The sequence below is a fragment of the Camelus dromedarius genome, chromosome 28 (assembly GCF_036321535.1).
Source record: "Camelus dromedarius isolate mCamDro1 chromosome 28, mCamDro1.pat, whole genome shotgun sequence".
NCBI classification, from domain to species: Eukaryota; Metazoa; Chordata; class Mammalia; order Artiodactyla; family Camelidae; genus Camelus; species Camelus dromedarius.
This window is the reverse complement of record NC_087463.1, coordinates 23740444-23884622: the sequence shown is the minus strand read 5'-3', so window position 1 is coordinate 23884622 and position 144179 is coordinate 23740444. Positions and strand designations below refer to the sequence as shown.

Sequence of the window (144179 nt, the reverse complement as noted above, 5' to 3'; positions counted from 1 at the left end):
CTGTTACCAAACCATTCATTCGATCTGCGGAGTTTCATTTGCAGAAGTTTTTTTTCGAATCATCATGTGACTGTCCTCAAAGTTGCTTCCAAAATTCACACATAATAAAACAGGGCACTGCAAACTGGAAGGGGGTAATTAAAAGTACTCCACTAACTAAGTTATGAAACTAATCAAATATATTTTAATGAACCACAAATAATATCGCTGAATATAATTAAATCAGGGAGACTGGAAATTAAATAGTTGTTACTTTCAGGTCGATCTTCCCACGTGACGGGGGTCCCGTGGCTGTGCTTTCATGGGTGCAGTGTTCAAACGACGGCTTCCTTCTCCGAGAGTGTTTGCCGTCACTCCAAGTGAAGCTAGTACCACAGAGGCCTGGCTACGTCAGAACACAACCTTCTGCTTTAAATTTCTTCCTCTCTAGTCCTGGGTACATCTGTTAATCAGCAAATATTTATTATCTACTATCTGTCACATACCATTGCAATGTTAGAGAAAGAAAGCCTTTGCCCAGAAAAGTTCTCAATATAATGGGTGACACTGCAAGGAAAACACTAAATACAATGCCGTGATATCAGTGATGAGCGAGTCAGTCTAAAGGAGCGTGCCTGAAAAAAATCCTCACTTTAATTATAGCGATTTATTCTATAAAGAATTTCTACAAAAATTATCTTACTTAAGATTACCGTGACTCTTTGGGGAGGGCATTGCTTTCATCACTCGTTTGCAGATGAAGGAATGGACATCAAGAGCAATTTTTAGTGGCTTTCCAGAATTACGTACTTGGTGACTGAAAAAACTGAGCTATAATCACCCAACTGTTGAATCCAAGTCACCATGTTTTTACATGCACATCAGAGGTGTCCTGCCCTCAAAAATATTAGTTGATAGATTGATTTCCTGTACTTCCAGTGATGGGCGCAGGAAAGTTCCTTTGGTCAACACATGCATGTGCAAGGATGCACTTCACCACACACATCCACACCACGTCCCTGGGAGTATGGCTTCTGATAAAGTTGAAAACTGGAGTTGAGAAATTTAAACTCCAGACATTGAGAACATGTGGGATTACAAGGAAATGATTAAGTTTTCTTCAGCAGTCAGCTTATGCTCATCAATTAAAAAAAAAGAAATTTGCTCTCTAAACGCCAAGGCTCAGCCCACCAGCTCTCACACAAGCTCGCAAGGAAAAGTCCTTTTCAAAAAAGGGAAACGAGCAAAATTCATTGCACTAGATTGTGATAAATTGTGCCACCAGATAGGAGTGAGGGGAGGTTTCGCCCACGGCGAGACAGAGATGAGGGGAACTGTCTTAATCTGTTGAGGAAGCAGAGGGTGTGAGACTTAGATAAGATTTTGTAGAGGAGATGAATGCTTAAAGAGTTCTGAGGTTTTAGCAGTGAGTGAGAGTCCCTTATTGGACAAATGAGAAACATTATTCTAGGTTATTTTGTATGCCAATCAAAGAATTCAGCTCAGTTATTTTAAAAAAAACAGATTTATCAAGAATATTTACACTGTGACCACTAATCAATTTTTGAGAAAATGTAGAAAATTCCAAATAACTTCTATGATAAATATTTAACTATGCTCACGTAATCCATGGAAATTATCTGCACATTGTCACTTCAGGGGACACAAAGATCATCATTGCCAATTTCCCCTTCTTGCCCCAGGAAGATCTCAAGTTACGGACTGGTTGGTGGAAGCGTGTTAATCGTGCCCACATGGAAGTTAAAAGCTGGACTCTGGAGTTGCATCACTTTTGTTCCTGTAATTTTTTCTTCCTCATTCCTCAGGGATCACTGGCCAGTGGTCACCACTACTCAAAAGCATCCCAAAGTGGGAAGCACTCTCAGTAATCTGATGGTAAAATCATCCTGATTTCTTACTGATAAAACATTAGCTAGGTAATATATTTTTCGCTTTTCAGCCTGTTGTTCAGGGGCCATACTTACCTGGGTGCATTGTTTGCCGTGGCTAGCACATCGTAGGGACCAGCAGTAGGGCCCTCAGAAACGTCATTTTTCTTCCTGAGTAGGATTTCCTGGCTGGCATCCTCTTGTTCAGTGGGGAGGAAATAATTACTCACCTTCCAGTTCCTTCGATGAGTTCACAGGACATACATTGCAACCCCTGTTTCTATTATAGATCTGGACAACTCTTATTTATCACCTTTGTAGGTCAAGGCACAGCTCCGCATGATGTGGAAGTTAAGTCGGTACTTAAATTACTTCCTGTAAATAAGACTCATTAAACATGGTGACCTGAGAACACTTGCAGTTTAAGATGCTGCCCAGCGAGGAAGTCCTCGTATTAATCCTGCGGCAGCTGCGACTCCAACTTCCGTTTGCTTTTTGCTTAGTGAGAGTAACTTTTGCCTCCCCGCATCTAAAAGAAGAACTCTTTTACCTTCTTCCACCTTCACTCATTTTGTAAATGTCTGAAGCTGGATATTTGATATTTATGTTAAAATAGGAAAGAGGAGATCACTGAGAATTCGGATTCTGGTGTCCTGAGGAACCATGGAAAATGCTCATAGAAACTGACTTCACTTTTTTTCCAAAAATCCACAGTGAGATAGCATTCTTGCTGACGATTTAAGAAAATATGTCATTGACACATTTCTGAAAGAAATAGTGTAATTTTTAACTTTTCATAGTATAAATACAGTTCAATTTTTAAAGCACCCTGAAAAAATATCTAAATGCTAGTAATTATTTTCATAACACTCAAACTTTCCCTATATAAACCATGCATTTTTATTACATAAAAGAGATGCATTTTAAGAGCAAAGTCATATTACAAATTCTTTATCAAAGGCAGAAAATACGACCTCTTTAACTTTATAAACCCTATCCACACTGATGTTCTTCTTATATAGTACAATGAAATGCAGGTGATAGGAAACTAATCTGAAAGTCAAAATGCTTGAGACTGGTACAAAAGAATACTATAAATGAAAACTGAAATTTCTCTACCACCAATTTTTACCTGCCACTGTTCATTTCTAATCTTTTCTTGAGAATGACAGGTACAACCAGGTGTGACTGTTGCAGACTGGAAAAATACAAGTGTACCTGTTTGTGTTAGGACCAACTTTGCAGGATTGCAAATCAATTTCTTTTCCAGTTCTCCAAAAAAATTACCATTGGAATGAGGTTAAATGAATGCCCGACACATCTGTACGTGTCCTAAAGCAACTTCCATTTGTAACATTTGAAAACATACTGCAACAGCACAAACACACTAGATATGAATGAGTCCCATGGTGCTGGAATTTCTGCTGCAATTCCTGGCTTGGCCGAAGGAGGACAATTGTGAGAATTCTAATGGTGAGAGTTCTTCTTGGGACTGGTTTTGCTGTGATTAGCCATGTGGAGGGACGAAAATACATGTCTAACGTGAGCAGGGTCTGAAGAATTATAAATAGAAGAGGTGGATGGCACATGATATGTCTCTAGAGACCCTGAAACCCCCACGTTACCAACATACGTGCAATTCCCTCTATGATAGCGTCTCTTTGGACAAAGTCCTTATCCTTGGTGTCTGGAAAGATCCAGTGCTCATCCTGGAAATGTTTATAAACTAGAAACCATATTCTAAGTATCCGGTAGGCATGAAAGTACTCGTCCACGTGGCCCCATTCCTCATCAGCTTTACAGTCCAGTGCAGGAGGCAAGCCGCGTGAAATGATCAGAGAACGATGCAATGCTCAGCTGTGTGACATTCCCTCCTGCGAAGAGTTGAGATGTGTAAAATACCATCCCGGCCTAGAGTGGACTGACAGGGCTACACTCGTAAATAGCTGGGAGGTTTTCCAGAATTCCAGGAGAACAATAACCTCGGTGGGAGGAAACCGATGAAATAAACACAGATTGGATGAAAGAAGGTGGCCACTTCTACCCGATCAGAAGGTACACATGCTGTTTAAGAAATTGAAAGGGGTAAGTCATGTTCCAGGTTGATGCTGGGGAGCACTTACTTAGACACGGGGGATGATTTCAGGTCTTATAGCCATCGTGTTTGGCAAGACTGTCTAGCAAGGACATGAGGAAGGACAGGAAAGAGGGCGTCACCCCCGTCAAGGTAGCAAGTTAGGCGCCTTACAGGAACCCATGGGCCTGAGTCCTATTTTTACTATCTGGAAACTAAAATAGTGCCTGCTTCATAATAGCTTCTGAATAGCATTGTTTCTTTTGAATTAACATTGAATACACTTGCCTTTCCTGCCTCATTGGAATTTTGAAAGAAGCAAACTGAAAATTCTTTCCACTCAGAAAACGTAATCCAAACATGAGGTGTTGTTGTATTAAAGGAAGAATGAGAAGACCAGATGTGCAAGATAACACAGAAGGCACCTCCAAGAGCTTAAAACTGGGAGTAGAAAAGGCACACGTCCTTGCAGAGTAGTGCAAAGAGGGCTTTTCTTAGAAGGATAACGAGGAGCACACTCCTGGATGATTTAAATCTCATGTGAAGATGCTTTAAGGGGTGAGGTTGACATGAGAGACTGGAACATGAACGTAGACAGCGATGGTAGCTAACCCTCGTTGCTGCCATGTGCTGAGGGGCACGACCATCCTACGGTAATGACCTTGTGGAGTCCGCCCACAACGCGTCAAGGTAGATACACTGAACATCAGCACCTCCCCTGAGTTCACAGCAGCCCAAATGGTGAGCTCAGGACCCCTGACTAGCCAGTCTGACTGGGAGCCCACACACGTGTCTCTCTACGCAGAATAAGTGACAGTTAAAAGAGTAGAAGGATTCCTCTTACCAAGTTAGTTTGGTGCCGAACTGTAAACAGGGCTTCTGTACTCACCCACTGTTTACCTTCCTAGAAGATGAAAACTCAAAAGGCAGAGAAGGGATGCTCAGAGCAGAGGAAGGAAAACAAGGGCAGTACAGGGCCTTGGAAGCCACAGCGTCCGTATGATGATTATAGCTTGCTTGTGTGTAAGTGCCTCGACCTGTGTACAGACCAGCTGTTTGGGGAATAAAGGTAGGCCTAGGAGCCTGGGGGGCAGGACCAGTAGATTCCAATGAGTATGTTGGTTGTATACATCACAGCATTTCAATTAGGGCAATTTTGCTACCTATGAAATATTTGGCAATGCCTGGAATCATTTTTGATTGTTGCAACCAAAGGAGTTACTAGCAGTTGGTGGGCAGAAGCCAAGGGTGCTGCTGCCATCCGGCACTGCACAGGACAGCGTCTGCAGTAAAGAATCATCCAGCTCAAGGCCAGGATGAGAAATGTGCTGGGGATGCATCCGGAGTGTAGATCACAGAGCGGACCCACAGCGGGAGGGGAATATCGTGCTGGAGAGAAAGGACTTGGAATGTGAAGATCATGAGAGTCCAAATCCAATGTGGTGTCAGCATCAGGCGTATCATAGGTGCCTTCAGAGCTTCTTTCGGCCACCCCTCTCTCCCTGACCCTTGCCCCCCCCTGCTCAGCCTTAACTGACGCTGAAACTGACCGACCTTGCTCAGCCCGTGTCGCCGCACTACCTGGGGCCGGCCAGCTCCCTTGCCAAGTTCCCAGCTCATCTTCCCACATCCTCGCTGGATTAAGGCCCACCCGAGGGGCCAGTATCTCCATTCTCCTTGCTGGGCATGAGGTAGTGACCAACATAGTGACGAATGACCCTGCCCTCGCTTCCCAGCCTTCTTCGCCGGTCCCTCTCGCTCTGGCCGCCCTGGGGCTTTGCACCCCAGTGAAGTATGAGTGAGAAGTCTTGCCCTGGAGCCTTCCAGGGATCCAGATATTCCTTCAAATACACCAAGGACTTTGCACGATACAGCATAGATTTATATTACAAGATTAGAATTTGCTGGCAGTTATCAAATGTATGCTGACACATTCTGCACATGTTAATGGTCAAGTGCACTAGTAAAAACAGCCAAATGAACAATTTGAGATGCTGTGAAGCCCAGTGAACACACAGATTTGTTGCTTTAGAATTTGGGAAAGGATCCTTTGAAAGAATCGAGGAAAATGGTAGAGCTTAGCTTTTCTGTTCTGATAACCAAGTAAAGCAGCCTTAAAATATTGTTTGAAGAATATAGACTGCCAGAAAAAAAAAAATACAGTACTTTCTTAAATAGAATTTTGAAACCTCCCAAAGAAAAGTAACTAGTTAGCCACTAACTAAACCAGAGCAAGGCTATATGAAATAATATTGCACCTCTTCCATAGGGACTGCTTACTGTAATTTCTTACTAGAAATACGGAAAACAGCCGCATGAGAGTATTTGCAATATGCATTCTTTCTCATACGTAAATAGAAAAAATGTCCTCGAGCTTTCAAATACTTGTTACCGAATCATCTGCTGAGCCAGTGTCTCTGATGCTGCCGCAGTCACTTCTCATCCTCGTCTCGCCGTCTGGACTGAGGCAGCTACTGCTCAACCCCAGGCGTGGCTGTTTTTTCCGACGGTACTTAGAGAAGATGTGGCAAAATCAATTTAGCACTGATGTAGACACCTATTCCCTGGGATTACTGGAGAATAATGTATTTTCCAACCATAGAATAAATATATAATGTTTTTTCCAATAGTGATGAAGACTACATGGAGGATTTACACTGCAAGAACAAGACTGTTGTTGTATGAAATATTACATAGAAATATGCGTAAGGTAAATGTTGAATTTTCGTATAAGTCGTCTGAGCAGACGTGTATTTTTCCTGAGAGATCTTTATTTATCTCTACTGTTACACTACATCTAACACAAAGGGAACGTAGCCACTGATGTTAGGACAAAAACAGTAGTTGATATTCCATCCAGGAGGGTATGCATATGAAGAAAAAGTAGTCCCTTTGAGTTAATTTTGGCCAATTACTACACAGAGTTTTAAAAACCTGCATGATAGCTCTATTTAGACTATTACTGAGTTTCTATATGGAAGCGTGCATTGATGTATGAAATATTACTTATGAATTATTCTGTTACCATTTATAGCCAAGAAGATTAGAGAATATTGGGTCCCAGAAATGCTTCCTTTTACCCTGGTTGAAATACTGAAAACTCCTAACATGAACTTTGTATTTGCATTGTAACACTTTCTGCTAATTGAGATGGAGAGAGAAGCAAAATTCTTAGCTAAAGGCAGAAAAATGCTTCTCCTTGCTTTTCATTGTGACATTGACTCTGGATAACTAACAGAGCGAATCCTGGACCTGAAATTATGACAGGCACTATATGATTCATTTATTCAAACTTTGAAATGTTATACCCTAAACACTGTAGTTGTAGTAAAAAATAAAAATAAAAAGAATAAAAATGCTTGCTACTTCTAAAATATTGATGCAGATTACTGTGGTATTATGTATGGTTTCTTGAAACTTCAGAACATAAACCAGGATAAACATGGGATATTCCTGTTAGAGATTTTCTGTAATGGAATATCCAAGAAGTGGATAATAACTCAAGAAAGTCTGTTCATTGTGTCATTTTTTTCATTAACAGGATTTATAAGCATAGACCACCTCGAAGCAAATGATGGTTATATATTTTGTTCTTCTGTCTGAACTCTCACTAGTCAATGTGACTTCTGACCTGCCAGAATCATTCTAAATACAATTTTTGATTTTCTACATTATTTCTGAAACTGATGAGATAGAATATTTTTATATGGTTCTTTTCCATTATAAATATGTAGGTTTAGGCATATATTGATCCATATAATGAAACTTACTTCTTCTTTTAATTTTCAATGATCAGTAATGACATCTTAAAATACTTTAGGAAATACAACAAATGCTGGTTGATAAATGTATCCCTTCTACTTTATATTCAGACTTGTATAATTTTTTGAGAGTAATTTTTTTTCTGTGTAAGCCTCAAATCCTTTTTATTTTAATACTACATGTACTTTCTATGACTTCTAGTTTAAAATGCTGGCAAAATTTCTCATCTCACATCACATTCATAGCCCCATTATTTTTCAGAACTGACAGTTTCTTTTCATAAGTTAATGCAGAGCAAAATCTATCAAGCAAAGAAAGTCTAACGATTGAACCTCAGAAAACTCAAGTAATCAAAATACTCCAGATTAATGTTAGGAAAAATTGCACATTAAATAAAGTTTGTCATTAAGAAAAGACCCTGATTTACTAATTCTGCCTCCTTTCTCTTTCTGCTGTGAAGCTGAAATGTTTGGACCTCAGTGAGTTACTCCCTTCTCACAACAAGCTCTGAAATAATCAAACCCTTTTATCTAAATCTGTGACCCACTCTTCAGATATGGTGAGCATGGCCATCAATACTATCACCATGGTAGCTCCATTGTCACAGGTGCCGAAGTCTTAAGTTAAAGAGAACTTTGAGAAATTCACATGGAGAAAGAAAAAATTATTATTTTTGCTGGATAGTTGTTTTTTATCTTGTTGAACTATATAGTTCTTCCAGTTTCTCCACACAAGAAAATAAATTGGCCCAGAATCAGTTTAAGGCTTTATATGAAGGATAATATTGTTCATTAAAAGAATAGTAATTAAGCTTGAAAATTTAAGGAAAATGCAATAAAAATGTTCTAGTATGAGATATTTAACCAAAAACAGGAAACAAAAAAAATGCAAAATAGTAATTATTTTAATATAGAAGACTATCTGTATTTTTTAAAGTTTTTCACTGAGTGATATTGTAAATATGGATTTTCTGCTTATTTAAACAAATGAAATTTTGGGTAGAAAATAATAATCATATAAACCTCTTCAATGATGTTTAAGTGAATCTATTTAAAAGAAAACGTGGATATAAATAATTCAACATAATCTTTGCTTTGGAAACATCATTGAATGTGTGTTGATTATATTTTGATTGTTTAGCTTTTTAAAAATTAAAGCAGAAATTCATGTATCAAAATTAGGAATACCTACTCACATACAAGGTGTAGTTCAAGAGATGAAAAATGTAGAATCTACCCATCGTAAATTATGTTGTGACTTTACAGCATTTTAATTAATTTCCATACTTGTAACGAGATGATTTTAAGGACCACTTTTGTTTATAAGAATTGTCAACAGAACCTTGTCAGCTCTGACAGCTAAGCACCCCTTGTGAGCATTTCAACAGTTTCCGTTTCAACTCCACGTGAATATTATCTTGATCTGGTGTATGCAGGAAGATGACAGTATTTTAAATAGATATGACAAATATTTACTCTTGAATGAGATCAAGATACTGGTGTAAATACATTTCTCCACTGTGAAGTGAAATGCTTGTTTGCTCTGAAAAGAATAGTTTTCACACATGAAACTGAGCATGTTTTAGGATGACAAAGATTTCTTGTTTTCAAATATCTCTGAAAACTGTTTCTATTTATTCCGATTGAATTTATCAGAAAATCTGTTATATGATTTACTTCGTTGTGTATCATGAATATTTAAAAGCTAAGTCTTCTCAATATCTGGAATTTAAAAAGACAATAAAGCTACAAATCAGTTCCAAGATGGTTACAGACAAACAAAAATGAGCAGTTTGTCTCATTTATACCGATGGTGCCACACATGCAGGTTTATTAAATGGATTCCCCCGTCTGAGTGAGGAGGGCGTGCTTGACTGTACACGGATTTGTGTTCGTCGTCCAGCTTTCCCAGAGTGCCAGCCTCTGCTGGAAATAGTCTCTGTGTACATGTGCGTGCATGCCTATAAGATGTGTGTGTTGTGTGCTTTTATTACTTCAAATAATTTCTTTAGATATGAAAAAATGTTAATTTCGGTTACAACTGAGCAGGATATTAACCTCCACAAAGTGCTCATTAATAAGGGCAGCGGAGTTCAGATTCAATGTTCCTGAAACAATGAATATTGAAAATACAATTTTATTTAAGTAGACATTAAATTCAGAGGCATGAGTTTGGGGCTGGAAACAAGAAATCTCATTTTAAAAATGTGAATATTGTAAACCAAAACCTACCAATGAAACTATAAATTCTTGACTTATTTATATGTTGCAGGTTCTTGTCAGGTTAAAGTTCATGCAGTTAATTATTTTAAACCACTAGCCTCTTTCCAGTGTAGGAGACGCTACCTATGGTCATTATTAATTAGATGCTCTTTATTGTTTGTTACGTAGGAACACTTAAATGCCTCCCTTGGTTGTCTAAGTAGAAGGAAAGCTGTGCCCATAAGGAGAGGTTGCAGTATGCGGAGAACATAAAAAATACGTATGGTGAGAAAAATTAAACTGATCTTGCGATGAGAAGGCTTCAAGTTTATCATTGAAATGAGCCTCACAAGATGATGTGTGACTCACGGCAGATTTTGGCTCTGGGTTTCATTTCTGTATTAATTCCCACCGAGCCAATCACGCATTGATCCCTGTTCCATTTAGGTTGTTAATAGGTTTCTCAAGAAAAATCAGTAGAGTCTGATATTTTTCACATTTTTTTAAAATCACAAAATGTAACTGTCTGAAAGCATTTGTCAATATTTTTTAAATTCATGGAATTTTATAATGGAGGCATCTGTCCATTCATTTGGATTTGAGATAATTACTTTTTAGAGGTCTTGTATCTTCTTTACAGAGATTAAGGTGTACATATTTAATAGAAATGGTAATAGTTTCTTGTAATAGTCTGCTGTGAAGAGGTGGGGGAGTGCCTTCAGGAAGACATTGTTAAACCTCAGCTGTGAAGGAAGACGCTCCAGAGCGTTGAAGCAATCGAAATCTTGTTTCCTAACCACATGCAGGACTTCGGATGTGCAATTTGTGCAGTTATTTTTAATATGTGACCTATAAATGTCAACATCTGCTCTTAAAGCTTTCAATAATTATTTTTATTAAAGATCAGTGAGGCTTTATACGGTAATTCTTATTGGAGGCAGGGTGGTCAATAGACTTTTGCTCTTTTGGAAAAGTAAACCTACTGTTCAGTGACTTTCCATTTTTCAATGAAAAGTACTTTGGACTCTATTCATGCTAGTTGGAGAACACTTTGTTGAGGATTTAAGCAACTTTATAAGGTCACAAGTATTGAATTTTGTTGTGTGTTTATACTTTCATAAAGGAAGTTCTTGAACTAAAATTTATTATTAAAAATACATCCAGTTGTTCAGTAATATAACACCTCCAGGTGCATCAGATCAAAAAAATTTAGGACTTTATTTACCTTGATTTTAACTTAGCTCATGAATCAGTGTTTACTTACTAACAGGTCATCATTGTTAATCTGTGAGTGCTTGTTTGTGTTTATATTTTCTCAAGTTATAATTACACCTGTTGTCAGTTGAGTTTGTTGGTATTATGATGCTGAGGACCACGGTAGTGACTGAGTCCTGATTGGAAACGCCCAAGTATCATAAATAGGGAATACTGGGTTTAATAACTACTGAGAGCTTATCAGTGAGAGGCCCCATGATAGATGGTCAAGGAAAAAAAATCTAGGCATTGATAGATAAATAGGTAGGTAGTTATTAGAAATGATGATAGATAAATGAAAGATAGATAGATAGACAGGTAGATAGACAGACAGGTATGTAGTAGACTAGCCATTTAAACCAGTATTTCTAAGTATATAAGCAATAAAGATTTGTTTTATAACCCTTAATAGAAATTTGTTCTAGAATGATATTACTATATGTATACAGACACATTTTTAATTTTGAAAAAGGATATTTCAGTTAAAACTTGATTTGGTATAAAATCAAATTTTCCAAATAACTGTATTCTCATTTTAATTTTGGATGCCACCATATTAATATTTATGCCACCATGGTCGGCCAATGTATTACTATACATCACTTACAACATGGAATCGATTAGGCTGAATAAAGAACTATATTCTTCTTGTTACAAGTATGGAAAATTTAAAACCAATTAATATCCCAAAATTAATTAGAATGTATTTCACAGCTCAGCAATCTCACAAATAAGGTCCTCCTGAAAAGAAAGACATTCTGATGACAAGATAATCAGCACATGCTGTATCTGCTTTGTATTCTGTAGCAGGATAGTATTGTAGTAGCCCAGGGAGAGGTATTTCTTGGATTGACTTTACTTACTGAAACCAAAGGAGAGGCGTTGCTTTGTCAGGTGTGAGAGCAATTAACCACGTTGTGTGAGTCAGATTCCTTTGCAAGAAAGTTTATTTTAGACTCTAAAGGAAATCGTAGGATAATTCAAACTTTAAAATATGTCTGAGGGGCAAAAATCACAGCTTTTCAGAAGGGCTATGTGGAAAACTGTGCTTCTCAGGCTATCTGGGGTAGATGGTCTCCAGCGTGGTGGTCTCCATTGGCTTCCTTCCGCACATACATGCTGTTCCGTCTTCGAAAGACGGAGATCTCGCCCCTCCTGTATCTGTGCTGGTCCGGTGTTTGCTCTGACAAACAGAACACTGCAGAAGTGGCTTTCAAAGATTCCTGAGTCCACAGCTCCTGATGATTGGCAGAATGTAGCTCTTTATTCTCGGAAAGCTCCTTCTTAGAACCCAGCCTCCTTGCTGTGAAGGGGACTAGAGCAGCCGAACAGAGATGTCTCGGCAGATTCCCGGCCAGCAGTCTGCACCGGCTTCCAGCCACCTGTGGGGATGACGCTGGTCTTTCTGGCCATCCCAGCGCCATGGTCAGCACCAAGCAAAGCAGAAGAAATGCCTGGTGGGTCTTCAGGTTTGAGAGACATAGTACGTCGTTGTTATTCAAAGCAGCAAGTTTTAGAGACTTTTTACACATTCAGTGACAACAAAACACCTCGGATTATAAATTAATCCTCAGTTTAGGGACAGTTACTGCAAATTGTAATTTGTTTTGTTTAGGGGAAGGTTATTCTTTGTGTTTTGTTAATTTATATTTCTTTTGTTGTCAGTTCACCAGGAACTCTCTTAGAGAATTTCAAGACTCATACTAGGTTATGTTCCAAGGGGAAAAAAATCTAGTTAAGTAGTGATGTCTTAGAATAAGAATCAAGTAATTCCTAAAATGGGCAATTTTGAGGGAGTGTATTCTCTGAGAAACCTGGAAGAGGTGCACTTAGGGAACAGAAACCAGCCCAAGAGCGGTTTTTAATTTAGAGTCGGGACAATCACCAGATTGAGAAATACCTACATTCTGGGACATTGTTCAATAAGTGAATTTTGGGGAGGAAGGTAGGCAGAATTGTGAGGGCAATTCTTAAAGGGACAGAAAGCGGGAAAGGGCTCATGGACAAGGAAATCGCATTTGAAGACTGTGACAATGTCCTAGTGGTAGTTAGATGGACATGTGGCTACTGGTGATTCAGTGGGTGTCTAGGGTCAGTAATCAGCCCTGAACGAGAGCCTGTGTCTTGGAGGGGGATCAGCAATTGAAGTTGTGAAGAAATAACAGAGCACCCCCACCGTAATATAGCTGAACTGCACTTCATTGAAGGAAGTTCTGCATTGTTAGAGGGGATGAGAGACCCTCTCTGGCACCACTTTTCACCCCTGTGATTCATGCTTACTTTTTGCAGGGGCGTCTGAAAATAAATAAACACAAAAACACAGATTAAGTTACATTTCTAGGGTTTTTCATGTCCATTAAATGTAAGAAGTATACCATTATTTGATACATCTTTTATTCATAAGTTGTACTGGAAAACTTTGAAGAAATTCATTATCTCTCTCCTCAAAGTGATGAAGCACTCTTACAAGTACACAGTGAGTGTAGGTTTCAACATATCTCACATTGGCTGGAAGGCTCCCTTAATGGCTTTTCCCAATTTACTTTATCTTTTGTCTTTATAGGCTATCAATGTATTCTGTCTGGATGAGATTCATTTACAGCCAAGATAAAATAAAATACAAAGCACGCCATGTGTCAGTGCTATTAATTGTACAGTTTATTTACTGAAGCACGTATAATGTTCTCTGTCAATGAAATTTCACAAACATTACTGCAGTTCTATGGCGGAGATGAAAATAGATTTCTGAGAGTGGACTAGATGCGTACTGGCCACACAATCTTTTAAAAGAAGTAATTATCTTGAGTTTTGGCATTTTTAAAAGAGAGTGATGGCACAATTTCATCAAAATGCCTTGTGTATAGGAGATATTCGACGAATGCTTTGAGAAGAGTAATCTCATTTCTGCCCTTACCTTTGGCTGATTGTTGCCAACAGCGTCTACTGCATACGAGTGAGGGGTTTTCAGCCGTTATCTGAACCACCTCTCCCCATCCGTCCACGGCTGGAAAGCCTGCTTGACAAGGGAATTACTAGCTGGATTTATTTGTCTTAGGAGTTCATGTCTCAGCTTATATTTGCTCAGTGGATATAGAGTCAAAGAGAAGAAATGACCTTAAAATGCATGACATCAAAGTGCTATTCAGGAAATAAGATTCTAGTCACTACAGCACACGCATTCCTTACTTACGGGCCACCATTCTTCTAACAAACTCACTTGAGATTAATTAGACTGCTGTCATATTTGAAGTCATTTATTTTAAATACATAAGTTGGATGCTAGGAAACTATTTGGCTCTAAATATTGCGCATTTTCCCCATTGTATGCTTCCTTTAATACAATATAAGCTAGAGGAAATTTTCTTTCTTTCTTTTTTTTTTGATGTTGCATCTAAAGAGAAATACTTTGCTTGGAACAAAAATAGTTGTTGAGTAACTGCGTAAATAAAACCTATTCATTTTAAAATCACGTGATAACTCTGCTTTTATCTCCTGGTTTGCAATTCTAAAGCACGCCTGAGGTTGGAAAGTAGCAGCGGGTCAAAGGGTAATGAATACCTTGGTCTGGTAGAAAGCGCAGTTGCTGCCACCTAGGGAGGCAAAAAGTTATTTTGAATTTTTGCAAAACAAAATAACCATAAAAGAGAATTAGCAGGTGAGAGCTACTAGTCTTCAGACAGGATGACAGGTCTCTGGAGTTTCTGACTTGAGGACTGCCTACAGATTTGAAACTCTAGGAACATTGATAAGATAACTGCAATAAGATGACAATCCGCTGTTCACTGTGGAGTTGTAAGTCTTTAGATGGACGTGCACCATGGCCTCAGATCTCCGCGAAGCATAGCCTGAGTCTGTCAGGCGGGTCTTCTGTGCTACTGCTATTAAAAATCACAGCGCAGCCATCACTAAGATGTCAGAAAATGACATTCCCTGTGGGTGGTTGCCCACACCTTACTCGCTCTGTGAAATAGAATCTGGTCTACAATAGTCAGGCACTTCCCACTCAGTTCAGGTATCTGTTCACGTCCCCAAAGGGGCTGTTAAAAGTGGTACTTTATGCAAATGATCAAATAATGCATGGAGAGTAAGTGAGCCCATGTTTATAAAGAGTTTGGTAAAGAATCTGGAAATGGGAGGATGTAAATTAATCTGATAAGTGTATCTGGGTAATTTTGCCCGATTGTCTTAGAAGCTGCAATGAAGAGAATGCCAAGATCAATGTTGGTACCCATGGGAGAATTAATGGGTGGAGCTTTGTACATCTTCTCAGAATGCTGGAATTCTTCAAGTGTCGGGGTTTCCACTTTCCATCTCAGTGACCGCATCTACACATATTTATTGAACCATAAATATATGTCCCAGTATATGCACGGAAGTATGGATGTCATATTATAGTCATAGTACCAGCTCTCAACTGAGATTTTTCTCCAGCTCTAGTAGAGGAGAGAGAAAAAAAATAAAGCAGTTGGACTCACACTCACACCACTTCTGTAGCCTGGCCTGAGCAGGATGTTCTACTGATGCAGGAAAACAGACGTGAGGCATGAGGAGGGCTGTGTTCCAGGTCTCAGTTAAGCCCCTGTGATGTGTCCCGCCAAGTGTGGGTCCTTGCCTTTGTGCAGGAAAGAATTCAAGAGCAAGCCACAGTTGAGTGAAGGTAGATTTATTCAGAGATACATTGAAAGGCAAGAGAAAGGCCACGAGATGTGGGGGTTGGGTGCTCACATTAGAAGTAGGTACACACTCCATAGACAAGAGTGTGGGCCGTCTCCGAAGAGGGAGAGAGAGGGGCAGTGGCAAGGCACCCTGTTTCTAGTTTTTATGGGCTTGGTGGCTTCATATGCTAATAAGTGGAAGGACCAGTCTAAGCAGCCTGGGGAGGGGGCTGGGATTCCCAGGAAGTTGGCCATTTCCCACTCTTTGACCTTTTGTGGCCAGCCTCGGGACTGCCGTGGTGCCTGGGGGCGTGTTATTCACCATGTTAATATATTACAATGAGCACAGAGTGAAGCTCAAAGTCTACTATAAGTTAAATCTCCCACCATCCTGAGCCTCAAGGCCTCCTGGGGGTTGAATCTTCCACCATTTTGATGTTAATTGCTGTAGCATTCCTTGAATGGCTGTGCCCTGCCCCCTTCCTGTCTCACTACCACTATCTGATGTCCTAAAATTATTCTGTCTCTACTCCCAATGTCAAAATTTACTTGGTATGTATTTCATTTAAGTTCTTTCTTCTTAACTGTGCTTAGGGCTTGTACTTTGACAAAATGATGTTAATAGCCGATAGCTTACTCTATTAACCTTCTAGTGGATTTATATTTAAAAAAAAAAAGACTATTGTAGCCATGTTTGTAAAAACTGGAGTACTCCTTACCAAATGAATTATGAATTTCATCTCTATGGGAACGATGAGTAGAAATATATGCATTTTTAGAAAGGAAGACTTTTCCAATGTTTCATAAATCACATCAAAATGTTGATCTTATATAACACAGATCAGCCACCCAACAACATTTTCTTATACAGTGTCTCAGTAATCCATGCCCCTTAGCTTAAGTGCAGAAGTAAATGTTCTTCCACATTATAATTCATATTGAATTCTGCTCAGTCTTTCTTCTGTAAGTCTTCACCCCTCGCCGGTAGAAGAGAGTTTAGAAAAAACAGATCATCTTTAAGTTTTCTTAAAACTCTCAAACTCAGAGTTTTCATGGAGCCTATAATTTTATTCTGTAAAGGTTGTAAAATTTCCTTCCCAAATCTTGAATCTGCCTGTTGTCTATTACAATAGTCTTTCACTTAAGCTTTGTACCATATAATCTTTTTATAATCCGAACTACTATAAAATTTTGATATTCTAAGTTCTAAAATTCTGATAATCCTACACCTTGGTCTAAGACATCAAAGAAAATATAAAATTAAGACTTGAGTGAAGACAAATTCTTTGGCACTTCAGCTGGACATTTGTTCCCAGACTTGGTGTGCCATGAGCCAGGTGTATTACAAATGCTTACGTTTTAACTATGCAGCAACTCCAGCGTTAACTTCACTTTAGAAGTGGAAAAGTTTAAGTTCACAGAATTTAAGATATTTTTCTAGGCAATCTCAGCGAGTGGCAGATTGAAGATCCAAATTCAAGTCTTCTCTAGCTTACTGCAAAGCATAAAGTCCTTCTATGACGTCAGTAGTTTGCAATTTGTTCCAAGACTCGTCTGAGATGGAATAGAGTTTTCGGTGAGGAGTCCTGTAAGGGCGAGCCCTCTATTGATTATGCATTCAGTGATCAATTAGTTCTGCCTTTATCACATATGGGTATATGTGTATCATTTATTTATTCATTTATTTAAGTTACTCCAGTATCAAAAAGGGTCAGTCTGTTCAATTAAGACTCACATTAATCAGGTATCTTATCCAATATCAGCTTTTGTCCATAATTTCAAAGACACAGGTAGTTTGAAGTAGTTTATTTTAAATACATAAGTTGGGTGCTAGGAAGCTATTTAGCTCTAAATGTTGTGCACTTTGTTACTGCTTTTCTTTACAAATATCTTCCATCTTTCAATGTCTTATAATTTTAGCTTTTTAATACTCATATTATATATGAGAGAGAGAAAGAAAGGGAGGATGGATTCTTGTAGAATTCTGACCTTTTGGTATTATTTACTTGGCTAATTGGCCGACTCATTTTAATTGGATCTCCTGTATCTTCAGTTTGCTAAAAAGAGCATAAAACTTGTTCTGTAGTGTTTGTTCAGATATTCAAGCCAATCTTCTAACAAAATCTTTTAAAGATATAGCAATCAGTTGCTTTCTGTGTCCTTATGTCATAACATTGGTTTCACATGTGCTCAAATCTGTATGGGAACTTTTAAGAGAATTTAGATTTTGTTCATTTCTATTAGCACTTTGCAGTAGTCTGATAAGAAACACCTTTTGTGATGCTAAGTACACCTAAATTATTTTTTTTCCCTAGAATAACATTGATAAACAAGGACTCAAATATACTGATGGCTACTTTAGGCTCATAAGATAAAAAACAATAAATTAGGATGTTAGCACATGAGTTGATCTGTGTAACATTTCCATCACACAAACAAACTAGTTCGTGAACCTTACCTAATTTCATTGATTGTGTGCGTTGAGTATGTTAGTGGATATTTTAATATTTTATTGGTAGTGTGACAAAAGGGAAAACCAGAGATGGGACAGAGAAAAAAACAATTTTTGTTTTTGTTTATCAAAGTTTGAGTGTAAACTTGCCTTTTTATAACTGGAAAAAAAAATGAGTAAAGTGTGAATTTATTTGGTTGAAAATATATCAGAATTTTTCAATTCTGTAGAAACAAACTTTGCATCTCCAAATACAAAAGGATTTTAATTACCTAATATTGTGAATTATCTGGCCCATTACTATTATCCTCGGTAAAACTATATGAGCTATATTCATACTCATGAAATATACAGCTAGGAAATGTTAACCATATATAATTTTAATACAAAAACATGCAATTTTTTCAGTTTTGTTTCATAAAGAAAAAAATGAAGAAAATTTTATTCTTGCTTAACAATAACATATGCATTGACTGCATTGCAATGGGAGACATCAACATGTAGTTGAAGCAATGGACAAAAATGATGGGTTTTTTTTTTTTAATTTGGGAATGTAAGATTTTGTCCATGAAACTGATATTTCTAGTTTAAAACAAGTCTGATTGTCTAGTAAAGAGTAGAAAACATTACACTTTTCACTAAATTACCCTCTACTTTAATTTAAATATCTGATACTTAATTTTAGAAAATCAGGGTTTGTTTTTTTTTTTATTGTTGTTGTTGTTGTTTACAAAGCTTCAGAAGTTTAGAAACTTTTTAAAACACCCAGAATCAACAAATGCACCTCAGTGTTCTGTTCATTCGATGATTAGCTGGTTTCTTGCTCAAGTGTCACGAGGCACATTAGTCATTCTGCTGAAGACTGTGCTCTAACCTCACGGTAAACTCAGTTTGCTACCGAGTTGCATTGATGCAAGAGTCTGTGTCATTAATGCGAATGGTTATGCAGCCTTAATTCAATTGCTGACTCACTAAATAACCCTAGGCATAATTCCCCTTAGCTTCATTGTAATCAGCTATTGTATCATCTTTATAAAATATTCCCTGTGCACACAAGGTAAACGACTTTCATAAGCAAAACAGCAGTTAAGGAATGACAGCAACAGCCACAAAACTTTGCAGTTTCGTTTCTGCTGTCTTCTTTAAATCCACTGGAGCTTTATCTTGGTCACATCCGCCCTTTCCAGCTGACTGCCATGGGCTAATAGACTGTAGAAGAACCTACTCTCAAAACAGGGCGCGTAATGACAGCGAGGAAATAGTGGTGGCAAAGTAAGTCTGAAATTCAAGCTCATGGATGTTCTAAGCTTTTGTGATTAACCAACCGAGTCTGAATAATAAGTTATATAAAAACAAGTGATCACTCCTGCTAAATTAATACATCTACAGTGTCTTTGACCCTCCTTCCTCCCACATCCATCAATCCCCATTTTGGGGGAAATAAAAGATTGCTGAAGAAATTCCAAGTGCTATTTTAAAGAAAAATTATTTTTCTTCGGATGAGGGCTTTTTTTTTTTTTTTTTAAATAAAAGGCTTACAGGGAAGATCATCAGAAAGCTTAAAACCAAACTTCTGAAAACACAGTATATATTTAATGACTAAAGAACATTTTCAAGCATTGTTAGAGAAAGGTATCTAAACCAGAGAATAAATTTGCCCATGACCAATTTAGGAAGAACGACTTATTATTTACAAATCGCTGGCAGTGGTAGATCATATTTAATACACTCAGACTATTGAGAAGAGATGCCAACAATATGCCAATATATGCTGTCTTAAAAAAGAAAACGGAGAAATTATTTTGAGGGAAAAAGTGTTGCACATGTTTGGCATGAAACTAATATTGGTTGAATAATAATGGAATCCATGAGAGATTGAATTTACAAACGGACATGGGCCAGACCGACAGTAGAATTCTGATCCACAATCAGTAGCAGTTAGTCCAAGAATGGCAGACCACAACTTCTGCGGTAGTCAGCCCAGAATGGCCAGTTCTTGGTCAACGCCAGCTTCCCTACCTTTTGCATTGCTTCCAAGTCAGGAAAGCCAGCTCTGCTCTCAGACTTAACACAAGATGCCCTTCTTCTACTCAGCCTGCTTCTGGCTTCCTCATGCCAGCAAACTCCAATCAGCACAGACCTTACGCCTTCCTTTTTTTGTCTTCACTGTGACCCTTTCCCATTGGCCCACCTGCCTTTGAGTCTTCACGCATCGTGATGGTGGCTGATGCCCTTGCTCTGGCAAACTCTGAATAAATGGCCCCTGCTTGATCTCACTTGGGTGGACTTTGTTTATTTCCATATTCATAGTCAGTCGTTCTAGTTTGTAGCTTAGGTCTGAAGAGAAATAGTTGGTTTAAGCATAGAAGGTGTACAAACCTGCCAGCTCAGTGGAGTGGAATCTACAGCTCCGAACGTCAGTGCTGGGATGGACGACTATCACAAACAGCCACAACCATTTTAAATAGAGATCATTTTCCCACCTGAGTCATAAGCATTTTAATTATCCCCACATTTTATGTTATCTCACCGTTCAGTTATGAAATTTACTTTGAAGAAAAGTGTCCTTTGCTCTCAGTTATTTAAGTGGCTTTGGTTTCATCTGTGCTGAACCATGCTGCCCTCAAGTTTAAAACGCAGAGAAAAGCCAGCATATTCAAGTGTACTGAGTTCATTTTTCTCCACTTAAAACGTACATTGTACATATGAGTCCTTTGAGAGTCTGACTCTAGTAGCAGAAAATATGACTTCCCTGGACTGAGAAGCAATGTTTGAAAATTACATCATGATGATAATAGTCCTGTTGGTAATACTGAATAACCACTTTGTGCCTGGAAATATGCATAACATGGATCTCCTCATTCTAATTATCATAAAACAGTGTCTGCTAGGATCAGTTAAGAGAACAAACGAGTTGCCTACAATTCCTAGGTAAGGTTCATTAAGAAGGCACCATCAGAACAAGGCTTTACAAAGATGAAGGAATCAGACGTGAAACTTTGGTGTAAGGGTCTTGTAGGCAGAGGAGCAGCCAGAGCAGGAGCACAAGGCAAAATCCAGGGAGCTGCCGGCAGTGTAGAGGCTGAAATGGAACAAGAAAGGGGGAGTAGGGGTCGTGAGAGTGAACGTGGAATGAGGAGGGCAGAACACAGGGCCAGAGGAGGCCTTTGTAGGGGTTTGGATTTTCACTGAGTGACATGGGAAACCAATGCGGGACTTCTAAGCAGAGAAGTGTCATAACTGATTTTGTATTTCTACTCTTGAAAACAGACCACATAGGAGCAATTGTAGAAACAGGGGGGAGAGGTTTGAGGGGGGATTGGGTGAAGATGGTAGCAGTTGAGGTGGAGAGAAGTGATTAGATTTTTGGAAAGTTTATCATTGCTGTATAAAACCCACCCCAAAAGCAAGTGTCCTGTTGGGAGTTAAGGGAACGATTGAGTGGTGTTGCTTTGATGTGACGAACTCGCCACTGGGTTGTGATGGCTAATGTTTTGTGTCAGTTTGGCTCGGTCACCATACTCAGATATGTTGTCAAATGTCATGCCAGACATTTCAGTGAAGGTATTTTTTTGATGAGATTAACATTTAATACGCAAGCTTGAGTAAAGCTGATAAGCTAAAGCTAAAATGTAGTGGGCTTTTTCCAGTCAGTTGGCCTCTCTTGAAGAAGAGGGACCTCTTCCAGCAGACGGTCCGCAGACTTGAACTGCAGCTCCTGCAGGTCTTCAGCCTGCTGGCCCGCCCTGCAGACTTTGGACTTGCCGCCTCCACAGTCTCGTGAACCAGCCCCTTGAAATACATCTTTCTCTCTGTGTTTACAGTTGACTCTTGAACAAAGGGAAGCAGACCCTCCACACAAATTAAAATCCACATATAACGTATATTGGTCCTTGGTGTCCATGGTTCCACATCCCTTGATCCAAACAGTCATGGATTGTGTTGTACTGTAATGTTTGCTATTGAAAAATTCTGTGCATAAATAGACCCGCACCATTCAAACCTGTGTTATTCAAGGGTCAACTGTGTATATTACATCATGTAGTTCTGTTTCTCTGGAGAATCCTGACTAACACAGGGTCTTTGGTGTACTGCAGATCAGAGACACCTGTAAAGGGTGGGTGTAGCAAAAACCTTACCCTGTCCTGCATGTATATATACACGTATATTTGTTTTCATATTCTTTTTCCTTAAAAGTTATTATAAGATACTGAATATAGTTCCCTGTGCTATACAGAAGAAATTTATTTTTTTAATCTATTTTATATATAGAAGTTATCATTTGCAAATCTCAAACTTCCAAATTTATCCCTTCCCACCATATATACGCATAACTGGGACATTATCCAGAAATTGACACATTGTAACTGACTATACTTCAATTAAAAAAAAAGAAACAGTAACAACAAAAACAAAAAAATTAAAAACAAATAAAAAAACCTTACCACGAACCGTGTTCCCTTATTATTGAGCCCCTGCCTTGTGTCAGCGTGGTGAGGCCCCCGGGGATCCAACAGAAGGAACGGGGACAATGAGGACCTTGTCCATCACGGCCGCTGCCCTGAAGTTTAGAGACACCACCTAAAAGCTAAAAGGTTTCAGGTTCTTCACTTAAAAATAGGCATGTGACTCACCTCATTCACTTGTTGAGAACATTAAATGTCATCATGCATATGAAGTATTTAGTAGTGAACTGGGCTTGAAGAGAGCTCTTAAAATGACAGTGTTATTATTACCGGCTCCCACTCAGAGGCCATTATGTGGCTGCCATCGCTGTTAACAGGACGAGTGTAACAGCGGTAGGAAGGATAATAACACCTTACACTGATTTGACTCACTTAACACTTTAAAGAACTTTCATTTATTATTTCATCATGATGCCACTGATAACCTGTGTAGATTATTGTGCTTTTAACTTCAATGGAAACCAGAAAAGTGTTGCCTGATTTTACTCTCAGTTAAGTATAGAGTTGTATCTGTCTGTAAATGCAAGTCCAACCAGCTGCCTGCTAGGGATGACGTTTTGACTGCTGTGGTGAGTGACAGGGTTGAAATAATTACTATTGCACCAAAAGTCAATATGATGCCTATGGAAAATATTAAAAGAAGCATATATAATTTCTACAAGAATATTTTAAGGGACTTATGGTTTTTTCCAAAATTTAAAAATTTAAAAATACAGTTAATAAACAGAAGCTTTCTGAGTCATAGTGCCCACTTGAGTGGATATTGTGTCATTAATGGAACTTTGAAAAATTGCATTAGAAACATTGTCAACTTCCCCTTGGTGTTTTCCAAAGAGCTTTGCACTGGAAGCTATTTTATTATATTTTAATTGTTTTCCCAAAGAATAGACTGATTGTCTTTAATATTTACTTTAATTGAAAATACTAAAATAGGATTAATAGTAATAATGGCTGTTCCTAGTGAGCACACAATAGGTAGCCGCAGGCAATAAGAGCAAGGCTTTCCAGGTGTTACGCATGTAGCATCACTACAGTCCTATGAATAAGGCATCCTTCCTCATTTTCCAAGTGGATGAGTTGAGATCGAAGGAGGTCAAGTATTTTTCCTAAGGTTCTTCAGCTTGTAAGGCCGAGCTGGTATTTGAATGTTATTATTTGAATGCATGTCTGAAGATAGCACAGCGATCTGTAATTCTCAGATTTCACTGCATGAACGGCACGAGGAGTATTGCTGAAATGCAGATTCGCAGGCCTGCCCTCCAGAACCCCCCGGATCAGAGGTCCTCTGGGTTGGGTCGGGACCTTATATCCTGAACACACATCTCAGGCAGTAATCCTGGGACAGGCGGTTGGAGATCCACAATTTGACAAACACTGTTAGTGGAATTGGTAAGGCATTGTTAAATACGATTTTCAGGTTTTTATGTTAAATCTTCATCAGTGAAAGAGTTCAAATTCCTGTCCTCACTGTTGTCTTAAGTATCTGTTATTATTTTAGGAAAGAAAACGTTGGGTTCATGTCTTTCCTCGGCTTCAGCCAAGATTAATGCATGTCACAGGACAGAACTCTTTCTTCCAAATTCACCTTCTAAGGTTTTATGAATGAGCAGGGCTAGACTGACCTACTTCAGAGGGACTTAAATTTGGGAGAGTGCTAATGACCTTGTGCTTCTTTTTTTTTTTTTTTTTTTTTTTTGGTAAAAGTCAAACTTGCTTCTTTCCATATATCTTCCAGGACCATTTTTTTATGTTCTAACATTTCAGATTACTTACATCTAAAATGCTGTGAAAACTTCAGAATAGATTTATGTTGCAAGTATATCCACTAGCAGATTGAATACGTTATCATCAGAGGGTTAAAATAAGAGAATTGTGGGTAAAGAGTGTGTGAGGGTGTCTACGGTGCTATAAACACAGCTAGCGATTGTAACAGAGCGGAAAAGGGGTGTAATTAATTGATCTAACTTTTTAAAAAATTCATTTTATTTAAGTGATTTTCTTATTCTAATTCAACATTATTCCAGCTAACACATTTAATTTGATGGGTTCCTGCCCCAGGAATTACTTGATGAAACCTTGACTTTGGAAAATTTTATTTGTGCTAATGCTGAATCTCTAGCTATCAATGTCATTGGTGCAAATAATTCTTTTATATCAAAACATGAAAGAGATTTTCATTTGTTTTTAATGCATTCATTAGAGTCCTCTCTTGTTTTAACATAGTTTAAAATATATTTTTACCCTTAAAAGAAATTGATGAGATTAGTAGGGAAAGTGATACTTCTTGTAAATAAAGAAAGTGATTTGCAGAGGACTTATTTACTTGCCCAAGATCATACAAATAAAGGTGGGCCCTCGAAGACATTCAGGTCTCTGGACTCCTGGTTTAGCAGTGAGTTACTAATTTGGTGTAACTGGCCTGTGCTGATGTCCATTTCCAGGAAGGTTAGCTGTCTGTACTGGTGTCTGCCTACCTGGCATGTTTTGAAATATACTTAACAACATTCGTGTATTCAGGTTATTTCCCCAAGGGGTTTTGTCTGAAATTCAATAACATTCATCTTGCTGTCATGTCCTACTCTCATGGAATTGTACTGTCTGGGGAAAGTATGTCTTTGGGGCACCGTTAAATAGGGGATCTGCAAGGGGAGAGGACGAGAATAAGGCAGCCAGGTCTGTGTTATCGGAAGGGTGGGTTATAGTGTTAGAGCAGTTGCTTGGGGGCAGCTCAAAGGCGGCATAAAGACACTAAAATTCTAAAGGGATGAGCACAGAAAGGGAGCTGAAGAGTCCAGGGCACCCCAACTTGTGGCTATGACTGACTGGGACTAGCCTCGCCCTCTGCATCCAGACCGCCTCTGCCTAGTTCAACTTCACAGGAATATCCGGACACGCCATAGTCTTTACATTGATTGCAGTTAATTGATGAATTAATGGTTGACATACATAGAATTTTCCAAGTTTAAATCTCATGAATGTGTAGATTAACATTACATTTCTCTCATCTTTATACTAAAGTTTAAATGTCAACCTGAGGAAAAAACTGAGAAAGCAAATACTACTCAAATGACCAAAAAAAAAACAAAAAAGAAAATGCCTCTAAAACATGACAGTTGGTTCTTGAGTGAGGAGTGCACTTTATTTTCTGAGAGAAGAAAATTGAGAGTAATAATTTCCTGAAAATACCCAGTCAGTACATTTTTAGGTAAAAAAACAAGCAGTGGTGTTTTTCATAGTAAATTCTCCTGAATAAGATTCTCTGACCACTTCCCTTTCAATGATGCGTCTTCTCACATCTTTGTCAAGCTGAGTTATGTTTTCAATAAAGTCACCAAAGCATTAAAATTCTAAAGCCTTCTGTCACTACTCATGCTTTTTTTTTTTTTTTTTAAAAAAAACATCAAAGTTACACTTGAAAACAATCACGAATAAGTCTGCATTCTCTTTGCTGGATCTGGAGAAATCAAGGTGATTTAAATCCTGGCTCATCCACTTGTAACTTGTGTGTCCTTGGGTTAGTTGCCTAATCTCTTTGTGTCCCAGTTTCCCCATCTACAAGAAGATCATAATTATAATGGTCACATTGGTTTACTGTGAGAAGTCAGTGATAATTTGAGGTTAGAACACGCAGAACAGACCTACCAAATAGTAACCATCCCAGAGGTGCTTCTTATAAATGGCTGATAGCATTTGGCATTTTTTATAAATGGGAGGTAGTATGTGGGAATTTTTGTACCCAACTGGAGTCAAGCTCCTCCCACTGTCACTCAGAATGCAGGTATCCGGAAGATCCTGAGTGCTGCTACAAATTCGAAGGCTTATTTGATGTTTGACTGAACCATGGAATCAGTTTCCATGCATAATGCAGATATATCCCTTTAAATAATTTACCAGCCACTTTATTGTCTCAAAAGAAATGAAAAAATGTGTGAAATACTAGCAAATCCCATATACCCCTTCTATTTGGAAGTTCAAACTAGGGATTTAAGAAATGTTTACTCTCTTTTTCTCTGCTGAGACTATGCCTCCAGCTTAGCCGGCACTATGCTATTTAAATTTTGTTTTCTTTGGAGAACACAGAGGCAGAGGATCTTCTGATAGATACCGAGGCGAAGAGCTCTGTGTGTGCGATTGCGTGCTGACTGCTAGAGCAGGATCTCCCTGGAGGGCTATTTGCCATTATCTTGGTTTTAGGTGAAATAATTTGAAGTTTTTATCCCATGAAAAGATGTGGGCATGGAAAAAGCTGTGGGGTTAACCTAAACAAAACAGCACAAAACAAAAACACGTAATGGCTTAGAATAATGAAACCCACACTCCTTATCATGAGCTAAAAAATCTCTACATGATTTGGCCCCTCTTTTTTATTCCAAATTCATGTCTAAACCATTTGTACTCACTCAGTCCACTCCAGACCCAGTGCCTTCCATTCTGGTTTCTGTTTGAATCCGAGAGGTGTGTGCAGTGATTCTGGACTGGGTGATTACCAGAGGCCCCATTCAGGTCCCTGTTTGCTGGAGACACGTGCTGGCGGGGCGGAGGGAGGGGGTGGGCAGTGAGCCTGAACTTGCCGCAGACCCTCGTCTTGCTCTGACCCCACCCAGAGCAGGCAGCCCATGGGGCACTCTGTGCCTGGGTCAAAGTCGCACATCATATAGGGCGCGTGTTGCCTTCACGCGCGTATCTTGATTGTTTTTCAGCAGAATTTGGAAGTGTGCACGTCTAGAAAATATGCAAAACTGCTGAAATGGAAACGTTACAAAACCCCAAGATTTTTTATCTTTCAAATAATGCCCAAGTAGTTAACATAAATATGTCAGGGTTAAAAAAAAAAAAGCAACTAAAACAAACAAAAACAAGCCCAAAGGTCTCTTCCAATATAATTCCTAATATTAAAATTACACAATTCCATAAATTATTTTTAAGTCTAAAATTCTCAAAATAAATTATCAACAAAGCGTACCATTCTATGTATATACTTTACTGTCATAAATGATTAGCAAGGATATTTTAACAGAATATTAAAGGTCATTTAGAGCACATGTTTTCTCCTGGTTGGTACTTTTCCTGAATGAGTAAGCACAAAACTTTATTTAAATCTATTTCAAAACAGATAAGTAACTAGAAAAAGTATATATATTAAATACATGTTGTATTAAGCTAAGTGATTTATTTTTCTTACAATTTTAAAAGACTATAGCTTTTTCCAGGATAAACTTATAGGTGTTCAAACTTATATGTCAATAAATAATATTTTAAAGTTTCATTTTCTTTGTGGACTGTCTAGATAAAACAATGATTTTACAATATATGTACAAGGTGCATGACATAAATTTTTAATATCAATAAAAGAACTGATTACACATTTATGATAAAATAATCATTTAGAATGAGCTGATTGTTTAATAAAACATACATAAACAACTGCTGAAAATGATTATTTGAGATTTATACTGTTAGACTGAATTTTCTTATCAAATTTATTAAAAGAGTCGAGCCAAATATAAGGTTCAGCTTTCACAATTTCAAAGCATAACTCAGGTATACACAGGAAGTTCAGACTCTTAGGACCTCCGTGAGCAGGCGTCACACTGGCTGAACTCACCTGTACTAATCCACCTGCCCATCCACTCCTTCCTCCACAGAAGATGCTCAATACACATTAGTTGAATGAATGGATATCTCATTCATGCACTGTGACCTGCAAAATGCTTCTCGTGTTCCCTCTTCACAGCCAGTGTTTCCTTCAATATTCTCTGCCATATCTCTTACCCACCTCTAGGCTGCTCCCACATCCGAGTAAAAGAAATATTTAACTCACCTCCCAGCCCACGTGTGCCTTCCTGTTTTGCCTTGTCACTCACAGGACTGATTGTTTTGCAACTCGTCCCTTTTATGTTGCTCAACCTTATCTTATCTCTCCAGTAATACATCGGCACTGTTAGCCAAAGGCATATTTGATGATACATAAATTGTTTTGGTTGGTTGATTGATGTTTACAGACACAAAAAGGTATGTGATTTTCTCATGTTTACGATGAGCTGGCAGGAAGAGTCTGTCTTACAAAGCAGAATATGAATCACATGCTACAAGTAGCCGTATTCTGATTTAGAAAAGTCATCACAGAACACAATTTGTCAATTGCTTGTTTAAAGATTATTTGTTTTAAAAACCAAATTAATCTAGGCTATCCAGAATCTTACAGTCTAAGAGGAAACACACAACATGGATGTATGGACAGTGCCAACCTCAGACAAATATATAAAATGCATGATTTTTGCCAGTTCTAACTTTTTGGCTCATTTAAAAATCATTTAATTTAATTGTAGACTCCCATGGAAATTTATCAAAAGTGTACCCTCCATAGATATGATGCTTAAAAAGTATTTAGCCAGTACAGGCAGTCCTCACGGTACACAGTTCAGTGTCAACTGAAACATCTGTATATTGGCTGAGGGGCTGGACAGAGCAGAGGGTGGGTCAGCTTCTGCCCACCCCTTGCACCCTGCAGACCCAGCTTTGTTTAAGTTAAATTTGCTCAGTCATGTCACTGGTTCTTCCAAATGGTCATTGCTGGATGCACAAAAAAGAAGGTTAGTGGGTAAGCTGCATGTCCCAGTGCTTCAGTCAACAGAAGGGCCGTCTTCTCCTTCCTCTTCCACGTTTCCTGCATGATCCTTAACCTTTGCTGGTTTGTGTTGCTTGCACAGCAGAATGACCTTGGCCTCACTTCAAGGTTAATGCAACTCTTTGTTGTGTCTTCGGCCACAGTTACAGAAATTACGTGTAGTTGTATTTGGACATGAGAGCCCCCAAAGCTACCCCGAAGGACCTGCTGAGTCCCAGATACTCTTCTCCCGGGGCCCACCTTGAAGCAGCAAGTCTCTCTTCTCGTGTTGGTCCGAGTGAGTCAAGGACCCCAGCAGTATCTGAACTCTTTTCTCTGCCTAATGGCCTGCCGCTGCGAGGGACCCAGCATGCCAGATGCTAACCTTAACTCTGAATTTGGTGGTCACTTACCAGTCCCTTGGTACCAGCGTGTCACCCATGTAACCAGGACTTGTTCAAGCAGAGCTTAAAGTGAGGAGGACAGGCTGCACAAAGTTCCCAAAGGAGCTTCCACTGCCTCCTACTGGCTGGTAGACTGCAGTGTATATTGCAGTCATGAAGCCCCTCTTAAAGCAGGTTCCTTTGTCTGAGGTGATGCTGGTGAGAAGCCACGACAAAAGTCAGCCTGTGAGCAGTGGCACAGCGGTGCCGCAAAGAAGGCAGGCCCTGCGGGTGTCCCATTCTCAGGAGGGACAAACACTTCCCTCTCCAAGATGGATGGTGTCTGACCCAGACGGCTGGTTGATCTTCTCAAAGATTCATGCCTCATCGAGGGGTCAGCTTCAGTCTCTGCTGCTGACTGCTCAGGGTTTTGGCCGTGGCAACAGCCAAGTCCACCTTGGCAAGTAGGTGACCTCGTTGCTGGGCTCATACCTGGGTTCCATCCCTGCCACTGTGGTGGCTCTGATGACGAGCAGCTGGTTGAAATGCAGAGGTAGGTAGGTTTGCAAGTTGGCTGCCTTCCATTCAATGGGTTATCCTGTCTACCTGGTTGCTTAATGTCTCCTCTGCAGCGGGTGAGCTCCTGTGAGCATGGATAGGAAAAAAATCCCCCTTTTGCCCCCTTTTGCCGACTTACATGCTAATTGATAGCAACAACTCAGCGCTCTGGAAATTGACTAAACAACCTGAGAAGCTCTCATGCCTGAAAAGCCTCTGAACTTCAGGAGAATTCCTAATTACGTGTGTAGATACTCTGCCTGTAGGAGGTGGAGATAACTCCTCACGCCTTCAGTGTTGGTGCCTCTGGTGACTATTGAAGTGCCAACACCATGAAATCCAGATTCAGTGTGACTTTTATTCCCCTAAACTTGCTGGACAAGTTGGAGGAACGTCCTTGGCCCAGGAGGTCATACAGGGCTATGGCTTTTACCAGCCTAGTAAAGGCTGGGCAGAGAAAAGCGTCCAAACAACCACCCCGCAGCTCAAATTAACCACACTGTCATTGCAAACAGCGAGTGTGGCGCCAAATTAAACTGGCACAGCGCAGTTAAGTGTCTGCTTTTAATTTAAGGCCTGGAAGTATCAGCTAACTTAGGGTGGGTGTTAACCAATGTGATAAAGTCTGATTACAAATGGCAGGTTGCCCAATGACACATGACTCTGCCCTCAAAGATCTCACAACGAGTGAAAGAGATACAGTAAGATCACGGAGACAGCCCTGAAGGTGACGCAGCACAGAGGTGCGTGGTCCCTGGACTCCTGCTCGGGCCTCTGCCTGAGTTCAGTCATAAATTGGTAACTTTTAGCACAGAGGGATTATGACTGCTGGTAGGAATAACAAAGGACAGTGCGTGGATGTGCAGGAAGCAGTCATTTCTAGTTGCAGAAGGGACGACTGGACAACCTCCTATTTGCCGAGTACCGTGTGCGCAGAGCGCTCATGCACACATGCTTTCTGTGCTCGTCTGTTATCTGGTTATCATCAAATACATCTGTTACACATGAAAGGAGCAAGACATTAAATAACTTTCCCAGGTCAGATGGCAAGAGGAAAAGGGATTTGGACCGCCATCTGAGTGACCCTAATGTCGACTTCCTAGTCCCTGAACCGCATCCTTGGCAACCCCCAAAGCTGTTCAGTGTCACTCAGGTAATATACAGTATGTCCATCTGTAGGATGTCTGTTGAGCTGTATCAGCTGGGGTCCAGTTAGGACCCTGAAACCATGTCACTTGTTTTAACAGAATTTGGGAAGAATTTAACATAACATATCATTGTTTGCTGGTTTTTGAGACCCAAAAAGGCCAAAAAGCAACTCTAAGATACTGTCATATGGCAGTGCTACTTCTTAAAAGGTTGGAAGAATAAAGGGCAGGACTTGAGATGATGAGAACGGAGAAGTTTGGAAGATGAGCCTTTGAGCTGCGATGCAGGTGTCTCATGTGTCCTCTCTGTCCAGGACCCTCACTCAGGGGCTCAAAGAAGGGCCCGGCATATCTGTCAAAGGAGTAATGTGGTTTGTAGAAGCCAGTTCTTGCCTATTGAGGCAAAATACAGCAGGATGAACGTGAAGGAGGGAGACAGTGGTTTAGAGACCATCACGCTCACTGAGGCTGCGTTTTCAGAGACCCAGATGTCCTCTTGGGAACTTTCAGAAATTCTCCTCAAAGGTACGGCTAATGGCGAGTCACCACCGTGACTGACATAACTAACATCAGGAGCTGCTATTAAGTATTTTATTCTCAAAATGCCATAATTTAGCAAAAGGCATTCAGAACTAAGTGGATATATAATTCATATGAAATCTTTATTTATAAAATGATAGCTAATTTTAATTTGCATTTTGAAATGAGTGCAGGAGTGTTGGTGTTTTTATCAGAGACCCGTGACTAAATACAGCTCCTCTGCTGCAAACTTACATGAAATATTTACTTAAGCATAATTATACCACAAGAGCTCATTCACATGCCAGGCGCCGTTAGCCTTTCACAGTTGTCTTAAATCTAGACGGGAGGGTTAATCACAGTGTAATTACTCTGACCTTAAGCCACATATATCTTTTTACATATCGTGCTATTTATAATGCATTTTGGCAGGTTAACCTCTCGAATGTATAGGAGCCTATTTAGTAAAGGGAGTCATTATTACTGTCATCAAGAATGCGCAGACATCAGTGAGAAATGGCGCCTGGACTCCACCTACATGCGTAATGAGCTCCTGGAGATGCAAAGAAGTCCCAGGAAGCCTCAGCTCATTGTGACTCCCATTTCTGCAGAAGGTAAGTCAAGCACACGGGAAAACTGCATTACTCACAGCATCTCGTCAGACTCAACTATATGCTATAATCTATGAGTGAAACTGAAAGCTGAGAAAGGAATTCCCTACGAGACTCAGGGAAGCTTTCAAGAATGAAGCGGAATTTGAGCTCAACCTTGAAGAATCATTGCTCTCTGCTGTCATTCACCACCTGTGCTGAACACTGTATTAGCACCTACCCGCCTCCCACCACACCCCCCTCCTCATCTTAGCTGTCTCTCCACCAGGCCCTGTGTTCCTCCAGGACAGGGGCATTGGCTTGCTTGTCTCTGAATATCTAGTTTGCTTTAAAGAGCATTATCCACGCAGTATGTTGTAAGGCCCTGGACTAAACATCAGTGTGGAAGGATCAGTAGCTCCCCTTCTTTCAGAGTCTCCCCAGGAAGAGAGGCACGGAGATGCAAAGGACGGTGTGCTACACGCAGTGGTGAAACCATCCACCTGCATCCAAGAGAGGAGGAATGAGCACCAGGCAGAGAGATCAGCCCTGCATAGTGTTCCCAATTCAGTGCGCTCTGACAGTTGCTTCACGCAGCGGACCACCACACAATCAAGGTGCAGAGTCTTTCCATCACCCCCTAAGATTCCTCATGCCCCTCTGTAGTCTACCCACTCTGCCTCTAGCCACTGTTTTGCTCTCTGTTATTATAGATGAGTTTGCATTCGTATAAATGGAATGCGTGATGCACGTGCGTACACGTCATAAGCACATCGTTTGGTGGCTGGCGTCTTTCTCGCAGCGTAGTGGTTTTGAGCTCCATCCGTGTTGCTCCGCATGTCATTAGTTGGTTCCTTTTCATTGCTGAGTTTGCCACAGTTATATGGATTGTTTATCTATTCAGGTGTTGACAGACTTCTGTTTGTTTCCAGTTTGGGGCTATTATGCTCAAAGCTGCTATCATCTTTTTATCACAAGTCTTTGTGTGGATGTATGTTTTTCATTTCTTTTGAGTAGAAACAACTTTTTTCTTTGTTTTAGTGGCACTATCGTTTGGGGCCACTTGGTTATAGAAGCTGAATAGATAGCTGAACAATTTAATTCTATATCATGAAACCTAAATCTGATCAGCATCGTATGAATGTACTAAAATTGCATTTTTCTCTTCTGCTATTTAAATAATTTTATTGGTCATCCTTGTTTAGTTTTAAATATTGAATGGATTATTTTCAGGGGATCGCATAAGCTATTTAATTATAAAAGCAACTAGTCCATGAAATAAAGATGTCTCATAAATTGACAATCAATTTTAAATGTAGTTTTGCATAAGGAGCATCTAAGTGGGCCGCTAGGGCAACAGTAGGAGATTTGCACAGCTGCCCCCCAACCTGTGGGTCATTTCAGTCCTCACCTGAAACAAGAGAACAAGCAAAGAGTTCTCAGGTCAGGCACTTCCAGGGCCGAGTTACAATAACAATCTACTCCAGAACACAGCTGCAGACATAGGTGTTTTTATTACCAATGAGGAATACAAGGTATTAAAATTTTAAGTAACTTTTGCCCAAGATCTCAAAGTCAGCCTTGGGGGACATTACGGGGACTCAACCCAAGTCATCTTCCCTGGAGGACACACACTAAACCTTCTCTGAATTTACGAATCTTTGCCGACTGAAGGAAGGAGCCATGACTTGTCATTCTGCTTCCCTGGTGCCTAACAGACTGAGTAGACATTCAGTAAGTATAACATTTTATACTTTAGCTGAAAAGCTTTCTAATGTAAGGAAATTTCATTGACACAAAGTATTTGAAGGTTCTTTTCGTTTCATTTCATTTTTCAAAAAACATTTTCCTTTTGCAATGAACTTATCAATTGACTGATCTCTACTGGAAGTGAGTGCTGTGTTTAACCAATGAGATTTTGTGGTTTCAGTGTTATTGCAGCTAGCATTAATGATTCCGATGGAAATACATATGTTCCCAATTAGCTTAATGCTTGTCACTCATGCTTCCTTCTTAAGAATATTTAGTCTTGTTTAGGGTCAAAAGAATGGTTTGCTAAAATTTAATGTTGCTGGAGAAATTAATATTGAGTTTTTAAGTACCATCTCAACTTGAATTGCACAAAGAGAATAATTATAATCAAAGTTATTCTGAATTCAAAGGTGAAGGTAAAAAATAAACACCTCATTCAGCCGAGGAGACATGCACTTGAAGATCATGCAGCCAATGTTATATGGATAATTTGAGATACTGAGCTTCTAATGCTATATAAGGATATGTCACATAAGTAAATAACATGAGACATGGCAATATTGTAATTAACCAATAAGAACTTTAAAATAACCAAGAGTAATATAGAATATTAGGGGAAAATAAAAACTGCAAAGTAATCAAGAGAAATTGTGAAACATATAAAAACTGAAAGAAGCCAATACGTAGTTTTAACATTAGTTTAGACACACCTAGATAGAGGAATGGTAAGCTTTAAATAGGGGAAAAAATAACCTCAATGGAAAGATTCCCAATGTCCCAGAACCCCAAGCAGGGTAAGAATAGAGGAAACCACACAAGCATATCACAGTAAAACTTAAAAATTTAAGACAGAGAATCTTAAAATCATCCAGAGAAACACTGACTTTTCAACACAAAGATAGATGGTTTAAGAAAATGGATAGATAACTTCAAAGTGCAAAACAAGCGTACTGCTGATCCAGAATTCTATATATAGCAAAAATGTCCTCAAAAAAGGAAATGCCAATGAGCACATTTTCAGATAAATCAAAATTAAGAGGATTAGTGAACAACAGACCTGCATGAAAGAAAATAATTCGAGAGATCTTCAGACAGAAGAAAAATGATCCCAGGTGGATACGTGTAGATACGCCAACAAGGGACACAGAGCCCGCTGACAGCTGATGTGCGGATACATCTTAATGAGTATTGATTGAACATAACCATAATGATCAAGTCTCAGGTGCATGACTATATAGAACAGCAAAATAGTTGATGACAATTGCACAAAAAAGTAGGAGTTAGTTTGGAAATAAAACAAGAGTTAAATTGTTTTAAGGTCCTTGCAATGTCTAAGTGTTAAAAGTCTACTTTATATTGGATTTAATGTTAATGTTCAATGTTAGTGATTTTAATGTTAATATAATGGATTTTATAATTTTCACATTAAGCTCTAAGAGTTGGTAAAATGATATATAATACAGAAAGAAAATGAAATATAATAAAATTTTAGTATATGTGCTGCCAAAGTGAGCACAGTAAAATTTAATTATTTGAAAAATAGGAGAAAAGAAATAAAGGCATATAAAACAATTGGACAAAAAAAGTGCAAATAAGGTGGTAGATATACCACACATATCTGTAATCACCTTAAAGATACATGAGTAAAATTATCCAGTTAAGACTCTGGCCTTATCAGACTAGATTTTACGATAAATCTATTATAAGCTTCTTACAAGATATATCCTTTGACTATAAAGCTACAGGTAGAGGGTGAAAATAAAAATATTGCAAAAGATATATGTTGCAAATACAAAATGAAGGAGAGCTGGGACAATGTACAAGAGACAGAATATTTTCTTTAAGAAAAGATATAGTACTGAGATAGAGACATGGAAAAAAAATCAATATATTAGGGATATATAAAAAGTCTAAATATGTTTGCTCCTAATAAAATAGCCTCGAAATATCCAAGGTTAAAAGGAAAAGAGAATTAAAAAGAGAACCCAACATCTAAAATCACAGTGGAAGATAGTTAACATGCTGTTTACAATCACTGATTAAAAGTGGCTACCAAAGACGGGAACAGTTTACTCCAACCCTGTCACAGGATATGAGTTTACAATTATACTCTCATAGATGTGTTGAATTTTAAATCTGTAATTAACATGTGAAATACCTGAGGACCGAAAAGAGCACAGGTTTAAAATAAACAAGATAAAATGAACAAATTAAAATAAACAATAAACTTGGTGATGCTGAAAACAGCAAAATATTATTGTCCTTTGAATAATAATGAAGTCTAGTGATGCCTTTGAAAATCTTGAGCCTGATCATACCTTAGAAGAGAAAAGGATAATGAAAAAAATGAAAAAAAAAAAATAGCCATGAAAGTTCATGTAAATGTAAAGGCTATGGAATCCAGGAGAAACCTGCTGACAAAGTGAGAACTACACCACATACTCAAAGGCTTAGAAATATACGCACAAGCTAGTCCACCCTGAGCTGCACTCATGATAGTACCCCTGGAATGACAGCTTTCAGAGTAAGTGCCTTGTTAACTTTAAAGAGAAATTCTGTATTATTGTGCTGAATTAGCTCTTAAATAATTTAAACTGATTTACTAGGAAAAGGTTATTTTGTCAGTTTCGGTGATTGTTAATCAAACAATTTGAAATCAATGAAGTAAACATCATTTTTCATTCCACCTTTTATTTTCTACTCTATGTAGAAATTCACATCGTGCCTTTGTATTTTACTAACACAGAGATGCTTCACGTGGGGAGTAGAATCTTTACTACTATTGTTTCCAATTTATTAAATAGCTAAATTAAAGATACTTTTAATCAAAGTAAAAATGATTATTTCTATTTTTTTTTACAACTTTCAATAATAGAGAGTTTTTGTTTAAGAAAAAATTTTAATTACTTGGTAGGGTAGCTGTTTCCTCAAACTCTGTCAGGAATGACTTGTAATTCTAAAAAGGTCCCATCAGGAAGTTATGGGATGTCATGCATTGTGCAGACTTCTAATATTTATCAAAGGCAAATGAAATGAACGCGTATGGACGTTTCTTCCTGGTACCTGCCCCTTTCCTCATTACACAGCATCTCAGTGCCAAGCTCTCCTCCCAGCAGGGGTGTCAGGCTGTGATGGTTCCGGCTCAGTGAGGACTATCTGGATTTGCCTGACCAGATTTTTGCTACTTCCCTTTCATGGTCAAACCCACTTCCATGCTTCCGGATCTGGATGGGTAGCTCTGTAGCTTACCACATATATAAGCAATGGTTTTCCAGAGACCTACAGGCATGTGATGTACTTTTCAAGTTGCAACTTCAAACAGTAAATATTCTATTCATTGAAAATAGTGATGAGTAAAGAAAATAAATATTAAAATGCTGTTAACATTGAATATTGCCAGATTTCTCATGTCCAGAGCCTTGTGCTCATCAACCAATTTTAAAAGGCAGCCAGTGAACTTCGGTTAGTGGCTGTGTCACTTCCGTGTCCATTAGTTCTGACTATATGAATACAATGCTATTTTCCAGCAACATGGGATCAATTTTTTGCTAGGTATTGAAAGAAACAACCATGATCGTGACAAACAAGCGAGAGCTTGACTTGGCCCAATCAAATAAAAGGCTGTCCTCCCTCAGACCTGCTATGACTACTATTTAACGTCATAAACTAAACTTTTAGGTAGTTCTTGTAGAATATGGCCCAAATGGTGGATTTCTACGCTGTCAGAAGAAGGGTGGAAATTCTTCCTTTGCTTATTTATTTACCATGCGTCTTCACACAATAGGTAGTAACATGTATGATTTCAGGGAGCTTAATAACCAAAAATATCTTACCTTCCTTCTTTTTCTTGGATATCTAAGAGACAGACGCCTCACTCCTTTGTTTAAGAATTTCAAATTCTCTATAGAAAGTTTGTGTGTGTGTGTGTGTGATTTCATACAAAGAGGAGAATAGAAATACCATACACTCCTTAAATACACTAAATTTAACTTGAGATGGGGTAACACATAGAGCCACTGCTCCTCAAAATTCTAAATTTTGCGTACCTCCAGTATATCTGGGAACTCTAAGCCATAGCAATTTAGGAGAAAAACTCACAAAATTTATTTTATATGCCTTGTTTTAATCATACACTTAGGATTTTTTATTGCTTTGACACGTTTTATTATCCATCATGCATAACCGTATTTCCTCTTCTCCATAGATTTAAGGGAAAAACTCAGTATTATTTTTCAGTCCTAGCAAGAGCAGAGGTCATTAAAGTGACTATCATTAGCTCATAAAAGTCTGATTCTAGTGACTTGTGGAGTCAGTTTTACATTTATTATACTTACTTATTGATAGGTTTATTTATTTCAGGCTGAATTTCTTTTGGGGGAAATCTCTGAGCAAATTAAACTGTTACTGTTTAACATAAATATATATCCATATGGAAGGCAATCATCCGAAATGATTCATGATCAATTATAACAGGAAGGAGCCTCGTTGTCCTGCTTTCAAACTGCTAGCAGGATTATTTTTCAAGTTGCAGTATTTCATATTTTAAACAGAAATAGAAGAGGTGTGGGAATCCTTAAATACAGACACTACTCTTCAACAAGGACTCTTGACTAGACATAAGGCAGTACATTCAAAGTCTTGAATGCGTGCTAAACCTTTTCTATTTGTCCAACCAAAATCATATCCATACACTTGGAAATTATGCCCTTGAAATCCTTGTTGAAAGACTCTGAGTAAATAAGTAAGAAAGATTCTGACTGTGGTGGGTATAGAGTGACACTGGTGTTTATAATCTGGGGTCTATATCTAGGTGAGAGAAAACAGTTTGGATTCATAATGTCAATGTTTCCAATATTGCAAAACATGTCCTTTGTAACTATTTAAACTTGAGATGAAAAGCATAAGATGCAATTTAAATGTGAGAGGATGACAGTTAAGCACTCAGTGAGAGGACCTGCTTTCCCTCAGAAACCTAGACATTGTATTCGCTGTACCCTCTTCCCATCCCACGGGAGGAAAATGAGATAACCTCCAGTTTGGCCGTGCCCAAGAAAAGGTCACGAAGAACCACTGTGAGGGTACTAGAAAGAATAAATTGCTCATGAGTTACTAATTAAGTTCTTAAGCTGCAGAGTACGAGGAATTCACTTATAATGGTTAAGTTGCAGTATATTTGGGATGTCTGTATCTTTGCAGGACAGGTCTTGATGAGCCTTCCAGGTTCGTGGGAATGATGGGCGTCTGCAAATGGGATATTTCAGCAGGTGTTTTACTCAAGAAATTTGTTCTCCTTTTCATTTTCACTTAAGTTCAGTAGTTGTAAGTCACCTATAAAAAGTATTTGGCGATGTATCTTTGAAGATTGTTACGAGCTTTATAATGTCTTAGGCTTGGCAAGCTGCCACAGCAGTATTCCAAATTCAGATTAAAACAGGTTATGCAGAAAGAACTAACCAGGAGTGACTCAGTAATGCTAATTATTTGAAACTGTTTGCTCGTGAGAGTTATGTGCACTCTGCAAGCCACCATCACTGTGACAGAGCTGTTTAATTCTCTTTATAGGATAGATAATTCTAATAGAAGTAATTGTTGCTTTTCAACAGTGGAAAACTTGGTCTGTGATTGTTGCTTCCACCACCCCCACCATGGCAGATAGAGTAGGCAAATCCCCAGAGACTGAAAATGGTTCCCAGAGCCACTGGCTTTTTTCTCTTTTCACACATACGAGGTCACCCTAGGTAAAAACAACATCAAAACTGAAAACGTCGAAGTTCAAATTGCAAACTCTCTGAAAGCCAAAGGGAGCCTCCGGGCGAGCGTGGACTCCATCGGTGCTCTCCAAGTGAGGTACTGGACCAGTAGCATCAGCGTTTCCTAGGACTTCTTAGAAATGCAAATTCTTGGGCCCCAGCCCAAACCTGCTGAGTCAGAATCTCGGAAGTGGGGCCCAGAAATCTGTGTTTTAACAGGCCCTCCAAGTGATTCTGACGCACCGGAAAACTTGGGAATCACTGGGCTGGAGGAACGGCCAGGCTCCTTGGGGAGATCAAGCCCTGGATCTTAATCCCAGCTCGGACGCGGTGCATATGGCGTCAGATTGCTTCTAATTCATCAGGACTAGCAGTGCCATAGGGTGAGAGCGTGAGAATGGAAAAGATTTCAAACCAAAGACAGAAGCAGCTCTGTTAACGGAGTCAGATGTATAAATGCACACGTTATGAGAAAGAAACATAAATCATTGGCTTATTGAAAACATATTCATGTGGTATTTCTTGACAAAATAAACAAAGCTTACCACTGCAGTCAAGTCATTCAAGGAAGAGGAAAATATAAAGGATTAGATTTATGGGTCTGCAGGTTGAGGGAAGTCAAAACTATTTTAGAGGACAAAAATATATGAGAAAACAAAGGCATGAGGTTTCTGATTTTATGTGAAGAAGGAACAAAGGGAGATTTATTCTCATTTCTTCTTAACTCAAGTCATGTAGAATTTGACACTCAAGTTATCTTATTCCTGAGTTCTACTGTTTTCAAGAATGTCCATATCCTCAGAGTAACTGGAATGAGGGGGCGGTGTACGAGGGTGGGAGAGGCATCTCCGGAGGCATCATTCACCAAGAACCCTCTTGTGGAATTTGGAGGACAGGTCAGGCCTTCAAGGTCAGAGGTCAGGGAGATGCACCTCCCGAGGCAGGGTATCCAACCCCCTGCTTGAGCAGCTAGTTCTACAGGTAAGGACATATGTGATGCATTATTATTTAAAAGGCTTAATTCCAGGGCCTTTCCACATCACTCTGCTTGGGCGAAATCCTGTGCTTGATTACGACGTGGACGTGATGTTACCCCAAACCACCCCTTCACGTGGAAATCAAACTGGGTTTCCAGTGTGACCTCCGACCGTCACAAACTAATCCACTGCCTACAAAACCCTATTATGCACTCTTCTATTCACAAACTGTACTTTCTTACAGAAATTTTTATGCACACTTCTCACTGACAGATCCTCTAATTAAATTAAAATAGTATTTTGATTGGCAGATGCCGCCACTGTAGCAAATCTCATTAACAATATTATTTATTTTCAGTTGCATCTGGTTTGAGGATCCTTGTTTGTCTGAAAAAGAATAACTTTAATGTGATATTACATACTTTCGTTTCTAAGCAAGTAGCAATCATACACCATTGATGATGCTGAATAAAGGAGATTCACACAAGAAAAGTTCACACAATTTCCCCAAACTTGAGAAGGTCTTTTAGGCAGATTATCATATATGAGCCCCTCATCTCTGGAGCCTAAGGGGCAAGTCAACACAAATCAACGTGCAAAAACCCATCAATCATAATTTATTTCTGTTTGAATTTTTAAAAATTGTATGAAAGTAGCAATATATATTTTAAACCAGAACTAATGCTGTGTGTATTATGGGCAAATTCACAATGAATTCACATTGTGAAAGTAATACTAAGAAATAATAGTCTTGATCTTTGTTAGTAAAATAGAAATTCAAAGAAATAGATATTTTACAATATTTTCTAAAAGTGAGGAGAAAAGTGAGAACACAAAATATCTTCTATAATAAAATTTTATTAGGTCTAGATATTTAATTATTTATTTTATAATAAATAAATAAATAATTTATAAAATTATTCATCTTCCTCAACAGCATTCTGATTTTCACTCCCAATAAAGTCTGATGTCCTCTGGTCTAGAAGAACAGGAGAATTCCCTCAGCAAGTTGTGTAGTTACAGAACTTAAGGGAAGAGAGCAATTTAGTCATGAAAACATCTGACGCTCAATGGCGTAACTTCTGTGAGCTTACACCGAGCAGCAATGACCCATCAACCCTCAGGATGCAGATTTACGTATGCTAAGTACAGTAATCCTTGACAATCAGGTACACTCTGTTCAAAGTGCTCCACAGATAAGCAAAAACTGTTATCTACTTACCAGAATATCCAATTATAGGATGTCTACAAGCAGGTCCCTTGCTCTCTTTCTTCCTGGGGGCTTCCCACTGGTGATGGGAGAGAATAAATCACAGAATTGCTTCTTACGCCTTCCCATTCCAGAGGTCCGTATATAAACGTCCCCAACTGTCTCGAAAACACGCCCTACAGTATTCTTTTCGTCATGATCCGCACGTGGCATTTGGTTTACATGTCTCTTTTATTTTACCCAACTCTAGAGAAGGCCCCCCACCTTTTTCTGTCTTTTCTGAGAATATCATCTTTTTGAAATCCAGATTGCTTATTTTGCCAAATCCTCTACATTCTAGATTTCTCATTTTTAGAACACCAATAAAACACTGTTGGCAAAAAAAAACCCTACACGATACTACATATGTTACGCCATATACATTTTTACTTTGTATGCCCAAATCGTTTACCACTAGTTATTATGGATAGGAAGCACAGCAAATGTTACTGTCTGGCTGATGAGTTAAATTGTCAACGCCATGACTGAATCCTGCTATGACAGATTATTCATTAATACAAAAAAAATCAAAGGAATGTGTCTTTCACGTGCATCTAAATGCCTCTTCAAATCATGATTACTCAGACATGCAGCTTTTCTGAGAAACAAGAATTCTTCTTGTGTCTGTGACTCTGAACAGATTCTGAGTTGATAAAGCATGACCTACTTAGAAGAGTATTGATTGTAGGAGATGTCAATCAAAGATTGACTGACATCTCTTAATTGTTTTCAAGAAGATAAACAAATGATTTTGTTCATTTCTTATCTACGTAGTTCTTTGGCTAATATCTCTATGGAGATTTGTGTAACCTTCGGTAGAACACTGTATTGATTCTGTGAGCCTGGTTAGGTGCCTACGGGTGTTATAAATTGCTATCTTATCATTTTACTTAACTCTAAGATAACTTTCTGAGTGATATTTATATCTTAACTATTCCTCTAGATGTAAAAGGCATTTCTTTGCCTTTTTATTGAGATTTCTTTGTGCATTCCTAAATTGAATGTCAGTCCCATCAATTTCTGTCCTTTTCTTTCAGGGCACTCTTCGGTGCAGAGTGTTGAACTGTCTTCTGATGACCACAATTCTTATTCATTCTTTTGTCTTTGTATATAATGCCAGGCATCATTAATGTAATATTGAATGGCTTTTCACATGTGTAGATTTAACAATATTTTTCCACTGAAGATTTTAAGCATCTCACACTGGTACTTTTTACTACAAATATTACTACAAAGCTCACTTATGGTCCATGTCCAGCTTTCCTACCACCTCTGGTTAAATCCAAATTCTCCCCGGTTTCCTGTCTCTTCTCTGCAGTAGATTTCTAACCCTTAAGATCTCAAGTCTTCAACCTGACTTGTAATAAACATATGGACTGAATAATAGCTGATGGTAGAGTTCACCAGGTGCGTGGGCACCAGCTTAATGTGCATGGGCGCCAGGCTAAATGGGTTCTGTCCTTGACTATTTACTGTAATATTTTATCATTTACCTGCTAGGATGGAAAATGACAGCTAAACAAACACATCAATAGTACAAAGCTAGGAGGCCGTCATGAAAAACGGCAATGGCAGTATTTATGACAGACTTTGAAAAAGTATAATGAAAGCCCAAAACAAGAAATATAGAAGGTAATAAAGGAAAAATGTCCGGCCTTGTGCATAGATGTGTGTGAGTGTATGTACGTGTTTAACAAAGAAGTATTGAAGGAACCTGGTCTCTGAACTTAGGTGGAACTGCGATCAAATCAGTGAAATGGCACTGTTTCTCTTGTGACTTTTGTTAATTATTTATTTCCTAAGACTCTGTTTCCTCTTTCTAATCTGAAAATCTAAGAGGATTAAATGAGATAATGTGCATAAAATGCTTAGCGTGATATGTACCACTAGCTAAACGCTCCAGGAACATCAGCCACTATCATCATCATCATCATCAATTTTATCATTGTATGGAATAAAATGAAATTAAAAGCAGTTAATTTGGAAAAAAAGAAGTTTGGTATTAATAATCACGGGCACAACCTAAGTTATAATGTGCTTTAGCTGCTAAAAAGGTAAGTCAATTTTTATACGTTATCAGGAAAACACATAGCTAACTGCAGGTTAGTAAACAAGCCCCCAGAGCTCATGGGCCAGTGCATCTCCAACTCAAAGGTACACATGAATCAACTGGGCCTCTTGTTACATCATTACAGGGGCTCATTAAGTCTGGGTGGAGTCCATGGTCTACATTTCAGGCTCCCGGCTGATGCTGGCGCTACTGGCCGTAGACCTTAGCAAGGCTGAAGAACTAACCCGGAGTGCGTGTTTCATGCTAGCCGCCAAATTGTAGGAATACTGACGAATAGACATTATTTTAAGAAAAAGTAGTAGCATAGAAATGAATTTTCCTTATTTAAGTTATAGGAAAAGCATTACAAAAATTGATTAACTTTGAAGAAAAATAGTGCTTTTTTTCTGTCTCCTACATTTATGAGGAATAGGAAACTTAAAGGCACTTGAAATACTAATTTGAGATATTCAGCAAGTATCAGGTACAAAAGTGCCAAAAATGAGTATTATGTGCTCAGATATATATATTCTTCTAATGTCATCTTGTCAAAGGTCTAAAATTAATTTTAAAATATTTATTAAACAGCCTATGGTATAATATGTCACTGTACTTAGGCCTAAAATTTTATAAAACACTTAGCATTCAAAAACTCAGACAAAAGTAGATAAGAACAACATATAAACATCTATTTAATCATACAATAAATTAAACATATGCAAAAATAAATCTATCTACAAAACAACTACCCTAAAAGAGAAACTTAATATTCTACAAAATCAAAGATACAAAATATTTTAAATCTTGTATCAGCAAACTAAATTTACAAATGTCCATAAGGTTCTAGGAATCACATACTCAGCAAAATTCTATATCATATTTAACTCATTGTTTAGAATAATACATCTCAGACTTCATTCTTAAAATAATCTCAGCTATTTTTATTATTATAATTCATTGTGGATATATATACTCAGAATATATGACTATAATTAGAAGTAGTGGTTTATAAGCAAATGACTATCTGATAACACCTACTTCTTTTAAATTATTTTAAATGAAACAACACAAAATGTCGATAGTTGGCTTATTCTGATGTCACCTCATTTTCTTATTTGCTTCTGCTTCTCTGCCAGAGTCACTATTAAATAGATTACATGTGGTGCTAATAATGGTATTGTCCTTTAGAGACTGTCTTGTCAAAGGTACAGAACGTGTGTATTAATTTCAAAAAATGGGAACCCAAGTACGTGCTGAGTTGGGAGTTTCTTAAAATGTTTCCATATCACCAGAGTTATTCAGATTTCAAATGTGGGTGGTGGGTGTCAGGGGGCAATCCGAATCTTAACCCATGGTCAACATCCTCTCTTTCCAGAAACTCTGGCCAAAATAAAACCACAGAAAGAATGTTGAAGGCAAAAGGCATTTGAAGAGCTTGAAATGGTAGGCATCGTACAATGAATGATAGCTTAGAAAGAAAATATTTATATCATTTATGTTAAAGCTTAAACTTTAAATCAGATATCAAGTTAAATAGTGATGCTTTAGTTACTAAGAAAAAAAATATTCTAAACTAGCCCTCAGAGTCCCAGTGGCTGAGAATTGAGGGTGAAAGAACTCAGACATTTACTGGGCATCTGAGTCCAGGCAGTTGTACCTTCTCGCTAGCCTGCATCCTGGGCTTCGTCACCGCCTGAGCTAAGACGGTAGCAGCTCCATGTGTGTGGTGAACATTGGAAGAGTGGGAGCTTTAAATGTCCTGTTTAAAATGGAATCTTCTGGATTATACCGAGGCTATCAGAAAATACGGCATTTAAGGGAGAGAATAACTGCAAAGGAAATATAACTTTAGTAACTCCCTACCCTCCAAAGTAGGTTGGTTTTCTGTTCTGTTTCCCATTTTGATACAAGGCTGTGGACAAATTCGTATTCCTCTCACAGCCTTCGTAGCTCATTATTCTGGAGTCAGATGAATCATGGCAGTTTGTTAGTTTCATGAACTCATGTTAGAGCCAAATGAACTCATTCTAGCTTAAGACAAATGTCAATGCCTCATCTTTTGCAAGCCAGAGTCATAAACATTGAACGAATACTTTGCTTCATTTTATTGAATTGTATAAAATATGGTCTATGCTAACTAAACATTCTGAATATTTTTGTTGATACCCTGTCCTTTTAAGTGTTCAAGCCATTCAGAACCACGTGGACATAATTTAATTACAAGCACATCCTGTAGGCCTCTAAGTCTTCTCAGTAGACAGAATAAATGTACTTAGAATTAACCTCTTTTAAAGGGAAGCTGTGGTTACATATATTTGATACATTTCAAAATATTTAAAATAACTATATCAATTTCAAAAATGTTTGGTCCCTGTCAAAGTTTACATTATAATTCATGAACACAAGTCAGTGTTCTATGTGCCATGTTGACATAATGCTATAAATCCATGGAGATTATTGAATTTAATTATCAGTATTTATATGGTAGCATTTTGGACACGTGCTCAGTTGTAAAGTAGCTATTCTGTTTCGAGATAAAGAGTATGAGGTAGATTTGTTTTATCTGCCAACAATGTTTGCTATTGTTTTAAGCCTATGCTGTTTCCATAGTTACAGCATGAAGCTCAGAAATCCTCCTCTCTTTGTAATATGTTAAGGGATAATTTTATAATGTTCTGATGGACTATAATGTTTACTGAATATACTATCATAAATATACAGCTTTTATTTTACTATTAGGCCACGCTATATCAAATATGAAATGAGCAGGATTTTTTAATATTGATTATGAATAATAACACTTAATATTCCAGAGATTCTTATCAAAACCAACTAAAGGAAAGGGAGAGAAATAAAATAAATTCTTATTTAGTTGGTTTTGTTATTACAATTATGTAATTTCATTTTCATGCACAGTACTCTAAGGTACCCATTTGTTTATCCAAATCAATGCTCGAAAATTAGAATACAATTTATAATGTCTTACATCAATGAAGACCTTGTTGTGACTTTGAAACAGTGAACACTTGAAGGAAGCCCTTTGAATGGTGGTCCTCTCTTTCCCAGCTCCCGCATCTAAGATCTCTGGGTAGAGACTGAATGTTCTCCACTGCCCCTTCATCGACTAATTCTGTTTCATGACTAAGTCACTTGTTTTTTCAGTCCTTACTTTCTGCCTTGAGCGTGCAATGATGACGAAGTATGTTTGACGTCTCTCTGGCAAAGATGGGAAATGGATAAGACAGGGTGTTGGGAGGATGAGTGGAACTGCACCTGCAGAGAGAATGTTGAGTTTTTCAAAAGGACAACCAGCTCATTGCAGGTTATCTGTTGATGGCAATTAATTCTTCAATTACAGAGGCAAGTATAAAAAAGAGCAAACAAATGTAAAGAAAACCCCTTGGCCCAAATACCAAATGCTAAGAATTCTTTATCTTAAACTTTCGGATTTCCATTCTGCCTGTGCAGTTTCAGAAAAAGATGGGTGCATTTGCAGCAATTAAGGGTTTTGTTGAATAACTGAATCACGCAACTCTCCACAAACTATCCACTACCGATGGATGCCTGAAATTACCTGCCTGCTCAAGAGGCCGATTGCTTAAATACACCAGTCATCCACTGCACTGAAAAGCCCTTGAACGGCTTCAACGCGATTTTTTTTTTTAACGGAGGAAAGAAATGTGGTCTCTGTTGACTCCTTTCATTCTCTTGAGGTAAAGAGATTTTGTTCTCAATTTAAAACCAAATACTATTATCAATATCCCTTGGAAATTCTACTTAATTAAAATGCTCTAGTCACAAAATCTGCCAAATAAAACTTGGTTAGGTTTTTCAATTAACTGCATTTAATTAGAATTATAGAATATGAAGTAGATCCGCTTGTAAAGCTTTTCCTAAGCAAGAAGGTTTTGGTTTGGTCAAAACAAAGAGAACGTTTAAAAAGTAGTGAATATCAATAGGGTGAAATGCTCTCCTTTCCAAATTGCCTTCCCATCTGGCTGACAGCAAAGGGCCAAAGTCTCACGTTCTTGTTTAGTGTATTGTCAGGAATGCGTTCCCAGGACTCCAGTTGGTTGCACCCTAATTCCTGCGTACCTGCAGCCGCATGGCTGTGGCTCAGTCCACAGGGAAGCTCCCTGTTTGTACCCAACTCAAGCCCAAGTCACCAGGCTGTTCTCATGGCACCTATTTGGAAAAGGAAAAGATAAAAAAAAAAAAACAAAAAACCCAAAACCCTAGCATGTATATCCTAGGATTTATGAATTTACTTTCTTCAGTTTGAAAAGACAAAAATAATCTCTATAGCATTAAATTACAATGCAATGAGACCCTACCCCAGTCTTTAAAGAGAAGGACTAACAAATGTGCCATTAGGAAAATTATATGATCAGGGTCTGTCATCTGCACTCACTTCCCTTTGAGGTCATGGAAATTGTTTTCAAGGGTGTTGATAATAATTACGTATGAGCATCATGCCGAGCTGAAAGCATGCTTCTTCCCTTGCAAATCACACCCATGACAAACCATAAGGAAATAAAATGTCCTGAAGGCAGCTTGACATTCCACACTTCAAAGCATCGGTTAACATTTATAAATTTGCATGAGAAAACTTCTTATGATCATAAAATCTCGATTTTTAGGGTAAAGAGCATTGTCTGTTGTAGCTCAGATTGTCGTGGAGAGAAGAGGACCACGTATCCTAGACGTGGAGGCTCCATGTTAGCGCTCTATCTGGCACTCTGGCCACACCAGACATTTGACAGGGAAAGGGAAATGCAACTGAGCAAAGATCACGGCTTGCCCTAAGTCAAAGGAGGACGAGGAATGCAGACCCCTGAGCCTAAAGGTTTGCTCAGTACATTGATTTAACTGGACAAGATACTCACTCGTTTGCTTGCTTTCGATATATTTCTATTAGTTCTTCAATTGAATTAATATGTTTTGAGACTTTCTAGTAAGGTCACGTTAACTGCTGTATCACAAAATCAGAGCAGAAGTTTAATTATTGCCCACATAAAGTCTAACTGGTGACTGTCATAAGCTGCTTTGTCTGCAAACAGAAGCTCAGCACAGTATGTGGTGGGAGATCAGCCCAGCCTGGAATGCAGTTATCTCTCAGCGTCGCCACCTCTGGCTTGCTCCCAATCATTCTTAAGCAAAGCGACAGTGAGAAGTCTTAGAAGTGTACCAAATCGCCTGCTATCTTTTACTCACATTATTCTTAAAAATATGAAGCACAGTATGGATAAACAAATAGATGAGGAAGCCTCCAACTTGAAGTAAAACTGTAGGTCCCTAACAAGATGAATAAAAACTGAACAGACCAAGGAAAAGTCTCAGAAAATTTCAGAAAATCAGGAATGACAGGAAGCATTTTTGAGTACTTTCAGAAATTAAAATGCAGTTAAACTAAACACAGGAAAGAGTCCCCAATATAGTTTTGTTTTTTTTTTTTAACTTCTTATTCTCAGTACCAGACTTGAAATGCTTTCAAAATACAGAAGGAAAAAAAAACATTTCCAATCTAAAATTTTATACCTCACAAAACTATCAGTTAAGTGAAAGTTCAATAAAAGACTTTCTAGTCATAGAGAAACTCAAAAAAATTCCTTTCCCTTGTAAGTTTTTCTCAGGAGATTACATGACAATGTATTCCAGCAAAACAGAATGTTAAACCCAAAAATGTTAGATGTGATGTATCAGTAAGGTTACTCTAACTGAAAACCAATAAAAACTAGGACTGAGCAAATAATAACAACAACAACAGGGTGGGTATTACTTACTCACTGTGTAATAGTTTAGGGCAAGGCTGCTTTTAGGCTCAAACAATGCTGTCCACAGTTGATTCCTTCCGTCTTTTAGGCCACTCTACCACCTGTTAATGCAATCCTATCTCTTTCCTATTGACTGCAAGTGAATGCAACAGGTCTGAGGCTTATGTTCATGGGAGAAGAGAGAACTCCCTTCTCACAAAAAATAAACAATAGTAGAAGGACTAACTACTCTTCTTGGACAAAACTGGTTACTCGGGCAGCACTGGACCAAGAAGAATCGGTTAGATTAAAGGTTTAAACTACTCAGTGTCCACCTTCTGTTACGACGTCAATCCCAATGGAGTTACACTGAGCGAGGGCTAAGACAGTTCCCCCAAATAAAATAATGAGTGGAGCTGGGGAGGAGAATGGACGCCCAGCAAGCAGCAAAAGCCAGATATCCACACACTTGAGGTGCCAGAAATAGTCAATCCATTTGAAAAACAAACGACTGAATGACAGTCTCAGGATGTGTATAACCTGGAGGGCAACGGGGTCAGTGCAGGGCTGGACGGGAGAACACCCGGGTTAGAGACCATCACCTGAAACACAGGTAGTTCTCTCAGAACACCTGCTAAATTAAACTTTTTAAAAAAACCAATATTATCATACAGGGGATAAACTCCAGTGAAGAACCAAATCTCTAAGCAAAAGACCCACAACCGTGGTACACTGCTTGGCTTCGTGGTGAAGCAGTTTTTACATGATCATATTGTTAACACACTAAATTTTAATTGTTTAAGGAAATATACTACAAATATCACCAAAGGATGAAGCAGGGGAGGTGGTTTGGGGTGAAAAATAGCTAAATCCAAGAAGTTGATAGGCAGTGTCTAAATCTGAGAACTCAAGATGTAAGTCTGGAGCTATGGCTGTAACGACCCAAGTAAAAAGCTAAAGGACGAAAACACTGTTGCTTTGGAGAGAAAGAGGCAAAGAGGAAAATAAATTTAGGTGGTTGTTTTCCATTAAAATGCTTTTAGGATTATTTTATTTTTATCCATGTTCGTGTATTGCTTGGGCAAAAGTAACTTTTTTTTTTTTTTTTTGGATAAGCTCAAGATATCTCTGTTGGTCCAGTGTTCACTCCAGAACAACAATCTTTCAAATTAAGAATTATCTAGTGTTACATCAAGTTTTCAATGATAAGTAAATATTTGCTTTTCCTTAAATGTAATTGAACAAAATATCACCAAGAAATAACATGGAATCAAAATAGCCATTTTCCTTTTTGCATTCTGCAAAAGACAGTTTCTTCCCATGAGTGGGTATTATCACTGGTCCAAAGTTTGTACAGTCCAGTTTTTGGTGTAACGGCTCAACATGTTGGATACAAACAATGGAACTGATTTACGGGAGTCTGAGTCATCTTATCTATGTAGTCAATGCATGTCTTCTGTCATTTATGAAATGAAATGCTCAGACTTCCTGTTCACCTTCTCACCAGATAACAGAGGCTGTCTTTAGGTAACAGTAACACAGAGAGAAAACAAGTTAGATCAAAATTAGCTTATCTTCTTCTCCTCATTTTTCTACAGCTTAAGTGAACAAAACCCGGCAACCTTGAATGAGAAAATAAGAATGTGTTATGGCACAAAAAGGAGGCTGCAGCTTGAGAGTGAATATAAAGGAAAGGAGAGAGGGAGGGAGTGTCTTGCAGCCTGCTTCCACCCAGCCCGTGTTTCTCATGAACATACCTATGCGCATACAGCAAGCCTGTTTCAGTCCTGACTGGTGGGCACCTCCCCCTTCTCCTCCACCTGCTCTGCTTCTCCAGGCACCTGGTTCCTTTCCCAGCAAGTCTCTGCAACACACAACTTGTGGCAATGACTTTATTCAAAACAATATTTTTGCTATTTGATAATTCTTGAAACTGATTTAGGAAAAAGAAAATGGAATGAAAGATGGTGACTTCTGGCCTTACTAGCTGCATATCATGCATTTGATGTTTCGCTTTTCCTAATACCTAATCTTTTCCCTGTGCATGTCAGGGGGTACTTTTTCAAGACCCCAATATTCCTGAAATGTTTTTTTTTATCACAAATGTTGAATTCTGATTCAGACAAATCTAGATACAATTTTAAAAGGCTGTATCATCAGAAGCTAAATTTCAATGTGTATTGGAGAAAATTACTGTGTATTTTATTGAAAACTAAAACTTAAACAATAATAGTATGTATCATTCACTTACTGACAATTCTGGAGGTAATTTCAGCCACCTATGACTACATCAACAACTAGGTTCTTCAGTACCACTGTCTTCAGGATATTAACTTCAGCTTGCTCGTCATGGTCAGAGTGGTCATGAAATCATCTCTTTATACATCCCCAGGAAACATCTTTATAAAAATTTATATGATAATACTTATCATTGCTGTGGGTTTGCTTCTAGGCTGATATCATAATAAAAACATAATGGATTACATCATCTTATAACTCAGCATTGGCTTTTCCTCTAAAACAAAGCAGCTATTTATCAATAACCAACTAAAATATAGAGATGATGTTTTATTTCTTAAAATAAGCAAATAATATCATTTCTTTGGTATTTATCTAAAGAATATTTTGGCAAATTTAATTTTCCAAAGTTAAGTCTTACTCTTTAAAGTTTTCTACATGGCAAGTCTAGTAATTTGATTAATTTAAAAGATAAACATTAGCTTTAAGTCTTATACTTTATTATCATGTCATTGTTTTATTTATTCATTTAACCATTAATTCATTTATACATTAATGCAGTTTTTTTCAGTTTTATTATTTTTCAATTAAACAAATGATGACACAGTGGGGAGGCAACATGATAAAAGGTTCAAATATGTGGATTCTACAGTGAAATCTTCCATGTCTGAATCCACTCCTTGGTATATCATTCAATCTCAATGTATCCAAGTTTTTCTATCTGGAAAAAAGGGATAAAATGCACACCCCACATACAGTTATCATCTTTGTGTGAGTTAATATATGTAAATTGCTTAGAAAAGTACATGGTTCCTAATAATTTCTAAATAATTATTAAACACAAATAAACAAATAAATAACATTGAAGGAAAAGATCTACTGTTTTCCTAGGTGCCACATTTAACGGTTTCTGTAGAATTAAAAAACACAAGCATCAAAAGCAAAAATAGGCAAGTGGGATTGTATCAGACTGAAAAGCTACAGCACAGCAAAGGGCATGATCCACAGAGCGAAAGACAAAGTTGTGGAACAGGAGGAAAGAGCTGCACACCATCTATCTAATAAGGGGCTAATATCCAAAATGTATAAGGAACTCCTACAACTCAATATAAAAAAAAAATCCAAATAATCCAATTAAAAATGGGTAAAGGACTTGAATAGACATTTCTCCAAAGAAGACATATAAATGACCATTAGATACATGAAGACATGCCCAACATCACTAATTATTAGGGGAATGTAAATCAAAACCACAATGAGGTATCACCTTACACCTGTTAGGGTGGCCACTATTTAAAAAAAAAAGCAGAAATTAACAAGTGTTGGTGATGTGGAGAAATTGGAACCCTCTTACACTATGGAAAGTAATGTAAAATGATGCTGGCTCTATAGAAAACAGCGTGGGGTTTTCTTAAAAAGTTAAAAAGTGAACTACCATATGATCCAGCAATCCCACTTCTGGGTATTTATCCAAAAGAACTGAATCAAGATCAAAAAGGAGTACCTGCACTCCCGGGTTCACTGCTGCGCAATTCACAATAGCTAAGGGTTGGAAACAACCTAAACGTCCATCAGTGGATGAACGTATAAAGAACATGTGGTTTATAAATACAACAGAATATTAGCCTCAAAAAAAAAAAAAAAAACCAACCGAAATAAATCATGCCATGTGTGACAACATAGATGAACCTTGAGGACATTGTGTTAAAAAAAGGATATACTGCATAATTCCGTTTACATAAGGTATCTAAAGTAGTCAATCTCATAGAAGCAGAGGGCAGAATTGTGGTTGCCAGGGGATGGGAAGAGGGAGAAACGGGGAGTTGTTGTTCAGTGGTATAGAGTTTCAGTTACACAAGATGAAAAAGTTCTAGAGATCTAATCTACAACAATGTGCATGTAAGTAACAGTACTGTACTGTACGATTTTAGATTTGTTAAGAGGTTAGAGTTCATGTAATTTTTAAAAAATCACAATTTAAATAAATTAGTTCAATCAATTCAAACCCAGAAAAACTGGATTTGTTTTGGGTGGAGATACCATACAGCCCAATGGTCAGCTGATGATATGTATTTTCCGTTTTCAAATTTTACCCCTGATAGGGCAAAACCTAAAAAGTTCTGGGCTACATGCTTGTACACCTGCTGTCCAATCCGACTGGAATAAGATTTTGTCAGACAAAATTACTTTAAATCGTAGGACTCTTTTCCTCTGCAAATGACAATAAATCAATGCAAACTGACTTTTGCAAAACTGGACTTATTGACTCATAAAACTGAAAAACTCAGGAGCAGGACTTTAGGCACAATTTAATCCAGAAGCTCAAATTATTTGGAATAATGTGTTTCTGTTCTGCTTTTCCCTCTATTGACTTTTTCCTGAGGGTCCTAGGCATCCCCAGGCTCATTTCGTCCTTTCTGGAAGCTGTCCCCCACTGAATGCCTGCATGGTTCTTTCCTGGTACGTCTGTATTATCTTATAGAACATACAGGATAATATGTGCTGTAGTGCATTAGCACAAAATTATCATCACTGAGTAATCCAGTAGGTTCAATAACACTCAACAGTCCATTTAGCCACATTTGTAAAACCCAAAGGTAAATATCCATTTGGCTCCTATGATACGAGATACCTACACCAATGGACTCTCTCTGAACATTTGATAGAAATAGTGTCATTATATCATTTGCTCGATCTGGTCAGGAGTTCCTCACTGACCGGTCACTTCGGCCACAGAACATAATGCACTAGCTGGCTGACCGTAAATCACCCTCTCCGGGGGAGGCAGAAGCGGAGTAGTATATTTTTATATTTTACATTGTTTCGGCAAAGTGCATACTTGTTATATTTTAATAATCCTTTTGAAAATTATGTTCCATGTTTCATTTGTTTTGTCCAAATTCTGCTTACAGTAATGGGCTTTAATTTTATATTCAGTATTCCAGAAGAGTAGATTTTCTTTTCGAGTACCTCTATCCATATGCATGTAGCTATGAATCCTGAGTTATATGCTTCAAATTTTTAAAAAATGAGTCAAAGGTAAATACTAAGAATAAATTATAAAATATCCTATTGCTAAGGGTAACAAGAATAATGTGTTCCATGTTTAAAATAAAGTACAGATTTTTCTAAGGAAAGGCAAATCCTTCATTTCAAGAAGATGGACAGGCTGGTACTTGAAAGTAAATTCTAGATAGATTACATAACGGATTACATTCCAACATGTGAATATGCATTTTCTCCTTATCTACCTATCTGTCTATCTATCTACCTGTCTATCTCTGTCTATCTATCTATCTATCTGATATATTTTCATTTATTGAGCAGTTTTTTTTCGTATTTTGGGGAATCAAAATTATAATTATTTTGTTCTTTTTGAAAGTAATCTACACTATTGGTATTACTACCTAGCTAAGTTGGCCTTGGTCGTGCAAAGCCTATCCTGTGGCTGTGTCAGGGGTGCTATTTTAGGACAGCACGCCGGCTCTTCATGAATCAATCTGACCTTCTTCTCTCACTCCCTTGCAAATCTACTCCCTGTTTATTCAATACAGAACCTTCTTGTAAAGGAAAAGAAACCCTTGAAAAGAAGAGGCTTTATATAAGAGCTTTGTTCTTCCCTGGAGGACTTTCGTCATTTGAGAAATAATTTGGGAGAAATTCCAAAAACAAACACACAAAAAAGATAAATGTCTCCTCACTAAGATGATTGCCATGACCACAAATTTGCGCAAATGATACAGCTGGCACTAATTTGACTATCCCCCTGAATTCCCTGGACGCGTTCCTAATAAGTGGTGCAGGTTTCTACAGCTGGGACGTCCATTACAAATATTTTCCCCATCTTTAGAGTTGAGAACAATTTTCATGTTGAGTATAAGGTTTCAGGTGGAATCTTCATGGTAGCTCTGTGAATGTTGGGAGGAATGCCTCATTCAACCTTGGAGATAAAACTGTTTTGTGGAGCAAAAGGAAACAACTGGGTGTAAATCTAACAGACTGTATACTCAAAGTACAAAAAATATGACTAGCCCTATTTTCTTATCTCTGAACTCAGTCTAACCTCAAGCTCTAATATTTGCTCAAATGCAGGAAAACAATTATTTTTTAAGCTGAAGATACATAAACAATTATGATTTAAAACTCAATTCCTCACCTCCCTTCATTCATTCTAGACCAATGACTAGGTTCAAGGATCACCATGTTCCAATTGGGGAAATTCTTCTGGTGTTTTGAGGGGAACAGAATTAAAAGTAGGACCTGGGAATTAATGAGCAGGTGCCACACTGGGGAAAAATATAAATATTAAGACATTTTTGATATGGGGGAAATTCACTATAACTCAGAAGTTAATGACTTGACAAGGATACCTAAAGCAAGCACTAATAGTTCGCTGCTAATAGACCACTGAAATATGTCTTTGAAGCCTTGAGAAAATGATGGCTTACAACGAGCCAGCTGGAGGGGCTGCTGTTGAGGGTACAAACGTAGCACCCTCGAGATCCGCTCTCTGCTGCACACCAGAAATCAATGCATTGTAACTGACTGGACTTCAATTTAAAAAATTAAAAAATCCATTCTCAGTTTCTGCTAATAATCTGTTTTGTCTCAAAACAGAGGCAGGACTTCTCCAGCTGAGCCACGCTGAGACTTGAACCTAGGAGTTGGTCCTAAACGTAGTAGCAAGTGAGGTCAGATGTTGAGAGAGCAAGCATCATCCTGTAAGGTGTTTGCCTTGGAGCAGAGAATTACATGGTTTCAAGGCAAGGGGAGGCTGCTTTTCTCGAGCAAGTGTAGGTGAGTCACTTGTGCCGACCCCGAGGATTTAGGGAAATCTGAATGTCCCATGTTGCCACGTGCAGCCACCACGGTCTCCATTACAGGTCTCAGGGTCCCACTCCCCTGTCACAGCCTGGCTTTGATACAGAGCTGGTGGCCGTATGGCATATGCCAGGGCACTCTGCTCTGTCTTCTATCCCAATTTTCCACAGGCAAAAGCCTTAGCAATTGTGATGCAATAACATGCTGGGGCATGGCCATTCCATTCATCTCCATCAGAGGAGCCCTGGCTACCATATGGCCAGTGAGTGATCCAGATGCAGAATCCCATTCTTTGGATGTGCATCCCAGGAACACTTTGGGTACCGATTGTTTTCTTGGCTTTTCCCCAGAAAACAAACAGAAACAAAACAACCCCTACGATAAAAATCTGAATACAAGTAGTTATTTTGGAAGTTTTTCCAGGAAACACTGGTAGGGTATTGGGAACTGGGACTAGGAAGAAAAGACAGCCGTGTAAGTGTGTGTTTTCAAACAAGCTACTACTGCGGGCATAGCTAGTCCTTAATCCCGCTGGGCAGTCTGGAAGCCACAGTGAAGCATGTGCTTTGGGCTTGCACTGAAGGATGGGCGAGGGACACCAAGCAACACAGTTATTGTTTGAAGGTTCCCTGCACTTCTCCCGACTGTGAGCCTCTGAAGAGTCGGCTCCCTGCAGCCAGAGAAAGTCTCTAGAAAAATGTTTGCAGACGCTGGCAGTCAGAGACTAGGCCACTGTGCATTGGTGGGGTGAGGTCCAAGACGTTAATGCCAGGACACCCAACACCAGAGTTCAGTGTATCTGGTTTTAATGCCAGGATTCTGCTAGCTCCATGAAATGAGATTTAGAGCTGCTCCCCCCCCCCCCCTTTAAAAAATATTTCTGGAACACCGGGTAAAAAAAGTGGCTTTTCCTGTCCTTAGAAGTAAAACTTGTCATAAAGTACAATTTAGACGTTATATCTTGTCAGGAACGCGTTTATTTATGTCCTCCTCCACCCATTCAGGCATGCACTATTCGCGTCTATGTTCCGGTGGGCTGGCACGTGGTGCGCAGGGGCAGCTGGTTCCAGTATATTCTCCTTCTGTGTTGGTTATCTATTGCTATAAAATAAACCAACTCAGAACGTACTGGCTTAAAGCAATAATCAGTTTATTTGCTCGTGATCTTGTGGGTCAACGATTTGAGCTGGGTTCAGCTGGGTCGTCTTCCTGCCGGTCTGGCCTGAGGCCATTCGTTCAGGCGTGGTCACTTGGTGGCTCAGTAAGTGCTGAGGAGGCAAAGATTGTCTTAAGCAGACGCCTTGCGGATGGCGAGCACAGCTGGCTGGGGAGCGCGTTGCTCCCGGGGCCTCCGGCGGGGAGGCTCTGCGCGCCGGGCGGGGGCGTCCTCCGGGAGGCTGCGGAGGACTTCTCCACCGACGACGGACGGCTTCTCACCAGCAAGGAGTCGAGCTCCTGTCTGTGAGCACGTCCTGAGTCTCTGCTGCGTCACGTTCGCGAACGTCTCACTGGACAAAGCACCAGATGTAAGTGGTGGGGAGGGAGGGAAACTCCAGCACGTTTACGGGAAGAACAGCCACGTCATTCTGGAACGGAACAGGCAGACGGGGAGGGAGGAATTACTGCAGCCACGTATGAGAACAGACTACCACACCTGCACAACTTCCTGAAGGTTTTCAGTGCCCTTCCCTTTAGGTAAGCACTTGTTCTTACGGTTGTGTGGGTACCATGTGCAGTCTTCCTCTCAGAGTGCTTCCACAGCAACTGCGAAAGTCTCTGCTGCTCCCTTGGGACTAGTAGCTGACTTGATGTGATGCTTATGTGAGTTAGAAGATCTCGGATGCCGTCAGTTATGTTACAAATGAAGTGGCACTGGGGGAACCACCGCACCTCTGTTGGCCTCATTTCCTTAATTTGTAAAGTGATAAGATGGAATCGATGGAGGACTGCTAACTCGGATGCACAGAGGCCAGCAAATCACCACCTTATTCTACATCCAAAATAGTCAAAACTGGGGGTATAAAAATGTTGACAGAGATGCAAAACTACGTTAGTGCAAATGAAATGGTGGAGTGTTGCAGAATCCCCTACATCATATCTAGGAGCAGCTGAGAATGGTGGAGATTTTAGAGAATTGTCAATTAAAAGAGCCGCTGACATTTAGGAATGTCCATAAACTGTGGCCCAGTCAGGATTTTTAAGTGAAGCAAAGATTACCCAGCAATGGAGTTAATAAAATACATTACTCAAGAGCATCAGCTCATTTGCCCCAGAACTATGTCGTGCTTTTCAATTACAAATTGAAATTATTTTAATTTAGTCCTGTCTGATTTTAATTCAGGTGTTAACTTGGTTCTTGTAATCTGACCTGGTGAGAATGTCTAGTTCTTGTAATACCAAAGCATGTCTCTCATCCTACAGTCATCAAGAAAAAAGTAAAAAACAAACATTTTCAAATAAAATCTTCAAGTTTATATTCTATGCATATATAACAATTCTTTTCCCTTTACTGACCTGTCTGTTTCTTTGCCAAAGGCCACTGTGCTTGGAGGACTGTGTTAAGACAGCTTTCAGAGCACCTCTTCAAATGCTCTTGCTTTATGTCATCCAAAAACCTTTCTTTCTTTCACTCCATCAGAAAGCATCATTTTAGAAGGAGGTACATTTGTGACAGGAGTCATGTACTGTACATAGCTTAAGAGTGACTGTAATAAATCCTTTAGTTCCCTGAGAAATATATTGAAAAATTAACTGTGTATGTCAGTTAGAAAACTATTTTGAAGACTATTATTTTAAAGGATATATTTACTAAAAAGCACTGATGACATTTCCCCTTGATTAAAAAAAAAATTATCACCAAATTGCTTGGCAAAAATTCTGCTGCAGTATCATTGTTTTCTGAAATTGTATTTTTTTTTTTTAAGTAGTCTCTGTTTCAATGCTAACCTTGGAGAACTGTGACCAAGCACCCCCTTCTAGGACAGCTCATTGAACTTATAAAAGCTGTCAGTTTATAAGCTCTTTTGTTCAAAATAATCACATCTTGAAATTTGGCCATATGTGCATAAAACCTTCCCCTGGAGAAGCTGAACTTCTCCCATCTGTTGGTTTTTCTCAGGAAGAAAAAAAATCATGGGTCCCCATTAGGGAGGTGGCATTGCTCCGCAAGTGGTGGTTCAGGACTCAAAAGTAAGAAGGCAGTTTGCCAAGCAAGCAGGATGTGGTGGATGGCAAAAAGTATTTGTGTGTGTGTGTGTGTGTGTGTGTGTAGGTAAATGAATGGAATCTTCAAGGGAAAAGATGCAGCCATAACCTGGAAGGATTCAGGAAGCACAGCAAAGGCCTCAGCACCCTCCTGCCTCAGTCTTGGAAGTGAAGAAGTGAGCAGAGGACCCGAGAGCCCCTGTCATGGACCAGGTCCAGGACGCGTGCACTGGCTCCATCAGCACTGAGGTCTGGGCAGTATGCAACATCTCAGCCCCAGGCACTGCCAGGAGTGGGGGTGGTCAAGATCAAAGAAGCCCCTATTTATGAGAATTTGATCTCAGATACAGGATATGGGAGGAATAAAGCCATGGACAAAAGGTTTGTCTGTCCCTGCTTTTTACCCCTGGGATTTCCTTTCTGAATTTCCTGGATCCTCTCTTCTGATGCAAGGACCAACCACTGGTCTAGCAACATTTTAGTGGCTACTTCCTTGGCCCGGTTACAAAATCTGTGTCCTGGGGAAACGACCTGGGCAAAGAGAAGGGAAAACATGTTAGACATACTTGAGCGGATGGATTTAGCAAAAAACAAGTTTCCCTTCTTCAATCTTCAAATTGTCACTGAGAAATACAGCGATTTCCCTTAAGATAATTTTTAACGTTGTCATTGTTTCATTGAAAGGTTTCTTTTTTTTTTTTTTAAATCATTTTCACAAAGATTTTTGGATGCAAAAAATAGTTACTATCCAATCTTAAATATTTCAGCAGTCTACTATTCACTTGCGTCACTGGCCATTTTTCAAGGACCCTCCATCCCCCTTTGGTGACCTGTTTTTTTGTCATCTATTCAGCATCCACTAATCGCGCTAACCACGCGTTAACCATTCTTCCGCAACTCCTCTCCCATCTACTCACCACCCCTCCAACACACACACACACACACACACAACCCCCCACCCCGCGCTGGCACAATAATCGCACGTGCGTCACACAACTCCCGCGAGACCTTATGCTTACTTTCACCTTCGATCCTTTTACAAGTACACATGTGGGCACGGGTTTTCAGAGACGCTTCTCCAGCTCTCAGTCCATCCTCTCACCCCTCGCTCTGTTCTTGAGCCTGCAGCTCCTCTCGCAGGCACAAGGGTCTGGTGGAGTTGGTGCTCTGCGGGCTCGCGCGCGCTCTCTCTCTCCTCTCACTCCTCTCTGTCTCGCTCTGCGCTCTGGTCCTCTCGCTCTAGCTCTCCATTCCCTCCTGCCCCATCTACCCACCTTTCATTAAATGGACAGAAACACGCACAGACACCCACACAGTCCTCTTTAGTCTATCACTTTACCCCACCGTCGACGACGACTTGCAGCTGCCTGGAATCAAGGAGCCAAAAGCTTGATAGAAAGAGTCTTGAAGGTTGCTTTCGGGGCTCGGGGATCTCCTCCGGCTTCGGGGTTCCCCTCCGGCTTCGGGGTCACCTCTTTATCCCTCATCTCAAATTACTGACCGGAAGACCTTCACCCTCTCCCAGCTGCTTTGCTGGGAAAGCGAGGGCAGGGCCGCGGCGAGCACCGCCCCGCACCCGCCGGCGCGCGCACCCACGTGGGCTGCCCAGCGCCGCAGCAGCAGGTGCCGGGAGGTGGCGGTCAGGCCGGGAGCCCCGCGGCAGCAGCATCCCAGCTGCGACCGCTCTCCGGCCCACTCTCAGGGCCCTTTCCTCTCTCCGGCCCACTCTCAGGGCCCTTTCCTCTCTCCTCCTCCGCCTTTTGAGGTGACCCTAGTCTAGCACCACAGCGTCTCACCGCTTTCTACCTCGGTTAATTCTTCCTACGCCCACCTCGTCACCGCCATCATTCCCAACTGGAGCCGCAGTCCGGGCTGAGGAGCGGCAGACGCGGGGTCCCGGGCCGCTGAGGCGGTGGCCGGGGGTCGACGGCCTCCGCGCGGCCCCGAGGTGCGGCCGGCGGGCGGTGGGCGCGGGCTGAGTCCGCAGCGGGGAGGGCGGGACGGAGCGCGAACGGAGGAGGCGGCGCTGCGCGTCCAGGGACCGACTCCCCCACACTCGCGCGCTCCTGCCCGCCCCCGGCCTCCCTGTGTTTACTGTTCTTCATTTATTCGCATTTTGCAAGCTGTTTTTTTTGGGGGGGGGCTGTTTCCCCAGCAACTCTTTTTTCCCCCTCTCTCTCTCTCCCGAGTTTAACGCGCTGCACGCGCTCGTGTCTGTCCAAGGTGGGGTGGGGTAGGAGGAGATCCGTGTTTTCCTCGGGGAGCTTAAATATCCTGGGGAGGGTGAAGGAGGATTGCGAGAAGCCTGTGTCTTTGCCGGGGCAGTTTGTTGGGGGCGACCTCCGCATCAGGCCAGGTGATAAAAAGCGAAACTTTTAATGCTGCCTTTGCCTCCGACGCGCCCCTGCCTCGTCTCCCAGCCTGAGACCGGAGTAAATCGCAAAGCCTTCACCCTCGAGAGGAGACAGAAACCTTCCACTAGACAGATGGGATATGAGGGGTGGAGGACAGATCGACCGCAATTTCTGATCGTTAAAAAGTGAAAAATTGAACCCCGAAGGGGATTTTCACATGACGGCCCCTCCCCCTTGCACGCCTTTTCTCCGGCGCGAGGATCCAGCTCGGGATTTGCCGGCTCCCTTCTGGCCCCCTCGGCCCAGTCTGGCCGAGTGACGGATCTCAGCCTGGTCCTCACCCCCTCCCTCTTCCCTCCCCCAGGACCGAAGCGGGTGTGATGTCCTTGCCGCCGCCGCCGCCCCATTCCACCGCGCACCAGCCCCGGGGGCGCCGGCCGCGCGGAGCCGCCCGATTCCGCCCCGGCCCGGGGCTTCCAGGAGGGTCGCGCAGCCCCAGGCTGTGACTCAGGCGCCCACTTGGTAACTCTGCCATCTTCCTGCTCCCTCCTCTCCCTCCCGTCCCCGCCCCCCTTTGCCACCCCGGTTCCCCTCCACCACCCTCCTGCCCTCCTCCCAGACGCCCACCCACCCGCTCCTCTTTCCGCAAGATCGCAGAGGTGGCGCGGAGCCCGGCGAGCCGATGACGGACCCCTTCCTCCTGCCTTCAATGCCTCAGCGGAAGAGCCCCAAGGGCTGGGGAGTGGAGGGCTGCCGGACATCCTCCCGGGGGGGCTGCTCCGACCTGCTGCTCGTGGTGTATGAAACCGGGGACTGAGCGGGCCCCAGCCGCCGCCGCTGCCCGCACCGTCGCTGCCGTCGGTCTGGACTGGCCCCCGCCTCGCCGCGCCCGCCGCCCGGCCCCGGCCCCGGGCGCCCCAGGGCTCGCCCCGCGCCCGCCACCGCCCGCGCGCCGACTGCCCGCGCGCCCTCCTGACAGCTGCGGCGGCGGCGGCGGTGATGCAAAGGAGGAGGGTGCTGCCGGCGGCGGCGCTGGTGGTGGCGATCGGCGCCCGGGTGTGAGGCGAGCGTCATGGTGGGGATGCTGGCTTCGCGGCGGTGAGAGCGAGCGCGAGCCCGGGGCGGAGGACGCTCCAGTTTGGATTTTGCTGCTGTGTGGGCTCGGACCTGCTTCTTCTTCTCTCTGTCTCTGTCTCTGTCTCCCCCCCCCCCACCTCTCTGCCCCCCTCCCTCTCTCCCCCCTCCCCACACTTCATTTGTTCTTGGTTTGCATATTTAAAACCTCTCTCCACTCCGTCCTCTCCCCAACCACTGGAAGTCTTCCCGTCTCTAAATGGAATTAGTGGAGATCGGAGCCTCTGGTGTAACGAACAGACATGATCTATGGACGCAGTTTGTTTCACAGTGAGTACCTTTCCCGCCGCGCCGGTCCACTCCCGGGTCCATCCTCCCCGCCTCCCCTCCCTCGTGGCCGAACGCGCAGGGAAAGCCTCTCGCCAGCACCGCGCTCCCGCCGGACCCCGCAGTCCCCGCGAGTCTGGGGCAGATGTAAACTTTGTGTATTGCAGCTTAATAGAACCGGGCGTGGGGGCGGCGCAGGGCAGTGGTGGCTGGGTCGCAGAATCTGCCGAGGAAAACAGGCTGTCGTGTGCGGGAGCATCCCAGGCAGAGAGGTGCCAGTTGCTGGGGGTGGGCACGTGCGGAAGAGGCCGGGGAGTGGGCCCGAGCGAGGTCGCGGTGGGGGGTTGGGGGGGGGGGAACAGGCCAAGCGCGGGGCTGATGGTTCCTGGAGGGAGAAGGAACATGCCTCCTTTAGGGGCTTCTGGAGCTCAGCGGCCCCAGCCTCACTCCAGGAGGTAGTTGGCGGTGCACCTGAACGCGAGGCTTGAGGGCAGGGCCAGTGCAACCTCAACTCTTCCGGAGAGCGGTGTTGCTTCACGAGTGTGCGGTACCCGTGCAGTTGAGGGCGGAAGGAATCGGAGGAAAATAGCATGAGAAGTCATCAAGTACACGGCAGTGTGAGAGAACGCGTGGTGGAAATGTCCGCGCACACAGCCAAGACTGGGGCGCCTGTGCCACGCAGTTACAAGGCTGGCTTTGCTGATGTGTTCATCCCAGTGCACGCTCCACAACTGATTCCGTCAAAACAGGGAAAGCAGAGTGAAAACACCGAACCTACATCTTGATACCGAGGGCTGTATACCTCTATGTGTGTCTGTGTGTCTGTGTGTCTGTCTGTGTGTACAGAATCATGGCAAGTTAAAGTAAGACTTTTTTCGCCTTCTTATACACAGACAGTAACGATTGACGTTTTCATCTAAAAGCAGAGGACCAGGCTAGAGTACAAAGTAAAATAATTGCTATCATTTCTCAAATACTCATATCGAGGCCCACATACTTTTCTTGGAATAACCTTTAAGCATAAATTTGTAAGCTCCTGTAGTGAGCTTGAGTTTAGGAAATCATTATGAATTATGCCTTCCCTTTTCCAAATACGTTTCAAGTGGACGTATAATTGTCTACCTAATGGAGCTTAGAGCTTTTAGGTAATGGAGCAAAAGAGTAAATAATAAAAATAACACAGAGAAGGAAAAATCAGAAATTATGAAGACTAGATTATTTTAATACTTTTCTAGTTTTCGGTTTTGTAAAAATAAGAATATGGAAATAAAAGAGGTCAAGTTTCAATGGTCTTCGCAGATTTACCATCAAGTTCCAGACCAGAGTCTCCTTCTGACACTGAAAATTGACTCAATAAAATGCTTATAGAAACCACCTTTCACAAAATTGTAAACTATTTCTGGATAATACTAAATATTAAAGTTCAGGCTGGAAAGATTAATTTTGTAGCTTAAAAATGCTGAGGACGGGGTTACTTGAGAGTTGAGTGTTTTATAGGAAACATTTTTTTATGCTGCTCAATGCCTCCAATCCTTGTTAATCTGTTTTCCTCCTGTTCCCCTCCCCCATCTGCCACAGGAGTTGCCTAAGTACTTACTTTCTACAGTACAATAACATTGTTGATGAAAATACAACTTTTCCTTTTCATTCTTTTGCCTGATGTCCTTCTGTCTCCCTTTAGAGATACTAGCAAAGTCATCCATAAAGAGCAGCTCAGACACTCCTGAAATCCTACTGTAATGTGACATCCGTTGGTGACAATGTTGCCTCTTGGTCTTGAAGTCGGCATTTGCCTTAGGAGTCTGGATCTCAGACATCCTTTACTTGTATTACTTTCCTAAGAGATCCCCAAGTTGCTCTGACTTGTACATTGTGAATCGGTTTTTGTTAAGTTCTGAGTCTACTCAGAACAGTTAACAATAATAAAGTAATTTTTCTTGATACCATTTTAACTTTAAATTATACTATGTTGTTTATAGAGTTTGGTCACTTCAGTGTACATTAATCTTTCTAATTTTTCTTTTCTGTTTCAGTTGTAGCAAGTTTAATCATCCTCCATTTGTCTGGGGCAACCAAGAAAGGAACAGGTGTGTTTCTTTGAAAAAAAAAATTGCAAGTGGAAGACCTGTAATTACTTGCATTTTCCTATTTTTCCCATATTCTTAATATTCCAGAATATCTGAACATTTTATAGTCTGTATAATTGATTGGTTTCGACTAAGACAACATTTAGAAGTTAATTTACTAATGGATATTATAAGAATGTCCTCTCTATTTTTAGTTTTAGAGAAAATTGGATAATGGCTCTTTTAAATTTCTTTCCTTCTTTTTTTTTTTTTTAAACAGAAAAGCAAGCCACCTCCGAAACACAGAAGTCTGTGCAGTGCGGCACTTGGACAAAACATGCGGACGGAGGCATCTTCACCTCACCCAACTACCCGAGCAAGTACCCCCCTGACCGCGAGTGCATCTACATCATAGAAGGTGAGGGGGGCGGCGCCAGAGCTGGAGAGGACACTGGGCCAAGTCTGGCCGTCTCCAAGCTTTGGATGGAAAATATGCACCCAGACATTACAAAAATTGGTTTTGGAAACCATACACAGAAATATCTCTGAGTGAATCAACTAGCTGTAAAATCGGGGATCAAGCTAATATTGAAATTATTTCTAATGGTTTATAAACAGATAAACTCTGGGGGAGAAAAAGAAATCAACAACAGTTTATTTTGCAGTTGACTTAATTGATTTGGAATTCTAAATTAATGGAATGGACGCATGGTTGGCAAACTGTTTCCTAATGTGTAACGCTTTTGGCAACTGGTATTTCATTGGCTTAACAATGATTAGAATAGCCTATATGTTTGTTATTTTTCCCTTTAGTAATATGAAGCACAAAAAAAACATACTAATGTCAGAAATAAACTTACAATCTTATTTTCCAAACATCAATCTGAGTAGCAGTTGCCTTAGTTTGTGCTAATAAGTGCATTTTCATGCTTTTCATGCCAAAGTCTCGATTCCAAATGACGATGCTTCTTTTCATCATTTTTTCCCTAGCTTGAAGGATGAAAAAATGCTGAAAAAGGGATTCACTTCTCTTTGAATGTTTTCCATTTCCATTACCCTTGTGGACACCTCTCTTATTAAGTACAATTTAAAATATATATATGAACATTTCCTCCAGTGATAGAAGTTTTCAATATTATAAGCATTAATATCTAATAGCCCCAAACTTGCAATCTTTCCAACCACCGCACCACACACACACATACACATACACACACACTCACACATAGAGCTACCTTAATGAAAAGAATGTTTGCTCACTATTTACCTGTAAGTGAAGGGCACTTTAATTTGATAGGTCTTTCAAATAAAAAAGATTTTCTGGTCTAACTGATTTCAAAAATTTCATTTAGAAATGAGTGTTTTTCTTTTTGTAATTTTCGAGCCAAGATCCTTCCTCTCTTCTCGTCATGCGTCAAGTTGAACTTTTAGCAAAGACATACCATATTACAAGAAGAAGGAAAAGGAATAAACACTGATATAAAAGGTCGAAGCTAAGAAACTGAGCTCTGGCAGTTTTTCTTCCTCTTATGATTGATAGAAAAGGAAATTGAAATGTGGAAATCCTGGGTTAAAATTAGTTGTTCTTTCTATCAAGTTAATATTACATATCTGCTATATGTTGTAGTACATATAATATGTAACTGCATAGCATAGTGCTAGTTTAAGATCCTCGGTTGATTGAATTTGAGGATGTGAAGCTCACGGATGCAGATATGGAGGGCCAAGTAGGGGACCTGAACATCCTTGGATTTTGGTGTCCACAGGGGGTCCTGGGAAAAAACCCTCCCCTGCTCCCACCCCCCAGCAGATACCTAAGGACAACAGTGTGTATACATACATATATATATATATATATATATATATATATATATATATATATATATATATGTGTGTGTGTGTGTGTGTGTATGTATACTTATAAACACTTAATCATAGGAAGTTGGTATTTTTGTTGTCCCAACTTTACATGTAAAGAAACTGAGGCACAGAAATGTTAAATATCTTGCTTAACTTCATATAATGTAATTTGTGTTTTGAAGCAACAGTATTTCAAAACTCCAGATTATTAAAAAGAATAGCATCAACTAATTCTCTTGCTCAGAGGATTAACTTAGAAGAAAATCTTTGCATGTTAATTGTTTTCATGTTTATTATTATTGATAATTTAACAGCATTGCTAACACTTGATTTTAATGTCATGCACACATTTGCACTCATTTATAATCACGCCAAGGATAAAACCTGAAGTTGGTAAATGAACAGAACCTCCTGTTACTATTAATCATACTTCTATACCCTTCTTGGAATCCTTCATATTAGCCTTTTTTTAATTCATAATTTAACAAATATTTATTGAACAACTACTAAGAAACAACCATGCTTGTAGATACAGTTTAGAGAGTATTGGATGGAACAGACATGGTGTTTGCCTTATGGAACTTACAATACCATCTGGGGACTATGCTTTTTTCAGTAAACGATCTAAAGGGGCCCTGAAATGAGCAGTGTTTGGAATAGGGAGAAAGGCAAAAAGGCTGTAAGGAGGAAGAGATGCTTGCACTCAGTTTTAAAGAACGTTCAGGAGATACTCATTCCCCAGACAGAACAGCACGTGCAGCGGTTCAGAGACACCCTGGCGGGGTTGCTCGCCCACGTGTAGCGTCGTGAGGCTTCAGCACAGAGTGAGGGGAGGGGCAAGCGAGGCGGCTAAAGGGTAGGTGGTCTCAGAGAAAGGAGAACTTGCTATTTCGTCTTCCACCCAGGGAAGTCTGGACTTCACGTTGCAGACAGTGGAGTGCTATTGAAATAATTTAAGGAGAGGAATGATATGGTGAGATTTTGAGGAACTAACTGGAGAAAAAGTGCATAAGCTGAAACTACCGTGAATGACGAAGTAAACCATGGTAAACGCGTGAACTATGGAAGTGAGGTTGATGGTGGAGTCAAGGGAAGAAATGAGAGGTATTTGGGAAACTGAATCTTGAGTGAGTGGATGTGGAGACAGGAAAATAGGCAATCCCAGGGCTCTTCTAAAAGTTGTGGCTTGATGGCTTGTTAGAAGGAATTGCTGTGCTGGATGAGGAATAGAGGTGGCCAAAGGGGGTTTAAAGGAAAAATAATGTGTTCAATTTGGTGTTTATGGGGATGTTTTATAAAGAGATTGGATATGTGGGTCTTTAGCTCTGTGGAGAATTCTGGTATGAAAAATATATATATTTATAGGTCATAAATATAGAGATTGCTATTGAGGCTGTTAGTATGAATAAAATTATCTAAAGGGTATTTGGAGCACTGTTTTTCAGTCCTTCTGAAAAAATACAGATGCCTGGGTCTCTCTCCAGGAATTCTGATTTAATTGGTCTTAGATGGAGCTGCAAATATTATTATATTAGAATGTCTCTCCATTGGGATGCCACTGGCATCTGGAGGTCTGGGCTAGAGAGGAAAGAAGACATAGAACAAATTTCTGGAAAATAACATGTAAGGGACGGCAGGGTCAGGAGAAAGGCAACATGAACTGTAAAAAAAAAAAAAAAAAAAAAAAAAGCCAGAGAGTGTCAGGATTATATTTTATTCTGTAAGGCACTCATTTTCAAGTAATCATGTATCTCAGTTCTGGATACATTTTGATACCCAGGCCTGCAAGGCTTTCGTTTTAAAGCCGTTCAAAGGTGACAGTCAATGTGTATTTAAGAACTGGTGTGGAGGGGACAGCAGTCATTCAGAATGATTGCTGACCACATGGGGAGCAGGCCCAGCTGTGCCAGGTCTTAACTTCCAGGTTTCTGGAAGGCGTTGGTCTTTGAAGAGAGCCAAGTGCGTGGGAGGCACTCGAAGGACTCAAGACAGCTGTTCACGAACTAGGATCAAAGGGTGGATATTCCAACAAATGTAATGGCTAGTCTGGGGGTACCCTGGCTGAATGGGATGCCAGAATTTTGAACTGTTTTGGCCCTGACAAGGGAGGGGCGGAAGGATATGAGTAAATGCGTCCAGTCCACGTGAAGCTTTAGAGAGCTGCTCGCCCTAGCAGGCTCCTCCGTGATTGTTAGAGCGCTATTGACACGTTTATGAAGATATGCTATTTACAGTTCTCTCAACAATGACCCTTTGTGGGAAATCCACAAAGACAAGTACTGTGCTTGAGTGCTGAAAAAAAGAAGATGGATAGATTTTTTTATCTTTACTGAGTAGATTTAGAGAGGAGCTTTTTTTTTTTTAAAAGCAGTTTTTCCCACATAAACAGGAGTTGGATTGGAGGTATATAGACACTTGAGAAAGTGGGAAAACACAGGAAAGCCTGAAAGAGTACAGTATCTTAAGACACATAATGTGCCTGAAGGGGTCTGAGCTTGGGCTGTGCACAGGGTGAAAAGACCCTGGTGGTTTGAGCTGTAGCACACTTTCAGAAAACCTACATGTCCAGCGCGTTGATCATTTTCCTAAAGCTGATAGAGAGTTGGTGAATAAGTTTAAACCTGAGAGTGACATGATAAGACCTGTGTTCTAGAAAAATGACTCTTCACATCCTTGGATACACACCTTGATCGGATCGAGACCTCTGACTGGGACTCTCGATTGTGTAACTCCTTGCTGGACAAATCTCAGGGGGTTTCTGACCTTCAGACTGGGTTCTCCCAGAGATATGGGAAAAGTGACAGAAAGATGCTTCTCTACTTTTTAAACCTGAGTTCACAGCCTTTCACAAAAATACTGCGATTTGTTCATACTGTATTAGACACTATAATGGCCAGTTTTATATCAGAACAATATTCAACATCATCAGTTTTAAGAATCATCCTTAGACACTCTTATAAAAATGTTATCTCTTAGACTGCTAAGTGTAAAAAACCTGCTTTGTGTTTCTATGCGTATCGTGATCAAAGTTTGATAGAACGTATTTAGCTAAAATCTGAAGTAGAATCATAAAAATTGAACTACAGCTTTAAAAAGGACCTTCTAGACATAGTTTTTCCTTCTTGTTTTTTTCAGCTGCCCCAAGACAGTGCATTGAACTTTACTTTGATGAAAAGTACTCTATTGAACCGTCTTGGGAGTGCAAATTTGATCATATTGAAGTTCGAGATGGACCTTTTGGATTTTCTCCAATAATTGGACGTTTTTGTGGACAACAAAATCCACCTGTAATAAAATCCAGCGGCAGATTTCTATGGATTAAATTTTTTGCTGATGGCGAGTTGGAATCTATGGGATTTTCAGCTCGGTACAATTTCACACCTGGTAAGTGGTGGCTTGTTTTTTCCCTTTTATCTTTTTCTTCCTTGGTCTATTGTCATAGTATGAAAACTCTTGTAAGACAACTTCACAATTTTTCACAGGTTCCCAGTTCTATTTAAAACCAAACCTACAATGCTCTCTCTTTTTGTTTCATAAATTCTGAAAGGAAAATAATTTTTTCTTAAAATTTAGCCTGCAGTAGAGGTAAAGCCTGGAGACTCAGGGGTCTACATGGTCATCAGCAACACAGTTCATTGATGGGACTTACATTATGCTGAAACATGTAATTTGAGACACAGTCTGTAATAGAGAGATTAATTATACATTGAATCCCAGAAAACTTGAAAAGGCAATTGCAATATTGTAAAATGTATCCATCAAAATGATCTTTGGAGAACTTGAGTAAAAAATTCATTTGTTCTGAAAATTATAACTTTTAAAGCAAATGGATCTTACTGTATAAAGCAGTCTAATTTCTTTTTAGAAATGCAAATTTCTAAAAGTTGCAATGAAAGGACAAATGAACCTCATTGCAGCCAAATATTCATTTGCAAGGCCTGGCAGGCATTATCTGTTATTACATAATTATCCATTCTGTGTTAATTTTCCTTTTAACCTGTTTAAGATTAAAAAGGGTCTGTAATGTTGACTGCCTTACTTAGGGTGAGTTATTTATTACAACAAAAATAGTTACCACATTTTTAAACTGCAAGAACATCAGGCTGAAGTAATTTGAGATTTGATAAAGTCATTTTTTAAAATAAAAATGATTCAAATTACCTAAAGCACGTTATTTATATAGAGTTACATATTTTTTCAAGTTTGTACATATTGTTTTACTCAGGTTATAACAGATAATACATTAAATTGGAATATATGTAAAACTTGTTCAAGTTTCTATTCTAAGTTACAGAAGTAGCGTCAGAGCAGGGCTATGATGCTCAGTTCAAGCATAACATTGTTTAGAATAATATAAGATTTATGATGATTTTCATTATATTATGGCTTAATAATACAGTAATTTAGATAAGACGGATATTAACTGTACCACATGCATTCGCCTTAAACATTAGGAATATTTTTTGTGATATGACTAAGAGACTGGTTTTTATTATGCTTTGCTAATATCGGATCGGTTGCAGAAGTCATGGGTATTTTGCAGGTGACAATGAAACTAACTGACGTGTTCCAAAGAAGTGTAAAACATTGAGATTATTTTACTAGGGCTGGAATTGTCAATGGAAATGTGTATATATGTATGTATATATATATATTTATATTTTTATTAACTGGTAAGTTTGAGTATAAACCAGGACCTTAAAGATAATGGCACAGGGTATGGTCTGGGCTTTTGTAAGTTATATTTTCTTCTTGAGGTTGGTGATTATGGGAGTGATGTTAGTCTCATAAGGATCGTAGGGTCGGCCAACATACTTTATCCACTTAAGCGATGCTATCCACGTTTCTAGCTCCACTTGAGATACATCAGTGGTGGTGCTCGATCTGATATCCTAGGTTTTGAAAACCCTTTCTGTTCCTGTGCACTGTTCTTCTTGCTCCTTGTTTCATGAGAGTCATCTTACATGAAGTAAGATGCGACGGGGAAGATAGACGGGGAAGATTTTTATTACCAGGAACAAGTGAATCAGAAGGGGATGTGAGGAGATGATTCCATGAAATTAACCATGAGTTAAGGATGGACTGAGGCTTCTGTGTCACCCGGATAAACAGAGTAAAGTGTACCGGGGCACCTACACGTGGCATCTGAAGGCAAAGGAAGACCATAAAAGGGAGACTTGTAAACCTCCATGCCTGCAGAAGTTGGCATGCTCTGGCCCCAGGCCACTGCCTGGGTGGCACCATAATCTACAAGTCATTCCAGAAAGAGGCGATATTGAGGAAGCTGCTTAGTTAATGAAAGAGGAAGGGGGCAAGGCTTAGTGGTGATTTAGATGGCATTTAGGGAATAGGGATTCGGGCAGGTTTTAGTTTAATTTGGGCTTAAATTTGTTTGGTAGTCCGCTTCATGTGGTGATTTGGGGAAATGGAGCGAGCAGATTTCCTCAAGTCAACTTACTGATTTAAGTTATAAAGCATTGCTGAAATCTTGAGGAATGCACATGATGAGGGGACCTGCCCACCAGAGCACCCCGAGCACCGGACCCCACCCAGTGCGGCTGTGAGGAACTCTAGTTTTGGAAGCAAACTGGGCTCCCAGTTCCGGTTTTCCTACTTCTTGCTTGTTGTGAACCTTGGACGTGATGTTTGCCGTTTTAAGCCTCAATATCTTTATTGTAAAATACGGATAACATTGACTACCTCACAAGGTTGTTTGAAGGTTGATTGATTACCGACCAATGCATATTTATGAATTTTTTCACTTCCCATAAGATCTCAACTATTTATAGCTAATATTTTATCAGTTTGATCCCATGTTCTTCAAAAGTATAGGAGGCTTGGCATAGTTTATTGACAGAACAAATGCCCCAGGTTTTTGACATTACAGCTGCTCTTTCCCTGATTTTTTGGGGGGGTGATTGTGTGAAACATACCTACATAATGTCACTTTTCCTTGTTAGGTTCATCTAAACGGGCCCAGGTCTCCACGTGAGGGTTATGGTTATTTCTAATGGCAGTCACGGACATGTTAGGGCGGAAATAGCCATGGGAAGGGCACATGATCTTTATTATTTTTGAGAATTTGCCACAAACTGGGATCTAGAGCTAAATTTATAGTCTCAGAAGCTTGATGTCAACACACTGAGAATGTATCCACTCCTAGGAATGGATCACATTAGCCCTGCTAAAAAGACTGAGTATGTGTATATACGTGTAAACGCATACACATACCTGTACACATATACACACATGTAAACATGTGTGCATTTTCAGTAAGAATTCTTGGAATCACAAAGCTCAATGTTTCTTGTATGCAAACATACATGGGTATCCAGGTTGAATGAAAATGATTGTGTAGTGAGTATGAAATCCAAATATGGAAGTTTCATCATTCAACACACAATAGCATCCGAGCTGAGGGACATGATAATTCATCTCCATAACATGGATCATTTTCCCAGTGATGCTCAAGGTCTCAGACTGCCATGGTCAGCTGCCCTCTCCACTCTTGAGCTGCCAACTTGCCTGACCGGGTCACTAATTTGGGTCAACTCTTACCTTAAACCTTGTTTCTATCTCTTAGTATCTGAATGTCTTTGACTTTATTTTCTACTCAAGTTTAAAACATAGCTCTGTAATCCTTAGCTCCTGTGTTCCTAGTAGCTGAGCTTCTGGACTGGTGGTAGATGAGAACTAGCCAATGGGAGGTCATGTGTGGACTTGGAGGTAGGAAGTCAGAGCCAGAAAGATGCCACAGATACACTCCTCAAAGGGTTTTCCTATGTCTTCTGACACATTTTGATGACTCTGCAGGTTTTCTTTCAAGGCTTGTGGTTATTCCTGGGCACTGTGCCGTTTCCCGGGCCCACAGCACAGTGATGAATCACCTAGGATTGCAGTCTAGCAGCACGAGAAGGTTTATGAGATTGAACAACAGTTAGAAAGAAGTCAGCTGGTCGGTCAAACCTTGGGGCCTGCAGAAATGAAGGACAGGGTGAGGTTTGAAAAAGGCCAAGGAACTCAGATCCCTGGTGGGAGGCCCCTGAATAGTGCCCACTGGGCAGACCTCTTTTTCCTGTGTAAACACGGTCGTGCTGTGCGCTGTCCTCAACATACACTCTCCCACTTAAGAGAGATGAGCTCAGAGTCACTGAAAAGGTTACAAGTTCCATGATGGGAAATGTGATAACTCACAAATAATTTAGCAAGAAAACATATAAAAGTGTTCATTGAAAAAGAACGATACTATTTTCTCATCTTAATAATAGTATTTTTCTTTTAAAAAAAGTTTAAGCCAAATGCATTGTAGAAAAATGAATAATGAGAAAATATTTTATAATAAAATTACTTTAATGATACTATAATAATATTCACCAAACTTGTAACAATGATTACCCTAGATGACGTGAGGGGTCAGGGGATGAGAAGTAACTGAAGGGACCAAGATGGAGATACAGTGAAAATTTATCAGCGTTACCAGGGATGCTCAAATTCTTGAAAAGGATGCTATATTGTTTTCAGTACTACTTATATTAATAAAAATTATTTAAGATAAATTAAAAGAGAGGAAATTCCATAGTTGGCCATTTTAAATGAATCTTCATTAGAATTTTAAAATGTATTTTTCAATGATTTTTGAACTTGGAATGAATTTTTAGAAGGGGGAAATACCATTTCTCCACAATCCTCAATTTTTTTTTTTAACTCAAACTGAGAATGCCTTTTAAGTAGGGAAAAACTCTTCCCTGTTACAGCCCACTGTGCCCAAGTCGCAATTTTCTTTGCTACTTGAAAATACAGACTAAGAAGAAAACATGTGACCATCTACTGTATCCCCAGTCCAGAGGCGTTATCAGGGACTTTATTCAATATCAAGAACAAATCAGATAAACTAGGTCCTACCTACTGTAGAGCACAGGGACCCATATCCAGTAGCTTGTAATAACCTATGATGAAACAGAATATGAGAAAGAATATATGTATACACGTAGAAGCGAATCACTATGCTGCACATCAGAAATTAACACGGCATTGTACATTAACTATACCTCAGTAAAGAAATTGCGAAAAACAAACCTCCAAAAAACCAAAAAGAAAGAACACCCAGGATGTTCTACTCTTGCAGAAAGTAACCCTTTCTTCCAATCTCTTTAGGAACAAAGAGTGTTAGCCTCGTGCTTTCTCTCCTAATGGAAGGATTTTATCCTCTTTACAGACATAGAATGCGATGTTTTTGGAATCTTCCTCTTTTGATGTTATTTTTTTCTGAACTTGTTTTATGAAGCAAAGTTACACGCACCCCACTGGAGAAATTTAACTTGAGGATTTTACCTCTAAGTACCAAATAGGTGAGGTCGAGTTAGGGATTGGCGTGAAAGTCAGTGGAGTTGTTAAATAGGTTGAAATCATTATGATACTTTGTCCTTAAGTAGCACCTTTCATCTGAGGAGCCTAGAGTGTTTTAGGAACATTCTGCCCAGTTTCTAGCCTCCTTTCAAACTCTGCGCTGATTGACTTCAAAGGCAACGGAAAGGATACACTGCAGTGCGGTGATTTAAATTCAGTGTTTTAAAATGATTTCTATGCATCTTAAATGAAATATATTGTTTAGGTAAAATATTGTCATGGATTCGATGTTACTTTAATTATCCAAGGCAGTGGTTTTCCTCTTTCTATTTGAAATTGGAATGTATGTGTGAATGTTAACCATGCTGAAAATTCCTAAATTTTCTTGTCTAGATAATCAGAGTTCAGATATTTGCTCTGGCAAGAAAGAAAACGAATATTTGTCCATCTATGTATATCATTTCTCCAATAACTAAAGTTCAATTTGAATTTTACACTAAAAGATGAAAGAATAAGTTTAAAGGCTAAAGTGAAAAGAAAGACTTCATCTCATTATTTTTCACATAGAAATAAAAGATTGACTAAATTTAGTTCAGATAATATTGTATTGTCTTTCTATTATGCTTACACTGTAGACCCCAAATATTCTAATTTCAGCCCCAGCAAAGGCTGTCAAATGAAAAATGTATGAAACAAAATCACATTTCTTCTTGGGGCTGATTTTTCAAGAAATGAGGTTAAAAACTTGAGTCACAGTAGGGACAAAATTGCCAACATGTACTACGTAGCAAAGATACTCATGTGGGGGCAATTTGATCTACCCCGGACTCTTATCCACCTAGACTGCGACTTGGTCGATCTGATCGATGCAAAAGAGACTCTAGGGGAGGGATGAGAAAGAGAGAGAGAGACAAAGTGCTGTTTGGTCTAGGTGGGTGTTCAGGAGAGAAGTTGAGAGTGGGAGAGAGAATTTCCAGGATTAGCTCCCATCTGTACAGAGAATATTGAAAGCAGTGGCAAAGGAGAAGGAAGATTTTTTAAAGAAGCTTCCTGTGCAGAAAGAATCCCTTCCTCATCTTGTGTTTTCCTGGAAAGGAGGAGAAAAGTGTTTAGGTGTTTTTATATTTATTTAATGATTAATTGCTGGACTGCATGCTTTTGAATGTGGTACCTCTGAGACTGGACCATGTGGACGCTCAGGTACGTTTCCATTGTAGGTGTGTATTTTCTTTAGATCTGAAAGAGACCTTGCAGTATGTCTCATTCAGTCTTATCATTTTAAAGATAAAGAAACCAATGGTCTAGAGAAAATGTGTTGTGCTCAGGTTCATGAATTCTGTGTGGAGGTCAAGCTACTGCTAGTTTACCAGTTACATAACCACTGTGCTGACACATCTTCTGCAGAGGGGAGACATTATGACTTTAATTACATCACATACTGCAAGTACTTTTAGTTTAGTTATATTAAGAAATTTAATTAAGAGATAATACCGTATCAGCCACATCCCACCATTACTGGTGCATGAATTTTAAAATTCACCTTTTCCATGTTGCCTGGAGTGTCTTTCAATTCACAGTGACCAAAAGGCAATGATTTGTCTTCCTCCCCTCTACCTCTGTTATGAAAATTGCCTTTTCAACCCACCTGAGCCTAAAGTGTGTGCTTCATTTCCTGTTCTTAAAACCTGCTGTTACTGACATGATCAGTCGTGTGTATAATGATCTCGTGGGTTGGAACCTGTGACTTACGTGCTACTCACGGGAAAACTTTAATTTCTTTCTAGATCTCCCACAGTTATTTCTCCTTTCTCGCACGCATGTTTCTCTGACTTTTTCTTGTGATGCCAATTGCTTCTAGTCACCCACACCATCCCTCTCTCCAGGCTGCTGTGTACAGTTGTGCATGTTAAGGACGTTAGATTGAGGGAGAGAGAAGAGCTGATTCCATTCACATCCAGATGCCCTGGAGCAGAGCCATACCCAGAAATGGGTACTGTGTACTGATCTTCACAAAGGTGTCTTACAGACTAGCCAAGATCATGCATTGACCCGTCATAGCATCATCTTTGAACCCAGTCACACATTTGTCCCAACATCAAAGCACCAGCATCCAGCCTTCACTTAAATTGTCCTAAAGAGGGATTGTATTATTTGAGCAAGAGAAACATTCAAGCAACAAAACAAAAGAAAGAATGCATGTGCTCTCTCTCCATTCTGCATTCTCTTGTTTTTTCTTGGTGCCCATAGTTACCAGGCCTTTTGGTAAAGTCTTCCCTTAGAAAACTCTAACATTTAACTTATTCTTGCATGCTCAAGAGGTGTGCTTTTCAAATTATAAACGTCCTATATATTTCGCCTAAGAAAGTGTTATAATCTGGGCTTTTCTTTTTTAACATTTTCTTTCACAATGATTTGCAGAAAGTGTGAGGCTTATTGTTATTTGATTTATGCTCACATCAAATAAAATAATTATCAGGAAAACAACCCACAGTGCTCTTTTCTTGACCAAGAATGTTTTCCCATTTTAGAATTTGTATGCCATAGCTCATGTAACTATTCTGAGTGAATGCACAGAGTAACGTAATCTCCACTAGGCTGTATTTGCCGCTTACATTTATTCAGCAAATACCTATTGATTTACTGTGCTAACACTCTAGAACTACAGTAGGTACAAGACCCTGTCCTCCCTCCCATGATTCATATTCTACAACAATAGGAAACTCATGTGTAGCAGACGGAGTAATACCCTTCTCCTTTCAAAAAAATATGTTCATGTCTATGACTTAATCTCTGGAATCTGTGAATATATTTGATTACATGGCAATGGGAATTGAAGATAGTACGTTGGATTAAGGATGCTGATCAGCTTGCTTTAATACAACAACTTTGGATTATCTGGGAGGGCCCAAAGGATTCACAGAAGTCCTTCAGCTTGGAAGAGGGAGGCAGAAGGCTCAGTGGCAGAATGATGCAGTGTGATAAATGCTCAAATGCCCATTGTTGGCTTTGACGATGGAAAGTACCCATGAACCAAGGAATGTGGGCAGACTCTAGGAGCTGGAAAAGGCAAGGAGTGGATTTTCTCCTAGAGCCTCCAGAAAGAGAACACCACTTATCAACTTGATTTTAACCCAGTCCAGATTTGGCATCCAGAACTGTAAGATGATATATTTGTGTGGTTTCAAGGCACTGCATTTGTAATAATTTGTTACAGGAGCAAAGGGAAACTAATATAGCAAGTGACTAACATTTAAAATATGTGTTAAGATTTGAGAAGTAATGTAAAAATTAAACAAACGATGTAAGAATTCACCTTTGGGACAGAAATCATAACAGTTTGGGTCTATCAGTTTAAAATTTTAAAATACTTTTGTTCCAAACATAAAAATAAAATCCTCTCAGCTGGACTTTCCTATACATAAATTGATATTCTATTTCTATATATGTATATATACATCTCTCTCTCTATATATCCTTTGATTTTATGTGAATGCCATCTTTATGCATAAATATGGCAGAAACCCCAACAAAATAGCAACTTGCAATCCTTTTCAGAGATGTGCATGGGATGGTGGTATTTTTATTTGTGGCAATAATAGCTATTTGCAGAACCTGGCACTCTTTAAGCTCTGCCTCTTCATGGCATATCTGCCTGATGCCTTTGCTTCAAAAGAGCGATGCTGTCTGTTCTTGCCTGCTCAGTTGGCCAGTGTCCCACCATTCCACAGCTATGCTGACTTGCTTGAAATTCTGCTTTAGTGCATCCTTATGGCATTTTCCTTTTCCAATTGATTTCAGACACTTCACTTCAACCAGACTACCGCAAGAATTACAGAGTGATTTTAAGATAGTAGGACTGTTCACAATCAGCAGGGCGTGTGCTACAAAGGAACTAAATCTGACTTTTTTTTTTAAGCAGAAGGACATATTAGTTATACACATGTCACTTCTGTTCTGTTGTCTGTTGATCATAACCCAAATCAGAAGACCCGTTCTATTCCCTTGGAACTTTTCTCTTGAAATTTGCACTTCAAAGCCCCAAGGAATTTCTCCAAGTGATTCAGAGAGAAATGAGATACAGAAAGCAGCACTACCTTAAAGCATTCCCAGACTCTATTATGCTCGCTGGTGCAGTCCGAAAGGGAAGTGTATTTCCTTTAGCGGATTTGGCGGGCAAACCAAGTGGGCTGTGCAGCATGGTCAGCGGCTGGGCTGATGAACTAGGAAAGCACAGATGAGGGTTGTCATGGCAACCACAGGTAAAGTCCAGACATGGAGGGTTTCCGTGGCCGTGAAAAGGAACCAGGCTTGCAGAGATCTGCTGTCGTCGTTAATTGGTTAACAGGCGAGAAAATTATCCCTAGCTTTTTTTTGCGTGTGCATATTACTTTCCTTTAATAACCATTTTCAAATAATATTTACGTCTTAATTTTCCATTAAAAGAAAATTATTATTGGAAAGCAATATAGCCATGCTTACTTTCTGTTGTTAACTGTGTTGCTGTTTGTATCATTTCCATCTATCCACTTCGTTTACCATCCTCTTGGTTCCACTCTGCATCTTCCTGCCCCCCGCCTTCCTTCTCAGCAACTTTTAGTTACCTGAGCAGTGGCCGCATACCTCCCTCCCTGATGGCTCCTGGACAGTGTGTCTCCCACTGCCCTCTGCTCACAGGCTGCTGAGTGTCTAGGCTCTGCGTTGTACCTCCTGACTCTTCCAGCCCCGTTTTTTGGTCTGCTCCCACATTTTCTAGAAAAAAATTCTGATTATCATTTCCATCTGAACTATTTATGAGCCCTTAATAGAAATGTAGCAATGATATGAATAAATATCAAAATATTTATTTCAAATATTCAAAATATTCAAAGTATCATTGTTGGCGTTTGTGTTCTTTGGGCTAAACTCTTCACGTCTAGCTTGAATTGGTTATAGCTTTTTCATCTGTTACCAACTTATATGTTCTGTTCTAGATCATAAAGTAATTCACAATAAAGCCCCGCTTTCTGTTAACCTAAGGGAAATTGGGCCTAAGAATATGATTTGGTATATTTTCTCATTATCTATGGATGAAATGTTCTTTTATGCCTACGAGGTACCCATGTTCTAAAAAAGTTCCTCGGTGGTTTCAAGTTATTTTCAATGTAACCTATATTTCCTCATCAGGGAAATATTAGTAATTTGAGGCCATAATTTATAATACATATTTAACTTTACAAAGTTTATTTTAGGTAGTCCTTTAAAATGTCCTGGAGGATGCGTAGTTTCCTTCAGAGACTATTGGCAATTTGCTGAATCTTTTCTATAGTCTGTCTATTTGGGTCTTCAGTTTTTCATCTCTGTGTAAATCCATTTTCTCATAATTTCATAGCTTTTTTTTTAAAGCTTTCATATTATATATGTATACAAAGATATAATAGCTTCATGAAACATGGTCAAACGAGGGCCATAGTGCTGGATTGTCTGAGTGTAAATTTTGACTTGGAAACTTTTTTCTTATGTGACTTTCGCAAAAGCAATTTACTTAATCTCTTGGAGTTTCAGTTTCCTCGTGTAACCAGCACTTGACACGTTATTATTATGGATTTTGTTACCTAATGATGATACAGTCAAAATATGATATTCCCTGAGATCATATCTAAACCTCTGACTCATTATTTCATAGATTCATTCAACCACAGTAGAAGATTATTGATCCATAACTGGTCCAGACTGTATAATAAATGCTGAGATATGAAAATGTTTGAGATGCAGAATCTAGTCTTGAAGAACTTACAGTGTATTTGAGGAAACAAATATTTGTACCCAAAATAGTGAGCGCCATGGTAAGTGTGCAGAGTCCTGGCATCTAAAGGATGGATTGGGGTGTGACCGGATGTGACATGAGACCTGTCCCTTAGTGCCATGTCCCCGCACAGCCCTCACTGCATCCTCACGATGGATCCTGCGTCCTCCTGTGCTGACTCAGCCAGAGCTCCATCATGCCCTTGTGAAGTACATTACAAAAAACATTCTTTCTCTCCATCAGACCAAACTTCTCAAAAGAAAGGAGCTTTGGTTTACATCTTTAAACTCCTAGTGCCTTATCAGCACCTAGCATTAGCTGATGTTTACTGAAATTTACGTGAATGGATATCTAAATGAGTTGATGTATGACTGAATGGAGTTAAATAATCAAAGATGGTAGGAGGAGTGAGATACCAGGTACAGAAAATTGATAAAATGTACGGCAGGTAGTCAAGACCATTTGGAAGGTAGACGTGTGACCCTGAAAGGAGAGATGCTGAAATGAGATTGATTCAGAGAACGAACGGTTCTGTAAGCCATGGTAATGATACAAACATAACTTCAGGAGAAGTGGGAAATATACTAATATTTTAAATTGAATTGCAACATTTGAGGCCTCTGTTGCAGGCCTGTGACTTATCAGAATGTGGAGGATGGATTGAGTAGAGAGAGAACAGAAGCACAGAAAACAGAGATCACACAGGTGAGAAATTGTGAGAACCAAGATGAGCGCAGTGTGCGCAGCGATGCAGTGAAAGCAAATACGGACTCAGTGGGGTTTAGAGGCATCCCAGGTGTGCATGTTGAGAAAAGGAGGTAGAAATGACTGAAGTTTCCATCCCAAATGATGTACTTATGTCATAACTTACACTGCAGAATTAAAAGAACAGAATATGCTTGTTTGTTTTTCAAGATGTCAAACAAGAAGTACCAGTGTGACATCTTTGTGGGTACATTGCAAAGGCTGTTTCAGCTCCGAGCTGAAGCCCAGGAGAGCAGCCGGGGAAGGTGGAGACGTGAGCTAATTAGAGAACTAAGGACAAAACCCCACCTCATTATGACGTCCACAAATTAAAATAGAACCTTACATGAATTTGAGCCAATACTCTTGTCTAAGTAAAATAGAACACAAAATTGTGTATTTTTGGAGTCTTAACATTTTATTCAGTCTTGGCTTCTTCTTTATAGACAATTTTAGCCAGTTATCACTTGGCATCAGTTTTTCTTTGGCTATCAGTGAACTTTAGCAATACATTTTATTTTCTGAAGTACAGGAAGAGTATCTCTTCTGTCTCGTGCTTGGAGTCTTCCAATAATTAGGGACTTTTCCCTAAATTACGTAGAGAATTGCTTCCATGAAACTGGTTACAAAGGGTGAGCTTCCCTGGGATATTTTTGAAAGGTGCAAGGGTAGCGGTGAGCCACTTTGCAGATTAAAGGACAGATCATTTAATAATATTTTCTTTTCCTTTTTGTGTGACTTCGCTATACTCCCTTTTAGGAATGACCTCGTTTATTCATAGTTACTTTTGATAATATAATATCTCTACTAACAGGGTGATTTCAGGAGTCCTGCAAGATTTGAAGAAATAATTTGATCCCACTTAATAAAGAAGCCAGGGAGGGAGGAAAGAGTCACTTTTCTCTATTCATTACTTCCTTGTCACTCATATAATATTTACTCTACTACTTTATCTGTTGCTTGACTCTCTCTATTGGATTTATGCTAATTACAACTGTAAGCTGTTACACTGTAAAATAGAGATGGTGTTCACTCTAGGCTGCTATTCAGATGGTTGTGATAAGAAAAGGGAAACTGCTTTGGAAAGTATCCTGATACATATATCCTGTATATTTACAAAAAAATAACTATTTTATCAAAAGTATTTGAATTTGTTTATTAGGTAAAACATCTCCCGCCCACATTTCTTCATGAAATTGTCCAGCAGAACAGTATGTGATAAATGCAGTCATTCAAAGTTAATTTAAATGAAGTAATGGTATAATGAGACAGTGATTCTTGCTTTCTACAATCTGATTATCAGATATTCATCTTAATAAAAATAATAAATTGCTGAGTTCTTGTTATATGCCAGGCGTTGTGCTAAGCACGTTACATGCATTGCCTCATTTCATCTTTATAGCCCACCTATGTGGTATTATATCATTGCCATTCTTGTTTTGAATTAAAAAAAAAGACTTAAAATGTTTAAATGTTGTTCTCAAGGTCATCTCCCTAGCAAAGCTGAAATTTGAACACAATAAATGTATATATTTAGGTATTATGCCTCACTGTCAACAAATATCTATTTGTTTCAGGGCTTAACTTCTCAAAAATTGATTTTGTTTCACTCTTTGTGATTTTATTGTGGAGCACTGAGATGTTTTCAGTCATCCTAGAATTTATCCTTTCTTTATTTTCTTCCATCTTTCATATAATGGCAACATTTGTCCCTATGTCACAATTAAGCAAAAAAATTCTCCTGGATTTTTAAAATTTTAAATACAAGATGTTACTTTTTGTATTGGCATCATCATTATCTTCATCATCATGTTAATCATCAGTATTAGTAATCAATAATAATAATATCACTGATATAATTTATACTGAATCAGTTTTAAACCCATAAATATAACATTTTTGTCAGGTACATTACAAATATGTAGAAAGCGATTAATTTGTTCAATCTATATGTTGCCAACTAGTAGAAAAAAGGTGAGTAACAGTTTCAAATGCTGAAATAATGGACTTCAGCCGTCTTCATTTTGAATTTATCCCCCCATGGGTACTACTTTCTATTTCTGTGTATTTTTTTTCAAAATTAATTTTGAAACAATTTCAAACAGAGAAAAAATGCAAACATAGTGAAAATACCTTCCCATCCTCCTCCAAACCTTTTCTGAATAAATTTAATTTGTTTTAGTAAGTGAAAAAAATAGCAGCAGTTAGCTTACCTGTTCATTAAATTTCAGAAATAGCTCAATATGTTTTCTCCCCACCATGCTTTCTTTTTTAAATTTAATTTAATTTAATTTAATTTTTTATCTTTTAAATTTTTATTTCATTGAGTTATAGTCAGTTTACAATGTTGTGTCTATTTCCAGTGTACTGCACACTTTTTTCAGTTATACATGAACGTACATATATTCATTGTCACATTCTTTCTCACTGTGAGCTACCACATCTTGTATACATCTCCCTGTGCTATATAGTATAATCTTGTTTATCTACTCTAAATATACCTGTCAGTATCTACAAATTTCGAACTCCCAGTCTGTCCCTTCCCACCCTCCTAACCCCTGGCAACCACAAGTTTGTGTTCTATGTCTATGAGTCTGTTTCTGTTTTGTATTTATGTTTGTTTGCCTTTTTCTTTTCTTTTCTTTTTTCACCACACTTTCTTGACCATGAATGTCAACATGCTACAGCCCTGTCCATTTAGCTGGTGGGGACAGGTGAGAACATCACTTGACACAGAATATGAAAACAAATCTGTGTATGTTCATGTGTGACTGAAGAACTATGCTGTACACCAGAAATGGGCACAACATTGTAAACTGACTATACTTCAATAAAAACATATATATACACACACACACACATATATATATATATATATATATATACACACATACATATACATATATACATAAAAAACAACATATATACATAAAAAACAACAGTTATTTCCATTAAACAATGTTCAAACTATTCAGGAGTATTTTTTAACTTTTGCTTATTTTAAGTTTCAAGTTACCAGCATGATAAACCACACATTAAAAAAAAACAGAATTAAATAGTATCACTTGCTAATCAAACAATACCAATATTAAGAACAGCTTTTTATAATACTACTGAATAAGTGAAATATACATGTAAACACCAAAACATGTATATTTTGTAAATAGAAAGCTGAATTAGAATAAACCATACTTCATTCTATCTATTGCTGGCAGCCTGTATAAACCTGAGAGCAGCCAGCAGAATACACGAGGCTGGTCTAGGCTCGTATCAATCCTGTGGATGATGGTAAGAAACAAGAAGATATTGTGTAACAGGGATTATAAGCATCGCCTGCCAGATGTTACCTACTAGCTCAAGAAACAGAGTTATAAGGTCTACTTATTCCAGAATATGAGTTAATAAAAGCCTGAGGAAGACAAGTTAACTATTTCTTAATTCTTATGCAGTATGATTTAGAAGTGGTTCTTCCTGAGGAATAAATGTGAGTAAATAAAATCTGAAGTGTTTAGCGGGGAGGGTATAGCTCAGTGGTAGAGTACATGCTTAGCATGCACGAGGTCCTAGGTTCAATCCCCAGTGCCTCCATTAAAAGTAATAAATAAATAAATCGCCTAATTACCTCCACCCACCCACCCCCGCCAGAAACAAAATCTAGTTTTTATATTGCCCTGAGAGAAATTTGATCTTTATGAGAGTGATGCAAACTACTCTAATTTCAGACCTGAGAGTTATTAACTATTGCAAACAATGTTTTTCCTTAAAGTTTATTGAGTCCTACTGAAAATTGTTGGCTATTGTGAAATATTTTTGTAAATAAATTTCAGGAACTACATTTATATTTTATTTTTGAAGAATTACAAAATATTTTACATTGCACCAAATTTTAAGAGTTAAGCACATGGTAGAGCCGAGGGAACACTTAGTTCTTCTATCATTTATCCATTTATTCATGTTCTAGGCACTGAAGGTAACAAATAAATACAACTCAGACTGCTCACATCCTACCTTGGGAGATAGGAGGTACCATGTGATATATGTCATAACAAAGGTAACATACGGTTTTAAGGAAGTGAGTGCCCTGAACTCAGAGGAGCCTAGACAACAGAGAAGCACTCTCAAGAGGTAAATCCAAATCCAGTCTCAAAACACTTAGAAGAGCTAAAAGGAAGTTATGAACAGGCCTTCCAGAGTCTTGGACCATGATGCCCAAAGACAGAAATACTGCTGTTGCTTTTTCACCAAAGAAATTGCAAGTGACTTGTCTTGACCGAAATAAAGGCTATGCACAAAGACATAATAAATGATGTGTTCAGGAAAGTTACCCAAGATGAAAGTCCATTTTTGCTATACTAACGTATTTGAGTTTAGTCTTGAAACAGTGAAAACTTCTGAAAGATTTTATGTGTGGAGATGATCACAGTTGAAACATAAAAATATCGTTGGATTGCAAGATAGAAAGTAAATTGGGAGAGGGTGGAATTGTTGAATCAGGAAGCTGTAAAAGGTGTCCAGGTGAATGAATGCAACTCCTAGTGGTATCACTGGAAATGAACAGGAAGGTATGGCTTCAAGAGTTATGAAGGTGTTAAAATTTATAACAAATGTTCTCTGATTATGTGAGGAGAAGAGACAGTGGGTTACACTGGAACACTTTTGGTTTGTGGTACCTTCGAAATATAGAAATGAGGTAACTCAGTGCCTTTTATTATCTGACATGCCAGGCTGTAATTCCGTGAAGAGATAAATATTTTTTTAATTCATTGCTGTAGCTCCACTTGTTGGATAGAATTTTAAGTGTATGAGAGAGGTCCGGTCTCTGGAATCAGTTGTATTAGTCACTGGCATGGGGGTGGTCATGGAAACGATGGGTGTCGATGACGTTGCTCAGCAAAGAAATATCAAGAAAGATAAAGGCAACATTTGAGTAGGTGTCCTGGCAAGAAAGCCAAAAGGCTGCTATTTGAGAAACCTAAAATAAATACTCTGATGGCTGGCTAGCTAGTGTCAGGAAAAAGTGAGCTCTAAGTGGGGGAGTGGGGGTGCCAGAAACCAAGGGAAAGAGACCTTTTCAAGTCAAGTTAGTTTGTGATATATAAGATAGAGTGTGATTATCAACCAGATTTTTGCATTTAGAAGAAGTGATTGATATTTCTGTCAAATACAATTTTCCTGAGTGGTTAAGGTGGAATTCAGTCTGCAGAGAACTAAGCAGTGAACAAAACTGAGTGACTGGAGCCTATAAGCATAGAATAATCTTCCAAGAACCTTTTCTGTGAAAGGAATAATGTGGTGAGAGGATGAAAAAGAGTAGCTGGTTGAATCTGCAGAGTTAACAACAGGATGGGGGTGTTAAAGTTCATCTTTTGTCACTTTTTTTGTGCAAGACTTGGCTTCACTAGGAATTGGCCTTCAGACACCTTAAGACAGATTTCCTCATATCTTGCTTCTGCCTGGTGAAACTCACCTCCTTCCTGCCCATCCTGCTACCCTCAAAATGAAATCTGCTCCTCCAAAAATTCTGGCAGTCTTCTTTATCATATCTGTTCATTGAGGAATTGGAAGCCATCCCACAGCCCCATGACCTCTGTTATTTTTGTCGTTTTTCTACTTCTTACCTGGGATACTTGTTTAGATGTCCCAGTCCCATCCAGTGCCCAGTAACAGTGATAGGATAATGGTCTTCTGAAATGTAGGTGGTGCCGCCAACATTGCTGAAGTTCACACCTAGAAGCCGACCTGTTTCCGGTGTTTGGAGACTGTCCATGGGGCTGAACATGTGGACGCAGATGCCACAGCTTTTGCCAATTTCAGCAGCACTATTCCCACTCTCGCAAACCCGAGCCAATATAGCGCTGCTGTTCCTATCTCATGTGGGGGCTGCTTCCTCACTCATGCTGCCGCTTCCCCCAGTCTGTGGATGACTTACATACACCATACGATAGGATGATAAAGCAATAGATATTTTAGGACTTCCTCTTTGATTTCAGCCACATATGTAGCTCTGGGGACTGGACTGAGGTGATCTCATAGACATACACTATGAGCTCTTCCATACTGCCTTCCCCCTTTACTTGTACAACCTACAACCAGGAGTCTCTCTTTTCTTGGACAGAAGTTAATTTTTCTCCCCTGTGGATACACTCCAAATGTATTCAGCAGTATCCTAATATGCCTGGGTCAGTCCTAGGGTAATGCATTTTAGCCTCAAACTGTAATAAAGCAATGCTTATTTATCGCTCAGTATGGGCTTGCTGTCTTTAGAGCTATACTGATGTGCCTGATACAGTAAGAGCAGCGCGATCTTATGGTCCTGATGAAAGAACAGTGTGTCAGTATGCGCTGCCTCAGTTTGAGAGAAGCTGGCCAAACATTGGTTTGTTCCCTAGGGTTTCCATTCTGTCCCTATTATTCCATTTATTTTTCAGTCTACTTTTTGGCAAAGGAGGAAATAACTTGCTTGAATTCTAAAAAGTAAGCATATGCTAGAGTAAAACAAACATAGATTTATTTTTAAAAGCTAAAGTCAAAGCTGGATGTTAAAATACATATTAAAATTTCACAGGTTTGAGTCATGTCAGGTATGTCAGGAATGTGCTAGGACTGTGAAAATACAACAACAGAGATAATAATAAATAGTATCATGATTAGATTTAATAACTGGTTGGAGTGTCTTGGATAGTTTTGGACCTTTATTCTTACATCAAAGAAATTGAGACTTAGCTTGGAAGGTAGATCACTGTTGGGATTTTGGTTGGTCTAGAGCAACTTGAGGAGAGCTAGCATTTTTAATATACTGGGTCTTATATTTCTTGAACATGGTGCATGGTGTAAACCACCTCCTATTTAGGTCTTACCTAATCCTTTTCGCTGTCGTTCAGTTCTAAGTCTTTTCTTCCTTTCTTTTTTTTTTAATTTTCATTCTTTTTATTGAAGTGTAGTCAGTTTACAATGTTGTGTCAAAAAGTTTCTTAAAATTTATTTGAACCATTCTTTTTTTTTCCTGCAATGATTGTGGTTTTCACTTTCTAAGTGAGTTTATTATTGTTACTGACTCCTAATTTAAGTTGCATTGTAATCAGAAGGTGTGGAGTGATCCTTGTTACCATGTTGTTTGTTTACTGCCCTTTCCTGCATTTGAGGCTGTTCTCAGATCATTTTCTTTGGGAACTACAGCCTCAAAATTTTCTTTAGAATAAGTCTCTTGGAGGTAAAATCTTCCCGTGTTTACTTGCTGTCTAAATGTCTTTATTTCTCCTTCATCCTTGAAAGATCCTTTGGCCGAGTGACAATTCTAGATTGACAGGTGTTGTCTCTCAGCTCTTAGTAAATGTTATTTGACTGTCTGTTGGCTTGTGTTTTTGCCATTGACACGTCTGCCATCACTCTATCTGTCATTTCCTTTAATTGACTTTCTGCCCTTTCAAGGTTGTATCGTCCGTTTCTGTGCTTAGTGTTTCTGCTGCCATGTGTCTACACGGATTTCCTTTTATTTATTTATTTTCCTGCAAGATATTACACCTTCTAGATCAGCAGCTTCGTATTTTCACCAGCTCCAAAAAATGTTTAGCTATTATGTCTTTAAGTCGTGCCAATTTTTGATTGTGGTCCTTAACAAATTTATAGATGGAAATTCCATTTTTAGCCTCTTTTAAAAAATAATTTCTCATGGTATACTTCTTTTTGCAAATGCCGCTTTTCCATACATCACATATATATACCTACAGAAAGTAGATTCTGTATTTGATGATTCCAGACTCAGGGGTCTGTTGAATCTATTTCTGCTGGCTGTCATGTAGAGAGACGGCCCTTCTCCTTTGGGTGAGTTCTTCATAGTCTTTTTTAACCTATTGCCACGTGTGGACTAATTTGGGGAAGCTCTCCTCTTAAGATGGCTTGTTCTGCTTCTGCTTTGTTTCTGCCAGTAGCAAAGAGTAACGCCTGTCGAAGACTGCCTCAGCACCCTCAAAAGTGTTGGTTTCCAAAGTTCAAAGCCGCCACAGAGATGTCTGCATAGGACTCATGCATCAGCAAGACCCTCCCTTTCAGCAACACCCACATTCAGACAGATTTGCATCTGCACTTCTGTGCCCCCAATTCCCTCTTCTTCCAGGCCTGTCTACTCACCCTGGATTCCAGGTGTCTCTCCCAGCTACTGCAGGTCATTTCAGCCCAGGCTCCATCAGGGTCATAGGATAGTTTGAGCCTGAGTCATCCTGCAGCTAGTGGACCAGTGAGGCCCCCAAGAGTGTGACTGAGCATCATTGGGGAAGTGTGTGTGCACATATGTATGTGTACATGTGTGTGGACAAGTACAATGCTTCTCAAAACTTCTAGTCGATTCATATGGCAGGAAACAGAATCTTTAGAGTCAATTTCTAGCACTTATTTTACTATGAATATATAAACGTCAAGAAAAAATATAGAGACTGAATATAAAATTCTACAGACCCACTCAGAGCCTTTCCAAATACTGGAAGGTTTCCATTAAATAGGTCACTTACGTATTTGAGAACAACCACTAGATATATAGAAATACTGTCTATAATTTCCAAGCCATCAATGAATTTAAAGGGAATGTAGAAGTCTTATAAATCAAATGGAAGACAGGAAACAGAAAAAAAGGATATGTGAAGGAAAAGAAGGTTTAAAAAAGCATAAAATATAATAGCAAAAATAAGCCCAGATATGTTACTGAAGAATATAAATATAAACAGAGTAAATTCACCGATTAAAAAAAAAAGCTGAGAAGTGGATTAGATTAAGGAAAAATATTAGCAATACAGTACTTATAAGAAACACACCTAAAATTAATTAAAATATACTGACACACATGCAGGAAGATAGAAAATTAAGGACTATGAAAAGAGAGCCATTAACTAAAAGCTCCCCCATTTCTGATCTCTTTCCTTGTCTACCATGGTTAGCTCAAGAGTCCATGACTAGAGATTTCTTATTTTATTAGAACTTCCACAAGAGTATGTGACACCTTTTCTTGTTCTACTGTTCTGAAATCAAGATGTAATTTTATATTTAATCCAAATATCTTTTATGGTGATTTATGTCGCTTTTCTAGTCTCAAGAAATGAAGTGAATATTTGGGAACTCTTCTCACATGATGATGTCCTCAGTAGTTAATGAATACTTCTCAGAACCCTTCCTATTGCTCAAAAGGGATACCTAATTCATTTGTACCAAGTATATAGAGCCAGATAATTTCAAATTCAATCTGAGGTCGTAATTCTAAGATTGAGGCTCCCAGAAACTTTATGAGAAGAGAAACATACTAATGGTAGCTTGCCATGGAAATGTCATCAGAAATAAAACTACCTTCGGTCAAGTCCTGGCATCTGGCTGGAGTGCATTATTTCTTTAACAGTTATTTCAAGAGTACCCACTAAATGTTAGGAATTTTGAGAGCGATGTTTACTGAGATTGAAAGAAACCAAAAACCCCTACCTACTCTCCAAGTACATCTCTGCTCCATCAGGAGTTTTGGATGAGTAAACATTATTGCCATAGAACAAAATGCCATAATGCAGACATAAAATTGTATAATAAAGTCAAGCCCTATTCCCAACAGAGTATTTTCCATGTGGCAGCCAGAGTGATCTTTTAAAAATGAAGTTAAAGTTATTCCTCCGGACGAACGCCTACTGTTTTTTTTCTTTCTCCTTCGATCAGAGTCTTTCTATTGCCAAGCTCCCCTTCAGTAAATGTCCAGAAAATAAATATTTGGGGGTCATGCAGCCTCTGTGGCATTTACTCAGCTCTGTGAATGTGGGGGGAAGGCAGCCCCAGACAATGCATAAAGGAGTGGGTGTGGACGTGTCCTGATACATCTTGTTGGTAGACAAAACGATTTTTGAATATCTTTTTATGTTTTTGGAGGGAAGGATGGAGATTGGAGAATTTATCGCTACTGCTGCTTTTGTTCTTGTTTTCCCCAGAATTTGATTGTATATGCAAGTTTAAAAAAATTTTTTTTAAAAGCTTAGAGAACAGTGTCTGCCAAGACTTAAGTCTTCAGCTTTTATTCCTATGACAACCCATGTTGTTTTGACACTAGTAGCACAATTATTATCTATTTTACAAATACGAGATGTGTGGAACTTGGGGACAGAAAAATGTCACTCTATTTCATGACTAAAATTGTGTTCTTGACTCTGAGCTCATTGGTTTGCTTAGCAGTAAACAACTTAATCTTATATAGTGAATTTTTTTTTTAAGTCACATTCAAGATTCACCTTGGTTCTTTGGATGCCTCGTCTGCAAATGGCTCTTGCCCTGTGCTCCACTCCCCAAGTTCTGCAGTGGACGAGAGGGGCAGTGTTCCTGATCTCATTTTTTTGTTGTTGTTACTGGTGTCCGGGCATCGCTGCCGCCGTCCTTGGTGTCTGATCTGTGGCTGGGGTTGTGCGCAGTGCTCAGTCTCCTCTGTGGCCCACTGGTCAGTCTGCATCATCCCAGCATTAGGAGCCCACATGGACTGGCTCCCTTGCCCAGTCCGCCTGCCTGCCTGGTGACTAGCTCTCCCTCTGGTGCCCCCCCCCCCACCCTCTCCAACCTCCCAAGACTGGAGCCCCAGTCGAGCTCCCAGATAACTTCTGCCATCCCCTCTGCGTCTGTGAGTTGCACACAAATTCCCCTCTGGCTGTGAGGAAAAGTCAAAGATGGTACAAGACCTCTCTGCTTTTCTCACAGAATCTCCCCCCACGGGATCGGGTATTAGGTAACTGTTGTCACAAGGGTGTCTAGGCAACGCCCCTCACTCGTCAGACCCCAGGGGGGCAGCTTCTCTGCTTCTCGGTTTAGAGGGCACGGGGACAGGTCAGGAGACTAACAGGAAGCCAGCAGGTGAAGGTCCAGCTTGGAACCTAGGTGAGCAGTGAGTGACGTGTCCCATGAGAGCCTCACGCCTTTCCCTTTGCAGTTACTTTACATTGAATCTTAGAAGGATACTTGAGTAAGACTACATGCATTCAAGTTCCAGTTCTGGACCTTCCCCAGTTTTCTCAGTCACCTGAGGTCTCACCTTCAACTTAAAAAATTGGGGTGATAACCACCCTGGGAGACAGGGGTTACTTTGAGGATTAGCGAGGTCATCACTGTTGAAGTTTCTGCCCAGGGCCTGGTGTAGCATGAGGGCTTGCTGAATGTTGAATGCTGCTTCTGAGACGATTCCTACACTTTTATTTATTTCTATAAAGAGGAGGACAGAAAGGGCGAAGAAAGCTCAGTTCCAGGAGACAAAAATTAGGCGCTAAGCAATCGCCAAGGTGTAGCGTGTCAGTCAGGGCAAGCTGTTTCCGAGTCAGGAAGTGAAAGGGGATTTAGGGCTGTTTCCTAGGCAACAGATGGCAGGAGCGAGAAGCCAGGCAGATCATGGGGTCCTGTGTGTCATCCGTGCTGGTCCAGGTTGTACTGGTCAGAAAAACAGACGCGATTATATTGGCATAGGAATGAGATTTATTATAAAGAATTGGCCCACATGGTTGTGGAAGCTTAGAAATCCACAGACCTACAGCTGGAGACCCAGGAGAGTGGATGGCTTACTTCCATTTCATATCCAGAGGTCTGAAAACCAGGACAGCCAGGTGTGCAGTCACAGTCTGAAAGTGGGCAGGATCCAGACCCAAGAGCCAGCTTTTCAGTTTGAGTCCCAAGGTGGGAACAGCCTGATGTCTGAGCCCAAGCCGTCAGACCGGAGGGCTTCCCTCTCGCTCCAGCCCCCTTTTTGTTCCGTTCCAGTCTTCAGCTGTCCCTCTGATGAGGTCCACCCGTGTTAGGGAGGGCAGTCTTCTCCTCTCTCTTTACCAATTCAAAGATTCATCTTATCTGGAAGCACCCTCCCTGACACACCCAGAACAGTGTCTGGCCAAGTGTCTGGGCCCCCCATGGCCCACTCAAGCTGACACATACAGTTGACCCTCACACCCTCCTACATGTTTCCAAAGCCATGACAAGAAGAGCAGATGTCCACTGACTAAACAGTGCCCCTAGCAGAAGCAAGTGGACTGGGGTGGAGACGGATGGGGTTCTTGGCCTAGTTAGGTAAAGATGGCAAAGAATGATGCAGGCTGCGTGTTCTGTAATTGATTTTGCTTCCTGTCAGGGTGGTTTCCAACATGTTAATCTCTCTGTTTAATTGCTCTACATGAAGGTCCATTGTGATGAGTTGAAACTTTAGAAACAGGAGCTTATAAAATTTAATCCCCACACATTTATCGTTGCTCTTTCCTGAAACATGAAAAGTAAAACTCATTCATCCCTCACTCATTGCCTGTGTATAAATTAAACAAACATCAGTGGACTCTCCCAGAGTCAAAAGGCCTTTCTGAACTTTTTTAGAGTAGCTTATAAATGGTCTCCCTTATGTAGTTCTAATGTGAAACAGATTCTTCACTTCCTTCTAGTACAAAAGCAGAAATAGAACCCTTTTAATTTTTCTGGTGCCAGAACAGTGCCATCCACATGTTTGAGTTTTTATTGCATGCATTTCCCATCAACAAAATAAATCTTGACATAGAGACTGGGAAAGGTTTCATTAAACAGAATGAGTTAAGAGAAATTAAGTCCTGGTATAACATACCGATTTAACATCCAGAAATTACAGTCTTCTTTGTAGCAAATATAATTCAAAATTAATTTTATGCATTTAAAGAAAAAGGAGGGAGAGGGTCCAGACAGGGATGTGGGAGTAAGAGATACAACCTACTATGTATAAAGGAAATTAGCAGCAAGGATGGACTGTGCAGCACAGAGAAGTCCAGTCACTATTTTGTAACAATTTTAAATGGAACATAATAGTAAAAATATTGAATCACTGTGTTGTGCACCTGAAATTAATATAGCATTGTAAGTCAACTATACTTCAATTTAAAGAAAGAGAAAACGCATTCTTTTACTTTTAGCATATTTTATTTAGAAGCACATTGGAATGTATAAAATCAACATATATAAATTATAGTGTTTTATTTGGGCAGAAGATGTGAATTAGAAGATACTTATACTCAGTTGAGTGCCATGTGTATTTAGTTTAGTTTCCTGTTTCCTTTGATGGGAACCCAGCTTTTATGGCGAGAGCAAGGTGGGTTATAAATTAATGTGATTGACTTGCCTGTGGATCTAATATAAATATATTTTCATGGTTTACCTACACACTTTTTGAATTTCTTGCTGTTAAACGTTGGTGAGCTCTCCAGCTACATCCTTGCCTTTTATTTTCCCAAGGACATGCTCCAGTTCTCATACCCTGATCATTGTTCAACAAGAACATATTTATCATCTGTATGATATTCGTTTTGCCATTAACTTTGGCGAGACATCCATTTTTCTCAAACCTTTTTTGTATGTCTTTAGAAGGAAACCTTCCCATGTTTATTTATTTTTCTCTTTTGTACTTCCTTTGGATTTTTCCCTCGTTCCTTTGATTGGTCCCTGTGGTGTGGCAAGCAAGTGGCAAGCAGTGATTCAGGCATGAATGGGCACACTGGAGGAGGATGCCTTACTCAGTGACCTTCCTCGTGGGACGTGGGATTGTGGAACGGGAATTCTGACGCTCTGTGGGAGAAGTAGGGCTTCTCAGCACAATAAACCTTCTTTAATTCACACCCCCTGGTGTAGGTCCCCCTGGTGGCGGCTATGCAGTAAGTGGTTCCCTAGACCCGGCTCTGCCCACTCTCGCTTTACTCTCCTCACCTCATCTCTATTGAAGTTTTCCCAGGCCACACAATTTCTAACAGTAATGGGGATTAATTTAAGCAGGAGTGATTTTCTTCATATTAACTCATTGCGGGCGAACTGTCCTGCAGGAGCACTACACACTGCTAACTGCAGGTCTCACGTTGGGTCTTGATTCTTTGATTCATTTTGAGTTAATTTCTGTGTGTGTTGTTCGGGGAAGGGTCAGAATGTATTGTTTTATGTGTGGCTGTCTAGTTTTCCCAGCACCATTCCCAGTGGAGAAAACTGTCCTTTTACCATTGAATGTCTTGGCACCCTTGTCAAAAATTATTTGACCATATATGGGAGGACTTAACTTCTGCTTTTTATGTCAGTTCAGCTCAAGAATTGTATGCGAAGCACTGGAGAAAGGAGGGACTAAGACAAAAGGAATTAGTTAGGACTCTGATGCCCTAAGGTGATGCGGGCTGGCACTGAGACCGTAGACTGGAATGAGAGGTTGGTAGTGAAAAATTTTACAAAAATAATTGAAAGCTCTTCGTATCTTACTGATGAAATAAGAGTGTGAAGGAGTCAAGTTAATTTTGTTTTTGAAGTTTTTAGCTCAGGGAATCATGAGAAGGCTAATGATTGATAAAAATGAAAAGTCTAAGGGAATAAAATGAATGGGATTCCATCAATCTTACTCTCTGACTAAACAGGAGAGACCCAATTCTCTCCTTCCTTGCAAACTAAAATTTATGATATTGGATTTATATTGCTGTAGACCACTACTTTGGGGAAATCACGGATTATTTTCACACCTCTTAATGAAATAACTTTTTTGGTGTTCTTATGTTTGAAAGATAGAAAAATGAGCAAAGGGAATGAAGACTCGGCAAGTTCTCAATAAACAACTGGGTCTTAAACTGTAGTCTAAGGGCAAACGAACCATTTCAGAGTTTTTATAATGCAATGCCAGTTTCATAGTTACACAAGCATTTTTTAAATACCAGTGAAATGTTGGTATAGCATTATTAAAAATTCTAAGACATATTTCAGTGAACACTTCACGTTGCATTTGATGAAGGCTGGAAATGTGCTTGATTCTTACAGTCCTCAGGTAATGATAGATTTGGGGGCCAATGGACCCTGACAGTCCAGCTCTGCCTGGAACTATACTTCTCCCTCGTCTCTCAAGATGGAAGTTGCACTTTTGAGAAATAACTCTTTCTCGGAGATGTGAGGGGTTTAGGGAACTCTAGTCTAACTTTCTTAACATGTGGCTCAGAACTAGGTACCCAGCTCTGATCATTTGTTCTCTCAGGTGAAATGCTCATTAAAAGCACTGGTGTTAGACCCTCATTCAAACCTGCTGAATCTCTGTGATATTGGGGAAATGAGTATCAGGGGGATGAAAAGAGATGATGTGAGAAGTGGAGATAAAAGGATTATATATATATTTTTTCTTGTTGTTGTTGTTTGTAATTGTTAATTCGCCTCTACTTAAAATGAACCAAGGTTACTTTCTAGTGGATAATACAAAAAAAAAGAGAGAGATGATCCTTTCAGTTTTTGGATAGTTGCATCCATCTAGGAGAAGATCTCTGATACTGCCAATCGTGGAATTAGATACAATACTTTCTTTCTTAAATGGTTTCTTGCTTATTTAGATTAGCTCAATTTTACTGTTACCTAAAATTTGGATATAATTTTTGAGCTAAACTGACATCAAAGGGCCTTTGGTAGCTGGTGTACATTGTTCTGTATTAAGGGAAAAGTGGCTATCTGGAAATTTACCAGCTATCAAGCATTATTTGGATATTGGTAAACATTCAATGAGGACTTTGTTATGACTTTTCTGCAAGAATTCTCTAGCTGATCTCAGGCATCTGAGGAAATGAGATGAACTTGCCAAAGTTACATGCTTTCTAATGGAAATAATTGCAGCATTCAGAATAGACAGTGAGGCTACAGCAATGGTAATTAATTTGTAAATAATGATTTCAGAGCAACAATAATATTTTAGACATATAAAAGTAATATTTTTGAGGGGGCAGTAATTGGGTTTATTTATTTCTTTCGGTGGAGATAACTGGGGATTGAACTCAGTGTTGCCAAGTCCAAACTTGTTCTGCTTGCTGAATGACAGGCCAATAAATCGGGAGACGAGGTGCTGGGGCAAGGAACAGCGACTTTATTCGGAAAGCTGGCAGACGGAGAGGATGGCAGACTAATGCCCTGGAGAACCATCCTCCTCTAGTCAATACAGGCTCCTTTTATACAAAAAATAAGGCGGGGGAGGGAAAGCAAGGGAGGGGGTGTGCTTGGTTGTCATAACCTTCTTGCTGCAGGCACTCTTTGTTCTTGCAGCCATCCCCGTGGGCTAGGTCATGGCGTCCCTGTAAACCTCCAACAAAACAAAGGTTATTCTCTGCTATATCAGGACCTCACAGGTGCCAAGCATGCACTCTACCACTGAGCTGTACTCTCCCCGCCAAAAATAATATTTTAGGTATTTTTTTAATCCATTCTGAAGCTAAAATTCTGAAATGAACATGGATAAGATAACTTATATTTACATATTGCTTTGTATTTTAGGAAATCTATATCTTATCCATTATTGAGTTGATATTTGCAGGTCCTCTGCTTTGTACCAAGCCCAGCTGATATTTTTATCCACATCTTTTAGAAAGAAGCCTTATTGTTGTTACATAATACAAGTTCATGTTCCATAGTAGCTAATTAAAATATGCAATCACCAAACATGTTTTGGACAATCTAGTTTTGTTTTTTTTTTTTTGTCTCTATTATTCTTTTGGTCTTCTGATGATTTTTTTTCCCTCTTTCCCTCAAAGTTTTTCTCCATTTTGTATAGTAAATGCTTATCTTCCCCATAGAATAATACTATTGCCTGTGTCTATCAAAAACAAACATTGTAAAAGCCTATTTAATGTGAACACAAGCAAAATCCAGCATCTGTGCATTCATTTTATAGGAAAGAATATATGTTCTCAATATATTTAAAATTATGAATACACACATCATGAGGAAACATAATATATAGCAGCTAAATAAATAAAAGAAAGAATACATCTGTACAAGCCTTGCAAATATCAATAATATTTTACAAAACTTGCAAACTTCCTTTCCTACAATGCTTATAAGTTTTGATTTCTAAAATTTATATGAGTAAATTTCATTTAAACTAGAAAAAAAAGAAGTCATATGTAAATTCTTTGCTGATATTAAGACCATTAGTGGGGAGAGGGTACAGCTCAGTGGTAGAGTGCATGCTTACTTAGCATGCGTGAGGTCCCAGGTTCAATCCCCAGTACCTCCATTAAAAATAAATAAATAAACCTAATTACCTTGCCTCCCCCCAAAAAAGATCAAGAAAAAAAAAAAAAAGACCGTTAGGGAGGCAAACTTACTGTGAAGCTCTAATTGTCACAGATAAGGGTAAACCTTAAAAAGAGGCTTAAAATATTGTGCTATGAATTTTATGATAGAACCATGTTGCGTCTGGAGAAGAGTGAAATAAATCAGATTAGTAAAATAATCTGATGATGCCAGCTATTTTAGTGCTGTGCGAAGAATTTTTTGCAACTGATTTTTAAAACAGCACCTGAAATTCAGTTAACTGATCTCAGAAACTACAAACGCAGTGCTTTTCAGTCTTGAGTAGGAAGCGAGCTGTCAGCACTGATGGGCTGCAGGCAGGGAAAGAAGGACGGGAACTGGAAAGTGCCTGTTGAAGTGGGCAGCTCATCCTGATGCAAGGGCTAATTTAATAAAGACATGCCAGCTGACATTACAGGGCTTCCCAAAGCAAGTAGAGATGGAAAGTGGAGATGTAATGGAACTCAGGACATGATTCGGGCTGTGTGAGATGGCGGACATTTGCGGAAAGTATTGATCAGCTTTGTCAAGACTAGCCTGGCAGGTTGTTGAGCTGTGCGCTGCAAACTTATTACAGTATCAAAGTTGATTTTTATAATCAGAGGGTTTTGTAGGTATAGTCACAGGGCCGCGTCAGGCAGTTACAGTTTCCCATACTCTTGCGTTCTGTGGTTCTATAGTTCAGGCATACCTGAGCTATAAAAGCCTAAACCGACAACGTCTTGATTTTAGCTAAGAAAAAGATACGTTTCAGAACTTTTTAGTGACTTGTTCAAAGTTACAGAGATAGCTATGAAACTGTTTAGGTTTTAGGTCAGAACAAGGTTATTTTTCTAAAGATGTTGAATCCCCTTTTTGTTCACTTGTAAAATAAGATGTCTCTGATTTTGATTTATTCATAGTCTAACCGATAAGTAATAATTTACTGGAAGTCCAACTACAGTGTGGCTGGCACTGAGAAAATTGTTTGGAATATGAAATAAATGAATTGCACAGTCCTAAGTTACTAAATTGTAACGCAGAGTTTTGTTGGGAGATGAAGTGTGTACCCATGATTAAAAGGTGGGCTGTTCAGTGCATTCTGAAATATTTTGGTCTCAAAAGCCCAATCTTCTCTTAAGAAATACTGGAGACCTCAAAGTGCTTTGGCTTACATAGCTGTATCATCCAATATTTACCATATTAGACATTTAAACGGATAAAATTTTAAATAGCTGTTTATTAATTCATAGAAAACTTACATTGAAAACCAGTTATGTATTAACATAAAAGCATATTTTAAAACGTTGATTAATATTAACATAGCAATTAAGTATTATAATAATAATTAGAGGAGTTACATTGTTTCACATGTTTCTAGGTCTGTTTAGAGTGTGGCTTATTAGCAGACAGCGACTTTCTCACAACTGTTTCTGCCTCACATCTTTGCAATGTGTTCTTACGGTTGAAGTAAATGGAGAAAATTCAGCCTCATGGAGAAATGTAGATGGGAAAGGAAAGAGTATTTTAATGGCTTTTTCTGATGGATACGACATCAAGCCTCTATAAGTGATAGTTTCTCAAAGGTTAGTTGCAATGGGGAATGTGAAGCTACGTCAAGAAGTTTGCGTATCTGTTACGTTAACATCGGTTGATGTATCTTGCTCTTCAAGTGCCTCTTTTACCAGGCATAATTGTTTTAACATCAACCATTACTAGATGGCGGTTACTGGATCGCTGTTATGCAGATGTCCAAGTGTGAAACCATTTCATTATTCAGTATCAAAAATCATACTTGTTCATATAATCAACAGTCACACTGAGAAATTGCTCAAGTATTGAGATGCTGTCAAATACACAGTGATGGATACATTTTGTTTGCTTGGAGCTTGAATTTTATCATTGGCAGCAAATATTGTCAGTTTGTTTTCCTTAAAGCCAATAGTTTGGCTGTGTTCATCCTGCAGAAAAATCAACAGATTCACTGTGTTCTCCTTGCAGAAAAGATACATATGCAAAATCTTACATTTAAAAAATTTAGTAATTTTTTGAATGCCTCATCAAGAAGATTTTAAAGTAAAATAGTCTTTTTTTTTTAATCTCCACGAATGCATGAGGATGACTTATACAATGAATACTAACAGCTGAGTTTTGGTGCCATTGTCTTGGGTGCCCAGGAAGAAAAAGATGTGGGTTTAGTAAACAGGAGATCGGTCTTGAATAGAACATCTAATTTGATAGGTTTCCTGTTAAGAGCTTCTTGATTGGAAAAGTGTAGGTATAAGGCATTACAGAATATGAGGAAATCAACTTAGTGGACTGTAATTATGTTTTTATGCACAAAAAATATGTTAAACTCAATAACACTTATTGGGCACCTACTATGTCCAAGCAGTGTTTGGTCCTGGACAAAAAGAGGGAGGAGGAATAGACGCAGAGGCCCTTGTAGCGTGGACGTCCTCATGGTCTAGTGGGAGTAGATGGTCAGTAAACAAGTTTGCTATTTGTTAATAGCAAAATGAGAGTAAATTGTGATAAAAGAAACCAGGAAGGGAGAAAAGGAAGTGAGAGTCAGTGCGGCCTTCGAGGGTGTCCCCCAGGAGGGCCTTTCCTAGAAGATAATATTTCAGCCAAGAACTGAAGAATGAGTAAGATCCAGCAAAGCAGAGCCTGGTAGGGGTGGGGAGAGATATCGCAGACAGAGAAAAGAGCAAGTGCAAACAGCCTAGAATGTTGTGCAAATAGGAAGGATCCCCGTGTGTTGAGAGGAGAGAGCAGAGGTGAGCAGCCTGGGGTGCCCTGGGCCAGATGGTCTGGGGCGAGAACACGCAGGACATTACAGTCCATTAAAAAGAGTCGTGACTGTAACCCAAGGGCAGTGGAAAGCCAGCTGCGTATCATGATGGTTTATATTTTTAAGAGCTTATTCAGGTTGCTTAGTTGACAGTAGATTTGGGAAGTTCTAGAGTCAGAAGATGATGACAAAGTCCAAGATCATTGTGCTTCTGCGCAGTAATTTGTCTTTGCCCCAGACAACCTGAAACAATAAATCAATCTCAATATCCTCACATTCGATGTAGGTTGTTTTTAAAAATTATTGTGTTGTTCATTTTCTGTTTGTGTTTGCAGCTCACGGGGGCCACCCGTTAATATGATTGTGATATTATTGGTGCTTAATTCAGATGGAACCGCAGGGATGATTTTTATCCTAAAGGTTTTATTTTTTTTTTTTCAACAATAAGTCCCTGCACCATTAATACAAAGACAAAAATACATTTTCAGTTCTCAGAACTGGAATCTCTCTCAACGTTGTCTGGCATGAGTTATAAAAATGACAAATGTTAGCCTTCAAACTAGAGGACAGAATACCAACTACATTTTCACAAGTGTCATAGGAAGAGCCACGCAAGGCTGGAACAGTCGCATCACAAAGGAGGCAGTAGTAATAATGACTGCTATTAAGCATTATGCAAAATAGTAAAAGGGACATAATGAATAACAAAGAGTCCAGATAACGGAGGTGGGCAAGCTTGAGGGACATGTCTCTTGAATACCAGGACAACTGCTTAAGGGTGCCAGCCCGTCTGAGTAATTATGGACGAAACAGCTCCTTTCTTGTACACAGTAGGTAGCACATATACATTCTTTGAAAGAACAACCAAATATCCATTGATTTAGATGAAGGGAAAAAAATCTCTATGCTGTCCTCGTTTCTGTTTCTTCCATGGAAATTGCATACAGATATCTTCCGTCTTTCTTTTCCAAAAAAGGCAAAGGAACTGTTTTCAAAAGAGTTCTGCAAAGCAATTTGGATCTTGATTCAACATTTAATACCACTGTTATTTTGCTATTGTCCTACAATAAAGTGAGTCTAAATAAAGGACGTAGCTAAATTGTAGCTGGGCCAATCCAAGCCTTTCAGCATCAGTAGATCAGTGTACATTGCTGTTAAAAACAAACAAGCAGCAACAAAAAAATTGAACCTGTAATGAAGGTGAGTCCCCTCTTACAGTCGGCCTGCAGTTATGGGTCTGGCGTATTCACGCACACAGATGAACTAAGAAGCAGGCTTAGATACACACAGACTTCCCTACACATACGGTCTTAATATCCAGAATTAATTTTCTCCAGACAGAGTGCCACCCTTTCATATTTCAGTCCTAGACCGTTACTGAACAGTGTCTTACAAAATATTTCTAACTTTGTAAGATTTTTGATTTATCGCTAATACCACAGTAGCAAAAAGGAATTAAATTTCACAATCATCTTTTAAATTGGATACCATGTGTCTCCAAGATAAATCATAGCCTTTGATGCCTTCACCCATAAATAAAAGAAAATCAATTCAAAGTAACCGAGACTACAAGGATGTGTATTGTTTCAAAAAGCAAGAAGCTCAAAGAAGTGCAACTCCAGACTAGGTTAATGCAGTGCCTCAGTGATACCCTTAAGGACTCATGGTTCTTCGTGGTTCCACTCTGCTCGTCCTAAGAGTTAGCATTTTCTTACATTAGCAACTGTCAACATCACAAGTTGGCCAACACACGTGACCCCAAATGCTCCAATATAAACATGACCACACCATGAGCTGGGAAAACGATGTGCCTTGTCCCCATTTGTTATCAAGGAAAATGTTCAGGAGCCCTCCAGTAGGCTCACCTGTGTGTTGCTCTGGCTGCAAACCCACCTCAAAATCAACTCCAGGAAATGGAAGGGAGACCATCATTTTTGGCTTGTAACAGTCAGGACATTTCCGAGGCTTGTGATAAAGCAAGCTTCCCCAAAGCATATAAATGAGCAGAGGAGTACGGCTGTCTGGACTGTGGTAGGCTGGAAGGAAGACTGGGGAGAGACTGGATGTCGCGTGGACACAAGAACATACTGAGGCGTACTTGGAAACTAGCACGGGGTAAAGAGTTACAGAAGTGCAGTCAGCCAGGGGAGAGGGACCTGAGGGTTTACGCCTTAACTCTGTGCTTCCAATATTTCCGTTGAAATTGTGTTTCAACGATTTAAAGAATTTTTTAAGACAGACAAAATAATTGTATCTAGAATAGATGGAAGTTTACCAAATTCTCGAATTATCTATGGACACATTTTACAAAAACATCTATTGTTCGGTTATAGAGTTAAAGGTAATGAGTAAGGTTTTCAACTTGATTATTAGATGAAGGAATGATATTGGATGGCTTTTTTAAAAATGGCTTCTTTTAATTGATAAGAATCCTGTGGTAATAAATATTATATTATACAAATGAACATTTCAGTCTTAACATTATTATGTACTTTTTATTTAACCATTTAATTTCCCCTGATGTGTTTTTTAAGGTGGATCCCTGAGTAATTTAATGGTATCGTACTCAACATCACTTTAAGTAATAAAGGCAGAATAAGACTAATTGTCCTTTTTCTCAATTTTTAAGATCCTGACTTTAAGGACCTTGGAGTTTTGAAACCATTGCCAGGTTGGTAAAATAGATGTTCAATGCTGTTCAGAGGCCTTTGCTTTCTGCTGTGATGTGTACCTTTGGTTTATTACTCAAGCTGCACATCTGTGTGTGTGTTTGGCGTTTTGTTCCTTAGTGTGTGAGTTCGAGACAGGCGGCCCGGAAGGCATCGTGGAGTCTGTGCAGATTACGAAGGAAGGCAAAGCGTCAGCAAGCGAGGCCGTCGATTGCAAGTGGTACATCCGAGCACCTCCACGGTCCAAGGTCAGTCTGAAGGTGAAGTGCAGCCGTGACATTTGGCTGGGAAAGGGTCCCTAGCGTGCATTGCTTTGAACCAAGTGGATGTGTGTAGCACGTCTCAGAGTGCGATCGTAAGCTGCCGTTTTGTCTTGGTTTTGAAATGCAACACGCCTTGCTCTGTGTACCGTAACTCCCAGGGTCGTGAATAATATGGAGAGTGTGCTGCAGGGACGTTGAATAACCTGGACAAGGGACTCCGGGATGGATCTGCCTCTGTAAAAAAAAAAGGATTGAAATGTCATATATAAGCTATGGTTCAAAGTGTGGTTAACTTATGTCCCGAGTGTCATTATCTGCAGTCTGCTTGCTTTTAACCCTAAAATCATATCTATGGAAGAAACTGCACAGGGCTCACAAAACCATGTATCTCTGGCATATAAAATAAACTTGCCGTAGGGCAGAGGGCCGGTGGTGATCAGGACCAGGCAAAAAGGACAGCAGGTACTTAACGGCCAATTACACTCCTTTTGATGGTCGTCATTAGAAAATGTCAGTCCAGCATTACCCAGTCCTCCTTTTTTTTTTCATAAATGCCCAAAATCTAGATTTTATGTTGATTGTTTTGATCCTTAAATGTTAATAGATTTTAAAAGTGGGAAACATTAGATGCATTAAACAAAATATACGATGGACCAGATTCAGGCTCGGAACACTATTTGGCAAACGTTTCTTTAGAATAACCGCATTCCTCCTATTTTGGTTGTATCTTAAGAAATACTGGGGAAGGGTGGTTTTGAGCCAGTAGTTGCCACAGGTGCAGAGTGGTGGTTACTTGCTTTTTCTCCCTTTAGTGTTGTTCTTCAGAGCATAGTTACAACCAAGCCTTACTGGTTTCTGAGATTTGGAGTTGACTATTTATTGAGGTTGAAACAGTTTGTTATTTAATTAATTGACTTAATGACTTTATAAAGTCTCAAGCACTATGCTGAAGAAATGAAAAATTAAGCGTCCTCACATTTTCAGTTTAATTCTTAGACACATATGTATCAAAAACAAATCCAAGGAGTAAGACAAGATCATTGAGATGTTTTTAAGGTGTAGCAGAGTGAGGGAGAAGACTGTGTGCACGGGAGGAGGTCAATCAAAGGTGGAATCAACTACGACTCAGGGTGTCTGCTGGGTCTTAATGAGAAACGGTGCTGTCAGGCAGGCAAGGTGGGAAGGCTTTCCTGGTAGAGTGAATAGCACCTCTAAGGACATGGAACCGTGAGAAAGTCCGCTGTGTCAGGAATTCAGTAATCGCATGCAGCCAAAGGAACACCAGGAATATGGAGGTGGGTGGTGAGTCATTAAGCTGCAGGGCTTCACAGGCCGAGGTCCCCCTGAAGGGCCTGGATTCATCCTGAGTGCGTTAGTGACACATGGAAGAACGCGAAACAGGGAAGGGATGTGGTCAGATCGCGTTTTCAACAAAATGGATTTTCTCTGCCTAGAAAGGACAGCTAGATAAAAACTTGATGGCTGGATATTCAGGACGAGGGAAAAACAAGAGTCCTCTCCACGGGAGGTGTTATTTCAGGAAAAACACTTTTGTCTTCCTCCCCTTGATTTCCCATGAATACGTCTCTGGGGTTTGCTTATAATTTGGAAATGCGGCACGCTTTCCCAGAACTTCCGGTTAGGCAGATTCAGGCCATGGCCCAGGTTCCAGCTCCGCCACTCGCAGGTCCCTGCATCTGAACCATTTAAAAAAAAAATAATTGCAGTATGAAGAAACACATAGTGATGCCTCCTTTCAAAAAAGAATCCAAGGCTACTGGTGACCAAAAACCCAACCTACTACAGAGAGTGTCCGAGGGCGAGGTTGCAGTGTACTGTGCTCTCTGACGCGATCTGCTCATTTTCCTTAAACTCTGTGAATGAAAGACTTTTTTAGATGTTTTTCCCGTCAAGAAACATTTGAGCCCCACCTCATGGTCATAACTAGCATCTCTGTCCCTGCAGTGTTAAGGAGAGGGTTTCTGTGGAAGTGTAAACACACTCCGTTTCCTTCCAGCTGCTAAGTAGACTGTCTTTTGTACAATCCCAGAACAACAACACCCGGTGTACCTGCCTGTTACAGAATGTGGCATTCTGTGACCCAAAGGGGAAGCCGCCTGCAGAGCTGGACTAAAATGGCTCTATTGTGACAGGCTTCCTCTGTTAAATTAAAGGTTAGGGACTAGGAAGTGGCTTTGAATAGCTGTCGAGAAAAGCAAGAACTGGAGACGACGGCTGCTGTGGGCTTTCTATTTATACGGAGTTCCTAGCAGCCCATGAGAACTGACTATCAAAGCGCCAGCTAAACTCGAAATGGCTTATGTGAATATCCGAATGATAATTGGTGATTGAAATACATTACACGGTGGAAGTGCTAAATAGCTGAGTGAGGTTCTGTTAAAGTCAAGGACATATGGCTTCTCAGTCTTTTGACCAACAGAAAACACAGTATCTGACATCTCCTTTGAGAACAGTAATATAGACGATTGCCTTTCGTTAAAATGTGACTAATCCAGATTTCTTAGAGATTGGAACGCCAGAGCCAGGAGGAAAGTTGGAAATCCATGACTGATGAGTTCATTTCACAGATGAATAAGCTGAGTCAAAATACTGAGGTCGTCTGTGGGTTAATGGGATGTATAAATACGCCTCTGTAAGCAACTCTTTGGTTTCCATGCAGATTCCAGAGCAGGGGTGGTGGGAGGGTATTATGGTGTCTCGCTCTGGATCTGGTCCAGAAAAAAACCCCAGAGAAGAGTGTTGGATGAGCCGCTCATGGTAACTTAATGTTGATTCCATGCAGGTTGGGGCTTATTTCTCTCTAGATACCCAGTGCCAAGAAAAAAAACCTCTGCCATTCAGTTAAAACTCATGGAAGAAAGAAACTGAAGTATAATCTAAAAAACAGGCAAGGTGACAATCTTCAAATATTTGAAGAACTGTCATATGACAGGAATAAGAGGACAAGGCTTCCTCTGCATGGTTTTAAGTACGGCAATTTATTCGAATGCTTGAATCTGGAAAGTCAATAAAAAGGTTTTTGTTTTTTATTTTAATAATAGAGATGCCCAAAGATCAGATAAGAATCTGTGGGAGGAATCCAAGTAAAGTTTGGCAGGGATTTTGTACAATAATTAAAAAGTCAAGTAATTTTTTGGCATAGATAATATTAAACTCCTTTCAAGACCAAACCTGATGAATCGACCATGAGTAACTGCCCGAATATGTGATTAGTTAGTAACAGGTCTGACCCTCAGTGCAGTGTGATGCCACAAAAACACAGTACTTGGAGAAATTGTCAAATTTGTTAAGACTGGGAAAGAGATAAGTCAAAAGGCTTCTAACATTATACAAATGAAGCTAATTAATTTAATGATTAAGATCTTGGGAGAATAAAACTCTTAACTTTTATTAATTACTCATCATTTAAAATTTTAATTTTTAAAATATCACTTCATTCAAAAATGTTTTGAATAAAATTAAACAGAAAAACTTGACAAGTATAATAAGTCAATATTTTACTGTGAAGTTGTGTTATAGTTAATTATGTAATGAACTTAATTGACATGGGCAGAATCTTAAAGATGATGTGCGAGATTTCCAGCCTAATCCCTGGGACTGTGACTACGACAAAATATCACACACCTGGTTGTGTTACATTACCTGGCAAAAGGGATTTTGCTGATGCATTAAGGTTACCAGTCAGTTGACTCTAAGTTAATTAAAAGAGAATTTATCCAGGCAAGCCTAATCTAACCACACGAGCCCTTCAAAAGCAGAGTTTTCTCTGTCTGTGGACAAAAGGGGAAGTCAGAGAGACAGGCAACGAGGAACATTTCCTAGGGGCTCAAAGTGATCCACGGTAGAAGGTCATCAAAACACAGGAACCTTGGTCCCAGAACTGCAAGCACAGAGTTTCCGCCTCACGTGCCCTTAGCAGAGAACACAGTCCAGTCCGCCAACACTTCTAACCTACAGAACTTGGAGATGATATATGGGTACCGTTTAAAGCTGCTCAATTTGCAGTAATTTGTTAAGGAAGCAAGGAGAAAATTAATGCGATAGGCAAAAGGTAGCAACTGAAATTGGCTGCAATATGGTACGTTTCTGGATTCTGAAGATGAAATCTGCCTTTGCTATCTCCAAAAATGAAAATTAAAACTGAATAAACAAAAATGGAAATTTTGCATGACTAGATTAACGACCAATGAAAATGTTATGGTTCAGCTTTGTTTTTAAATAAAGTCTCAGTTTTGTAGCATCAGATTTTGGAAGATGACTGAGATGGACTTTAGATATTTTGATACTTGTCTGTGCACAGCAGAAAACAAACCATTTGAATGTTGTTGGATCCGGGTTCTCTGTGTTGGGGGGGTGTTTTCCCAACATTTCAGGAAAGAGTGTGATGTTCTGGTTTTCTCCTCCAACTCAAGTGTGTGCTGCTGCCTCCAAATTCATGGGAAATCCTACCCCAAATTATAAGGCCTGGCAAGTCCAGCCACAAATGAAACAGGTTTGAGAATGTGGGCTTTATCTAGCCTTTTTCAGACTGTGGTGTTTTTAATTTGTATTTACCGCGGAGAAAACTGTTCTGGCAAGTCTTAAATAATTGCCCCAAACAGTGTTTGTTTTCTGGATCTCTTTGTGTCATGAGGGGAGGAGGGGACCAGCTGAATGGTCGGTATTAACTGTATTCTCTTAGTACATTGTTAGCTAGACTGACTGGCGTTAAGTACATGAAAGGGATTCTGCTGTCCGTATTGGTGCGAGGTGGAGAACGGTGCTACTAGAAACTGTTTGCATGTTCTGAAGCTCCCCACGTCCACGTCAGTAAATCATTTTGTCAGCTCGAGCTCTTTGTGATTGATTAGGAAGCAGGATGCCTCCGAATGATTCACAGAGAGGAGATTGTAATCTTGACTGCTTCACCGGATTGTATATGATCCTGTTTATCATCTTCTCTTTTCTTCAACAGGAAGACTAGAGAGCTTTCTGTAGTTTCCCGCCCTAAGTGAAAACATTGCTATGCGGCACTCTCCCCTCTGGCGACAACGGGGCACAGGCTTCAAGTTGCCAAGCTGCCGTTTACATCATAATGCAGGGAGGGCTTTTACATGATGTAAACCGCAGCTAGTGCAGGAAGACGCAGTCGCTGTCCTGGCACGTGGCCTTTGCGGTAACGACTCTGTACCCAGCGAAACTAAGACCCACTGGGGTATTTTATTTCTTTTTTTATAGCTATAAAAGAGTTTAAAAAAATGACTGAAGGCTTCTGAAGTGAATATATAAAAATCTATTGATGGGTGAATAGACAAATGACTTCCATTTAGATTTATCATTGGTCGAAGTAACTGCTAGTGATTTTTAATGCACATTCGGACAGAGTCAAATAATGTCTGTTGCTCATAAAACAGTATGTCTGGCGAGGTGTGATATTGTGCGGAGACTATGGACTAGCGAGTTCGAGGGAGCTTGTGTCTAATTTCCAGCTTGTACCATCTGAGCGAGCATTTCCTGAATACGACAATAAAATGTGCCACTTTATAGAGTTGTTTCGAGTATTTGACAATAATCTATCAAGTAGGTTGTACAGTTCTTTTTAGTCATTAAGTATTAATTCTTGTTTATATGGACTTAGCTACATGGCTTGACTCTTATGGTGAGAATGACCATAGATGAGTTACACTGTTTTAATGTACTTCTACCTCGAAAATGAAGCAGTGTAGTTATGTGAAACAATTTAAGCAAAGTAAAAGCAGAGACTATCTTGTGATACCCTTTCTGGGTATTTGTTGGATACTAAAACAGATTACTTATTTCCATGCATTTTTGGAAGTACATGGAAGGCATTGGACAGTAACGGGAATGTATCAGGGATATTGAAAACATATTTGTGCTGATTAAAATCAAACAGTGTGTGCAGGAACTAACAACTGGTTCTGGATAAGTTATGAGAAGAAATCAGGAACATTTGGGCGAAAGTACTCAGCTATGGGAAGTGGCACATTTACGTAAAGCAAGGATAATAACGTTCGAAAAAATATTCAACACAAGTGGATCTTAGCCATACTTACTTAGTTTTCTACACTCCACAGGCGGAAAATACTAAGATTGATTGCAATCAAGACTGTCTTGTGAGGCTGAGACAGAGAAAGGACGTTCGCAGACTTCCTGAACCACTTTCCTATTTCCGTTCTGGGGGATGACTGTATCTTTGCTGCTGTTTCACAGATCTACTTACGATTCTTGGACTACGAGATGCAGAATTCAAACGAATGCAAACGGAATTTCGTGGCCGTGTACGACGGGAGCAGCGCAGTGGAGGACCTGAAGGCTAAGTTCTGCAGCACCGTGGCTAACGACGTGATGCTCCGCACCGGCCTGGGGGTCATCCGCATGTGGGCCGACGAGGGCAGTCGCAACAGCCGATTTCAGATGCTCTTCACGTCCTTTCAAGAACGTAAGAATCTCTGCACTTGACTGTCTGTCCTTCAAATATGTCATGCGGTGCAAATCTCATAAACCGTGAATGGTGTTTTCCTCATGCAGTGTGAGCACAGCAGGGTGAGCCTTAATAAGCTGTTCAAATAGCTGAGATTCCCTTTCCTTCGCTTTGATCCAGCGACGGGAGAGCTACATATTACATTTTGATTACTTATTTCAGTGTATGCATCAGAGCCTTGCTTAAGACAGTTCACACTACTCAACTGGGAAATGATGGATTTCGTCTGTCTCTGGTTTGGCTCTTCGGAAGCGTACAGAGCTGATGCATCAGCTTCCAATGAAGTTTGAGTTTAAATCTTAAAAACCTGCATAAAAATCTTTGGTAGGTTCCTTCAGTAAGCTTCTCTTGCAGCTCCGTTGATTTAAAATAGGTCTGTGACTACTGAGTTCCAATTAAAGTACGCAAAGAGAGAGAATTGCTTGGGAAGAGAGTAAATACAAAAAGTTTCGGAAAATGTTTTAAATGGCACAATGGGTGAGTGCTGGGCAAAACACAGCAATTTTAGAAAATCATGTTCCAACAAATGATGAGTCATGTTAATAGATGTATATTTGGAATGTTCTTTAGAAACCCTGAACAACTCATGCCTAATACATTTATACAAACGAAAAACAACCCTAAGAAATTCAGCTTTAAGGAATCAGTACCTTGTCATTTGAAGCTATACATTAAAAAAAAAAATAGAAAAAGCAAAATATTTTTGAAGGATCAAGGATTTCTCAATGATAGGTACAGAGGCCAGTATTTTTTTTTTCATTTCAAAAATGTTACATGTATTAGATGATTATTTTATATCATAAAGAAATAATTTTGGCTTTAAATTCCTCTCTAATTACCCGGTTGGAGAATTCTAGGGCACCAGAAGTACTGTCACCCCGTCTTTCTCAATATTGACACCATCACAGAGGAAGTGAAATCTGTCCCGGAATTACTGCAGATTTAAACAGCCATCTCTGTCTTCATTTCAGCACTTGATTAAAATGTTACAGGTAGTGCATTTTTATTTCAGCAAAATATCTGGTCAAAAAAAACTTCTTCTCATTTTCTTGCTTAGAATTTGAAGAAATCCAGGCGATAAGATAGCACATTTGGTGTTTTCACCGATGATTGCTCTCCCATATCCAATAGACTGTGCCTTTGGTGAGAGTCAATGTGTACCTTATTCAATATTTCCATCAGCCTTACATAATCGTAGATTGGAAACATCTGTCTAATTTAACAAATATGGAAGGGCTAGGTAATATGTTAGATTATATAATTAAGTTTTTAAAATAATAAAAAATACACAATTTTTATCAAAGTGATACCATAAAATGTAGTCAGGATAAATTAAAATATATAAAATATGTATTCTTACGTTTCAAGTATTAAATAAATAATATAAAGGAACCCTGACTTCTAGGATTTCCGAAGGTTTTAGTTCATTCAAACTCGATATGCATCAATAATTTTTTTTTAATTGGCAAAAAAATATCTTGCGCAGTATTAGCTTATATTAAAGAAAGTGAGATCAGCAGCTCAAAGATGCTCTCACGGGAAGCAGCGCTGGTCGAAACGCAAGCCGCAGACCCGGTCCTCTTCTGCGCGTCAGCGGTCAGGCGCAGCGTGACCAGTTAGAAGGGGCTGGCCGGGACGCAGACGCATCCAGGATCATGGGAAAGGCCAAAGGAGAAGGACTGTTTATCTAGAGATTTCTTTTGTTTGAAATGTGATGACTACCTTAGACCTAGGAGGGTGATACGGATTAACGTCTGAGAGGTAAGATTAATGTTTGTTAAATTAATTCTAGGAAACCATTTATAGTTCGGGGGAAGAAAATGCCTAACTCATGGGAATCATGATATTTCAAAACTGAATGGATTCTCATAGAGGTTATAGACTCTGGAAAGAGGGATGGTTCAGTCTGAAACCCGATTCCCATCTGGTGTGACTGGTGTAGAGGAACTGTTTGTGCTGGGCGGGGAAAAGGAGGACTAACCAACGTCTAAGGTCCCTTTCCATTTGAAGATAAGATCTGTGAGTCTTTAAAACTCTGCTTACGTAAGAAATGATGACTTATATCATACTGTGTATATATCATTAGAGATATTTCTATTTGAGCTAAAAGACAGAGTTTTCATGTTATAATTCAGTGACTTCTGGAAGCCATTTAAGTGGGTGGACTTCTCAGTCACTAACCCAGGAGAAACAGGGTATTTTTCCTGCACAGGAAGAAGGCACCCACCCTTTATGTGCCTACACGGTGGATGGATGATTACCCTCATTGGAATGCTGAGGATTCAATAGTCATTTCCACAAGTATCTCATACATTTACAGGACACTTTGACTGAAACAAATTTGCCCTCTGTGGCATGTTGCCTGTGTAGTCTTAGGATCATTTGTTTTTTGTATGTTGACTAAAACTGTGCAGAATTCTGCTACAACAGGCTGAGATCAAAGTCACCAGGGGATGCAGTACATGGGTTGTAGCCTTAGTTTTTTTGTTTTGAAATCAAGGTGTTCCGGGTAAGAGATGAAAGATTTTAAAACAACAGGAAGTGGACTTAATCAATTCTCCTACTCAGAAATGGGTGGTACTGTCTCTGTTCCACACACACGCACGCATGGGAAAAGCTTAGAGATGTGCAATCAATGGCCAGCGTTCTTCTTACTCAAATAATAAGAAACCCCCTTGATGGTTTTCTGGGTTCCTGCATTTATTGGGCGGTATCCCCAGTGCAGTGCTGAGAAGCACTTAGGGGCATACTCAACAATATTCTAGTATCTGTCAAAATGTCTTATGTTAAGACCATAGGATATTTTTAGAAGTTAGACAAGAGCTTGGTGGCCACCTGTTTCAAGCCCAAACATTTTATGCATTCAAACATTCAAACAGAAAAAAGGAAAGATCCGAGGAAGTTAACTGACTTTCTCTGAATGCCTTCAGCGCATGCTTAATGATTTGTTAACGGCACTAAGGCAAGGATGTAAAGCCTGATGCCTGAGATCAGAAAGCCTCCTGGGGATAACTTTGTCACATTTAAGGGACGGACAGGGCTCCCATTTTCTAAAGATGATGATAATGATGATGATGATGGTAAAAACAGCAGCATTTCTGCATCACTCATGTAGCTTACATATGTCAGCAAGTTTTGCTGGCTTTACAAACTGAATTCTGATTCTTCTGTCCTATCTATTGCATCTTATGTCTGGATTCTGTGCCCACACTCTGTAATCATACATAATTATACAGTAGCCCGCTGTCTCGTGACTGCAAACATTAGACTAAAGTAGAATCATAACAAAGGGCTTCTGCTCCGGAACATATTGATCCAAAGACTAATAGTCACAAATAGGAATATAGTTTCAAATCAACTTATTTTTACATTTGTATCTGAATAAATTACAGAGAAAGGGAAGAATGAGTGTATAAGGAAGAGGCATAGAAATTCTAACTGTGAGTCATCAGACTTTGAGATTTCACATGCACATTAGAAGCATTTTATAAAGTCTGGATTAAATGCCAACATTTGCAGCAACAGAAGATATTCTCTAATGTCACAGGGAGCATATAGCTCACTGAATGGAGAAGTATTTACCTTCACCTGCATCTTGAGGAATAGCATCCTCCCTAGATTGCGCCCATAAATATTGCTCCTGCCCCCACTGTCTTGCTAACTCTTCACCTCAGCCTTTCTCAGCTCTACCTGAGACTCCTGCCCTGATGAATGATCTCACACTGCTGCTGGCTGCTGCTAAAATACGTTAGCTTCAGAGGAATAGTATCCAGACTTCAACTTGTTGAGCAACATTGAAACCCAGCAGCTAGAGGGAAAAACAGTCAGTATTATCAACAAAGAGACACTGTCTCACTTCCTGAGATGATAGTCTTTTTAATACTTCAAATGTCATTTTTGTCCTTGGATTAGTCAAAATGCTTAGTCTACTCTTTAAAAATATTTTTTTTGTTTTACTTTTGGGAAGGAGGTGATTAGGTTTCATGCAATGTAAGTCTCATGTGATGTTTGTTTCATGGGCAGCACATTTCTGTTAAAAACAGACATGCAAGCAAAAGGAGATGGAAAGCAAATTGTTTCCTTTAAGGATGTGGGGAAACTGTTTACAATAATTTGCTAAGATGAGATCATGTATTCAGTTTCATATCAATTTGGGACAAAAAGAGTATCGAGTCTGAACGATGGATTTATTTACAGTAAAGAAATATACATACAATAACATTTTTATTTCAAAGAGGAATTGAATTGAAGGATTCTGTGGGGGGCAGAATTCTGAGATAAACCCAAAGAGCCCCACCTCTCAGTACAGAAGCATCTTGTGACGTCCTTCCCTTGAGACAAGCAGAACTTGTGAGTAGCTTGGGACATCATTCTGTAATTAAATTACATTCTATGGCAAAAGCTATTTTGCAAATGTAAGTAAGGTCTTTAGTCAGTTGATTCTGAGTTCATCCAAAAGGGAGATTACTTGGGTGGGCCTGACCCAATCAGGTGAGCTCTCTAAAATAAAGTGAAGCATGAGTCAGAAAGATGGCTGGCCTGGGAGAAGAAAGCAAACAGGTATGTTGTGAACTGCCTGCCTCTTAGAAGGGTGAACTCTAGCAGCTGAGAGCATCCCTGGCCACCAACTAGCAAGTAAATGGGGGCCCCAGTCATACAACTGCAAGGAACTGAATTCTGCCAACACTCTGAATAAGCTAGGGAAAGAACCCTGAGAACCATACGAAAGCCGCAGCCCCAGCAAACATCTTGGTTTCACCTTCTAAGATCTTAGCAAAGGATCCAATACATGGGCTTCTGCAATTGTGTGAAAAAAACTAGGTGTTATTTTAAGATAATAAATTGCAGTGATTGTTACACAGCAGTAGATGACTGTGTGGATTTTGGTACCGTACGTGAGATGCTGCTATAACAGATACCTGATACGTGGAAGCAGGTTTGGGGTCAAGCAATGGCCGTAGGTTGGTTGAATTTTGAGGATAATGCTAGAAAAAGCCTAAACTGCTTCAGACAAATGGTTAGAGCAACCCTGGACTTAGAGGGCTGTCTGGGGCCCAGCTAGAAGTGAGGAATGTTTATTAGAAGCTGGAGGAAGGGAGATCCTCGTTCTGAGTGGTGGAAAGCGTAGCGAAGTTTAGTGAAATTGTGTCCTGCAGGGATGTTGGCAGGCAGACATGTAAGTGACAAACGTTGGCTCCCCAGCTAAGTGAATTACCGAGAAAAGTGGCAGAGGTGTAGCCTGGTCTCTCTTGCTGCTTAATGTTCCATGAGAGAGGGGAGAAATAAATTTGAGGAAGAATTATTAAACCAAAAGGAATTAGGACCAGATGATTTTGAAAGCACCCGCTTGTCCGGGGGCAAAGATGTTAAAAGTTGGAGACGATGCTGAAAATGTGGCAGAAAGACAAGGCTGAATGTGAGTGTATAACCTTTGCTCAACCATCGGAAACATCAGAAGATCACAGTGTTTAGTAACTAAAAGGCCTTTGAAAGAAGAGTTTAAAGTGGGGCCTCACAGATCCTCTGAGTCAGGTTAGAGGCCCTCCAGGAGGGTGAGGGCAGGCCCCCTTACCCTTCTCAACAGTCGCCAAGGAGAGAGAAAGGATCCTCTCAAACAGATTTACAGGTGTGGCATCTGTCCAGGAGAACAAAACCCAGTGTTTCAAGCAAGACCTGCAAGGCTCTTGAGAAAATTATTTCAGCAGAAACACTGTCAGCTTGGACTGAAAGGGGCAGAGAAACCCAAATGAAAAGAGCCATCAAAACCCTAAAATTCTAAGAGCATGAAGCAATCTGATGAGATGGCCCAGCTACGTTAGTGTTCATGAGAAAAGAGGGATGGCTCAGAGAGCAGAGCCAAGTCCACAGCCACAGAGGATGAGAACTGGAAACGTAATCAGGAAAACCCGAGTGTTTACCCTTCTGGGTTTCAAGGCAGTCGTGGACCAGTGACTCCTGTTGACTCTCCATTCTCTTTGAACCGGAATCTCTATAACTATTATCCGATGCCATTCCAACCATTTGTGTTGGAGTGTTGAGGAGGACAGCTCGTCTCTTTGGTTCCATGGGTCCACATGTCGAGAGGAGCTGTACTGCAGGAATGGAAGTGCAGACTCCTTCACAGACAGCCCCCAGGAGCCTTCTCTGCACAACATTTAGATGATTTCGATGTGACATTTCAGACTTTGAGCTGGTGACATTTAGATGAGATTTTGGACTTTGAGTTGATGCTGTAATCAGATGATACTCTTGGTAACTTTGGGGAAGTACAAAAGTATGGGTTCATTTCTGGGCTCTGTGTTCTGTTGCACTGATCTGTGTGTCTGCTTCTGTCCCAGTATATGCTGTTTTAATTACTGCAGCTTCATAGTGTAGTCTGAAGTCAGGGGATGTGATACCTTCAGTTTTGTTCTTCTCTCTCAAGTTTGCTTTGACTATTTGGGATTTTGGGGGGTTCCACAAAAAATTTTAAATCACTTGTTCTATTTCTATGAGTATTTTGATAGGGATTGCACAGAATCTGTATATTGCTTGGGGTACAATGGACATTTTTCACAGTATCAGTTCTTCCGATCCATGAACATGGTATAGGTCATCTTCAGCTTCTTTCATCAAAGTCTTGCAGTTTCCTTAGTGTGGGTCTTTTACCTCCTTGGTTAAATTTATTCCTAGGCATCTATTCATTTTGTTATAATTGTAAATGGAATTGTTTTTTTAATTTCTCTTTTGGATAGTTTGTTATCAGTATATAGAAGGGCAACACATAACCTGGTTGGTCTGACTATACAGAACAAATATTGGTAATACTCTTTATGTTCTTTTAAAAGAAGATCTAAAGGTCAGAGATGGGAGAAGTCAGAGACATTTTAAGCTGCAGCAAATGCTCTTGCTGGCATTAAAGGAACACACTGACATGTTATAGAAAGGGCCACATGGCAGAGAATGATGGTGATGACCTTTAGGGGCTAAAAAATCCACCCCCTCCCATTTGACAGCCAGCAAGAAAGCAGGAACCTCAGTCCTACAACCCCAAAGGACTGAATTCTTCCAACAGCTTGAATGAGCTTGAAAGAGGCCTCCATGTTCCAGATGAGAATCCAATCTAGGCCACCTCTTTGATTTAGCTTTGTGAGACCCTAAGGAGAGACCTCACCCAACCCAGACTTCTGACCTGCTAGCTGGAGATATTAAGTGGGTGTTGCTTTAAGCCAGCAGGTTTGTAATAATTTGTTACTCAGCAATAGAAACTAAAACATATTCATTGTAGTGATGCACAATTTTTAATGCAATGGATAATGCAGATACAATCTATGAATGTTACTTAATATATTACTTAAATATATTAATATATTATTATTCAGTAATGTATTGCTATTCCTAAATTTGTTAGTTCAAGTGACAAGATATAACCGTAGGCAATATAAGAAAGAGAATCACTCCAGCATCAGCTTGACCTATAGCTGAGTAATGACTACTGCTGTAGTGACGTAGACGTGGATGGGTTTTCAGCTTGATACTCCTTTGAATTCCTCCATTCATTCTGTTGTTCCTTCAGTGAACATGGAAGCAGCAGGCGCCGATGGCCCACAGATGAGTAGGAGGGTTCGCCTCGTGAGGTGCAGCCACACTCATTCAAATGGAATTCAAGTGTGTGACTCACTGCGGAAAACCTTCCCGGATACCTGGTACTCTGCTCCTCACTCCCACCGCTTACTTCCTCCTTTACTTCAGTAAATTATCCACCAAAACGCTGTATTCTAAGAAGTCAAATTCTCTTCTCGTAGAGTTTTTTTTTCCCTCCAGCATTTGTTTATATTACATATAAATCCTTACTCTTCTGCCACCGTAACTGATTATTATTTCACTGTTCAGTTTGATTATCTTATGGTTTCTTGTCTGGAACATGGTTGGTCTGCCATCTGCCTCCTGTACCCGATGTGCATTCTGTCCTAGAGTGCAAATTCCCAGTTTTGTAATGCGTGAGTGAAATGACCATATCACCTCAATAAACTAAATTTAATGGCTCCTAAAGGGAAAAAAGTATATAGATTGTAATTTGATTATTACTGTGAAAGTGCACAGAGTTCAGTAACCCTCTGAGAAAATACATCAAAAAAGGCTGATGATAATCGACTCACAACAATAACATTTTGTTTTCCCCCTAGAAAAAGGCCAACACATTACAAGGTGGAGGACATGCTAAGAGCAAAAGGCATTATATTCTCTAATTATTTCACAGGGAAAGAAGGTGTATGTTTTGGAGGAAACAAGGTGAGCAAACGTAGCATAGATTCAAGTGGAAACTGACGTCTTACTGATCTAGACCTCCACGCCCCCCCATTACATGAGTTGATGTATTTTTAAAAAAGATTGAGACCATTTTATTAACACAGGAATGACTTTCTTATGTATGTCACACAGCAGCCTAAGTAGCAGAGGGCATAGATCTAATATCAATGTTACAAGAAATATGATGGGAAAATTGCTGACTGTGTAATGGGCTTTGGCACATCTCTATAAAGCAGACATACGACACACTATGGAAAAGGGAAACCATCACTAAATACAAATGTACAAGATTTAGGATGCATTATTATTTAAATTTTAAAATTTAAATTAAACTTAATTTAAATATTTAAATTTAAGATGTATTATTCATATAAAAACATAATTAAAACAAAAAGGAAAAAGGTGAACTGAAGGACAATTAGTAACATAAAGGACAGGCAGTGGCAGACGTAGTGCCCTGTAAAGAAGCCCGAATGTGTGGTGTATAATCCACAAAAATACTGAATCACTATGTTGTACACCTGAAGCTAATATAATATTGTGAGTCCGCTATACTTCATTACAAATAACAAATGAACAAAAACAAACAAAAAAGAATATAAATTGTATAAGACAGTAAGAAAATGTTTTATAAGTGCACCAATAAAAAATGGGGCAAATAAAGTGAAAAATTAATTCATAGAGAAGCATCAACAGCCTGCTGGTATAGGAAACAAACACCTATTCATGCTAGTAAACAAAGAGACATAAATTCCAACAGCAATGAGACATCATTTTTATCTGTCAAATTGTTTAAAAAAAAAACAGCAATAATGAAATACCCAGTTTTGGAGATGATGTGGTAAAATGAAGATATTCGTATACTGGCAGGAAAGTAAATGTTCTCTCAAGGGCAATTCAGCACTATATATCAAAATTCTAATGTAGGTAAAAAACAAAAATAGGGTCTCACCTGTTCTAAAAAATTAACCTAAGAATACACACTAGTAATGAGAATGTTTAGAATCATTTGAAGCATGAAAATTGCTTAAATAGCTTGGTCAAATAGGTCTTGAAACATGTATATGTTCTTTTAACTGTTAAGATGATGTGTTAGATGAATACTTACTGACAATGAACTATGTTAGAAATAAAATTCAAAAAGCAAGTAGCAAACCAAACACATGTGACATTACACATATATTCTTGTAAATCCATGAGAGAAATATTTAATCTACAGTATCTATTCCATATGTAATACGTATGTGTAGAAGGCAATGCAATTAACTGATTGTTTTTAGCTGATGAGGTTTATGGATTATCAATACTTAATGGTTTTTCTGTAATGAATATTTGTTGTAGTAAACATTTTTAAAAAGCCGTCAGTATAATTAGATTTGACTTTCTGAAGGGATTTACTAAATCTAAAGAAACAGGAGTATATACATTATTTATTTTTTAATTGAAATATGGTTGACTTACAATGCTGTGTTAGTTTCAGGTGTACAGCAAAGTGGATTCAGTTATACATATACAAATATGTTTTCAGATTGTTTCCATTATAGGTTATTACAGGATATTGAATTATACACTATTTTCTTTATTGGAAAAATTAAGACTCATTTACGAATTCAGAAAATACTAATTGATCATCAGAGTGTTTTTGGAGGGGTGATGCTTACGCCTGCAGTTCAGGATACCACACTGCTATCTAATAACCTATTCTTTTAGCCCAAATCATCCCTGCAGCCTACAATGGATTCCCAGCTCTGATCACGCTGGGAAATTCCCTGAACTTTTTGGTAGGATCCTTGGGGATAATATATATTGATCTCCTTGATTCTGGCTTCACAGCTCCTGGAGTTTATGTCTGTCAGTGAAAGTAAACAATGTATGTGCTATGGAGAAAGAAAATTATCATTCCGATTTGTCAGTCTCCGAACTACCAGAGTCACAAGCTGTGGCGGTCCATTGATGCTGCTTGGCTCTTATCCTGATTTGCAGCAAGTCCTCCTTTGGGGAGCTGGCGTGTTCAGAAATGAAGCCAAATACAAGTAATACCTTTAACCAAGCCGCGAGGCTGCACTGACTCCCGTCGCAGGTGTGTGTGCCCCAGTCACGGGAGCAAACCCTGGGCCACGTGTTCAAGTCCTCATAACGATCAGAGTGCAGACCCGAATGAGCTACAGTTTCCTACGCACTGGCCCTAGAGGCACGTCTAACGGCACACTGTGACAATCACCGGATGGCCGGCCCAAGGCAGACAAAATCATGGTGTAGAGTGTATAATAATTCCTCAGCATCAAGCGGAATGGATAAACCATGCTGTGCTTCACGCCCCCCGTGAGGAAAGGAATGGTCTCTCCCTATGAAATTTAATCTTCCCATGAAGAAGTTTCTCTTCTCGTAATAACATGTCTTTTGGAACAGTAGGAATATGCAGTTCTAGCAGAGAGATGGAGGGGACCTCATGATTGGGAGTGGAATTAGATGGCGAGCAGAAGTTTTTGTATTAGAAAAAGATTAAGATATATCTTAATAATAATGCTGGATATTTTGACCGATAACTGTCACATTGGAACAGAGAGTTTTGGGAGCAGATATTGATTTTTCAAAAAAAAAATATGAAGATGATAAAAAATGAAGAGAAGATGCAGCAATCCATTTCTGGCCTCAAATCTTGTCAGTGTTTTTCAAATAAAATGGCATTTTCTCTAATTGCATACATAGCCCAAGGGCCATTTTATGTTTAAAGCCCGGTGGCAGGGAATTTTTTCTATTTATTTTGAGAAAAATAAAGCAAAACATTCATTTTGGGAGACAATTCTCATGGCCAAATATATTTGATATTTTCTTTCACGTTCTCTTTTTCTGTAATTAGAATTCTGCCATTAAAAATGATGCTTAGCAGCAAGCAAGGCTTTTGGATCCCGTGTCTGAAGTCTTTGAATCCTGACTTGGATGCTTACAGCTAACTGAGATCTCTGATATTTCAGATATTTTCTTCTATCAGGTTCATTAAGAGGAGCTTAGCTATTGCTCCAAAATTAAAAATCATTGTTTGAATTTAATGAGAAGATGGCACTTTGTATCCGTTTTACTGTATAAAGAAGTTTGGTCTGCTAGCTAGCTGACGAGGGTTTATCAAGCATGTGCAAGATGGCACCTGGTGATAAAGCAGTGAGCAGAGCTCCCTTGCCTCTTATTCTTACAAGAGGACGCAAACCATGGACAAGTGGATTAATTAAAAAAGGATGAGCTCAAATCCTAGTAAGCGTTGTGGGCATACACAACGTGGGGTAACGAACGTGGTGGTGAGGGGTGTGGCCCCGAGTGCCCTGAGGCTGTGGTGGGTGACTGAAGTTCAGGAGGAAGCCGGGTAAAGAGGAAAGGTTTGGGTTCGCAAAGGTGCACTGAGGAGTCTGGAATTTAATCTGGCTTTATTGGGAAGGTTTTGGAGTGTTTTAAAAGGAGTGAGACTCGATCAGATTCACACTTGAATGTGCAAGGCTTCTCTGGCCACTGTGTCCATGGATCCGTGTAGGGGACTGTTTGGTGAAAGGTGACTCAGTCCTGAAAACGGAGACATTGCCAGGAGCGTGGGGTTGAGAGAGGGCTGGTACAGCCACAGGACGGTGGATGTGGGGTGGGGGTGGGCAGCAGAAAGGACTCGAGGATGACCCTGAGCCTTTAGCCTGAGCGGCCAAGGGGCTGGGGCTAGTCAGGTCTCTTAACATCAGGAAGGAGGGTGGAGGCAGGGGGGTGATTAAGAGGAGTAGGGTGATAACCCTTCTCCGTGAGCCCCCCTCCCCAGACATACTCCATTTGAGGCGGTCGTGAGAATGCCAGGTGGAGATGTTAGGGAGAGTTTTGGACTCGCAGTACAAATCTGGACCTCAGAAAGGAGCCAGAGCCCGGAGTGTGAGCCCAGGAGGAGACAGAGTGTCCGATGTCTGAGTCGGACTGAGATGCCTCAGGAGAGGGCTGGGTACAGAGGACAAGGGGTCTGCTGTGACCCCAGGAGACCGACTGCAGGGTCTGTAGCCACCAGCCAGGAGGCCTGAGGGGGCGAGGAGAATCGCCTTTGTCACCTGAAAGATGCAAGTTATTATTGAGTAAAAGCAATTGAATTTTTAAGTATGCCAGATTTTGCTGTTTAGTATAAATTCATTACCTAAACATATAATGCATGTACATATCATATTTACATAATAATAATAATTTTAAGCTTTGTTTCCATCTCTCAAAGGAAGTGATAGACTCTGGAACATCTTGAGTGTCAGAAAGTTTTAATAACTCAGTGTCTTCAGGGCTGGTAAGAGCTGGAAGCAGGATGTGAAGCAGTGGCATGGCAGGTTCTCCAAGCTGCTTCCTCGTCCTGATGCCTCTCCACACGCTTCCGTGACCATTTCCATCCACGTTATGACTGGGGAAGAAACGAAGAATACAAAGGAATGGAAGGAGGAGACTCGAAGATGTGAGTGTGTGTGTGAGTGTGAGTTTGAGTGACCGTGAGTGTGTGTGTGTGTGTGCAGGTCAGCACATGGCTGGGTGAGCTTTTGACAAACCTCAAACTGAAGATGTTAAAAGGAAGTGATCTGAGGGAAGCCAGAAGCCAGGACTTGCCTGTGGAAGGACGCAGGATTTGGGCTGGGGGCTGGGAGACCTAGGGGGTGGCATCTGACTGAAAGCTCCCAGCAGGTTTCAGCTGGTAAAGTGATGTTTAAAGGAAAATCGGATCGAGCGCGAATCCCTTCTATTTCCACATGATCTTGAGGAAATATGATGTAATTTGACTTTGAACTGCTCTAGCAATGATAGTTTTATTAGCCATGAAGCACAGGTATTTGAAGTATCAATGTTTCAGAGAGAAATCTGCCAGTTTCTATTTCCATTTTGTTTTGGTTTTGCCTGAGTAGTGTTTTGTGGATTTCTGGACTTGAAAAGAAAGGTGGTGGGTGGTGGTAGCATCGAATAGCAATTATAAGTTAAATGCCTCTTAATTACAGAATTAGAACGATATTTATAAGCACGTGCCATGATACTGAAAAGTGATGGTGCATCCATGATTAGACCTTTAACGTTATGATATGTTTTGTGATGCTTTCTTATATTTTAAAGTAAAACTCCCTTTATTTTGAGTACCTGGCAGCCTTTCTTTCTCTTCTCCTCCTTTGCCTAATTAAGATGGGCCACAAAATCGTTTGGTTATCCCCTAATAGTGTTTATTCCTTGAGAATCAGCAGTATATAGGTATAAAAGTTGTTTGTAGCAGATGCGTTTGTGATTTAAGCATCACGAAGGATTGAAACGCTCCTTCACCGAAGTATGGTGCACTCTCGCCACCTAGTGGTCAGAAAGGGAACATACGTGGATTTAAAAAAAATTTCCGAAGAAAGCAATGAGTTCAGTGAACTACTGATTTAATTAGGTATCTTTAGATATAATAACGTAGAAATGTTATTTTAAAACTATTCTTTTACTGGTTACAATTTGAAATAGAAAATTGACTTATTTGGATTAATATTTAACTTTTTTTCATGAAAATTTATCAGATTTTTCCAGTCATAAAAAGTAACTGTATGTGTGTATGTTGTTGTATTTACACACATACCCGTATATATGGAAGATTTCTCGGCAGAAACTAAGTATAACTTGTAAATATCCTATAAATAGTCATTGCTAACATTTCGTCTCAGTATTTCTAGTAAAATTTTCCATATGTATGTTTGCATGTGAGGCTTTATAATTTAAAATGATTTGCTTTTTCCAGCCAACTTTATACCTTCATAATTCCCCATACTTTTTATTCTATGACCCCTTAAGAATTAAGAATCTTACCACTATAAGATTTTTGAACATTAGGGCAACGCTTGGTAACCTTTTTTTGTTTTTATATTGTCTTTTAAGTTGTATACAAATAAATTTGGAGATATTTGAATTAAACAAAGTTAAACAGGCTTCTTGGTGCATGAATTCTCTGAACAAGGCACTGGCATCGCTAGAAGGGAGGTACGCAGGAACGCACTGCATTTTCCAGTCCTGTGACGCGCAGTATGCGTCTTCCTTGCCAGAGCAAAGCGTTGAGTTAAATTTTGTGTTTCCAGATAATCTGTTATGGGATATTTGGATAAATGTTCACTTAAGAGATTTTAAATTTGAATTTTAAATTTTAGCTTAAAGGACCTTTAGATAATCTCAAAATCTGTATCTGTGTACCATGTTTCTGTATATTGAAAACTCTGTTAGTACAATTGCAGGACAAATGCCACTTTTATCCAAGCCTCAAATTCATAGGATCACTCAAAACTTCAGAGCATCCCCGGGTTTATACTGGAACCAAAAGGCTGTTCTTGTCTACGAGCTGCTTCTCTTGGTTTTCCAGGATGGGATCTGAATCTCTCTCTTTCCAACTTGGTGTTGGAAAATGCATATTATCTCGCTGGTCTTGTTACCCTGCGAATGACGGGGCACCACAGATACCGTAGACGTCTACTCCTTCCTTATATAAGACAGTACAAACTCATGCTAAAATCTCCATTCGCTATAGGAGCTATGTCATAAATTCTGTTTTGTTTCGTTTTAAAAGTTGAACTTTAATGATATTTCATACTGGGCATGAGTGCAGCACAGGACTGTACCCCACAAGATGTTAAAATAACTCAGGAAGTCTTAGTTTTAGGAAAGTCCTGGGTGTATCTTAGAAAGGTGTGGTTATTGTGTACTTGCATATAAAAAAATGGAGACTGGTTATAGACGGGATTTTTTTTTCTTTTTACACGTAAACAGTGCAGCAGATGTAGCATAAAAGAGCTTGGAGCTGATGGCCTCTGGTGTATCGCTGACTCCACTTTCACATTCAAATGTATTACTATGCTGACGTCATGACTTAGGAGAGCAAGAGGATAAAAACCTTAATTTCTGCAAACTGTAACATTAATTATTCATATTACCTATCATTGGGCTACTTCATGTAATATCAGAATTAATTTAAAACTACTTTTTGAATCATAGAAGGGAGTTATCCCTTTAGCCCTTGGGATTGAATTTTTGTGAAACCCATGGTGTGTTGGAGGAAGATACGCTAGAAAAATTACTAAAACAAGCATGCCCCAGTAATTTTTGAGAAAAAGATGTTTCATTATGCGTTAATTAATTTTTCCCAGCTTCTTGCATGTGGCTGTAAACTGGGATGTTATAAAGCTGGTGCACACAGGCAGGCTGAGATCCCCTCCTGTGACATGACCATCAGCATCTATTTAACGCTGGTTGGTGGGTTCCCATGAAGTGCTGGTTGTTAAATTTTAAATATTACTCCCGGGCGTAATATCTTACAGGTCTATGTAGTGAAACCCATTTAATTATGCTGTTTTTATTACAATATTATTTTACTACCTAAAGAATAACTATCTGCTATTTTTGTTACATGAAAAAACAACAGTTCTCTGTGTAACTCATCTTCTTAAACAGCGTTTCTTTATTTACTGCATCATGCTCTTCTGTAAGAAGTTCTGTGCGGTTCACTCAAACTTGCGTTCTCATTTAGTCTTAACAAGCGGGCTGTGAATGACTAGCCTCACTGTACGAATTCGGAAGTTTAATATAAATCACTTAACTTTTCATATCATGTATCTCCTTAACTTAGCCCCATTATATAGAAGTAAACTAAAACTGACAAAATTTAAGTAAAATCTGCTTAAGGTCCCACAACTGGGATTGAACCCAGGATTCAATCTCAGACATTTTGACCACAGCCTCTGTGCAATCCTGGTTCTTTAGAACAGCTTGCGAGACATTCTAATGCTTGAATCCATATGGCCAGGACTATCCTGCGTTCTTGGCATAATTAAATCACTTAGGTAGGTGTTATCTGTCTCTCTGTTTTGTAGATGTGGTAACTGAGTGCCCCCTCCTTAGGGACGATGGCTCCGTAGAGCCGGAGACGCAGCCCCACCCTCTGTGACGCGCTCAGGACTCTAGGACCCCAGGATGAAGTGCCTGGAAAAGCACTCGGTTTCAGGTTCACGTACACTTAACCTGGTCCAGAAAGAATACTTTGCCCAAATGCCTGTGTGTTGGTGCATGAGAGAGGAGGGGACAGAGTGGGAAGACTCATTGTGCAGAGTTGAAATACCCATTTTCTGTGTTAGCTGAATGACTTAAATCAAGAGCGATATTGTAAAACAAACAAACAAAAAAAAAAGGAGGGGGAGGGGAGAGCTCAGTGGTGGAGTGTGTGCATGGCATGCACAGGGTGCTAGGGTCAATGTCCAGCACCTCCATCAAAAATAGATAATAAATAAATAAACCTGATTACCTCCTGCCCCCCAAAAAATTAAAAAAAAAAAGAGCAGTGCTGTGCCTACACGTAGGACATTCTTTTGGCTAACTGCAATACTTCACTCCATGTAGTTTTGGTCTTAAAAAGAAACACGTAGCATTAGATCTGGATAATAAAATGGTGATGTTCAATAAACCCTTAGTGAGGTTACAATAGTTGCGGTCATTATGTCTAAGTGCGCTTTTAATAATTCAGAGACAAAAAGCCATGCAAATAGTTTCTTCTATGTATTTAGTTCTTACCATCAATATGAGGCTGTATTTGTTATTCTGAAAGCAACAGAGGACTTAGTCCCAGAAGTAAGTAGGTTCATCTGATCAGCAGAACCACCTGTGTGAGGTTCTCTGAGTTTTGAGGATAATAATTTTACTTCATTAGCTGCCAGTTTATTATAAGTAAACCTTAATTTTGAGTGTCTTCCAGATAATTTTAGGAAATAAAGGAGCTGCTTCTTAAGAGGCGATAGCTTTTGACAATGTGCATTGAATTTCCACGTAGGGTAAGTCCTCTAAAAATGGGTGGGCTACGTGATTCCTCAGCTGTTAGGAGCAAGACAGCCAAATAAACGAGTGAGTCTTAGTTTCTGAGAATGTCACCGTTTGTATCGTGTTGGAAGACCTTGGCATTGAGGTTTCAGAGGTTTCATTCTCCCCTAGGAGACACACCTGTGAGAGTCTCCCGCCCTCTGGGATCCTCATGGAAGCAGCCTGACCAGAACGAAACTTTTGCTCCGTGACGTTAATCAATTCAAAATTGAATTAATGGAATATCTGAATATTTACTATCATATAATAAATTGAATATTATGACAATAACTGAGTCGTCTTGATATTCAACATTAACACTGAATGTTTTACTGTGGTTGAATATTTACTACATGCTTAGAGATATTAAACCATATAAGAACTTGCAGGGAAAGATGATAAACATATACTAAGTGTGAAACCCTTTTAAAAATTGTTAGTAGAATAGGACTTAAGGAAAAAGTCATTTTCCAGTGGATTGGAATAGTTATTTCAAAACTGTCTAGTTGACACAGTTCTGATATGATTGCAATGGCAGCGTGGAGAGGGGATGTTCCAGGACAGAGAGAGGGAGGGAGCCGGGTGTGGCCGCTGAACCAGCGATCCGAGGAGTGTGCACAGAGCAGTGGGAGATGTTTATGCACAGAGCCTAGGCATCGGGCATCCTTGAAGGAGCAGTGAGAACCTAGCTTGATTTGGGAGGCAAGACGGTGTCATTTTATATTTTTAGCAGGAGATAGAAATGAAAATCTTTAATGAACTACTAGATATCTGTATGTCTAGGAGAGAAATATTCAGACGTGCACTATAAGGAAGCTTCAGAATCCAGTCTGTTTTAGTTTGGGTGTCTACGAGACACAATTAGTTTTTGTTCAAAGGGTGTAACTCATGATACATTTGTTTCTCAGCCACTGCAAGATTTGCTTTTTTGTTTTTGTTTGCGTGCTTGTTGCTGGCAAAGCGGTTCCATAAATGTTAGCAAAGGTAAGGAGGAAAAGATGGAGTGGTGCCCTGAATAATAATACTTTTTAAAAAGTGAGGATGACTCCAGTTAACTGGCTCATTTGAATATTATTTGATGTAAAGAACTGTGTCGGGAACTTGATTCATTGGCAGTCCGGGATTACCAGTTCCACTCCCAGTCAAACCACCGATATTTAATGATGACGGATACTGGCACGCTGATTGGCATTTTGTAAACATTTTTGCTTCTACTAAGCTGCAGAAACAGAAACAAAATTACATTTGGAGGATTTGGAATTCAGATCTCAAGTGCTCTTACCAACAGACTGTTCTCGTTCAATCACTTACAGTGTGCAAAGTCATTTTTATGTCTATATTTAAATTAAAAAAACCCAAAGCCACCCTATTTAATAGTAATTGTAATATCTTTTCCAACTCATTCTGGAAGGTCATTTAATCCGTATGCTCCTCTAAAGGTATTCTTTATTTGATGGATTAACTGTACTTTACAAACCGCTGCAATTTATCAGGTTCTGAGTGCTTTTTACATTTCCCACTAAAGCATTTTGCAGCTGCTCTAATCTATTTGCAGAAAACTCCTTTCTGTTCTGTGTACACATTCTGACAACATTCATTATCTGCTTAACAGACCTTATCAGTTCTGCAAAAGCCATTATGGCTGACGACAGTAATTCAAATTTAGTTCCTTACTGAAAAGCAGATCTTTGCAATAGTATATTGGATTGTTAAATTTTACATGATAAAAGTTTTACACCGTGTTGAAAGCAGGAGCCAAATAAAATGTTAATCATGACACTTTTCAAAATGACTATCTACTGGATCTGCATCTTTTCTGCCCTTTAGTACTTTGTTTTTCAAAATGACTGTTACATCTTTTTTACTCTTTAACCAGGGACTTCACAGGCAAATCAAGTAGAGGGAGGAAGAAACTCTTCCTCTGAGGACTGGGGCTGGGAGGGAGGGCGTGGACAGTCCGAGGAATCCCGGGCTCAAGTTACTCATCTTTGCCATACTTTTGATTTTCAAGACGAGCATTTTTTAAAAAATGATTCCTCTAGGAATGTTAAAATATATTGTGACCTTATGCAAAGTATTTTCCTAACAATTTTGATTAATACAGAAAATACATTTAAAGAAAGAAACTTTATTTAAAAAAGAAAACCCTGCAATATGTAGTTTTGAAGGTGAAAAATTAATAACATGACTGATCATTAATAAAACTTTCCTGTTGATTAACCACTGTAAATTCTGTGTTTTGTGCCTGATGGTTTTCTAGAATCCCTATCTGTTAAAGGGTCACAGAACCATTATTGAAAGAAACACTAAAATTGCGTCTTATAAGATATGTGGGATGATTACAAAGGTAAAAACAGAAATTACTTTAAAGCGTTGTCCGTAAACTGTAATTCCTAATGTCGTACTACTCCAGAGAGTCATTATTCTAAACATCTTACTACTCTGATAATGAAAAAAATGTATTTTTTCTAATATTGAAGTCATTCCTAACGTTATGCTTTGCTATATTAAACTCATCTCTAATTCTCATATTTCTGCAGCCAAATTATATACTTCTGAAAGTTCTTATTTTACCTCCCAGTGCCCTAAACGTGGCAACCTGGAGCTCATGGACCATTGTACCTAAAGTTAGTAGAATGTGTGAAATATATGCAAAGTAGGTTAAAGTAGTATGTAAGTTAAATGTTGCTGAGTATAATACATATTTTTCTTATGTTGTTCAGGATAGACTTTCCCTTGTTCTGAAATTTCATAACATTCTTTGCATCTTTCATATGCTTAAACAATATCATAGGGTTTTGTTTAATATATATCTCCTTCATTAATATTTTGTAAGTGTATACTTTCCAAAAATATTTCAATGTTTCCATTAAACTAAAATTTTTGCACAGTACAATTAAATGTACACTTACAGAATTTCAGTGTAAGGCATTATGTTATGCATGTGGTAGGCACTTATGTTTTGCTAAATGAATGCACCAAGTTAAAAAAAAAAAAAGAACTCATATGGATAATGCACTTCATTTTTATGATGGAAAACCTTGTGTGCCTGTTTTATAAGCTGCTCACGTCAAGGGGAATGCCGGCTCTGTTAGTAACACAAGAAATAATTACCCCTACGGCAACACTTCTGAGAATAGAATGTCGTTTCATCATTTACCTCAATTTGACGGCAAATTATCGTACTAATCTTTTTGTTTTTAGATTTGCAGTGCGAGTGATTTGTAACTGAGCCCCAGGTAAAACTTTTTTCCTTGCCTTTTTCTTCTCCTTTGTAGCTCCCTGCGAAGGCAATACATTCTTCTGCCACAGTAACATGTGTATTAACAACACATTGGTCTGCAATGGACTCCAGAACTGTGTGTACCCTTGGGACGAAAATCATTGTAAAGGTAATGATTAGCCCCCGAAATTTGCAAAATCCGTCTACCTGTAGCGCGGGAAGAAGTTTATCCGATGTTTCTCTGTTGTAGACAGTGTTAACAATAGGTTGTATACTGCCTTTTATGAACTTCCTGTATGTCTTATAACTGATTTGTAAGCCTCTTCCTTGCTTCTGCTTGTGATGTAACCAGAAGGTTCCACATTCATTAGTGCACAGTGGACTATCGTTAATACTTGGTGCTCACTGGAGATTCTCCTTGTTGGAGCCTGCAGGACCATGGACAGGGCCTCGGCGCTTTTCACGCAATGCAGGCTTTCCTATCGGAAGCCCCTTCATCTGTGGCTGTATTTCTCGCTCAATTCCAGTCTGTCTTCACCTGACATTGTGCACATAGTCTAGAGATAAGGTGTAAAGGAACGTTACAGCTTTCGAGTACCTCAAACCACTTACCTTGACTTCAGTCTTCCCACCAAAATGCTTTTCGTCTTTCCAGTGCGAATGGCTCCCAACGTGCCAGATCCCTTCTGTAGCCTGTAGAAAAAGGTTTGTTTACGTAGAGAGAAACCCTTGGCTTCGTTATGAATGTTGCATATTTTGGTTAAGTTCAGAGCGCCACGTGTCCTCTTGTTCAGATCCAGTATTAACCAATTTGCAAAGGAAAAGAAACTGGCAAATAACTCTTCATGCTTCAAGTCCAACATCTTTTACTAAAATGCCCTCTGTGGACAGAAGCCGAGAGCATTGCCACAGGACCCGTGGTTCACAGAGTCAGTAAGAAGAGCAGATCCAGTGGCAGCTGTTCTGAGGGGGGATGTGGGCAGTGATGCATGTTGTGTCCAATGAACCACTTGGGAACGGATCGGAAATTGGATAGTTTGTGAAGAGTCTGAATGCAGGCTGTTCATGGTCAGTGGTCACAGTCAGTTTTACTTGCCTACAGTGGGTTTGCTCCCATGGTTCCTGGGGCCTGCCTCTCTCCAGGGGCCACATCTCTGCACCACTGCCCTGGTGTGACTGGGGCCCTGTACTCTCAACCTGTGTGCCTGGCGTAGACCCTCTGTGCTAGCAGTGGGGCCTGGGGGGAGGAGGGGAGCCCCAACATCTCAGACGCTCCTGCCTGTGGATCTGGGGGTGGAAAGGGCACTGAGAAGTGCTGGTGTCCTGCCCTTCCTGGGGAGACACTAGCTCCAGGCTGGGGGCCATAGGGGGAGGGGCCTTGTGTTGTCTGAAACCTCCCTGAGCAGAGCTTCCATCTGGATGAACTGGGGGGACCTCAAAGGCCCTGTTCCTAACGAAATTTAGATTTTCTTGACTAAAGGTACCTAATATGTGCCATTAGGACAATTTCTAGGAACCTTACATGTTTTTTGTTTGTTTTAATTTTTACCATAACTGATTACTTCATTGGGGAAAAGGCTCACAGGAGCCCCCATGCCACCATTCTAGAAACATCTGTCTTAAAGTGTAATCACCTTTCAGTATCAAAATATTACTGTCACTTCGCCTTCAGTGATCCACACCAGGATACGTTCAGAACAATATTTGTCCCCAGTAGTGGGCTTTGGAGGTTTTCTTATCCAGTGAGAAGAATAGAAACTTACTACTTTTAACATCCCAGTTGAGTCCTAAATGTCATCCTGAAGGTTTTGTAAGACCTCCTCCAAAACACATACTTAGTTTAAAGTAGGGGTGCAGCAACGAGAGGGCTGTTTCTAAGGCTGGAAGATAGGGCTCTTGTGAAAAGTGAAGCTGTGTTTCTTTTTAAAGACCTGTGTTTACGCTCAGGGCAGCACAAAATGTAACACACAGCTCTCTCATTTTAAGGCTCTCGGCGTTCGCTTGGACTACCGTATTAACGCGTGGTGGGTTGTCTCTTGTCTGTTCGTTTGTTGTTTTCGCCCTCCTCACCCTGTAGAGAAGAGGAAAGCCAGCCTGCTGGACCAGCTGACCAACACCAGTGGGACTGTCATTGGCGTGACTTCCTGCATTGTGATCATCCTTATTATCGTTTCTGTCATTGTGCAGATCAAACAGCCTCGTAAAAAATATGTCCAAAGGAAATCGGACTTTGACCAGACCGTTTTCCAGGAGGTGTTTGAGCCTCCTCATTATGAGTTATGCACCCTCAGAGGGACAGGAGCTACAGCTGACTTTGCAGATGTGGCCGATGACTTTGAAAACTACCACAAACTGAGGAGGTCCTCTTCCAAGTGTGTTCATGACCATCACTGTGGATCACAACTGTCCAGCACGAAAGGCAGCCGCGGCAGCCTCAGCACGAGAGACGCTTCCGTCCTGACGGAGATGCCCCCGCAGCCCGCCAAGCCCCTCGTCCCGCCCGTGAACAGAAGAAACATCCTCGTCATGAAACACAACTACTCCCAGGATGCTGCAGACGCCTGTGACATTGACGAGCTCGAGGAGGTGCCCACCACCAGCCACAGGCTGTCCCGACACGACAAAGCCGTCCAGCGGTCAGTATCAGTAGATTTTTTGATGACCACTATAACCTGAGGACCGAAATGCTTCCAGGATATCGTGTTCTGTTTTGTCTTCATATTTCAGTTTCTCTTTTTATTGGTGGTTGAAAGCACAGCGTCTCAACTTTCGCCCCTTCTTTTCCTTTTTCCGTGCTGTCTATGCTCTTCCTGTTATCCCATTTCTGTACACGTGTACGCGTGTGAGCACACACAGACCAAAGAGATTTCATTTATTTCTATACATAATAATATTTATTTCTATGAAGATTATGGTTTTAATTTATATTACAAATTTATATTGCTAATTTGCTTTCACATGGTCATAAACATTACTCCAATTGATATTTACATATTTTAAGATATGAAATGATATTTCAAAATAATTGCCTTACCAAGATGGTTAACCCATCTTGTTGAATAATTTTAATGTAAAAATAACATATTTTGCAATATAATGTATTATATTTTTGGTATGAAAATGACAATACTTTTTTCCATGTATCACATAATACTTCTACAACAAATTGCATATGATAGCATGGTACGCTGAAATACTAAACATTTATATTTAAATGTAGCAAGGATTAGTAGAAACATTTTCCTTTTAATATGAAGACAATATTATCTATATTGGTTATTAGCCCTAAAATGAAAAGTCTTGAGGAAAGAAAATTTAAATTTAGAAAAAAATTATTTTGAATCCCCAGATCCAATCTATTCATGTTTTGTTTTGCATGTTTACTAGCATTCAGTTTATTTTATGAACGTACAGACTTTCTCAATTCACTTTACATCCTCAAAACCTGAACTATGTTTAGTTGGTTTAATATTTTTGCATGCTGATGGGAAAAAAAATCTATTTCCACCGTTTTATGAATTTTTAGGAATGCTTTTAAGTAAATACACGTGTGAATTTTTTTTTTTTTTTGTGAAAATATTACTTTGTTGAATGAAATAGCCATAACATTCCAGGTTCTGCCTCATTGGGTCTCTAAGCAAACATGAATCTGAATACAACACAACTAGGGTCTAAAAAGAAAATTCAAGGTAAGCGAACGCCCTCGGCTCCTTCTCCCAGTTTGTTCTGTTCTGTTCCGTTCCGTTCTGTTTTGTTGCGATTGTCTTGTAGTTTTTTAGGGAATGTGCTATTTATTCATTATTTCTCAAGATACGTGCTTCACAACACCTTACAATTTGAAATATAACAAATTCAATGCTGATGGAAGAATGCCTCTTAGTAGACGTATCTTTAAAATAAATGTTAATATTCTTACCATCAGGCGTTGTACCACAACGTTATTAAAAACGAGAAGTCAGTAAGTCAAATTTTACATGTTTTAAGGTAAAGAGACAAAAATTAGTGAACTAAAACAAATACCAGAAGCAGCCCAAGATTTTCATAATTAAAAACTCGAATACTTTCTCAGTATAACTGAAGCCAATGTGTAAAACTGGTAATAATTGTATTGATTTAATTTGGCAACATTCTGCTCAAAACGCATATACTAAACATTTGGTGGGACTTACTCAATTTGTGCACTCTTACGTTTGCATGACTATGTAGCTTATTTCATCAAAATTAAATGCAGCATGTTATGTCAAATTTTATGGTATAAAATTTGAATGCTTGATGATGTAAACTGTTCCATAAATACTAGTTGTCTCTGTGTACATTTATTTTGTCATTGAGTATCACACCGGCTTTATTTTTAGCACTTGATAGTCAATATCTCTATCAGACTAATTTGTCTCCAATTAAATTTGCTTGACAGTTAATCTCTTCAAAACTCTTCAGACCTATCAACTATTCTTGAATTAGGTGAATGCAATTCCATGCTCTATATTACCGTGATAAATTGGTGTCTTTGTATGCGTATTTCATTGGGAGAAAATGTTTTAACTGTGTTTTATTTTCAGAGAAGAACTATTTATACAAACATGGGGACTGTGAAAAGAAAATTCTATAGTGAATTGTGAAAAGTGGACATATTTCTAAATTCATTCCACTGCCTTTACCCAAACTTAAGAATTACAGACATTTGTTATTCCTTCGGCAAGACATCCCAGCTGCACAATGATATGTTCATTTCGTAATTTGGTTGCTGGCCACCAAGTGCTCCTTAGTCTTTAAATACATTTTGAGATTTACTGGAAACTTGAAGAAGAAATTAGTTGCTGATTAAGACTATCCCAACTTTATTTTTACCATCAGTTTCACTTTGTTTCTATGTTGTTTTATGTCTTTGTTAGGTAACTGTACATTGTGTGATATGTGAAAAAACACGATTTTGGATGAACCTTGTGTTACATGTACATTGTTTTCATTATATAGACTGCTTGAGAATAGTGCGTTCCAGAGTGATTTTGAACATGCTACAGTGAAAAGTGAGAATATGGACCATGGAAACACCAGCTAGAGGTTTTATGGACTATAAACATCTGTTGTTGTATTATGATTAAATACAGCCAAAAGTGATGAGTAAAATTACTAGACTGCAATAAGAAAAAATCTCATTTTTTGGTCTTTCCCATATACCCCTATTTCCTTTTTGTTTTTGATTTTTTTTAATCAAAGGAAGATATCGAGTTTCAGAAATAGTTTTGAAATCAGGTATTTTGCCATTCATACCCTTCAACAGAAATGATTTTTGATTAAGCACTTAGCAATATGATTGAATTGGCAGTTTGAGAAAATACCCTGCATGTCAGTACTGGATATTTGAGTTGGAAAAATATCCTTTTTATGAGACACATTGTAAAAAGCATGCATTCTCCAATACTCTTCCATTTCCTTGTGTCATATGCTTGCTACTTGTAACTTTTTATATAAAGATATATAAAAATGTATAATAATTTCCTAACTTGAGTTAAGAAAAATGTTTTCTTCTATTAGAGTGATTAAAAACTGACTTACGTAAGAACACACTTTATATCAACCCTTTCCACCTTTTAGGCTACAGGATGTCCCTTAGTATTAAAGCAGACTTCTTCAGACAGATTTCCCTAAAACTTTGTGAAATATTTTTTTCTCCTTTTAGAATAGGAAGGTCTTTTCTAAATGTTTTAAAATCACAGGCCCTTTTATGACCCAAATTAAACCATTCGGAGTTGTTCCTTATACTTAGACACACATATGATTGCTGAAGACTTACTAATTATGATGTCTTTAATATAAATAAAGAAAAATAATATTATAATATATTAAATTGCTGTTGAATTATATAAACACTCTAAAGTTTGATTTAGTAGGTGGATACTTTTAAAATATTGAGTGTGCATTCTTGGGAAATAATTAAAAAATTTTTTTAAACACCAAATTACTATAAATCTGCTTACCATCATTTCCAAAATTGCTAAATTCTCTAGGAGTTTGTCCTTCCGATAGCAAGGCCATCTGGTCTATCACAGTTCCACCTTGGTAACTCAAGCAGGCGCTACAGACCCAGGACATGATTTACTCACATACATCCCTGTTAGGCATTCAACTTGACATGTGTTAAAAAAAAAACAAATAAATGAGAAAGAAAATTAAATTTGATGATAGAAAAATTAATCATCACAGCAATTCTGAATAGTCTGTATTGAAAAAATATCAATCTACAGAAATAATTACTTCCATGAATTTGATAAACTGATGAAGAGAAAAAAATACATTGAACATTATAAAGAAATTGTTCTTATTGTTTTGCTACGTATTTTATACACATTGATTATGCCACAATTTAGCCTTTTTATTTGACTTTGCTAATTCATTTATTCCCAGGCCTATTGTCATGCCCTTTATTTCAAAGTTAATGCGTCCAGAGATTTTTTTAAGGTGATTAGCCATATTTTGTATCACTGTCTCTATTTAGAAATCTTCATAGGGCCCTTTACGCTTATGAATGAATAATTTCAAAAGAAGTATGACATCCATGTGAAGCGCTTACCATGCACTGTCCTTGAGCTGTCCACACTGTCCACACTGTCCACAGTCCTTCTGTCTCCAGTTCTTCCTGAAGGTGCGGAGTGCTGATCTGCTGGGTCGCCACCAACAGGACATTTGCACCAGAAATCAGGGACTTAAAAAAAAAAAAAATCCAGCTGCACTAAGCGTAATGATTAAAATGAACTGCTTACACATATTTAATACACAGCAGCTCCATGGGCAAACAATATTTCAAGTGAAGAGCAGACCTCTTCAGTGGTAATGCTGGAAGGTACAACTATGGGCATTGCACAATCATAAAAGGAGTCAGTGGTAACTCCGAGGCAGGGGACTGGAGGCATCCTCTGGTCCTGGGGCTCAACTCTTGATGCTGGATCTCGGTTGGGAGTGTGGGGCTCCACATGCCTGCACGTCCCCTGCAGGGAAGTCTTGAAAGGCCAGCACTGAAATCTATCAACACATTAAAAAATTCCTATTTACTGGCTACATCGGAATCGTGTCACCTGAATATCAACATTTGGTTTATATTCAAATGGGAAGACACGTGTGGATAAGAAATAAGATACTTCAAGACTTTCAAGATGTTTCAAATAAATTTCTCTTAATAAATAACTTTATTTTTTGATAGAGTGAATTCAAATATATTATTCGCACAAGTGCTTTATTAATCCCATAAGATGTTTTCTGATAGGGTAATTATATACCGTGTCAGTCAATTTGAAAGGAACTTCTTGTTTCATTTCTCAATTTGAATTCACTTGCAAAGTCTGGGAGGCAGGTCGTGATTATGTGCAACACCTTTGAAACTCTGAACTGAGCTTCCACTTCTGTCCAAGTGCACTTTGTTTGGTTGCCTAACTCGACGTTGGTGTGCTGCGTTGGAAATACGATTTTTTTGTACCTGATTTTATACACATGCCATTTTTAATGCATCATATTGGAAAAATAGACATATGCAATGTTTGATTTGCCGTCATTAAGTATCATTTGATTAGATAATTAAAATGTGGATACAAACCTAATTGGAAATCAGTGTCTTTGGGCTTTTAAAGGAGAGCAGTCCATGTGATGGAGATGCTATCTTTTGTTTTGCATTTTATTTTTCCACTAAAAAGATTTTGTGGGTCTGACTCCATAAACCATTATTCTCGGTGTTTAATAAAGTTAGGCCTTTGACATTTCTTGAATAGTCACTTAACCTAGTTCATCAATTTTTTCTAACTTTTTTTTCCTTCAGGGATTTGGGTTTTCTTCAAATCTGATAGCTTTTAAAAATTCCACAGATGGGTTTTTCCTCAGCCTCAGAATATCTTCATAAATTGCAAAATGTGATACTGGTCCCTGTTACCTTAAAGTCATGACAAAAAATTCATTGATCTTTGGTGGTAAAATAAATAAGAGCATTTTCTCTTACTATGAAGTTTGGATATTTTGGTGATGAACATGCGGCTCGTCAGATTCCAGCTCTGGAGGGAAGTTAAAGAATTAAAACCTTCTGAATCCTAACTGCATACGATGTGAAAAGCAGGTCTCGGTTTTGTCCAACTTCCTTGAAGCAAGTTCATTTCTGTGCACATCTCTCCGTGCATCCTCCCACCTTGGCCCACTTCTTATCCACTTAGCTAATGATCCCCATTTCTCTCAAAGGTGGAATAAAGTAGCAGAATAAGATACATTGTTAAAATAGCCAGAGATATGTGTTTATAGATAATCGTGTTTAATAAATCAGAGCCCTTTGTTAACGCAGAATTATCCAGACTAGTCTTCTTAATGAGCTTGTTTACATCGTACTGCACATTTCTTTCACTGAATTACATCATTCAAATGCATCCAACAGTGTGATAAAAATAACAAGTCCAGGGGACTGAGGTCAGGCACTCATAACATCTCATCTTTTTCTATTGCGGCCTCTGGTATGTGTTATTAAAGAAGTAAATGCCTTCTTAATATGCCCTTAATTCCTCAGAGGTAGTCATAATAAACTCAACCTGCTTCAGACTTCAGACTGACTAGGGCTGGTTTCCAGAGAGTTCTTATTCCTGCATTGGTATGACTGTCACGTTAAACCATTTCTTTGCATCCATCATTGTGCAGTCAGCACATTCTTATTTAGTCCCAAATTCTATCATCTCTCCAAACTCTGAGGCATCTTGCTTTACATTGGTTCATTCTATGAAAAAAAAAAAACTTTTTTTTTGCCTTAATAGTCACAGATCTAGACACGAATGTAGAAAACATAGCATTTAATATCAATATAGCCAGCTTGTTTTGAACTGGTGCAATCTGTATACCAGGCTTCTTCCTAAGCACTTTGGGGATGAAAACAAAAGTTGGCAAACTAGTAGGGAGCATAATTATAGAGCCTTATAGAAGGAAGTTTCCTTTGAGGAGCTCAGAAAGGAAAATGAAGCTCAAAATTATTTGCTAAGCTTTCCATCTTGAAGGGCTAATTAGCTCCTTCCCGCTAACCTCGCGTGGAAGATGAAACACAGTCAGCGGTCAAGAGACTACAATGCAGGTAACGTTTTATAATAAAGCAGTTAGCAGCTTAGATGTTAGGATACAGTATATTCTCAAGGAGATCAAGAGGGGCTTAATGCTTAGTTACTCTTCCAAGCAGCTCTTGAAGATTGAAGACCATTGTCAAATAGTGGAGCAGGGAGAAATTCCTGCCAAGAGAGTTTGGGGCAGGGACTAGTCTCCCAGGGCCCCGTGTCTGAGCGGGAGGTACGAGGAACCTGAAGGAGTAGCCGCAGCGTCCTCGGAAGAGCAGGCTGGCGTTTGCATCCTGACCTCCGAGTGCGGGTAGCGCCATCCGAAGGAGCTCGCATCTTACTCAAGGGAGAATGCCAATGTCTCTGGACAAAATACGGCTTAAAAATTGTCTTTGAAGGAGAATCGTCTGACAGCAGTGTGTTTGCTGAACTGGATGAAACTGGGATAAATACAGGAAATCAAAACAAGCCATTAAAAAAGAATAATCGATGGATGTTAGATATCCAGAAATTTCTGTCTTGGTTTCTATTTATTTTCTACCTTTTTTTTTTTTTTTTTAATTTCAAGATTATGGTTGGGTAACTAGTCAAAATACTGAGTGTTCTATGGTAAGCACCACTCTGAGGGTTTTCCGTGTAAGTCTTCCTTTAGTCATCTCAGCAATTCTGTGACTAATAACAGTAACACTTGCTAGAGCTGTTGTTTGTGGTGTTGTTCCATCATACACACGAGGAAACTGAGGGAGTCTGGTAGCTTTTCTAAGATTGCACAATAAGGAATGATAAATCCGGGTCTGAACTCAAGCCGATTAACTCCACAGTCAGCCAGCAGTTCTCACCGATGTGAACACAACTCTTTCATATTCGATGTCGCGTGTTTCACTGTGAGAAGCTGATGCTTTTTCATAGAAACCCCATACTGTTGTGTTTTCTCATCTGCACAAATATGTATTACAGCAACTTCTCCCCGCCCGATAGCTTTTGGGGACAAAATGACAGTGCATTGGAAGATAATTTTTATACCTTATATAATATATTATAAGTAAATCGTTTTTCCTAAATCATGTGTAAACTTCATTTTGTAATCGACATGCAGCAAATGCATCGTCTGTAAAGAGCAGCAATGGAGGACACCTTCCAGCCTTCTCTCGTCCACAGGGACAGGTGCGCTTCCGGGCCCCGCGGAGGCGTACTTCACCTGGATGGCCTTTTCCTGGGAGCTTACTTTCCTACATCATCTTATTGAACAGCATGGAACTCCGGAGCTCCTCAGTGACCCCCAAAGCCCTAGTCATCAAGTACAAACAGAAATACTAACACGTGACAGAAAATCCTGCTTTTTAATCCCGGACAGTTGTTAGGTATAAATTTGTACGTGGGATAAGCAAGCAAATAGATAGGTACTCTATCTATTTGTGAGTCTGAACCGCAGTCTCACAACCACAATTACGGTATAAAAATGTGGTATAACGCAGTGAAAACAAGCTTTTCAACAGGATGAATTCAAACTCAAATTTTACCTTTGCTTCCGACTTGTCACGTGCTCTCAGAAATGTTGCTCGACTTCTCTGAGCTTCACTTTCTTGATCTGTTAAATCGTCTAAACCTGAGAAGAAAGTTGCTGTGAAAGTCAGAGACTGCACCGCCCACAAACAAACAGCCTGAGGTCGGCACTGCCAGCGTGGCCGGGAGGCTGCCGTTCTCGTGCTGCTGTCTCGCTCCAGCCCGACTTCTATGCCCGACTTCTGTCTCTCTGTGAACCCAGCACTGCTGACAGAGACGCAGCCTCCGTCTCTGTGACCAGCCCCGGGTTCAGACAACTCGGGGGGAGGCCTCGCCTTTCAAAGGCTCCAATCAGCTGACACCAGTTTAGGAGAGGTTCCTGGGACAGGACCAGGGGGAAACACTGCAGAGGTTCGTTAGATGGAGAAAAGCAAGGCCAGCCACCGCCTCTTAGCTCTTGAGGTGCCACCATTTGGGGTCTATGAGGTTGACCCTGGAAAAGACCCCAACACGCACATGCCCGTATGCTATTCATGATGCGTAATTGAGAACTGCTGATTTCTAGAATGTAAGGATTGAAAGTGGGCATCTGGAAATGACGTTTGGGTATCCTTCAAAGCAGCTGTTCAGTGCATAGTGAATATGGCTCTGTTTAGATGAGCAGATGAGTACAAATTTACATTTAAATAAATAAATAATTTCCTTTGTCACCGAAGCACTGTCCTGACCTGACACCTGGCTTATGTTTTTATTAACCCTTCCTTCTAGAAACTATAGAATTAAGCCAGATTCAAAAGTAAGCCTAAAGAAGGAGTATTTGATAACCATTCTTATAGGCATATTATCTTTCTCATTTAAAAAAAAAGTTTAATTTGCAGGCTGTGTTTTCAAAGAAAACTCACACAAAAGTACAGAAAAAGATACGTTTAAAAAACACAAAGACTTAGAACAACATTTAAATAGAATTACTTGAAGTACGTATCAACTCAATATACTTATAAACCATGGGTCACACTAGATTTTTATGTTCTTACATATGCTAACTGTATGAATAAAAGTGTCTTTTTTTTTAAAATCACTTTAAAAGGCAGCTTTTC

General features: G+C 39.4%; 1 protein-coding gene and 1 long non-coding RNA gene across 5 annotated transcripts; one reads left to right on the top strand and one right to left on the bottom strand.

The window, feature by feature from the left end:
• Nucleotides 1–58087: 58087 nt before the first annotated feature.
• On the bottom strand, nucleotides 58088–61904 carry LOC135319534 (uncharacterized). Its single transcript, XR_010378204.1, has 3 exons — nucleotides 61351–61904; nucleotides 60736–60862; nucleotides 58088–58713 (listed from the first exon to the last, which is right to left on the bottom strand). It is a non-coding gene; the product is annotated as an uncharacterized LOC135319534 (long non-coding RNA).
• A 1758-nt stretch (nucleotides 61905–63662) lies between these two features.
• Nucleotides 63663–143731, top strand: NETO1 (neuropilin and tolloid like 1). Of its 4 annotated transcripts, none has more exons than XM_064480432.1 (11): nucleotides 63663–64089; nucleotides 66120–66173; nucleotides 66433–66570; nucleotides 71148–71396; nucleotides 105354–105395; nucleotides 105514–105641; nucleotides 111888–112116; nucleotides 132570–132683; nucleotides 134592–135150; nucleotides 136129–136203; nucleotides 142676–143731. In XM_064480432.1, exons 1-10 carry the CDS (start codon nucleotides 64062–64064, stop codon nucleotides 136187–136189), a joined length of 1602 nt encoding a protein of 533 aa, XP_064336502.1. In that variant the 5' UTR covers nucleotides 63663–64061; the 3' UTR covers nucleotides 136190–136203; nucleotides 142676–143731. The 4 variants fall into 4 exon arrangements, with proteins under 4 accessions (XP_064336502.1, XP_010997237.1, XP_031297610.1 ...); XM_010998935.3 differs by lacking the exon at nucleotides 142676–143731 and adding an exon at nucleotides 137489–138293; XM_031441750.2 differs by lacking the exon at nucleotides 142676–143731 and adding an exon at nucleotides 137074–138293.
• Nucleotides 143732–144179: the final 448 nt, after the last annotated feature.

Bases quoted from the DNA above. Each gene is read 5' to 3' on its own strand.
- NETO1 (XM_064480432.1), top strand. From the start codon at position 64,062: ATGATCTATGGACGCAGTTTGTTTCACA. The intron at 105,396-105,513 runs GTTGGTAAAATA...TTTGTTCCTTAG, and splicing joins AGTTTTGAAACCATTGCCAG to TGTGTGAGTTCGAGACAGGC. The intron at 112,117-132,569 runs GTAAGAATCTCT...TCTCCTTTGTAG, and splicing joins CTTCACGTCCTTTCAAGAAC to CTCCCTGCGAAGGCAATACA.